Here is a 143,844-nt window from a genome sequence, read left to right on the forward strand (position 1 = left end):
GGGATGCCACAGGAGTTCTATAAAGACCACCTCAACAGCCCCCTTTCAGCCATGCGTAAACGGGAGAAGAGAGGGGCGAAAAGAATGGAGAACCAAGCCCCTTCATGACAGCACAAGGTACAACATGTACCAACAACAGTGTCTCCATAACGCCCAACCCTGTGACACCCGGGCCGACCCTCAGGGTAACAGAACAGAAGATCTGCGTCCCCGGCGGACAACGGGTTAACTGACCTGGACCAGCGTGACCAGAACCAGTCCCGTGCCCTAATCACGCCGACATCCCCACTCCAGGAGAGGGGGTAGGTACGCGTGTCGATCTAAAACATTATAGAGGGCGCCACCCAGACGGTCCTATTCGTACCGCGCTCAGTGGCCCACCCCAAGGGCGTGAGACCCCTCTACCTATGCTTTGATCTATTCCGTTAACATCCCCCAGATATGAACGAGAATTTGTCGAGACCACCTAGTAAACTGGCGCTCGGAAGAGAAAAACTCCATCCCAGTTGCCCTATAAAAACGCTGTTTTAATAACGAGCAACCAAGGCGCACCAGCCTCATGCGTGATTCCTATCAGAAACACCCAGAGCCAGCACTATGTACACGTCGAGACCCAAAACACATCAATGGATAGTCTAACAAGACACCAGATACCGTTCCTCCAAGCCATCTGGGGAACGACAAGAAGCCGATTTTTTTATTTTAAATTTTTCAGAAAAAATAATACAGACATGGGTCCCATGCGACGCGGCTGAGGGAAACACCACCCCGTCAACCACACTTCATAAGAGGGGACGGTGAGCGACGTACCCCTATGACGGGGGGAAACCCATGACTCAACAGACCTGTAAGGCGAGGAGTCAGGGAACCCCTAAACAATACCCCGTCCACCTACTCCAAAAAGGAGAGGACGGGGAACCCCCAGAAAGTCTTCCCACGTGAGCTGTATAGATTGAAAAGAAATATTGCAACATTGAGCTATGTAACACTTGGGTTAGGACTCTCCGAGGAGGAGGCTCTGAACCAATACACACTCAATAATCGAATTGAATCGAATACACATACAATAGAGCAGAACTCCTTTTTGAAGTTCTACTCACCGTGACAATCTGAGGAGGAGGCTCTGAAACTCTGAGGAGGCTCCCTCACTGGGAAGGAGGGTCCGAACTCACAGAAGGCACTTCTCCCTGAGGAGGAGCTTCGTGAGGAGGAGGCTCTGACAACTCCCTGAAACAGATCCATAACATGGAACCCGAACAACTCACGGAAATCTTACCAATAGAAACGCGCTCAGTGACGTACTCTATGGGGGGGGATTTCCGCGGTGCACACGCCCAATCTTTCAGGGCGTGGGACCAGGAAACTCCCCCCCCTACCCTGTATCGTGCCGAAACAGCAACGTGACAGGAACCCTGAAGGACAGGGGGTTTTAACCCCTGACCAATCAGAAAAGGGGAGGAAAGGTTTACCAGTTCACCCCTTTACGACCCCTCACCCCTGATACGATGTAATGACAAAGTAGAGCCATGACCCAGTCATAGCATGCTACATGAAGCATTTAACAGCTTCACATAGCTCATGTGCTAACCTGCTATCTGATTTTTACTAAGGAAAAACACAGAACAGAGAGGGCCCCTTTAAGAGCCCCGGTACCAGACTTACACATGTGCTTCTGTGGACCAAAACCTAACCCAGTTGTAGATCTCAACGACACACACAACCCTTCATCACAACAAAAAATGGCAAAGTACACTCTTACTACAGAGGAACGCCGTTTTTCATAACGAGAGAGACATAAGTCCTCGATTACGTATTGGCCACAGGCCTTGCTAAGCACACATGATAGTGACCAAACAACCTTTTCCCTAGGAACAGAATCATTTCTCAAGCAGATGCACAACCCCAGCAGCTTAAGCTGAGGGTTACATCGTATCCCCACAAACACAGTGACACAATATATTGTAAACAACATGTCTGAGAGGAGGGGGGGGAAGCCCCAGGGAAAAACCGGGGGGGGGGTCACCCCTCCTACCTTACCCTTGATACGACCAGGTTGAACAGGTACCCCTGTTAATATGTGAACATGCTGTTCATTGTCATCACAGGCTGAGAAAAGGATTCATTCCTCAATCACATGTCACTAAGCATAGCTTCACAGGTTAATTAACCCACTTAGTTGTGAGTTCACCCACGTTACAAACGTTACATGAACACACATGTTCTCATCACAACTAACCAGTTCATTTTTACACATGTAAAAAACAACGCCGATTTTCTATGTAGAGAGAAGCTATACCAGTGACAAGACAATTCACACACAACACGCGTCGTATCCTCAATGTATTGCAGCAACACACGTTTTGGAAAACATCGTTATTACAAAACATTTAGAAGGGAAGAAAAGAAGAAGTGTTTAAAGTCCGGTCAGGACTCCTACCTCCACCCTAAGCGCAGGCCGAGAGGACTGCAACACTGGATAACGGGACACCGAAGTCGAACCCGGCATCTCCTGCGTTGGTGACGAGGGTAATGTCCGCTACGCCACCCAGCCGCCATTCTCCATGTTGACGAAGTCCTCGCTGGCATGGCACCCGGTGTAGGGCCGACTAACATCCTCTGTCAAAGATGACGTTGTAGTCAGAGTGTTTAAGGCATGTTATAGTCACAGTAACGTTCAACAGTGTAGCATTAAGTTAACAGCCGTTCCCGACTGATAGCAACAAGCTAACGTTTCCTAGCCTAGTGAACACAACAAGCTAGCGCCGCAGCTAACAGCTGACTGGCTAACAGTAGGCCACAAACTAGCACGCAAGCTAAGCAGCTATCACCTGAACTGTACACAACGACATAACAAGCCACACTTCAGACAGGCCGCCGCCTGAAACCCCCCTCATCCTAAGAGAGAAGAGAAAAATAATTTTCAACAGTGATTTACCAGACATACAGCGGAGTCGGCTCAATTCCCATACGGGCTGCAGCCGACTTGAGCATGGAACTACTGATAAAGAAGATCCATACCCACATTTCCTCGTGTTTTAGGGTGTACTCTCACATTCATGTGAAAGATGGGGCCTGCACGGGACAGAGAAGCATCTGCTTGTCCAGAGAATCCCGGGTTCAAACCAGGTCTCGGTCGCGGCCCACTAGTTTGACCATCATGGGCGTCAGACCAGGATCCTCCGTCCGCCGCCTAAGAAGCCGAGGAAAGAAGGACCCCAATCTGGGGCCGGCCTTCGTAAAATTGTCAGCTAACCCCCATAGCATTAACAGACAACTGGCGCTCGCAAGCAAAACATTACTCACCCAGCTCGGAAGCAACCAGTTTCTCACAACAGCCGGTGCCTCCCACAGTCCAGCTGTATAACCGGAGGTTCAATACCTATCCAGCCGCAGCAAGGAGGACTGCAGGTGGGGAGTATATCAGCGACGCAAGCCCCTAATACGAAAAAGCCGGTGGAGGTCAGAATGATCATCATCTTCCAGACACTCCAGTGACGAAGACATTATCGCCGTATTTTCTCGAAATAGTGAGAGAGAAAATAAAGATATAACGTCAACGTATCTCCTTGTTCCTTTCTTCAGCTAAATACTTTCTTTCCCACGTCAAGTTATTGGTATACAGGCACTCTCTTACGGTGAAATTTGAGAATGAGATGAGTGTGTGGCCCCACCCCTGCTTATGTAGGTAGCAGATGGGGGTGTGGCCAGACGGATGCTGGTATGTAAGGTGCATTTGTGAAGTTTTTATTCAGTGCACGTCACTGGAGTGAGATATGTGCAGATGACGCTGAGCGGAAGCTAGTACGATATAGAACGATATTTACATTACATACATGCATGTTATAACCATATGAAAACCAGTGATATCCTTCAATTTGGACGTAATAATAAACACAGTCCCATACAAACAACTACCATGAACATTTGAAGATATATATGGAGACATTTGGGGCCATAATGAGGTGAGATTGATCGGTTACACTCGGCTGATATCTGCGCTTCAGTGCATGAGAGACGCGCTGATGATTAATCAATGCGCTACAGGTTCTGTGGTTTAGCTGCATGAGGAGGATGTATCACAGTTTACACGAAAATATACTGCACCAAGTCACTTGGTCCCTGAACAGTCAGTACTAGTCAGTGTTACCCAAACAACTGCCTCTTTGCACTGCTGCGGTCAGGCAAGCGCTACCGGAGTCTCATGGCGAGTACAGAGAGACTCAGAATGAGCTTATATCCCCAGGCCATCAGGATGCTCAATGACTCTATGTAACATCAACCCATCCATCTACACTCATTGCACACACATCCACATGCACACACTCACTTTAAACAAACACTCACCCTAACACTCACTTTAATAATAATAATAATAATTAATTTAATTTATATAGCGCTTCTCAATAACCCAAAGTCGCTGACACTACAACATATGTATCTCATTGTCTGCATTTTGTACCTCATTGTCTGCATTTTTACTTCATTGTACTTACAGTAGGTTGTACTTAGGTTGTACTTTAGTTTATATATTGTATATTGTATAGTGTTATTCCTCTTTTACTTACTTTTTTCTATATGAAGCACATTCTCAGGGGCTCATACAGAACCAAGCATTTCACTGTAATGTACATGTACTTTATACGTGACGAATAAAAACAAACTTGAACTTGAACAGAAGTTGAGCTGACCATTTGCAGATTTCATACCACAATTGTGTGAATAGAATAGAATAGAACATTCGTATGGGCGGTTAGGTGGTCGAGCGGAGATTGCGTTCGTCACCAGCCCCGGAGCTGTGAGCTTGGTTCGCCTGTTCGAATCCAGCTCACAGCTCCGGGGTTGTCACCAGCTTGGCTGGCCGTCTGCACTGATACAATTGGCTGTATCAGAGGGTGGGAGAAGCTGGCGGGGTGGGTCCGGGTCGTTGTAAACAGCGACTCCTACAGTTCGGTCGGGGCGCCTGCTAAGCGCGGATTGGACGTGAGGGGGATAGTGTGGTCCTCCCACACGCTACGCCCTCTCAATGAGAATCCGCGCTGCCAGGTGAAAAGAAGCGGTGATTGGCTGGACGTGTGTCGGAGGAAGCACGTGGTAGCCTCCACTCTCCCAAAATGATCTGACTGTGGGGGGTAAAGCGCAGCGACCAGGAAGGGACTGGGAATTGGCATACGACTAACATTGGGATGGGAGAAAATCGGAGGAAAATGGAGGGGGAAAAAGAAAAAAAAAAAAAAAAAAAAAAGAATAGAACATTCGTGTCCAACCAAAGTTGAAAGATCATCTCCCATGACAAGAAATGTGACGCCTGCTCTGACAGAATTATTGCTATCTAGTAGTCATTATACTAAATATATTGATGTCTTTGTAACCAATATTTTAAAACCTTTACTTACAAAATTGTAAAAAAATAAATGAGGTTTCAGTCACCTTTCAAACATTGCATAAAGCCCATTTCTTAATTTTATTTTTTATAAGAAAAAAAAAAAATAAGAAAAAGATAAATACCGTTTATATACAGGTGCAGCTCAATACATTTGAATATTGTGGAAAAGTTCATTTATTTCAGTAATTAAATTCAAAAAAAGGAACTCTCATAGATTATAGATTCATTACACACAAAGTGAAATATTTCAAGCCTTTATTTGTTTTAATTTAGATAATTATGGCTTACAGCTCATAAAAACCCCAAATTCATATCTCAGAAAATATTTATATTACCAATAATACATTTTTATATAGAGATGTCGGCCTACTGGCGGCTGGGTGGCACAGTGGACATTGCGCTCGTCACCAACGCATGAGACACCGGGTTCAAATCCAGCTGTCGGCGTTGCCTCCGGCTTGGCCCGGCCGTCATACTGGCTCAATTGGCAGAGTCAGCGGGTGGAAGTCGATGGGTGGTAATCTGGACGTTGTGGACAGCGACTCCTACAGGTCGGTTGGGGGACGCCTGCACAGCAGAGACAGGAAATGGCGGGGGTAGTGTGAGCCTCCCACACGTTACACCTCGCCAATGAGAGTCCGCGCTGGCAGGGAAAAAGATGTGACAGGCTGCCTCCTCGTGTACCGGAGGGGACACGTGATGCAAGGCTTCTATCCTCCCTACGACCGACCTGTGGGGGGCATATGCGAGCAACGTTCAAGACAGGGGAGGGGAGAATTGGAAACAGCGAAATTAGGATGGGAGAAAAATAGAAAATCAGGAGAAAAAGTGGATAAAAAAACAAATTCGGCCTACTGAAAAGTATGTTCACTTAACTTAGTTGGGGCTCCTTTTGCACAAATTACTGCATCAATGCGGCGAAATAAATGGACATTTCCCCGATATTCTAATTTATCGAGGTGCACCTGTATACTGTGTGTGTATATACTGTATCATTTATGTTTTGTTTAACCTTTATTTACCCAGGGTAGGTTCGCTGAGCACAGATGCTCTTTTTTAGGAACACCCTGCTTCACATTCACACAGTTCCATTCACACCTGGGAGCTGCCCAGTACAACCACAGTCTGACACCATTGGCCAATGGCCACTGAGCAACTCCACTGGAGCAGTTGGGGGTTAAGTGCCTTGCTCAAGGGCACTTCAGCTATTTTTCCTGCCGGTCCCGGGGATCGAACCGGCGACCTTCTGTTGAGATCAGAGGCTCTGTATAGGATTGTTAGTAACTGTCTAACTGTGCAATATGACTGTTTACACTGGTAACTGTTTACCTGCATATGTGATTGTCTCCACCAGTGATGGTCTAGTTGTATATATATATCTGCTCCCACCAGAGGGCGCTCTAGGCGGAGCCACCCAGGTACCCTACCTTATGGCAACTATAAAAGGAAAGGTATCCACCCCTTTCGTTCTCTCCCCCAATGTCTCTCAGAGAGAGAAGAGTTGTACTACTGCTGCTTACATGTGAATAAAAGAAGCCACGCCAGTTCAGGCACAAGATAGAAACCATGCCTCTTGACCACATTATTGTCGCCCTAAGTTGAGTTCTGTTAACACCTTCCAGTCACAAACCCGCTTCTCTAACCTTTAGGCCACCGCTGCGTTCCGTCATGCAGGAATACAGGGAATAATGAGGAGAGTTTCCATTGGTGAAGGGTGCTTTATTTCAGCTGAAATAAGGGTCTTTACAGGTTAATACCTCGCCTCGTAGTACACAGTCCAGCTACATGCTTCCCCGCTAGCTTCACACAAACGTCAACATCCGGTCCGTCACTCTCCCGGGGGGAAACAGCACCCCTAGCTAAACAGTGGTGCCCTTAAGACCATATAACTAGACTATAGTTACTAGAGCGATACACAAAACCCCAGAACATTATAATATGTATAGTTTTTATAAGGAATGAAACCCTTTATGTAGGGAACTATTATGTCCTTTATTTTCCCATAGTTCCCTGGGCATGGGTAGTGGAAATGTATGGAAATGAGGACTGCATGAGAATGCAGCTATTCCACCAAGAATTCCTTATAGGCCCCTCTTAATTTGGTACATCGCCACCTCCACCACAACCACCACCAGTGTCCCCGATCCCGATAAGTACAGACACGCATATCCTCAACACATGCACAGACATTACGTCACCTTCTACCATACCCCCTGCAAGGTCTGGGTGATATCTGGGCAAGCTGCAAACTGAAATGCCTTGATTTTGATGCAATTACAGTGTCAGGCCTGCTTTGCCAAATGATCCCTGGGAGGTTCATGTAAGCCTGTGTTGTTCGTGTGCAAACGAGGCCTTTCAGGAAGTACAGAGATTGGAGGATGGCGGTTAATGAAGAAAAAAGGCCTGTCGTGCGAGTGAGCCTTTCCAGGTCTTGATGACATCTGTGCAGGTGTGTGCTCTCGCATCACTGCAGTAAAGAAAAGACCACGTAATTCGTGATAAGCTGCAACCAATCTGGCTACAGGAAACCCCTCATTCTTACTGTTACTTTCTGCCTTGATATGTGCTTCAATTATCTTTATGCAGTTATCTAATGGCAAAGTTGCAGACCATGTCTTGTGTCAGTCAGACTTTTCAAATGTGCACATTTTGACCATTGTTTATAACACCACCATCTGCCCGATTGGTGTTCTGAGGCACTAGCACCATCAGTGTGCCAAATTTCATGTCTCACATTATGTGATTTTTGTGAATACTTGGCAGCCAAATCAAGGCGAGAAAGCATTTGTGCAGAATGTTCAAGCTTGCCAAGGACCGCCCACTGCCCCTGCTGCCCTTAGGTTATTGGCATTTCAAGTTCAAAGGACAGACAACTGGAAATGGAGGCCCAATTACCTTAATGATTGGAGAAAATGGCTTCTTTTCTGAGCTATGTGCAGCTGTAGAGGACAGGTGATGGGGGCTTATCATGGCAACCTTTCTCCATATCCACCATGTCACTTTGGGACAACAACGCTTGTCTTGCATGGCGTCATTGGCGTGCAACTGATAGCTGGTTAGTTAGTTAGTTAAGGGATGACAGATAGCACAGAAGTGGTGATGGTCTGGTTAATTTACTGTGTGGATAGTATTAAAGTGACCATGAACATTTCCACTGACAGACACTGTGCTCCTGCTCTAGACGGCTTGGCCCAGAGGAGACCACTGGCTGAGGAAGCAGCTACTGCTCCTTTTATGAGTCCCTACTGCTCCTTTATTTCTAGTCTGGAAGAATCATTTTGGTGTATTATTACCTTCTCTGACAGTGTGTGTTCTAATATGTTAAAACATCCAATAGACTTACAATTGACGTCTTTTTTTCATGGAATAAGGGAGATTTGGCACTTGGCTGACTTAGAACAGTTGTCATTCCTACTACATAACCTTTGGATGTCAACCCATGAAAGGTACCTAGTATGTGGGGTGAGGTTTAGATTCTGACTATTGTCTAATAGTTGAACAATCTGTGAGCAGCACGTTGACATGGGCCTGGGCTGAGATCTTGGAGATGTCAATGTGAGGGGAAAATGTGACATCATAAAGCATTCCATAAAGCAGGACAGAACGGTTGTGGTCGGACGTGTTTTTCAGTAGTTACAGAAGCTGGAGTTGTGTGTGCCTGCCTCCTTCAAAAACCATCTCGAGACAATTTTCATATTCTGTTTCACTGTTTTGTTTTGGAAGCTTTTGTTGATGTTGTCACAGTTTTTTTCCCATCCAGGCCAGATCCTGAGGTTTTCACATGACGAATGTCCACACCACTGCCTTTTCCGGAACAGGGTGAACAGACTTCGGCCAATAGGTCCTTGAGTTTCCACCGCATAACAACAATGTTTCAATTTGTCTAATCGGGGGTATTTAGGCTAAGTAAACTATCACTCTTCGGGATTTCATCTGTAGCCACAGCCAAGTCATGCAGGCCTTTTACTCAAACCATTTGTGTGCGGTGGAGAGTGGGAGCGGGGAGGGCCGGGTGGGCAGCGGAGATGAGGGCGGGATTGGATAGCCCTGGGAGAAAGTCTGGGATGCGGAGAGTGAGAGATATTGGCGAAGAGAAGGAAAACCACACGCAGCTTGCGTGATTGTGGTTCTCCTGCACGCCTCTGTCTCCCTTTTCTTTTTACTTCTCATCTCCCTGTTCTCTGAAGCACCTGCACCATCGTTTGACCTGCTGACCTTCCAGCTCCAACCATAGAGACACACTGGCCCCGGTGTCATGTCATTTCATCAGACAGACGGGTCAATATACTTGGTGTGTCATGGTTGTGGCCCCTAACTCTGTCTCCCCTTCTCCCCCTTTGGGTTTTTCCCTAAAGACCCAGTAGATGGTCTCACATGCGTTCCTGTGTCCACCCAGCTGTGTCATATCCCTCACCCCTTGTGTATATGTGTCCTTGCCCACGGTTTGTCTGTGCTTGTTCATTTGTGGTACTTATGGCTACTTTCTGCTACTATTATATACTGTAAGTATAAGGCTGCGTCCCAATTCTCCCCTTGGCCCTACGGCTTGGCCCTACCCCTCGTCTTGGAGTGCCCTTGATGGGAGTCACCCTTCAGAGCGGAGCCACAAGGGGTAAATTGCACTACGAAATGGGACAGCACTAAGCTCAGTTGCCGACAGCGTAATGACGCAACACACCCACACGCTGACTGTTTACATTACTTACAGGCAGCTTACATCAGAAGGACCATGAAGCTTGCTCTGCATACCATGTAAATTATAACGAATGTCTTCAGTGTGTATGCCTGTATATAAAGGTTTTTGGTATCAAACTCTTGACATTTTGTGTTGTTATTTTGTAGCACAAGTTTAATCAAATGTCAGTCAGGTTCTTTATATTCATACAGTATGTCAGTCACATAGAAAATGAATGGGTGAGACTATAATAAAGCATATACAGTAGTAAATACATGGTATTATTGCATGGTACTACATGGCAGTATAGCGTACTACATGATACAACAGAATATGACCATGGTATTGCAGGTTAATACAGAGTACTGCAGTGCATTACATGGTACTGGTAGTGGTAGTACATATTAACTTTTTACTTCTAGGTTCTCTTGATATAAATTCTAGTAATTCACATGTATATGTAAAGAGAATACAAATCCACTGCAAATATGAACAATTGTAGAAAATACATTTTAATAAATTAATTCCCCCCCCCCCCCCCCCCCCCCCAATACAGTACCCACACTATTGTTCTGGCATTTTGTCAACGCATGGTGATGACAGGGCCAAGAAGCGATCTGTTTTCCTCCCCCTCAAATGTATATACTCTCTTTTAGAAACTCTGTCTCTTAAACAGTACTGTAAATTTGTATATCTTGTATGTCATAAATATCTGGATGTAACAGTACTGTTTATCTGTAGTCAAGTCAAGTCAAGCCAAGCGTTTTATTTGTCACAGCATTAGGGTAACCAGGTGTCCCCCTTTTGGTTGTACTGTCCCACCATTTGACCGAACGTCCCACATATTGAGAGGATGTCCCTCTTTTTGAAGCAAAAAAAAAACATTGGTCTCGGTGAAGACCATGTTATTCTAATAAAAAAATGTACATGGTCTATCTGTCCCACTTTGTCCCACCAAAATCTTACTATTGTCCTGCTTTTGGACTTTTTGCATCTGGTCACCCTACACGGCATACAAGTATACAATGAAATGCGGGGGGTCTTGCCCGCAACGATTGTGCATAATACAATAGTAATATAGGAATAACAATAGTAATATATAATAGGAATCCAATAGAACGACATTGTGCAATAAAACAGGTAAACAAAGTAGGGCATATCGGTATATGTACATGAGTTATTTACAGAGCATGGTAGGACATGCTAGGTCCTGTGGTAGTGCAATACACTGTTAGCTACGGATGAGGCACTGGGTCTTTATGTACACTGCTATACAATGCTATACAATCTCAAGTTATACTATACTATTCTTAAAGTGACCTTTCCTTTTGTAAAGTGACCATAAGTGTGAGCGTGTGCAGCATGAGTGTGTGTGTGCTCATGTTAAAGTGGCTGCTAGTGTGTGAGCGTGTACAGTGTAGTGTGTGTGTTGTGTATGTGTTCATGTGTGCTTGTGTGTGGAGAGTTCAGTGTTCAAGGCTCTGATGGCCTGGGGGAAGAAGCTGAGCCGAAGTCTCTCTGTCCTAGTTGCTGGTGTTCGCAGGCGTTTGCCTGACCGCAGCAGCTTGAACAGGCTGTAGTTGGGGTGGTGAGGGTTTTTCATTATTCTGCAGGCTCTGGATTTGCACCTCTTGTTGTATAGGACCTGCAGGGGTGGTAGTGCAATACCCGTGGTACGCTCGGCTGAGCGCACCACTCTCTGTAGGGCCTTCTTGTCCTGTGCCCTGCTGTTTCCATACCAGGCAGTGATGTTTCCAGTCAAGATGCTCTCTACAGCTCCGGAGTAGAAGGACTGGAGTATCTTCCCAGATACTCTGAACTTCCTTAACTGTCTCAGGTGGTAGAGGCGCTGCTTCGCCTTTTTTACGATTGAGTATATGTGTGTTGTCCATGTCAGATCCACTGAGATGTGGACCCCCAGGTACTTGAAGCTGCTCACCCTGTCCACGGTAGCCCCGTTTATCCTCAGTGGTGTGTGTGTCCCCGGCTCTGAACGGGGTGTAGCAGTGGTCGAGCGTATTCCCTCCTCTGGTGGAGCAGGCGATGTGCTGAAAAAAGGATGGCATCACTTTCTTCAGATTTGCCTGGTTGAAATCGCCGGCAATGACCATGGCTGCGTCCGGGTGTTTAATCTGGTGGATGTTGAGATGCGCCTGTAGCTCCGCCAGAGCCTTGGCGGTGTTCGCTTGGGGAGGGATGTACACCGCAGTCATGATGATCGCGGTAAACTCTCAGGGAATGTGGAACGGGCGACATTGAATGGAGAGATGTTCCATGTCCGGGGAGCATGAACGGGAGAGTATCTTTATCTCCTTTGGGCTAACCCAGCCGTTGTTGGTAAGAAGACAAGTCAAGTCAAGTCAAGTCAAGTCAAGAGTTTTATTTGTCACGGTATACAAGGGAGGGTTTCTTCGGTATAGCCGATGCTCTTACCGGAGGCTTCTGTACGGTCCGCTCGGAAGACGGTGAAGGAGTCCGAGGGAGAGACGCTGTGGTCCAGAGTCGCTGGTTTCAGCCATGTCTTCGTGAAGCACATGATGTTACAGTCCCTCACCTCTCGCTGTAATCGGACCCTCGCTCGTAAATCGTCCATCTTACCCTCTAGCGAACGTGCATTCGCCAGAAAGATGGATGGGATCGCCGGACGGTAAGCAGATCTTTTTAACCTTAATCTGATTCCGCCTCTCCTTCCCCTGTGTTTCTTTAGGAAAAAGATTCATGCTACGTTCGCTTGAGGCGGCAGAAGATTACATGAAGAATACAAAAAGTGGATGACAAGATTAATCTTTTTTGGATAACTTTGCAATCGCATGGACATCAAAAACGGCATCATACAAGCTTTTGACAACATTGAGGTATAAATAATTTAATATAAAACGCTAAACACTATATATAGATTCATGGTAATATGCAGGTCATGATTTGATACCGACTTTTTTGGAACATTCTAGAATTTTCTATTTTCTTCTTTTACTTGAAGGCTATGTGTCATAATGGAATATACTGGAATACACTGGATTGATATTGTTCTATGACACGAGGAATGTACTGGAACATTACAACAACAATCTGCAAGTCATGATCGGCTGACAGCATTCTGGAATACAATGCCTTTTTCAATGATGGCCCTGGAAAATAACAACGATATGAGACTTGGACATGAAATAGATGTGAAGAACAGCGACCACCATAACAGATTAATGACCACTCTTGATGGGGGACGATCTGCATACAAGTATTTAACACTATGATCGCCGCGGACGAGTTAAGACGTCATTCCGAGCCATGCTCATTCTGCCGAAGACGCCGTAACTCGTCTTTGATGTCAATATTTCAAAAATCTGTCATCGAAATCATATTTCCTTTCCGGAGCCCTGAGACACACGGCTGATCTCCTCTCAACTCTCTAGCGGTTCAAGAGCGCCATCTGGTGGCCGATCGGCAGATCACCAACCGGATATTAACCTTTGAACCGGTAGTGCTCATCCATATGTGGTCCGGCCACTCGCTATAGCTCCCAGTGTTATCCATCTTGAAACACTGGATAATAGATCGCTCGCCCTAACTCAATAAACAACGTTTATTAGAAAAAAAATCTGTTCCACGCTCATCTGCCAGCGGCGCGAGGAAGCCACGGTAAGATTCAGCGTTATTTTCTAACGTATTCTATACTAACTGATCTGATGAACATATGACCCACTCTGGATGAATCATCTAATGCTGCCCACGGAATTATAAACGATCCCCCGCCCATCCGGTCATCATCAGATGATGCGTAGAAACTTCTAGAAGCACATCCAGTTGAAACTTTTTATCTCGCACAGATTCCTACCAAACTGTATTTGATCATCAATATAATGCATTTAGGGCTATAAATCACGTTCTAAAGAAAGCTGCAGAAAACGATAAAAACATACTTATACTTTAGACCATATTTTAGTATGAATATGTGAATGAAAAAGTTTAACGTTGCTACACCCTGAACAATACATATAGGACATTGAATGGGCCATAATAATGGCAATTTAGCAATAGAATTTAAAAAGTTATAGCCCTGCAAAGAAGGGGAACTTCTCCATAGACAAATAGAGCTGGCGAGGGATGGTAAATTATGAATTTAACCCATGGCGATTAAAGTGTTAAAAACCTCCTTGTTATCTAGATGTGTAAACATGCAAAGTTATTTAAAAAGAAAAAAAAATTAAGTAGTTATTCCCTGATTTTATGGATTTCGATAATCTAATTCTAAACATCGTTCTTTCTTTTTCTTTATTTTTTTATTTCTGAAATGTTCTAACCAATGTCATGTTAGTAGAAGGTTAAAAAAAAAAAAAAAAAAAAAGGAGGTTTAAATGAGTATACTAATTGACGTATATTTTTCATTTTGTTTAATTACATTAACGGGAGAGTGGCTTGGCCACAGGTGACATTCTATTAAATTAGAATTAAAAGTTTAGATTCTATGGTAATTTACATAGGAAAGTTTAGGATAAATTGCTCATTCTGGGCTGACCGGAGGTGCAAGATAGGATGGAGTTGTACGCGAAGGAGGTATCAAATAGGTACCTTGTACGGCTCTTTAAGGGAGGGGGGATCAGGGGATTATATATATATATTTATGTTTTTAAGCTCGGCGCTCAACAGGACCTCAATGATTGGATATATATCCATAGTGAATTCGTACTCCAGACGAATTACAAACAAATACACAACAACTTGTATAGATTATGGCTAGTTTGAATATAATGATTTGGAACACTGGGGGTATAAACAACCAAAATAAACGCAAAAGCGTGCTCACACTGATGAAAAACAAACGTTGTTTGTGGCTCTTTTAAGCTAAACGCACCTTTTAGTGGAAGATAAAGTAAGGCTAGCGGACAACATATACCATAACATTAGCCACTCTTCCTTTGGAACGAGATCCCGTGGAGTTGCTATAGTCGTGAAAAGGAAGTTGAATATTGAATTGCAGGACGTATGGTCTGATACAGATGGTCGGATAACCATAGCTAAAATTATATACAGAAACAGGAAAATAGCGTTGGTAGCGGTATATGCCCCAAATCTTTACGAGGCTAACTTCTACGCTACACTCACTAGAAAAATGTTAGACCTTCCTGAATACTTATAATAGGCGCGGATTTTAATGCCATTTGGGATCCCGGGATGGATAAATCTTATCCCACTATTTCCAATGAGCAGAAAAAAGCATCTAATGCACTAAAGGATTGGTCTAAGAATACAGGTGTAAATGACCTATGGCGATCACTAAACCCAATGACCCGAAAGTACTCCTGTCAATCTTTAAGACACAAGACATTCTCCAGGATAGATTATGTTTTTGCATCCCCTAGACTATTTGATAATTATGAGGTGGAAATGGTTCCCAATGCACTATCAGATCACTGCTATTTACTACTAAAAGGATCATTTGGTATACTGTCATCCCGGGCCCCTAGATGGCGATTTAACTCGAAATTGCTGAAAAACAATGAATTCACTACACAATTCAAAGAAGCACTTGTTGAATTCCTGCGGGAGAATGCGGAATCGACGCAGGACCCCAGAATATTATGGATGTCGGTAAAGGGATTTATCAAGACTTTCACAGATACCTTTTCTTCCAAACTACGCAAGAATCGTTGCTCAAAACTGGCAGAGCTGGAAACGCTTTACTCTTCGTTATTTTCCTCTTTACAATACAACTACTCGGATCGATTGGAATCTCAAATCGATGTGTTAAAAAAAAAGATTAACGCCATTTTAAGACAACAATCTGAATTTCTAATACGTAACACAAAACAACAGTATTACTTTCATGGTTCTAAACCAAGTCACTTACTAGCCATGCAGATACGAGCCAACGCAAAATTTGCAGATATCCCTACCATTAAAGCCCAGCAAGGACTGGTTACAGACCCCAATAAAATCAACGAGACATTCAAAAAGTTTTACTCCAACTTGTACAAATCAGAAATGACCTTTGATCAAAACAAAATGGATATATATCTTAATAAAAATTAACCTACCTAAACTATCAGAGGAAGACGCTAAACAATTAGAAACACCCATCACACTAGAGGAACTTAGGGAGGCTATATCAGAAATGAAAATTGGTAAGGCTCCTGGAAGGGACGGTATCCCACCAGAATTGTACCTCTCATGCTGGGATATAATTGGACCCCCATTACTTAATATGATTTTATACTCAATCAAGGAGGGGAATTTCAATAAGAATGACAATATTGCACTTATAACTGTCCTCCTAAAAAAAGACAAAGACCCCACCGATTGCGGTAGTTATAGACCCTTGAGTCTCCTCGGAACCGATATCAAGCTTTATTCCAAGGTATTAGCCATCAGACTTCAAAAGCATATGACAACTTTAGTTCATCCGGATCAGACTGGCTTCATAAGAGGCCGCTTGATCACGGATAATATAAGACGGTTACTACATGTGCTAGATGCCAGCAAGGATGCCAACTCACCTATAGCAATGCTGTCCCTGGATGCGATGAAAGCCTTTGATAGGTTGGAATGGTCTTACTTATGGGCAGTACTAGAAAGGATGGGGTTAGGAAACGGATTCATTGATATGATAAAAGTAGTATACAAAGACCCATCGGCCATGATCACAACAGGTATAATTACCTCCTGAATTTTTCCGGTATCACGCTCTGCCAGACAGGGTTGCCCTCTTAGTCCCGGACTATTCGCTTTATCATTAGAGCCTTTAGCACAGTATATAAGACAATCCCAATCCATAGAACCAATCTCAATCAAGGGCACACAACATCATATTAGTTTATATGCGGACGACGTAATATTGTTCATGGGAAACCCTACCACCTCAATGCCTCATCTTCTCAAGTTGATTGATGACTTTGGCAATCTATCGGGATTTAGGATAAATTGGCCAAAGTCGGCCTTCCTACCACTTAACGCCCTTACAAATAATATACTCCTTCCAGGAAAAATACCAATGGTAAAACACTTCAGATGTTTAGGAGTTGAGGTATTCCCTACTATAAACCAAACGGTGAAGTACAATTACACAAAAGTCCAAGATAAGATCAATTACGACTTTGACAGGTGGTCCAAACTTAAAAATTCAGTACAGGCCCGAGTATCAATAGTTAAGATGAATGTCTTACCTAGAATCAACTTCATTAGCTCAATGTTACCGCTACCCCCTCCTGATGGTTACTGGAAAAAATTACACTCCTCCGCATATAAATTTGTTTGGAATAATAAACCTCCAAGAATAAAAAGATTCACCGCACAGCAGTAGCGGCTCGTGGATGCTTCGCCACTAGGGGCGCTATACCAAAAATTTTGCAAACATGTACAAGGCACGCATTGGCGAATATTATCACCATTGCCATCGATCAATATATGATCACAGTCAGTCAAATGCAACCACGTTTCCAATAGCCCAACACAAACATGCACAGCTCTCTCTCTCTCTCTCTCTCTCTCTCTCTCTCGCTCTCTCGCTCTCTCGCTCTCTCGCTCTCTCGCTCTCTCTCTCTCTCTCTCTCTCTCTCTCAGATGATGTCAGATCCATTCAATAATAAACACATTTGTATATCTCGTCATTTTAAACAAGTTACCATTCATTGTCTGAGTGGTTATGCCCCACACACGGCGAAATTAGAGAGAGAGAGAGAGAGAGAGAGCGAGAGAGAGAGAGAGAGAGAGAGAGAGAGAGAGAGAGAGAGAGAGAGAGAGAGAGCGAGCGAGAGCGAGAGCGAGAGCGAGAGCGAGAGCGAGAGAGAGAGAGACCACGGCGGGTGCAGCATAACAGAAGAGAGAGAGAGAGAGAGAGAGAGAGAGAGAGAGAGAGAGAGAGAGAGAGAGAGAGAGAGAGAGAGAGAGAGAGAGAGAGAGAGAGAGCGTTAGTTAAGCATTAGCTGAGTGGCTAACAGCAGCTAAAGTTAGCTGAGTTGGCTAAGAGAGAGAGAGAGAGAGAATTAACTCACTTTGTTTAATTGAAACGTGGTCCAGCCGGAGGGCTTAATAAAGTGTATGTCCACTGACTGTCCCCCAGACTGTTGTCGATGTATATCCATTCCACTCACTGCCCACTGTCCAGACTCCAGACTGAATCACAAGTTCACAACACACAGCTTCGAACATGTTGCAAACTGTGGCTAAGGAAAAAACTGGCATCGCCGCGTCGGCCAATCAGAGAGCGTCTCCGCGAAATGCGGCTATGGAAATTCTAGACGGAAATTCTAAACGCTTGACTAGACCGCTTCAAATCGCGCCCGGATTCCAACATAATAGTCATATTTCAACGCACAACGCGTTACGCACTGATTGGCTGTGACGGATACAGCGATCGAACAGTGACGCTGTTATGGTTTGTAACCGACCCCAATCGCACAACACAAGACAGGTATGATGGTTTGCCAAGAAACAGATATTTATTGAACAAAAGGGAAATACAGGGAAAAGGGCACTGTCCCTTTAAGGGAGAATCACAAATACAGGAATATAAGATGAGGGGAAGGAAAGGTGCCTTTAAGAGGCGGGCAGGAAAAGGGAACGCCAAAGGGAAGGTTAAGGGAACGCCTTGGGACAGAGGAACTAGAGACTAGGTAAACCAGGGACAAGGAGAACTAGGGAGAGAGGACTAGGGACTAGGAGAGCTAGGGAACAGGAGAAACGGGGACTAGGGGAACTAGGGACAAGGAACTAGGTGGAACTAGAAGGGGAGAACTTGGGACCAGGAACTAGGTGGAACTAGAAAGGGGAGAACTAGGGAACAGGAACTAGGTGGAACTAGAAAGGGGAGAACTAGGGAACAGAGGGGACTGAGGCCCGCGGAGGCGGGCTGGGAAACAGGGAGGAACTGGGAGGACTGGTGGAAATCATCTGGGCCGCTCTGCAGGACAGAGGAGATAGTTAATGCACAAAAGGGGAAAAAACAGAGCAGGTGCAGAACAGTCCAAATAACAAAGTGAACAAAGTAATAATATCTTCGTGTGACAAACACACAGGGGGAGATGTAAAGTCCAAAAATACTATTCTAAGTGAGAACCAAAAACAGAGGCATTACGCTGGGAGATGAAATGTCCAAACTAACTAACAGAGGCAATACGCTGGGAGATGAAATGTCCAAACTAACTAACAGAGGCAATACGCTGGGAGAGTGACATCACAATCAAAACTCACCCAGGCGTATGCGTAAAGGTACAGGAACAGCAGCGGGAACGGGGGCAAGAGGCATTACGCTGAGTGAGTGACATCACAATCAAAACTCACCCAGGACGTATGCGTAAAGGTACGGGGACAGCAGCGGGAACGGGGGCAAGGGCACTACGCTGAGTGAGTGACATCACAATCAAAACTCACCCAGGACGTATGCGTAAAGGTACGGGGACAGCAGCGGGAACGGGGGCAAGGGCACTACGCTGGGTGAGTGACATCACAATCAAAACTCACCCAGGCGCATGCGTAATGGTACAGGGACAGCAACGGGAACGAAGGCATCGCCACCGGGGCGGCTGGCTGTCCGAGCCGAGGGAGAGAGTGCTGGAACAGTGGCGGTGACGAGGGCATCGTCCACCGGGTAGCCGCTGTCGGAGCCGAGGAACAGAGTGCTGGAACAGTGGCGGTGACGAGGGCATCGTCCACCGGGTAGCCGCTGTCGGAGCCGAGGAACAGAGTGCGCGCCACACCTTGGTGTGCGCGTCGGAACAGGGAGCTGGAACAGTGGCGGTGGCGAGGATGTCGTCCACCGGGTAGCCACTGTCGGAGCCGAGGAACAGAGTGCGCGCCACACCTTGGTGTGCGCGTCGGAACAGGGAGCTGGAACAGTGGCGGTGGCGAGAATGTCGTCCACCGGGTAGCCACTGTCGGAGCCGAGGAACAGAGTGCGCGCCACACCTTGGTGTGCGCGTCGGAACAGTGGCGTGGCGAGGATGTCGTCCACCGGGTAGCCGCTGTCGGAGCCGAGGAACAGAGTGCGCGCCACACCTTGGTGTGCGCGTCGGAACAGAGAGACGCCTCGGGGTGCGTCTGCGAGGAGGAGTGCGCCAAGCACGAAGGTCTGGAAGATGCGCTCCAGCGCGCTGGTCTGGGGAGCGTGCCAAGCTCGAAGGTCTAGGAGATGCGCGTTGCGCGCCGGTCTGGAGAGCGTGCCAAGCTCGAGGGTTCTTGGAAGATGCGCGTTGCGCGCTGGTCTGGAGAGCGTGCCAAGCTCGAGCGTCCTTGGAAGATGCGCGTTGCGCGCTGAGGACTGGAGAGCGTCCAAGCTCGAGGGTTCTTGGAAGATGCGCGTTGCGCGCTGGTCTGGAGAGCGTGCCAAGCTCGAGCGTCCTTGGAAGATGCGCGTTGCGCGCTGAGGACTGGAGAGCGTCCAAGCTCGAGGGTTCTTGGAAGATGCGCGTTGCGCGCTGGTCTGGAGAGCGTGCCAAGCTCGAGCGTCCTTGGAAGATGCGCGTAGCGCGCTGAGGACTGGAGAGCGTCTGCGCTGGTCTGGATGTGCGTCAGGACGACAGCTGCGCGGGGGGTCTGAAGTGGATGACTGGGATGCCTCCCGTGGAAGTCTAGGGAGCGCAGACCAGTCCCACTCTCAGGCAACGGCGACAGCAGGCGAAGGCTGGAGCAAAACATCTCGACGCAGGAGAATGGAACAGCATAGGCAGACGGAGGATCTCCCGAAAGAGTCTAGATGTTTAGAGAATATGACTCTGCAAGTATACAACACGACCCCACGCCAAAACGAGGGGAAGCGCCCTGGTATTTAAAGCCCACAGGGGGACTAATTAGCCTGCCACCACAGGTGCGAGAGATAATAGAATATCAAACAGGTGTGGCCACTAAGGGTAAGGAACGAGAGGGTGGGGGCTAGAGAGAGTGAGTAGGGAATTCCTAACAGTAGGCTTAAAGAAGACAGAGAATAGGGAATTCCTAACAGTAGGCTTAAAGAAGACAGAGAATAGGGAATTCCTAACAGTAGGCTTAAAGAAGACAGAGAAAAGGTAGTGAGCAGCGGGCAAAACCTCACAGTATCCCCCCCTCCAACGGGAGCCACCCGGCGACCCAAAACAAATACAGACAGAGTGGCAGGGGGCAAAACAAGACAAAAACAAAGGCACTGGCCAAGCCAGTAGGGGAAGCCACCACAAGAGTGGGGCTAGCAAAAGAAACAGGGTCGCCGAGGGGTAACTAGGGTAGCAGAGGGGCAACTGGGGGAACTGGTCTAGAGGAACTGGGTCTAGAGAACTGGTCTAGAGAACTGGTCTAGAGAACTGGGCTAGAGAACCGGGCTAGAGAACTGGTCTAGAGAACTGGTTTAGAGAACTGGTCTAGAGAACTGGTCTAGAGGAACTGGGTCTAGAGAACTGAGGGGCAAGCAGGGTAGCAAAAGGGGTAACCATGGTAGCACCGGGAAAAGGGCTAGCAGAGGGAAGGTTAGCTGCCAGGGCACTGACAGCTACAGGGCCTATGCTAGCTGTACTGCTACATCAACATAGAGGCTGCGCAAGCTGCCGGAGCTAGGCTAGCAGAGGGAAAGGGTAGCTGCCAGGGCACTGATAGCTACAGGGCCTATGCTAGCTGTACTGCTACATCAACATAGAGGCTGCGCTAGCTGCCGGAGCTAGGCTGGCAGACAGGGCTGGACCAGCATGAGAGAACAAGCTAGCTGGAAGGACAGTCCTAGCTGTGTGAGATAAACTACACAAAAAAGTGGAGGCCATGCAGAGGGACCAGGTTAGCTGCTTGGGCCTGGCTAGCTACAGGGCCTATGCCAGCTGCAAGGCTGCATTAACATAGAGGCTGTGCTAACAGCCGGGGCCAAGCTAGCAGGCCGGGGCCATGCAGAGGGAAACTGGGTTAGCCGCCAGGGCATGGCTAGCTACAGGGCCTATGCCAGCAGCAAGGGCTGCATAAACATAGAGGCTGTGCTAGCAGCCGGGGCTAAGCTAGCAGACAGGGGCTCTGCTGAGGGACTGGGTTAGCTGCCAGGGCATGGCTAGCTACAGGGGGGTCAAACAGGGCAAAACGGGAAGCAAACAGGGGAGCTAACCGGGGAGACTAACAAGCTAAACAGGGGAGTAACAGGCTAACAAGGGAGCTAAACAGGACTAACAAGGAAGCTAAACTGGGCTAACAGGGAAGCTAACAGGGCTAACAGGGGAGCTAGAGGGAACAAGAAAAAAAAAGGCAAACTCAACATACACAGTCTGTGCTGGCTGGGGTCGTAGACTTGGTGGGGTCGTACTGTTATGGTTTGTAACCGACCCCAATCGCACAACACAAGACAGGTATGATGGTTTGCCAAGAAACAGATATTTATTGAACAAAAGGGAAATACAGGGAAAAGGGCACTGTCCCTTTAAGGGAGAATCACAAATACAGGAATATAAGATGAGGGGAAGGAAAGGTGCCTTTAAGAGGCGGGCAGGAAAAGGGAACGCCAAAGGGAAGGTTAAGGGAACGCCTTGGGACAGAGGAACTAGAGACTAGGTAAACCAGGGACAAGGAGAACTAGGGAGAGAGGACTAGGGACTAGGAGAGCTAGGGAACAGGAGAAACGGGGACTAGGGGAACTAGGGACAAGGAACTAGGTGGAACTAGAAGGGGAGAACTTGGGACCAGGAACTAGGTGGAACTAGAAAGGGGAGAACTAGGGAACAGGAACTAGGTGGAACTAGAAAGGGGAGAACTAGGGAACAGAGGGGACTGAGGCCCGCGGAGGCGGGCTGGGAAACAGGGAGGAACTGGGAGGACTGGTGGAAATCATCTGGGCCGCTCTGCAGGACAGAGGAGATAGTTAATGCACAAAAGGGGAAAAAACAGAGCAGGTGCAGAACAGTCCAAATAACAAAGTGAACAAAGTAATAATATCTTCGTGTGACAAACACACAGGGGGAGATGTAAAGTCCAAAAATACTATTCTAAGTGAGAACCAAAAACAGAGGCATTACGCTGGGAGATGAAATGTCCAAACTAACTAACAGAGGCAATACGCTGGGAGATGAAATGTCCAAACTAACTAACAGAGGCAATACGCTGGGAGAGTGACATCACAATCAAAACTCACCCAGGCGTATGCGTAAAGGTACAGGAACAGCAGCGGGAACGGGGGCAAGAGGCATTACGCTGAGTGAGTGACATCACAATCAAAACTCACCCAGGACGTATGCGTAAAGGTACGGGGACAGCAGCGGGAACGGGGGCAAGGGCACTACGCTGAGTGAGTGACATCACAATCAAAACTCACCCAGGACGTATGCGTAAAGGTACGGGGACAGCAGCGGGAACGGGGGCAAGGGCACTACGCTGGGTGAGTGACATCACAATCAAAACTCACCCAGGCGCATGCGTAATGGTACAGGGACAGCAACGGGAACGAAGGCATCGCCACCGGGGCGGCTGGCTGTCCGAGCCGAGGGAGAGAGTGCTGGAACAGTGGCGGTGACGAGGGCATCGTCCACCGGGTAGCCGCTGTCGGAGCCGAGGAACAGAGTGCTGGAACAGTGGCGGTGACGAGGGCATCGTCCACCGGGTAGCCGCTGTCGGAGCCGAGGAACAGAGTGCGCGCCACACCTTGGTGTGCGCGTCGGAACAGGGAGCTGGAACAGTGGCGGTGGCGAGGATGTCGTCCACCGGGTAGCCACTGTCGGAGCCGAGGAACAGAGTGCGCGCCACACCTTGGTGTGCGCGTCGGAACAGGGAGCTGGAACAGTGGCGGTGGCGAGGATGTCGTCCACCGGGTAGCCACTGTCGGAGCCGAGGAACAGAGTGCGCGCCACACCTTGGTGTGCGAGTCGGAACAGTGGCGGTGGCGAGGATGTCGTCCACCGGGTAGCCGCTGTCGGAGCCGAGGAACAGAGTGCGCGCCACACCTTGGTGTGCGCGTCGGAACAGAGAGACGCCTCGGGGTGCGTCTGCGAGGAGGAGTGCGCCAAGCACGAAGGTCTGGAAGATGCGCTCCAGCGCGCTGGTCTGGGGAGCGTGCCAAGCTCGAAGGTCTAGGAGATGCGCGTTGCGCGCCGGTCTGGAGAGCGTGCCAAGCTCGAGGGTTCTTGGAAGATGCGCGTTGCGCGCTGGTCTGGAGAGCGTGCCAAGCTCGAGCGTCCTTGGAAGATGCGCGTTGCGCGCTGAGGACTGGAGAGCGTCCAAGCTCGAGGGTTCTTGGAAGATGCGCGTTGCGCGCTGGTCTGGAGAGCGTGCCAAGCTCGAGCGTCCTTGGAAGATGCGCGTTGCGCGCTGAGGACTGGAGAGCGTCCAAGCTCGAGGGTTCTTGGAAGATGCGCGTTGCGCGCTGGTCTGGAGAGCGTGCCAAGCTCGAGCGTCCTTGGAAGATGCGCGTAGCGCGCTGAGGACTGGAGAGCGTCTGCGCTGGTCTGGATGTGCGTCAGGACGACAGCTGCGCGGGGGGTCTGAAGTGGATGACTGGGATGCCTCCCGTGGAAGTCTAGGGAGCGCAGACCAGTCCCACTCTCAGGCAACGGCGACAGCAGGCGAAGGCTGGAGCAAAACATCTCGACGCAGGAGAATGGAACAGCATAGGCAGACGGAGGATCTCCCGAAAGAGTCTAGATGTTTAGAGAATATGACTCGGCAAGTATACAACACGACCCCACGCCAAAACGAGGGGAAGCGCCCTGGTATTTAAAGCCCACAGGGGGACTAATTAGCCTGCCACCACAGGTGCGAGAGATAATAGAATATCAAACAGGTGTGGCCACTAAGGGTAAGGAACGAGAGGGTGGGGGCTAGAGAGAGTGAGTAGGGAATTCCTAACAGTAGGCTTAAAGAAGACAGAGAATAGGGAATTCCTAACAGTAGGCTTAAAGAAGACAGAGAATAGGGAATTCCTAACAGTAGGCTTAAAGAAGACAGAGAAAAGGTAGTGAGCAGCGGGCAAAACCTCACAGACGCGCACTCAGAGCGCTATCGCGTCTAGCCCGGGCCGAGAAATACAAAAAAATAAAAAAAAATTTAAAAAAGTGAGTCACTTCCTGTTCCTGAAAACGAGTATTTTTTATTTTATATAGTAACGTTATATTGTGCATTGGAAACACAAACATACTTAAAATGAGTAAATATTATTCATTTTAAACATGTTTATATTATTTATGGGCTATAAAACAAAAAACTAAAAAATAATTGTTCTTGTTCTCATATAACCAGGGCAGGGCCTGAGGGGGGGCGGCGCCCTAGCGCCCCCCAGTGGCGGCCGCCACTGCCGCACAGAGAAACAAAGCTGACGGTGGACTAGCATTCCCAGACTTTTACCACTATTTTAAAGCGTACTCTTTAAGACCACTGACAACCTGGTTTGACTCCCAAGCATCAGTATCCTGGAGAAACTTAGAAGAAAAGATAGTAGCACCACATAGACTGCAGGACATAGTATACACCAAACTATCAATTAAGCAATGCGAAGTGAAATTTGGCCCTCTTATTACACATGTGATTCGGTTATGGCGAGAAACACAAAAAAAATATACTAACCAACATAATTGGCATAGCCATACTCCCCTATTCAATAACAATGAACTCCTTATTGGGAAACGACCTATCAGATACCCCAAATGGGAAAAGCAGGGCATACATACATTGGGAGATGTTTTCAACAAACAGGGTTTTTGTAGCTATCATGATATACATAAAAAAATTTACCTCACTAGTTCCACATATTATTTCTACGCACAGTTATTAAAATGTTTGAAGGCTCATGGAGTCCCATTAAAAATACCAATTGAGCATCACAGATATAACAAATTCTTCTATGAAAGAGAGACATCGAGAGGATTCGTATCTGATTTTTATCATCACTTACTAACGTCTTCGTATGAAATCCTTCTCCTAGACTTAGTATGGAGGAGGGATATACCAGATTTGGAAGTAGATTTTGATTGGCAAAAAGTCTGGGCAAACGTTCGAATTGCATCACGCAACCCGGATCATCAACAAATTAATCTTAATTATATTCACAGGACATACCTGACTCCTATAAGATTGAACAGAATGGGACTTAGACAAGATTCTATATGTTCTTTATGTACAAATGGTGATGAGGGTACATTTATGCATATGTATTGGGATTGCCCACCTGTTAAGAAATTCTGGGAAGAAGTGACCCTGAAATTATCAGAATTCTTACTTCTGAATATACCTGTACATCCCTCTGTATTGCTGTTGAATGATGTCTTTCAGTATGCAGCCCCTATACAGCTAAAGAGACTAGTTTTATCCGGTCTTACAGCTGCTAAAAAGCTGATAGCTTCACGATGGATTCAACCGGAAAGAATTTGCCGGAAGGTATGGATTCTTACCTATCTCGATGTGATTTATCTAGAGATATCTACAGCAAGAATTTTAGGTATCAGTGAAACTAACATTGCAATTTGGTTAGAAGTGGTGGAGAGAATAAAAGCTAGCATATGAATTGTAGTTCCTGGTTAGAAACGAATGAAAATGGATGGATTATCCAAGTGGGGGTCCGGGGGGGTAGAGCGAGCAAGAGCATATGTATGTATTGTATTGGACTGCAAGTATTAGGTATATATATCCCGTAAACTACATTTATATTGATTTGAAATGTATAATCCTGTGATTTACTTAGGATATTTACTGTTAATGCTTGTGTGTCTAAATTTATGTTATGTTTAAAATAAAAATAAAAAAATAGAATAGAAAAGAAAAAGACCATTACTGCATCAAAAGTAATCAACAAACTATACTATAAAAACTGATCAAACCAAATGGTCTCTTTCTTTTCTTTTGTAGGCTGCACCCAGCTAAACTTGCCTTCCTGGATTTTTTACATAATACAAGTTCATGTTAAAGGGGAACTCCACTTTTTTTGGAAATTAGCTTATTTAACATCTTCCCTGGAGTTAGACAAGAAGATGCATACCTTTTTTGTCTCTGTGCGTGCATTTTAGCTTTGGGAATAGACGCTCCGTTAGCATAGCTTAGCTTCATCACTGGAAGTGAGGCAGGACAGTAGCCTTACAGTGCCTTACAGTGTATTGCAAGGTCTGACATTGACCAAACTTGATATGCATGACCTTGGTGGGCTCTAGGTCAACTCCTGAAAAGGGGGTCAATGTCAGACCTTGCAATCAAAAGTTAGGGGGCGCACTGAAATTATGGCAAGGGTTATTAGCCCCCTAACTTTGATTGCAAAGTCTGACATTGACCCCCTTTTCAGGAGTTGACCTAGAGCCCACCAAGGTCATGCATATCAAATTTGGTCAATGTCAGACCTTGCAATACACTGTAAGGCACTGTAAGGCTACTGTCCTGCCTCACTTCCAGTGATGAAGCTAAGCTATGCTAACGGAGCGTCTATTCCCAAAGCTAAAATGCACGCACAGAGACAAAAAAGGTATGCATCTTCTTGTCTAACTCCAGGGAAGATGTTAAATAAGCAAATTTCCCAAAAAAGTGGAGTTCCCCTTTAACACTTTCACTGCCACACATGAGAATACTCCGGTTTATTAATACGTGGTTGAAAGCCACTCACGAGATTTCTCGGAATTTTTTTATTTTATTTTTTTTAGCGATCTGAAATCATATTGCATCACCCGAGCCTACCCGAGTATACCCGAGCGGCGCCGGCGATCATTGTGGAAAAAAGCGCCCCCTGTCGTCTCCCAGATGACATAAGGGATTTTGGAATGGACTCAATGAAAATGGATGGGGAAAGAAATCCGGTACTCCACATTTTCCAGTCCACTGATGCAGCCGGAGTCCCAGCGTTCATTCAGGGGCTCTGAGCCCCGCGGATTCATGTACTGCACTGTACACACGTTGGATCAATACACTTATCGATTTTTTCGAATGGTGATCAGGAATTGGAATATACCAGTTGGATACCATCTGATGTCAGGTAAGGAATCTATGTTATCAGTGTTAGGATAATCAGACTAATTTTGATGAAGATATAGGCTGTTTTGTGAAATGGGCTCTTTCGGTTTCTATGTAAAAGTCGAAGAGGAAATGAAAACGGCGATTATCCGTGCGCGGCCCGAATGTGCTTGCGTGCACGTATAATATTGATCATCTAGCGTTTATTTGAAAACGATTCATAAATAGGCCGACAAATAACAACGTTATGGAATATTACAGTAAAAGACGATTTTCATAGAATGGTCCAGAATGAACTGTTTTTTATCTCAAAACGAGTGCTTTTCTAAATGCTCTGAAACGGAAATGAAGTGATAAAAAACCAATCTGCCTCGACAGCACTGACTGGAAAAGCGGTCTTTGATAAGCGACGGGCAGATTAGACACATAGCCATAATTTAAAACATAGATTAGGCGATATTAAAGTTAACATTGGAGCGGACCGTGGCATTCAGGGGGTAAAAAGGAAAACCCGGAGTGGCACTCAAACTATTAAAAGGATGACACAAAAAGCCAGACTGAGGGCTTGTTTCAGTTTTATAATAAACAATCAAACTGAGAATTTTTTTTGCCTGCCTATTTGTTTGGTGGAAACTTGATTAAGTAAAAAAAAAAAAAAGAAAAAAAAAAGTAGTGCCGATGTAGCTAGCTATTTTTGCCATGTTCTTGTAGTGTAGCTTGCTACATTTATCTGGGGATAGCTTCCATTGTAGTTGAGCTATATTTAATCGAGAGTAACTTGTAGTGTAGCTTGCTACATTTTCCAAGTAGCTTGCCCATCACTGTCAATTTGTCTAAATTACTGGTACCGCTCCGCCATTTTCTTTTTCTTTAGATTTGCGAAAGGTTTGCAGTGCATTCTGGGAAATACCATCTCTCCCTTCTCTCCGAGCCTGCATCTCGGCACACTTCCTCTGAAGCCATATTTGGAGGGCTGGAACGTCACTACCCCTTGATCCAAAGAGAAATGGGACAGCCCTACACTTCGCGGGAACGCGCAAAACGGAGCCGTATGGGCCAAGCCATAGCGCGAAGGGGAGAATTGGGACGCAGCATTCGTCTTTATTTGTCATCAGATTAACACACACACACACACACATGCGATGGGCGACCCACAGGAACACACACACACACATGCACTGAGTCGCTGACTAAATGTTCTCTGCACCTCCCATCCCGTCATCCTTCCCCCCCAAGGGCAGCCGGGAGCAGACAAGGGCTGCAGCAAGCGCAGCGCCCGGGGACCAATCCAAGTGCTCCTGTCCGTCTTCGTCAGGGACGCAACAGCGTTAGCGGTCTGTTGTGCATGTTTTTCCATTGGGTTTATCTTATCTGGAGTGGAACCCCTTGTGAGCACAGGGAGAACATGCAAACTCCACACAGAAAGGCCTGGGAGATACCCCACCTGGGTAACTGGCAACACGGCAACCTGGTCCCCAAGCGGGAATCGAACCCACAATCTTCTAGCTGTGAGGCAACAGTGTTAACCACTAGTTATCTTGTCTGTCAGCCAGCGTAACTAGTCAGCTATTCCCCCTCCTGTTATCCTGTGTTCTTTGCCTGCCAGTCTTCATTAAACCCGCCTGCTGGGTTTTCTCAGCCATCTGCCTCCTGTGTGTCTCAGCATTCGGATCCACTCCTTTTCACACCATTACCGAACGAACAAGCAAAGATGAGCTTCAGCTACAACAGCAGAAACAATAACTACAAGCAGCTGTCCAGGCTAACCCATGAACAGCTACTCTGGGATGATATGACCAAACTGCGACATATCTCTGCGTTCATACAACAGCCCCCCTTCAGTCTCGGCTACTCCTCCTCCCCGCTGCAATGGCTGCCCCACTACACCCCAACCCACTTGTTCCCTGTGAGCCACACATACCTCCACCACCTGAGTGCTACCAAAGTGATCCTGGTACCTGCCGGGGCGTTCTTGTCCCAGTGCTCCCATGTGTTTGTGCTGCAGCCTTCTGCCTTCGCTACAGAGCCAAATCATGTCTTCTACCTCTCTCGCACTAAGCTTGCTGGCAGTCTCTCCCTCTCTGCTCTTATTGACTCTGGTGCTGATGAAAGTTATTAATTCTTCTCTGTCTCACGACGGAGCATCTGCACTCTGCCTCTTGATCCCCCTAAAGAAGCCAACGCATTGGATGTGAGGCTTATTAGCTCAGGTACTCTCATCTCTGTCCTCCTGAGTCTGTGCCGACCATGGCTTGCAAAACATAACCTGCACATAAATCGGATCATCAGTTCTGTTGTGGGCTGGAGTCTGTTCTGTCATGCTCACTGTCTCAAGTCCGATCTCCTCGACCTGTCTAAAGTGCCATCTGACTACCTAGATGTGAGGAGAGGTCTTCAGCAAATGATGCGCTACCATCATCGTCCCTATGATTGTGCCATATACCTCCTTCCTGGAACCATGCCACCTTGTGGCCGTCTATTCTCTCACCACTCCTGAAAATGAAGCTATGGAAAAATACATCTTTCTCTGCAGGTCTCATATGGCATATCTGTCTTTGTTTCCTTTTGGTGCCAGCTTCTTCTTTGTTGACAAATCACTCAGACCATGTATTGATTATTGTGACCTTAACGACATCACAGTAATCTCCTCTGCCTTAGCGCTCCTGCAGGGCACCACCATCTTCTCTAAGCTTGACGTACACAATGCCTACCACCTTGTGCCATGATGGAGGTGAGTGGAAAACAGCATTCAATACCCCTAGTGAGCACTAGGAGAATCTAGTCACGCCATTTGGTCTCACTAATGCACTTGCAGTCTTCTAGTCACTTGTCAATGATGTTCTCATGGACATGCTCAACCAGTTTGTTTATCTGGATGACATCCTGATCTTCTTCAGGTCCACGAACAAGACCATGTTCTCCAGAATGAACTGTTTGCAAAAGTTGAGAAGTGAATGTTTCATGTCTCAACGGCCTCCTTCCGGGGATACATAATCTCAGATGAGTGTTCATATTGATCCTGCCAAGGTGGAAGTGGTGGTAGACTGGCCTAAGCCCACAAACAGCAGCAGCGCTTCCTGGGGTTTGCCCATTTTTACCTGTTTCCTGGGACACTGAGAACATTGTCAGGGATGCCCAACACCTACAGCCTGACCCCAGTAAGGGACCTGCTGGTCATTTGTTTGTGCTTGGTTTAGCCTGTTCCAAAGCCCTTCAGTGGGGCCACTCATCCAACCATACCCGTCTCCCTGGTATCAGCCGTGCTCTGGTCTTCCTGCACCAGCACTTCTGGTGGCCCACCATTGAAAATGACACACGCGTCTTCGTCTCTACCAACTCAACCTGTGTCCAACACAATTCCCCCTGGCCCCCTGCAACCCCTGCCTGTCCCCCATCCTCCCTGGTCTCACATCTCCCTGAACTTCTGTCTGGCCTTCCTCCATCATATGGTAACACCTCTGGTTCTCTGGTCTGTTCACCATATTCCTCTGCCTAAATTACCATCTGCCAAAGAGACAATTCAACTAATGATTCATTCTGAATCCATTGACTACCCAGACATAGTTTCAGATCGTGGCCCATAATTTACCTCTCAGTTCTGGAAAGCATTGTGCTCACTTCTTGGGTCTCTTCTGGTTTTCACCCCCAGTCCAACGTTGAGATGGAGCATGCCAATTAGGACCTAGAGGCCGCCCTATGCTGCCTTATTTCCTCTAAGTCCACCACCTGGAGTCAGCAGTTGGTCTGGGTTGAGTATTGCCCACAACTCCCTTCCTAGTTCTGCCACCAGTCTCACCCTCTCAATGTGTCCTCGGTCACGGCCTCTCTCTCTCCTGCTACTTCCATGCCCTTATATGGGCAGCTTCCTACCCCAGCTTCCACACGCTGTCACCTGGGATCAATCAACGCACCTGAGACTCGTCAGGTCACCAGCCCCGACAAGAGACCTGGGTTTCCTGCCACTCCCTGTCCGAGTGTTGCTACACCTACCTAGGTACGAGGACATAACCTAACCCTGTCTTCCTGTGCCCAGGATCGCCTGCTGCTCGGCCTACGCTATCTCCCAAGACACCACCCGCCTGGACGTTCCTGTAATCACGAGGAGTGCTCCTGCTCGCATCTGTCACACATTCCTGTACATTCATAACCCTGTCTGCATAATACCTTTTTGAATTAAACAACCTAAACCGCTCCATTCTCCTCTCCCTGTGTTCTGCTCTTGGTCTAAGGTCCCCCTATAGGGGGACCCTGCTTTTCTTTATCATAAATCGATCAATAGAGACCGTATTAAATCCCCAATTATCATATCATGGGGTATCATTGGAAAGCCACACTCATTGGCTACAACCCTGTGCAAAGATTTTCGAGATCGCCAAATGATTGACGGAGCTAGAGCCCCGGGAGTCTGGGGTGGTAATGTGTACTTTTGCGTACTTTGGGGCACGCTTCACATATCGGCATGTAACTCGAGAACCGCTGAACAGATTTTGTCACCTGAAAGGGCAACCGACAGGCAACAAATAGGGCTTTAATTCTATCTATATATTGTATTAAAAGAAATGCACACCCGAGCCACTAGAGGTCGGCAAATAATCGTCCACATGTGGGCCCTTGGATGTTAAGAGGTCAATGCTTTTAAATATTTTTTTTTGTAGCCAAGAGTAAAGACCATAACCCTATCAAAAACAGTAGTCAAAGTGTATATTTTCATTTTTACCGATGTTTTATACGATTTATCGGAAATACAAATTTATCGGAAAATGCTAATTATCGTAAAAACCGCAAGAAATTACTAAATCCAGATTCAACCCTGCCATTGGAAAGAGGAGCATTTTCCCTATCCATCGATGTATGATTTGGCCATAATAAGGTCAAGGTCAAGTTCAAGATCAAATATGAATTTATAATTAAAGTCGATTATCATTAATTACTGTATCTACAAATCCTTCTGTTTAATCATCTTCCCGCGGTTCATTTGCTTAGATTTTTTGTACACATGATCTCAATAAGGTGGTGAATGAGCTCAGTGAGCATTTTCTCCTACCTGTATAAATTTTTTATCAAAGATGCAAAAATCATAAATCATAATTTATATTCTCCTTTTCTTCATTACAATTTACTCAGCCTTTGACAGACACAATATTTCTGACACTGGAAATACATACCCCCAGGTCCCTAGATGTTCCTAGATACCAAGAACATGCTAATTGACCTTGCAGAAGTGGAGCAATCTTCCATTTACTTAGGCATGTACCTTTAGGCGAAAACGGTCTACAGATTAACAGGTTAAACACTACCCTAACAGGTAGTGGTGTAGTCTATGTGATACGCAGGTATACGACATATAGTACCCACTAAGAATGCGCAAGGATTTCTCTATACCCACTGAAAAATGAATTATGTTACAATATAGTTTTGTGACAGAACTTTCACTTCGGTCAAACCCTGTGCTCTCTTTTTCTTGCAGAAATCCAGGGATAACTTTGCCTGATACTCTTCCTCTGCCATGTTCCAATCATAGGCTACTTACTTTTCAATTGCAAATGCTTTGAGGACAGAACTCACAGTCCTTAACCAGCTATATATATGCTAATTACAACAGGACAACAGTTTCAATTTCAAATCAATCTCGGTTGAGAGTTAAATCTGCCATAAACAAGTTGCTAGTTTCTAGATGTCTCCTCCAGCCAATGCGACATCGCCAAGGATGCTTCTTTGAATAATAAATAAATTGTCACTTTTCAGTGTCCCAGGGACCCAGTCTTTCCCAGAGCATAGTCTACTCTATTGTAATGTATATCACTGGCTCAAGCCCCCTTCAAAGTTTTTTAGCCCCCCCTGTCGCTCCAGGACGGGTGTGTACGAGGCTGGGAGGGAATCATCACAGTATACCCACTGCAGAAACTGGCCCTCTGATACCAACCCCTCTCGTCCCTGCCCAGGGGAAAGAGGTCAGTGTTCCTTTCGGCTTTATCTGCCATTGTCGCCGTATCTGGAGAAGGCCTCGTTCCACACCGTTTCCAGGTATCTGCATCGGGCGGACAGCCTGGGCAAAGAGTCTGGCTCTCCATCTGTGATCTGCCGCTCAGAGTGGAGTCTCGTAAACTGGCCCCCAAGTACATTGTCCCTTTATCATGTGTAGCGGCACCAACCCCTCTGCTGCCCGCCTCCGTCTTACATACAGGTACATACACCTACACGGGGAAGGGGCTGTTGATGTGCGTCGCCATGGTAGGCTTCCAGTACCTGGTCGACTGGGAGGTCTACAGTACTGGGTCCCTGCCAGGGGGCGTTCTGGACCCAGCACTCATCTCAGACTTCCATTGGTATCATCTTGATCAACCTAGTGGGACGTCATGGAGCCATCCCTAGGAGAGGGGGTTCTGCCATGGTTGTGGCTTCTAACTCTGTCTCTCCCTCTCCCTAGTCCCTCTACCTCTTTGTGTTTTCTTCCTACAGACCCAGTAGATGGCCTCAGTGCATCTCTCATGTGCGTTTCAGTGTCCTACCAGCTGTGTCTTATGCCTCATCACCCCTTGTGTAGTATATCTGCCCTTTCCCAAAGTTTGTCTGTGCTTGTTTGTTAAGTGTTACTTGTCGCTACTTTCTGCTACTATTAGTCGTTTCTTATCCTGTCTGCCTGCCAGCGTAACTAGTCAGCTATTTCCCCTCCTGTTATCCTGTGTTTTTTTTGCCTGCCAGTCTTCATTAAACTTGCCTACTGGTTTTTCCTGGCCATCTGCCTCCTGTGTGTTTCTGCACTTGGATCCACTCTTGTTCACACCATTACACGGTGTGAAACCTTAGAACTGAGCAATGCAATATGTGATGGTGCAAATAGCCGTACCGTCACCCACACTACCTTTTATTTGTGAGGTCATGGCACCGCTCACCTAGTCCAGCTCCTCCATCTCTGTTTCCCGCATCGATTTAGGATCATAACCGGCCCCATAAAAGTTTTGAGAGGGATGTGAGAGCCAAAAGCCAGACCCAGCCAGCTAGTTTTAATGGTACAGGTTTATAATGAAACACTCCTTGAGCCGTTCTCCCAAAGCGCTGACGTTATCCACTGGACACACGCGCATATTAAAAGTGCACGCTATTTATAAAGTGTGTGACTATCAGCAAAGGCAAGGCAGCGGGGAATCGGGAGGATGTTGAAAAAAAACGCTCCAGGAGGTTTATCTGCCTTGGTTACGTGGTACTGTAGTTTTTGTCGTGGTTTTTTCTTTTGTGTGTGTTTTTCCCCATTGTAGACTAGTGGATGAGCTACAACTCTCTGTTGCTATACAAAGCAGACGTTTTGAGATCATTGCTTTTCGATCAGCTCCTCTGTAAGCGTTGACACTTGAGGTTTGGAATCAAACTTAATGAGGGAATCATGATGTCCACACATGTTGTGGCCCATAGGAAACTAAGTGCCACGGCCATTCATACTCTCTAGATCATACAAACACAGATGATTGGTTGCAACAGCACCCTGTTCTGATCGGGGAGGTCTGGTCCACAATGTCCAATTATCTAATCAACCCATCCTTCCTTCCCTTCCTCGCGTTTTTGAAGTAAAAATAAATAAATTAAATTATGCGATTCCTCATGTGGCCACAAAAAGAGAATGCGTTTTAATTTTCTCAAACCGAGTTACTCTTATTTATTTATCTTTTATTCCTCAATAGAATTCAATATTTAGTTTGGGAACGGCGGTCTGGTGCACTTCATCCATTCAAGCGTGCCTAATTCAGCTAATGGTGCGTTCAGGCCTGTCCGTGTTGCTCGTTCCTTGTCCCAGCCCATTGCCACCACCTGCCCAGTGCACACACAGGCTCTAATGGTTTCTACTGATTAGGGTTCAACGAATCCCATGTGTGACCGCTGTGGTGTCTGGGGTAGCAGTCTCACCCAGCAAGGCCGCGTTGAACACTCTTAAACTCTGCCTGTCCGCGGGGAAGACATGATCCGATAATGTCACTCCCTCCACAGGGGGGGGGGGGGGGGGGCATCTGCTCTTTTCCTGATCGCAAATATAAAGTAGATTCTAGTGACAGTATGGCCTCATGGGAGACACGCGTTCGTCTTTAATTATTAAACTCCTTGAACAGTTACTTTGAACATTTGTTTTATTCAACCTGAGGCACAAGATGGGCGGGCCTTGCACTTTTGGGATTATCTGATTGGTTCCATTGTGCCAGAGAACAGATCAATCGACCCCCAGCAAAGCAATTGACCTGTCTCAAGCCCCGTCCCTCTTTTCTTGATCCTCCAATCACCACTTCCCTCGGTTCAGACAAACTTTGTTAGGGAAGCAACAGTTGTAATTGGAGGATCAAGAAAAGATGGCGGTCTATCTATTCCAAGAGTAATTCATCCTAGGTCTGTCTTACAATTCCCCAGATGTGAGTTTTCCATGGTCATTGCGTGCATGTGCTATACTTTGATGAAACAAGGTAGAGCAGCAGTATAAATGACACCTTTGATACAGACGTTGGTACTAAGCAGCCAATGTCTTTGATCTTTTCTTAGAAATACTTCACTACTTGTACATTCTTTCAACATTGTGAGTGCTGAGGTTTGAATGCTTATCCTTATATTATTTTGTTTCAGACAAGCCCACATGGTCGTGTCAAGTTGGACACAGTACTATTGGACACATAGGACACAAAGCCCAATGACTTTTCAGCATTATAGTCAGTATTAAAATAACCATCACATTTTCCTAGTGTCTAGAAATGCATTTGTAGATGCTGATATATCCATAGGCCACACATGGCTATACTGAAGCATCCTCTGAAGAGAAGTCTATGGCTATAGGATTACATGACTGGGTTCCCATTCTCCATACCGCTGCTGCCCTCTGCTGGTACAACCCATAAAGACCTCTATGGAGTGGTATGAAAACCATATTAACCTTTGGTGATTCAAAAACAACAACAGCAAATGGAGACATAAGTTGGGGTAATGAGATATAGCCATTTTCAAAGGGGTCCCTTGACCTCTCAGCTCTCACCTCAAGATAGTGAAGGTATTCGTCAGGGTCTTGGGTTTTCATGTGGTCTTTTGGAGGGATTTATTTTCTTCAATAACAAAATGGTCACATTTTGCACCAAATATGTGTAACTAATGGTATCAACCCAACGATTGTGGCAGCAACTCATGAGACACAATTGAGCATGGGAATGATGAACATTAGGCCATGTTCCCTGTTCATAACTTTCATAATTTTAATATGTGCGATTGTAAACAGAACGTGTATTACATATGGATATATGGAACAGACGGCACTGCCACACCTCAAACCTCAGGGTTCTACTGGAGCTTTCTCATGGCACTTATATATGGCACCTACCAGTGTTGTAGTACTTGAGTCCAGGACTTTGACTCGACTTGGACTTGAGCATTGATGACTCGGACTTGGACTCAAGCATTGTCTGTATTCGGACTCGGAAGGTGCAGACTCGGACTCGGACTTGCTAATTGATAAATACAGTTTTTCGTTTTTTTTTGTAATAGGCCCTAATCATTTGGCAGAAGATATTGATGGGTTATATTAATACCGTAACATGATTTAATTTTGTGCAAGGGCACACGTGTGTTCCACCTACATGCAAATTCACGTTGATACCCTCATGTTCAGTACTTAAGCCCCAAATCGTGCACTTTGCTTACACGGATTTTACATCAAATTCCAGCAAGAGCACTGCTAGATGTTCGATATGTAAACAAACAAACTATTGAAGAGAAGACCAGGACAACCTCAAACTTCAACAGATATCTGTGGAGTGGACTCAACCTTGGACTCTGACTCTGACTCGGACTAGGGTAATGGGGACTCGACTCGGACTAGAAAACTGGGGACTCGAGACTCGACTTGGACTCAGGATTTAGTGACTCGACTACAACACTGGCGCCTACTGCTAACCTTGAACCCTCCCAGCTTAGGGCATAAGAGGTTAAAGGTTTTGTCAGTCTGAAATGTGATTTAGGTGCTGGGGGGAAATGGCATAGGTACTCCTTGACATTTGGCCAGGGTTGTTACTTGAAAAAAGTTTAACAAGCCTTGTTCAGAAGTGTTGCCCTTTGTGATGTCACAATCCATTAGCTTTAATCAATCAGCTGGCCTTGTTGGAGCACCAGGACACTGCCTACCTAATCTACATCCCTGTTTGTAAACGGTTTTTATTTATTTATTATTATTAATGAATTAATTTGACTTTTGGGTGTGGGGTACACAGGCAGGAAAGAGAATAATGAATTTAAAATGTGTTGCTGCTCCCACCAGAAACAGCCAGTACAAGGGAAGAAAGACATGCTGGAAAATAAATAATTTAAATCAGATTTAGACTTAGTTTGTTCTGAACATGTTAAGATGAGCGTTAACATGAGCCTGGCCTGTTTTTCTCTTTTTACAACTAACATTTCTATGGGTCAGGTGTGACCTCCCCTCTACAGTCTTCCAGGATGTTTGATCACGCAGTAATTCCGTCTCCCAGAGGACTGACAATAACCCAGAGAGAAGGAAACAAACGGCCAGAGGGAGGAATTCCCTCCTGGATACCCCCTGGATATTAAAAGAAGTCTGTTAAATATAGTTGTGTGTGTGTACAGCTGTCAGTGTAGGTTACCACCCTTGTGCGCGTGCATGTGCACGTGTGTACTGTATGTGCACGTGTGTTAATGAGTGAGTGTATATATAGTGGTGGAAAAACCGTGAGTCAGAAAGCAGGGATGAAGGGGACTCAGACAGAGGAATGCCCAGCCAAGAGGAGGGGGGTTGGGGGTGGCTCAGGTCAGTGGGGGCCCTCGGCTGCTGAGTCCTGGAGCTCAGCCATGCAGGGTGGGCTCAGCCTCAGCCATGCAGGGCTAAATGGGATCCTGGAAGGAGCTCTGGCTATAGCAGCTTCTCATAGTGGGAGGTCAGGGATTGCGACAGGTAGACAGTAGTACCATGTGCAGCCTGACTGAGGCTAGCCATGGTCTAGCATGGTATGGTATGGTTGGTTTTGTGTCTCCAATGCCTAAGTTGTCTCCATTAGCTATGTTCAGCCTGGCTGGGGCTATCCATGGTCTAGCATGGTATGGTACGGTTGGGTTTGTGTCTCCATTGCGTTTCTTGTAAACTCTACGGTTGCTAGGAAACTTTTCAAAATTCACACCACCAACTGTGGCCTATTATAAATGGGCCTATTATATATTAAACTATGATGATACAACAGTCCCAACCGGCTTTGACCAGGTTGTTAAAGGTGTCTGTCTCAGCCAGGGTCCAGCTAGGTCAGTTTCTCACTGTGTGCCACACAGGCCACAGCACGGCTAAACCCTGGCTAGTGGTGACAAGGCATATCGATGTCTGAAATGCAAAAAAAGAAATGTATTTCACTTTGGATGATGAGAAACCTCCTATCTGCACCTATTCAGTCTGTCTGCAAGATATTTTCCAAATGCCAAAAGCAGTGTATTGTATTGGGTATCCTTAAAGGAACACGCCAACTTTTTGGGAAATTTGCTTATTTGCCATCTACCCTGGAGTTAGACAAGCAGATACATACCCCTTTCTTCTCTGTGCATGCATTAGGCTTAGGGAACAGCCGCACCGTTAGCCTAGCTTAGCGTCATTCACTGGAAGTAGGTGTTCCAGTGTAGCTTAGTTCCCAACAATCATGAAATACACTCCAAATACAACTACAAAACATTCCTGTAAACATGTTGTGACCGGTGTATTTACCATGTGGAGAAAAAAAGAAAAAAATGAAGACATTTTCGTTTTCTAAGAAGATATATACTCTGAAAATGTTTTTGCCAAACCACTGCTGCCTAGCTGGGGGCAGTGATTTCATCACCTCAAAAGCCCTGTTGTTTTTTGCACAGAGAAGAAAAGGGTATGTAATCTGCTTGTCTAACTCCATGGTAGATGGCAAATAAGCTAATTTCCCCAAAAGTTGGCGTGTTCCTTTAAAAAAAAAACGCAAAATCAATATGTTTTTGGTTTCAGCCACACAGGTCCCTGTGTTCACACCTAGGTATTTGTAGGTTTCCACTTCAATGCCCTTCCCCTGGATGTTGACTTGGCGAAGGGGGGGCTTGGTCTTCGCAAGTCCACAACCATCTCCTTGGTCTTGGTGGTGTTCAGTAGGAGGCCGTTCCTCTCACTCCAGTCACTGAAGGCTCTCGCCAGGTCCCTGTACTCCCCCTCCTGTCCACTCCGCACACACGCCACAATAGCCATATCATCAGAGTATTTGTGGATGTGGCGGGACTCAGTGTTGTAGTTGAAGTCTGATGTGTACAGAGTGAACAGTAGTGGAGCCATAGGCGGCGGGTATATAAGGCGAGGGTAGGCTAGGCCTACCCAAATCGTTATGCTGGGAATCTTGAAATGTGCGCAGGCTGCTGGCTATTGTGTGTCTTGTGCTGCAGCCCGCTGGCCAAGGTGTCAACGACGAAGGTGTCAATCGGCTAGGTGGCAGCGTTTAACATTCCAGGTACAGGCAGTAACCAATCACGCATATGCTCAAGTTAAATAATGTAGCCAATCACATCATTCACATGATCATCCTGATCCCGCAGGCCGAGTAAAGCAAACATCTGCGTTCCGAATTTCCGCCCGCCGATCCTTTGTAGCGAACACCAGCGCACTATTTTGAGTCAAATTTCAAAAAGCAAAATGGATATACGGTATTTTTCCAAGGCATATAAAGAAAGTAATTTAGAAGCTGCACCGGGCTGCCCCTGGGCATAACTACGGATCACCGGAGGCTATATGTTGCTTTATCTTGGCATACAAGGGCTTGCTCTAAGTCTAAGAGGACATGATGAGAGTCAGAGTTCATCAAATCGTGGAAACTTTTTAGAGCTACTGTATGTACCAGTGGCGTATTTAGACCACTATCACTAGGGCACGTGCCCTAGTGATGATCATCTGTGCCCCAGTGATGAACATTTTTTTTTTTTTTTTTTTTTTTTTTTTTTAACAAATGTTTTTTATTTTCCCTTTTTTAACATGATCAAATGATCATTTAACATGATCAAATAATTATTAGAATATTTTTTACTTCGCTTTGAAATATTATAGTGAAATATTTTGCACTGCATTTATCTTGTTGAAATCCTCCAACAGGCTCTTTTTTGTAAGTTGACTGGTTTGCACACCAATAATACAGTGCAATAATAGAATAGTAGAATAGATAGTAAAATTATGCAATAGAATGGCCAGAGTAAAATAGTGCTACAGTACAATCAACAGCGGGGTGTATTAGAAGGCTATGGTGAAGAGGTACGTTTTTAGCTTATTTCTGAAAATATTAAGAGATCTAGCTTCCCTAATGTCCATAGGTAGTGTGTTCCATAACTTTGGTGCATAGTTAGCAAAGGCTGCATCCCTGATTTTCTTTAGACTGTGGCTTGGAACCTTCAATAGACCAGTAGTAGATGATCACAATGTTTATACTTTGTATATAAGGAGGAGGACCTTGAAATCAATTCTAAATGTTACCAGAAGCCAGTGTAGGTTACTTACTTGTAACTTCGGGTTTGATCCAAGGAGTAAGTTGCCCCATATTGCTCTGTAACATTTCTCTTTTTGTTATAGGACCGACTAGTAGGATTTCAGTTTTGCCCTCATTTAATTTTAGGAAGTTGTTCGTCATCCATTTGTTTATTGCTAAGAGACAGGCGGAAATGGAGTTTATAGCTGTGTGATCATTTGGTTCAGCGGAGATGTACAATTGTGTGTCATCTGCGTAACTATGGAAACATACATTGTGCTTTCTAATGATGTCTCCTCAATGTTCAATGTTCAATGCAATGTTCAATGCAAGTAAAGCACTTTAAACTTTAAGTATGACTAAATGCTTTATTGACTATATATATAGTAACTGTTCCAAAATGCATAGATTTCTATGTATTTTAGGGGTTTGGGTGGCTAGCTCTTTTTAATATAAATGTCAGATTGTTTTATTTATTTCATAGATTTCTATGCATTTCAGGAGTTTGGGGGGCTGGCTCCCCAAAATAATTAAATAACATAACCCTAACCTAACCCTAAAACCGAAATAAAGTTAAAAAAAAAATAGTTACAAAATCCACCCATTTTCGCCCACAAACCGGCCAAAACCGGCCAAATTTTGCTTCCCCGAGTCACCACAAGAGGGCGGGCTTTTCATTTTCATCACGCTGAGGTGAAGTGAGCGCTTGAGGGATTGATTGATTGATTGATTGATTGATTGAAAACTTTATTAACAGATTGCAGAATGGGTACAGTACAGTACAGCTCAATACATACAATTGTTAAGGGGATGCAGACCAGAGAAAGACTTTTGTCTTGTTTACATCAGGGTCCCCCATTTTCAATTCATCATAAGGGTAATTGTTTAGCATACTAAGTCAATGGAAACACGGTAGTATACAGAATAGATTGCGTTGTGATGGTGATAGATTGATGGTGGAGGATTCATGCACTCAGATGTTGACTTATATCGGTGAGATGCAGGCTAATAAAGACTTTAGGGGTGAGATACAGTTTTATCATCAAATATAACGTAAATATATCCGTAATCAAACCAATTAAATTACCAGTAGTTTGATTTAGCTAACAAGCCAATTGAGAGAAAACAGGGCCAAGAAGAAAAGAAAATGTAAGAAAAAAGAACAATATGGGTGGACTGGATAAGTACAGAATAAGTGACCGAATAAGTTGGCCAACACACTTTTCTTTTACAAGTGAACCTGCAACATCACCTCATCATCACACAGAGTGTACAAACTACTATCAAATAACTAGTCCACTGTCCCAATGATCTGAGTACATAGTTTCGGCAATGGGTTTGTTACATACGGGGGGGGAAATTGCAAACTGCTAAATTGAGAGATATCAATAAGAGCACGTGGGAGAGCAGCAGAGAGAGGTGAGGACGGAGGACCGGAGAGATGGGAGGGGAGTAGAAGGATGCAAGTTAGGGCGCACTGGTAGACGCGCAATCACTTCAATCAACAATCGCAATCAACGCAATCAGTTTTTTTTTTCCTATAGCCTACCTTTACTTACCCAGGGTAGGTTCGCAAATTATGGACTCCGGAACAAAACGATTAATCTTTTAACCCTTTGTCATGCCATCAAGTTAAGGAGACAACACTGTCCTTTGCTTGCATAGCTGTTGGGAGACGAATAGCTACTTGGAGATGGAAAGGGTGCGTAAAGGACTCGAGCGTCTCCACGATACGCACGCGGGTTTGGTCAGACTGTCACATAAAGTGGACATAGTAAATGGGTATGAAATAAAAATGAATATCACTTCACTCAACTACTCTTCTTCGGTCGCGTGGACGCCGGAGTCAGTGGTAATTTCTCTCGTATTTTCACTGGTTTTCTTGGTCGGTGTCGTTGGAAACGGTCTGGTCCTCGCCGTTCTCTTTCGTAACGGACAGATGAACAACAAGACAACGAACTTATTCATTCTGAATCTCGGAGTCGCAGACCTGTGTTTCATAGTCTTCTGCGTACCATTTCAAGCCACCATCTACACTATGGACGAATGGGTGTTTGGTCCTATCGTTTGCAAAGTGGCACATTTCATTATTTTTCTTACCATGAACGCCAGCATATTCACACTGACAGCTGTTTCGTTGGACAGGTGCGTTTTTTATTACGATGTTTGATTTGATTTGATTTTATCTTTATTTATCTCGAACATTTCAACCATAAAACAAACACACACATTTGTAATAACAAAAAAATAACAACAACAATAATAAATTACTAAAATACAATCAAATACAATCCGCATAGCTCAAGACAATGGTTTTGTTCGAGAAGGGACAGAATGAAGCAAAGCTTATCTGGTCCTGCCCCTTCCTTACAATGTCATATTGTCCAAGAATTCCTGTTTATATCGGCATTTAAACATTTCAATAGTATTACTTGTTTTTATTGCTAATGCTACATCAATGCCATTCCAAATGGATACCCCACAAACTGAGATTCACTTGCTTTTGAGAGTTGTACGGACAATAGGTTGTTTTAAATTCAATTTCCCTGATTGATTGATATTGATTGATTGATTGATTGATTGATTGATTGATTGATTGATTGATTGATTGATTGATTGATTGATTGAAAACTGTACTATGAACAGATTGCAGAATGGGTACAATACAGTACAGCTCAATACACACAATTGTTAAGGGGTTGCAGACCAGAGAAAGACTTTCATCTTGTTTACATCAGGGTCCCCCATTTTCAATTAAGCAGGACATATTATGACACAGGCCTCCCTCTTAGATTATAACCCCCATCTCTGCCCATGAAACATTTTTGTATGTTGCCAGGGATTATATTTTGTGTGTTGTAATGTAATGAATGATTAGTAGTATATTGCCACACAAAATGGTATGTCCTAATCGTTTTGAAGAGGGATATTAACTAACTTGAATATTTTGGTATCTAAACTTGTTGCAAAGTGTGTATGACTATCTCAGGGGAAATAGTAGAGTTTCTCATTTAGATTCACTTTGTTCTCACTAATAGTTGCCTTTCAAGTTTAAATAACGGCTTGTTCCTAAAGGCCCATAAGAAGCAACAAAGATCCTCGTTTGAGAATTATCTGAGAAGCTTTCGAGCTCTCAATATTGTCTCTAGGAGATGTATTAAAAAGAATATATTAAAAAAATATACATTTACACTCAGGTTTCACTTATATCTCATGTTCTCATTCAAACATATTATTTAAAAGATAGCCAAATTATACTTATTTGAGCGAATTTAAAGATTTCTCAGAGTAATATCAGCTCAGCTATAGTTGTTTCTCTTGACTTAGAAAACATGAGAACATTTCCTTATTCCCATTTTGATATGAACAGATCCCTTTTATTTGTAGTAAATGAGTTATGAATTAGATCTCGTCTGGGATTTTTCTTTCCTATGGGTTAACATTTGCTTTATTTTGTGATAAAAAAAATATAAGAAAGAAGCACACAGTACTGTAGGTCAACTGCCTTTAAGTTATTTCGTAACTATTAAAGGGGCACATCAAAACAACAACGCTGATTTATTTTGCACATTATCTCACACACGTCCAAAAGCTCTAAACAGGTTTGCACACATTTAGTTTGACAGTTATTGAGAGTAAATTAGTTTGAATATGGCCACCAGTGATGTCATACGGGACATTGAATCGTTGTGTTGTGTTAATTATAGCTCAATGGAATTATAAGGTAGCAGTCCCTATAAGACAAGGTATTGCTATTTTACATCATTTCATGGTGCTTTAATTAACACAACACAACACAACACAAGGATTCAGTGTCCCCAATGACATCACTGGTGGCCATAATCAAACTCATTTACTGTCAAACTAAATTAATGATGTGCCCCTTTAAGACTAATTGTAATATTCATGTGACATCACTAGCATCTGCATATAAAACAATTGTCTCCTATGAACCAGGTATTTAGCCATCTGCCACCCTCTCCGCTCCAGGGAGATGAGAACGCCCGGCAACGCCATGAACTCCATCTGTGTGGTGTGGGTGTTAGCGCTGCTCACCTCCGGTCCTTACCTCAGCTACTACAGGCAGATGAACCTGGGCGGAACCACGGTGTGCCTCCCAGCCTGGGATGCCGCGCCCCGCAGGGCAATGGACGTGTGCACGTTTGTCTTCGGTTACCTCGTCCCTGTGCTGGTGCTCAGCCTGACCTATGCGCGCACTGTCCGCTACCTGTGGACCGCCGTCGACCCCGCGAAGGACATGTCGGAGTCCAGGCGGGCCAAGTGCAAGGTCACTAAGTTGATCATCATCGTGACCGTCCTATTCTGCCTCTGCTGGCTGCCCCACCACCTGGTCATCCTCTGCATGTGGTTCGGACGCTTCCCCCTCAACCAGGCCACCTACGTCCTCCGCATCCTCTCCCACCTGGTGGCCTACGCCAACTCCTGCCTGAACCCCATCGTCTACGCGCTCGTCTCCAAGCACTTCCGCAAGGGCTTCCGGCAGGTCTTCACCGGTAGCTGCAAGGTGGTGAGAAAGAGGGTGGTGAACAAGGTGCATGTGATTCCAGTGGCAAACACAGTCAGCACCTTGGAGACTTCCAACTAGAGTCAGCGGCCTCAAGCAGGGTTCATTCCTGGGGCCAAAGCAGGCATACACAGTTCAGCCAACTGAACATCACTCTTCTGATGTCCAGTGTAACCTGTAGATAAGATAAGATAAGATAAGATATTCCTTTATTGATCCCCTTGGGGAAATTCAGGCATCATAGCAGCATGGGGGGGAGGGGGGGTACAGGTAGTAAAACAACACAGTATACAGGTAGAAGAGATGGACATATCTTTGGTGTATGTATGACACGTGAAAACCTAGCATCACAGAAACTTCTGAACAGTAAGTGGCTGGCTGGATTCATAAGCAATGTGCCTGGAACAGTTCAGAATGAATAAGGGACACAGGCTTGCAGGGGTGGGGATGAACTAAGTACCTTTACTAAAGTGTATTGTACTGAATTTATGAACAATTTCAAGGTATTTGTAGCATTTCCACTTTAGTTTATAATTAGCTGGTATGCAAGTATTTGCTGGCCAATGGTCTTTGAGTATAATATTTAATGGACTTTTACCAGAGTACTATTCTGTCATGGTGTGGGGGACAATAATGGACAATAGAATTCACATTCACATTCTGTCACATCCATGTTCAATGTTATGCACAGGGTGTGATTAGAGGGCATTGACGTTGTGCATGTAGTCACACGGGTTGACGTGATGACGTATTAGATTGTATTAACACTTTGAGTGCCAACGACGAGATTAGTCGTGCTAACTCGCCATGCGTTGAGTGCCAATAACGAGTTCTCATTTTTGAATCGTTATTTCTTTTATTAGCGATATCCATTCATTTTTCATCCATCCAGCCTGACGGTATCATTGTGAATGGGTCTGAGCTCGAAAAGGGCAAATACCGCCACCTATCGTCTCCCGGATGGTAATGCACATCATTGGATTGGATTGGGTGGCCATGTGCATCCGAAAAAAAGTCCGGTCCGGGGTTTTCCCATCTCTGGCAAGCAGTATCGTGTTACCAGATTGACTGAGGACCCTCAGAGCAGCGTCGATTATGTGTTTCGGACTATAACGTTGGATCAATAAATGCGATCAATATTTGGAATGGCGATCAGGAATTTAATTAATCTTTTTGCAGAACATCTGATGTGAGGTAAGGACTCTATTTGACCAGTATTGCGTTAATCAGATATTTTTTTCATAGCGATCACAACGTGTCTGCTGTGTGTGTGTGTGTGTGTGTGTGTGTGTGTGTGTGTATGTGTGTGTGTGTGTGTGTGTGTGTGTGTGTGTGTGTGTGTGTGTGTGTGTGTGTGTGTATGTGTGTGTGTGTGTGTGCGTGTATGACGTTAGCGCTGACCAGGTCATGGATAATAGATTTTTCAGCCCGCTTCTCTAGCGTGCATAAGTACACATATACTATCGATAATCTAGCGTTTCTTTGAAAACGATTCATAAATCAGGGGGAAAAATGACAACGTGTTTTGTGTATTCCACTAAAGGGCTATTATTGCGGAATTTCTCTGAAATTACTAGAATTCTCTGAAACTATACTCGTATTCAAAACGGTATAAAACGGAAATGTACCAATGAAAAAACAATCCGTTTCGTACATGTTGACTGCAAGCAAGTCATTGATAAGTGAGGGGTGTTTTAGACCCATAGCCATCATTTAAGATATCGTTTAAGCGTTCGCAAATATCCCCGACCTCCCATTGACTAAAGCGCTGGCACGGAAGGGGTTATCTGGGCATAGGGGCGTGGCTCTCAATGTGTTAAGGAGGTGGAAGTAAACATTGCACGTCACATGTATTGCATCCAGTCTGGCAATCCGTTTGTTCCGCACTCCTACAATGGTACTTTTACTTAAATTAAGGATATGGGTACTTATAATGGTAAATGGAGCCTAATAGAAGGTTTTGGATACGATTATTTCAAAGAAGTTGAGTAAGCACAAGTGATATATTTAATCACAGTATTACCCCACATGGAAATACGAGGGGTAACCTCTAAAAAGTCTAAATATAGTATGAGAAAATATCTTTAGTATTAAATACATATTGAGCACTGTTTAAAACTAGAAATTATGTGCTTGGCTGTTGTGCTCCTACCCTCCCACCACCTTTACCATACAAAGAAGCCCCCTCTAAGTACAATGTTGGTTTTATTGGTTTCAAAGGGTGATTGTTTTGGGGTGGATTTGTGTCAAGGTTATGAACAATATTCAAACATTTGTAACTAGTTACTGTAGAGGTCAAAACTACCTGGTGAATCAAATTTGTAAAACTCACTCAAAGATCAATCAATTATCAATGCTAATGCTCAATAGTCTAATATCAACACAATGTAAATATCAGTGGGTGTCTGACCATAAATGTTCCTCTATCAAACACTGTGCTAGTATAGGCTACTTAGGTTGTATTGTGCTGATCAATAATGCTCTTGTATAGAAAAAAAACTGTACCTCAGCTTGCCTAGCTATTGTCTGCCTGGTTTACTACCATGTGCTGCAACACCTTGTACTGAAAAAGAACTCCAGGCTCATTTAATGGCCATTTGGACGGCAGTGCTTCAGTGATATGTGACAGTATTATTTTGACAGCTTTCAAGTGACGTGGGTTGGCTTGGCAGCAGATGGACAATAATGTCATTATTTCAATAAGTACAACATTAATACACTATTTTACAATTTTGTGTAACTATGCTATCAATCAATCAATCAAATGTATTTATATAGCACATTTAAACATGACGCTTGTCAACCAAAGTGCTTCACATAGCTAAGCTAAGAACAGACAGTCGTCTTTTTGTACGTGTCGCAGCTTAGACCGTGTCTGTAAATTAATCCATCTAGTTGCTCAGCAACAACTCAACATTGGTTCAAACATCAAACATCAAATATCAAATATCAAATTCTGTCTTATATCAGACTTGCTCACAGCTCACACCAAGGTGCACTATGTATTTTTTTATTAATTTTTTTTACTAAATTGTATTGTAGTCTTTTTTTTGTACATGTTTATCTCTGAGAATATCAGACAATGTTCTACTAATTTACTTGGAATTCGACCACAGACGCCTGCTGTTGAGCACGTATACACGTCAAAAGTTAACTGGAGGGGGGAGCTCCAGTAGCTCACCGTGTATCTCGGCGCCATTTCGGCGTCGGGGACAACCGTGCGCGTCACGGATCTGGGGTACACGAGTTCGACTCCCGGACTCGCCGTATTTTCTCAGAGTGTCTTCCCCTGATCTATATCCCATTCAACCTGTTTCTGTCGGTCATGCTTGACCAGAAAAAGCGATAAACGCTAAAAAAAAATGAAGTCTAAAAAAAAATAAAAAGTTAACTGGAGGGGTTTCAAAGAATAATTAAACTGAGCATAAGTTGACTTGACACAAGTATTGTGTCTCAAGTACTGTAAAGTTGTTGATGAGCCCATTATAGCCGTCTGTCTCATGCAAATTAGTTAAATAATAGTTTTCTTGGAAAACAGATTTACATGTATACTACATGTTACTCCTCGCCAATGAGAGTCCGCGCTGGAAGCTGAAAAGATGTGACTGGCTGCCTCCACATGTATCGGAGGGGACGGACATGTGATGGGCTTCTATCCTGATCCTCCCTACAACCGGCCAGTGGGGGACACATGCGAGCAATGATCAAGACAGGGGAGGGGAGAATTGGCACGGCTAAATTGGGATGGGAGAAAAATAGAAAAAAGGAGGAGAAAAAGTGGATACGAATATTCTTTATTGTCAGAACATGACAAACTAGGCCCACTTGCCAAAACCACAAAACTGAGGTAGAACATGAACACGAACTGTATAACAATAAAACTTTTATAACTGGCATTAATAATGAGAAATAAATTAAATAAATTAAATCTCAAATCTGATTAGCACACATTAGCATACTGTGTACAGACGGTTTCAAACTTTATTTTAAATTAGAAAGCAAACAAAATAAATGGACAAGAAAAAAATAATCTCAATTTGGTCAGTATTGTCATTTGGACAAGCAAAGTCATTACTTTAAGTTGCGGGCAAGAAAGACAAGTCTGTCCACTGTCTCTGGTTTTAAAGCAGGTCACGCAAAAAAATATATATATATATATATCGTGATAATTATCGTTATTGTTTTATCGTCCAGCCCTACTGTGAACCAAACGTAAGCCTAGAAGATACTTTGAATATAATTTGTTTATAAAAATAAAAAAAAGTGTGGATCCTGCCATTGTAAACAATGGTGAAACGGTAGTTTAAATTATTTTAGGTTTAAACAAATATATATGTATCTTCAGTGTTCCTGGGACCTAGTTTCCCTCTGAGGGCAGTCATTCTGCTATGAAACTATATGTTTGAAATTGCAAACTGCATAATGCCCTTGAAGATCCACCGACAAAACTGCCATGATGATGATGATGATGATGATGATGATGTGTCCTCCTGTTAGTTTCAGGAAGCTGTAGTCGAGTTGTGTTTATCTCATTGCTGGTTAATGTTCCCTGCCCGTTCAGTACTTCCTGTAAGATTTTGCCCCTGGCATCCATTAAAGTGAAGACACTGGATAAGAGACCATTTTATCTCTGAGAATATCAGACAATGTTCTACTCATTTACTTGGAATTCGACCACAGACGCCTGCTGTTGAGCACGTATACACGTCAAAAGTTAACTGGAGGGGTTTCAAAGAATAATTAAACTGAGACTCCCGGCGCCATGGGCGGGCATTAGGGGGCCGGGCCCGCCCACTGAGTCAGCTGTGCCCACCCTGCTAAAAAAAAAAAAAAAATTTTTTTTGTCAATCAAAGTCAACTATCCAAATCCTTAGTCGGGGACAGCCCTAGTGGGCACTGATGTCAACAACAACACTACTGAAGCTAACACGGCACTCTGTGAGAATTCGTTTTCTACCCTCAAGAACGTCTTTACAGAACATCGCTTTAGTATGCTTCATCGACGCAACTAAGGCCAATTTAATTCAGTTGGCATTTGAGAAGGATTTAACAAAAAAGTTCAGGAATGAGTGGAGGGGCAGTGTTTTAAGAAGATTTCACTCTGTCCCCAAACGCCGCTTGCCGCTCTACTTATGATGGTGAGTAGCCTGTGGAGGAATTTTGTTTGCTTTTTTATGCACCTTATTTTTGTCAGTTCAGTTCAGTTTGTCAGTGAATTCAGAAGAGACTTTTCAAAGATATAGAATAGAATAGAATAGAATAGAAATGTATTATCCTGAGGGAAATTTGACACTGCAAATCACTCAACATTAAACATTTAGACAGAACAAGTCACAAATAAGAATAACAAAACGGCCTAAGAATAGAATAAAATGAAATAGAATAAAAATAGAATAAAAGATACAGTAAATAAATACAGTAAAAATATACTGAAGTCTACAGTAGGTGTAATATTGCACAGTGCTGTTTAAAAAGTAAAGTCCAGGAAGATGGTAACTGTCACTCTGTGCTCAGTGATGCAGTGAGGCACAGTGATGCATTGTAAAGTCTGATGGCTGTCGGAATGAAGGACTTCCTGTGCCGTTCAGTGCTGCATTTAGGTAGTGTGAGCCTATAACATGCTCCTCCTGTCAGCCAAGTCTGTGTATAGTGGGTGGGAGGGGTTTTCCCTGATGGCCTGGAGCTTAGCAAGGCTCCTCCTCTCCGCCACCCTTGCTAGAGTCCAGCTCCACCCCAACCACGCTACTGGCCTTCTTGACCATCTTATCCAGCCTGTTTGTGTCCCCTGCTCTCAGTCCGCTGCCCCAGCAGGTCTGTTATATATATCCGTTCAGTCTGTTTTTGTATAAGTGAAAGTTCTTAAGATAGAGAGAAATTTGATTTTTCAATTGCCTCTCTGCTGTTTAGTTCAGCACCGTGGGCAGCGCCAAGCAAGCCACAGCGCCAAGCAAGCCACAGCGCCGCTGTCCCAGCTGAAACGTATAAAAGGGAACCTGTGTTGAAAAACCATTGTGCCCCCCCGAGAACATTTTATGCCCCCCCACTAATTTGTTTCTGCAGCCTGGTCTGAACTGAGCATAAGTTGACTTGACACAAGTATTGTGTCTCAAGTACTGTAAAGTTGTTGATGAGCCCATTATAGCCATCTGTCTCATGCAAATGAGTTAAATAATAGTTTTCTTGGTAAACTAGATTTACATGTATACTGTACATTTTGGTTCTGGGTTGTATCCATCTACTGCACCGTCAAGCAACAATTGTGATTGGAGGATCAAGAAAAGAGGGCAGGATTTGAGATTAAATTCACAAAGGTGGGATAATAGCCATTGTACATTAACATTTCTGTAAATGTGCCAGTTTTAGCCCATAGACCTGTTCGCAAACATACCATGTGTGAGCCAATCAGCAATACCAACTACCTGCGCGAGCTGCTGCGCTAAAAAATAAGTACAACGTGGCTCTATGGTGAAACCATGACACTCCCCTGACGAACTAAAAGGGCTGGATGTCATTTAGCCAAATCAGCATGGCGGCTGTGAGTGTGAGTCTTTCACCTTTTACATATCTAGCTTTGGTATGGATTGATTGTTTAGATTGCTAGCATGGCTAACAAATGCAAATATATTGTAGTCTGCCCTGTTGTTCTGACCAGTATTACGTTCCTTTTGCCCCACTGATGCGTGCGCACACTGAGTCTGACGTATACAGCGAACAGGTCTATATGACACACACATGGCTCTCCATTTAGTAGTGCCAACACTTGGTGTGTATGTGTGACTGCAAAATGTTTTCATCATTGAGCTTGAAATGCAATTTGCAATTCTAATAACGCTGATGTTCATGTTATATAACAGATGTTGAAGTGTACGTGTCCAGGGGTGCACTGTAATATGGGCGAAGGCCAAACGCCCGCGCACGCGCATACATGTTTGATTGATTGATTGAATGAAAAGTTTATTAACAGATTGCAGAATGGGTACAGTACAGTACAGCTCAATACATACAATTGTTAAGGGGATGCAGACCAGAGAAAGACTTTCGTCTTGTTTACATCAGGGTCCCCCATTTTCAATTCATCATAACATATATGACATACATGACATACAGATAGACAGTACTGCTACATCTATACATTTATGACATATCAGATTTGCAAATACAGTACTGTTTGTGATACAAAAGTGTCCAGAAAAGGAGTGTATATACATTTGGCATAGAAACTGTACATTGGAGGAGGTTGGTTGGGTGGGGTGGGGTTGGGTGGGTTGGGTGAGGGCTGTACATTGGAGGTGGGGGGGGGGGGGGGGTTGGGAAGGGGACACACACACATTTTACACTGTACATTGGAATATTGACAAAGCCTTACTTGGTCATTTACTGTACAACTAGGTTAGGACATTTGTAGGGGCCAGTTTCGAATTGCAGTCTCACATAGGTGTTTTTTGAGAGTGTTTTTGAAGGTGGGTAGTGATTCACATTCCTTTACAGCTTTAGGCAGGGCGTTCCACATTGATGTGGCATAATTGCGAAACGTGTTTAGTCCCTTGTTTGAGCCGAATCTGGGTTTTACATGATTTGTGGAGCTCCCTCTGGTGTTGTGATCGTGGTATTCACTGACCTTTGGGAAGTATTTTGACATGTACATGGGTACCTTGGTCGCGTAGTGTATCTTGTAGACCAGGCCCATTGCAAGTTGCTGTACTCTGTCGTCTACTCTAAGCCATCCTAGGTTGTCAAAGTGGGCAGGGGTGAGGTGGGTTCTAGGAGTCAGGTCAAGTAGTAGTCTGACTAGCTTGTTTTGAGATGTTTGTAATTTGTTTTTTAGTGCCTTTGAGGTGCTTTGGTACCATGAGGTGCAAGCATAGTCGTAGTACCCTTGAATGAGTGCTCCTGCTAGAGTCTTCAGGGTATTCTTGTTTACCAGAGAGGAGATCCGGTACAAGAATCGCGTTCGTTGGTTGACTTTTTTTATTCCCTCGGTTGCGCACAGAACAGATGATACACCTCGTCTCATCCTTCCAGTCGGTAGATCAAGCAACCCCCCACCTACAGGGCTTGTATTTGGTTGTCGGTATCCTATTATTATGCAAAGTCTAGGTGATAAGTGCCGCGACGAGTCATTTTTGTGTCGTCGCGCCGGCACTTATCACCTAGACTTTGCATAATAATAGGATGCGCACACTTCGGCCTCAGTGACGAAGCCCAAACGTCGTTTGACCGCGTATGCCCAGCACTGCACCCCTGTACGTGTCACAGGTGGAGGAAATCAACCTGAATTCGCTTACACAGGTTCCCAACACAGCAAAACAATAGCATGCAAAATGCAAAATCCTTTTCTGCAAAGTAACTAGTAACTGATGGGTTCAGATAAATGTAGTGGAGTAAAAGTACAAAGTTCCCTAAAATTTAAATACTCCGGTAAAGCTTGAGTGAAAATACTTAGTCATTTTCCACCACTGAGAGAAAAGGCCATTGAAATATCATGTATCAGCTATAGTTTCTTTCAAAGAGAACATCCATTCAACAGCGCCTGTAAGGTTGACCTTGCATTGAGTTTCAATGAGGAGACAAAATCGGCTTTGCTAAGCCCTTTGTCTGGCCATCTATTCACTCATAGTGCAATGCAGAACAACAATATGACCACAACATCACCAACATTTAAGTAGGCACACAGGTGAATTCATTAACAAGGGACAAACCAAGTAACAATATACACAAACCAAACTACACAATCTAATAGAAATAGATATATTGTTATTTGTCCACTTTCGTGGAAATTTGTCTTTGTCATGGTTGCAATCATCAAGACAACACAGTACAAACACCATACAGGCACAAAAGACATTGGCCCAAAACAGCCAACATAGGCAAAAGAAAAACAATAACAACACAAACACAGACAGAGCTTCAAGTACCTAACCAGCAATAAAAGCAATGGCATGTGGAAACTCACTATGAAGGGTATACAAAGGATCAGACAATATTCACAAGTGTCTTTGTGGTTTCCCTATAACTTTACTGGCCATCTTTTCTTTTTATATAAATGTTTTTATTTTCCTTTTTCAAAACATACATAGAACAAGACATCACAATACAGTAGACTTAAACTTAAATAACAGAGACACTAACAACACTAGCACTAACAGCAATAACAACAATAATGACAATAACCATAATAAAGACATAATATAAACTATAAAAGTACATGAACACAATGGCCGCCAACAACAAATTAACTCGTTATAGCCCGCCAATCGAATTCTGCCAACGAGTATACTCGTTATTATGATCGTTATTTCTTTTATTAGCTATTTCCAATCATAATTCATCCTGCTATGCTGTAGGACTGTGTGGCACTCTGTCCGAGACCGCAACGGTCCGATACCGCCGCCTAACGCCTTGCGGCCGCTATTGCACTCCATTTGAAACGATGTGGTTTGTTTCCTGGGCCGAGCTGCAGCGTGCAGGCAGGGTCTAAACACTCCAGCAAGAAAAGCGCTTATAGGGATGGCATTGACGAGGGTCCCCGCCCCCTCGTTCATTTTCTTTGGTAGATAACGTTGGACACACGATCGCGATCAGTATTTGGAATGGTGATCAGATCATTGGATTATTCTTTTCGCAGTACATCATAGACAAGGTAAGGACTATATATTATCAATCTTGCGTTGATCTGATCATTTCCCCCCGCGATCGCAGCATGTGTCTGTGGTGTGTGTGTGGGCTGTGTCCCGTTGGTTGCGATCAAAGCACGGAGGGCCGGCTTCCCCCCCCCCCTTTCATGCATCGATGATGAAACATAATACTGATAATCTAGCGTTGATTTCAGGATGATTAATATTGATCCAGGCGAGGAGTGGCACGATTTATAGTGCCTTTCATTCATTTCTCCGCACACCACACCTGACCAATGGTCAAAGGTCTCCACTCGCAACAACGCAGAGTAGCCAAGAACAGGTCTGAGACTTCCACTATACGACAGGCCTTTCTCCCCCTGGAGACGACACTATCCTTGCTAGTTTGTTCTTATTCTTGGCCCCAAGGTTTCCATGTCACAAATTATAACACATTCAACAATACTTTGTTTACCAGCTCTAGAATATCCCTACTTACAGCAAAGCTATTCAACTTTCTTAGAAGATACAAACATTGCATAGCCTTCTTGAAGATGTATTCAATATTTACACATATTCACCACTGACGCAGTATCACATGTAAATAGATGCAAACAGTCACTTCTAGTCTACACACACATACATTCTACATTTATCTCTTATATGCAATGTACATAAACCACCATAAAAAATAGGGAAACAATGTCCAGGCACGCACTCCAGGTTTTTCCAAATTTATTGGCAGCCTGAAATCATATCATGACGTTTCGGTGTGAACACACCTTCTTCAGAATGGCTTGCACTTTTTTCACTTTTTTTTTCTTTTTTCACATAAACCACCATACAATGTAATATTTATTTTAAAAACTCTCTCTCAGAAATAACTAAGTTGTGTTATTTATCTGCATTGATATTGTTTACAGCTTTGAGTACTGCCATGTTAGCAGCCTATTCACTGACAAGCAGCATGTCTGTTTGTGGCATCATCACCGCACCACTGCTTACTTATACCCTTTTACTCTCTGCAGTACAGGCCCTCATGACAGCCAAACAACTGCAGACACATGCGTCCTCCTGCATTGCATTAAAGCACAAACACCTACACAACATATACCCCAGCATGATCTCCATTACAGTGGCCTCAAACACATGGAACAGCTCCCCAGTTTTACAGGGCTTTCACACCATGCATTTATTCTCACAATGTGTCAGACCTTTCCTACCAATATGGTGCACCACCATATAAACGCAGCTCATTGGTCACAGTTGTCATTTAACTAGGATAACCCGTTACGCCTGTCGTTTGCCTACCGAGATGTCCGAAATTATGATGTAGCAGAGGATTACCACAGATGGAGAGTTCACAAACTCCATCGACACATTTCCTAGTTTCTCAAAGGAGTTTGGTGTTACAGTTACTGCCAAGACACATCGACACCTTTTTCCGTGGGCTTGTGCCGTGGCCGTGAGCAGAAGGCCTTCTGTTCTTGACAGAGCAGAGTCCATAGACACTGTTTTCCCGACACCTGTAGCCGGGAGGCAGATTGTTCCGTTGAAGAGATGAGTCACTGAAAGGTCAAACTAATGGTGTCCAGTGGCTGAAATCTATGGCCACTCCATCCAAAGTTCCACTAATGTGACGCATAATAACAATGCGAAATAGGAATAACGGAAACAAAGTAAATACAACTTTAAAGACACGTGATACGTGAATAACAGAGCATTATACAAATTATACTTCGGTTGAACTTTCCAGGTAGATATTTTATATAGAAACCTATTCCAGGGCGGCCGGGTAGCGCAGCGGACTAAGCGTCTGTCTACCACCGCAGAGACAGTGGAATCGAATCCAGCTGCGGTACCTCCGGCTTGGTCAACCGTCCATACTGACACAATTGGCAGTGTCAGCGGGTGGGAAAGCCGGTGGGGTGGGTGCTGGTTGTTGTAAACAGCGACTCCTACAGTTCGGTCGGGGCGCCTGCACAGCGAGGGAAGGATCTGGGGGAGGTAGTGTGACCCTTCCACACGTTACACTCCCCCAGTGAGAGTCTGTGCTGCCAGGTGAAAAGAAGCGGTGGGCTGGCTACACATGTGTCGGAGGAAGCATGTGATAGTCTCCGCTCTCCCAGACCGACGGTAGGGGGTAGAGTGCGCAGCGACCAGGAAGGGGATTGGGAATTGGCATAACGACTGTTGGAGCCAAAATGCCCTTCTGTTTATTTAGTTTTATTTTAACTCACGGTGCAGAGGTTTGGCATTATCAGTCACCATGGCAACCACCACAGGGGGTGGTTACCCATATATACTGATCAGTGGGTGACGAGCCTCAGGTGCGCAAGGGGAATAGCCATACAGTTTTTGACCGTGTCTTGTCGTGTTCGCGTTGATGTGCCGTATAGGTCGGCGTTCAGTGTTATTAGTAAAAAGAGTTTTTGTATATATTTTTTGGTTGATAATGGTCAATAAAAGGATTGGCATATCGAAAATGATACGAGCACTCTGGACATTGAATTCTTCAAGCACGCGTCTAACTCAAGCCAGCCCACTTGCCCCTCGCAGTAGGCTTATAGGTAATGGCTCTACAACGACTAACATTGGGATGGGAGTAAAACGGAAAAAGGAGGGGGGAAAAGATAAAAAATAAAAAAGGCCTAAGGATTGAGGCCTAAATACGCCACTTTCAGCGGTATTTGGTAGTCTCTACAGTCTACACCCTCCCCCGACCTACAGTAGGGTGCGCAACGACCAGGGGGGATTGGATTTTGAATATTGCTGTATTGATGACTGTCATTGTCTACATGTGTAGAGAATATTGCTCTGTGTTGATGACTGTGATCGTCTAAATGTGTAGTGAATATTGCTGTGTGTTGATGCCTGTGATCATCTACATGTGTAGTGAATATTGCTGTGTTGATGCCTGTGATCGTCTACATGTGTAGTGAATATTGCTGTGTGTTGATGCCTGTGATCGTCTACATGTGTAGTGATTAGTGAATATTGCTGTATTGATGACTCATTGTCTACATGTGTAGTGAATATTTCTGTATTGATGACTCATTGTCTATATGTGTAGTGAATATTGCTGTATTGATGACTCATTGTCTACATGTGTAATTTCCTTCTGCCCAGGTGGCGTAAACGCTGACAAAGGCCAGAGGGCAACACGTGTTGCTATGCATGAAAAGAAGCATTAGAGTACGGATTCTCCCCCTTTTGATGCTGCATCTCTATTAATCACCAAGGCAACCAGACCCTCTCTCAGCCTCTTGAGAAGTAATCCATGTTTGATGCCGAAGATGTAGCTGGTCAAATCATCTGATTCCATGCAGAATGGGAACGGATTAAAGTCAGGCATAGAGTGAGAGCTTTGTTGTTGATTATTCAAGCCATGCCGATGGTTTTCGTAACTCACTACATGAGACTATTTGCCTTGCCTTGTAGGGAGGTGTAGTAGTCTGACCTCCCGCACGGTCCATCCGTATATGGATTTATCATTCGGAAAATGTATTATCGGCTATTGTAATAATTCTGCCTCATGAACATTGGCAAGCTTTCCATTTTTGCACAAAATTAGTTCCCTTCTATCACTAACATTATTGTTTAAGCATTTTTGGTTGAAATTAAATACGTAATTATTTTACGATTAATTGCGAATTGTTTCATGTTGAGCTATAGATTGTGGATGAATACACACAGAAAGGTACACCATGCCAATGTTCATGCTTTATTTGTTTTAAACGAGACGATTTAGAAATGTGTCCATTGGAAATACATTGCAATTTCAAGCGAGGTGGACCGGCCGGAAACAACAATGACGTAACCACTACACCTCCCTATGGAGGAGTCCACAACCAAACTGCTACTAGCCTTGCTTCACGTTTACCCTGGAGATTTTTGGACTGAGAGAAAAGGTTGATGAGAGGGACTCAGCCTGGAGGTGAGAACATGCCACATGTGAAACGGGCCACATTAGGCATCTAGTCACAGAGCACTTGAGGACAACAGTAAGAAGTAAAGATTTTTTTTCTACTCAAATCCATAAATCAGAGGATCAGACGGAGAAAAAACTTGTGTATTCAATATAGCAAAGGCAAGGACAAATATAAAAAGTCGATGTATATCTGTTAAAGGGGTAAAACTATGGAATAACTGACAAAGAAGTAAAAATTTGTAGTTCGAATCGATACATACATTTAAGAAATTATTCAAATATAAGGGGATACATAAATATAAAACCTTATTATTATACTAATTATATTTTAATATAACATTGTGACAAAAAGAATATATAAAAAACAAATAAATAAATGTGTATACGTTTTGTATATAAAACTATGACTTTTGTAACCTTTTGTTTTTGCATAATTATGTACTGAATTGTGTTTTTGTTTTTGTGTAAACAATGTAATGTAAAAAGGGTACACAATTATAAGCCTCGGCTTCAGCCTACACCTTTTCGGTAATTTTCTTTCTTTTATACATTTTCTACTACTGTACATTGTTTTGTAATAGAAGACCGAAATAAAATCATTCATTCATTCATATTAATAAAGGGAACCCCTAGCCCTTCTTCCTACTTACCAATGACGTTGTCGACTGGTAGAATCCAGCGCGATTCATGCTGTTCCTCACACTAGCTCTGAATAGTTGGCCACAAACCAATGCAAAGTCAAATGGGGTCAAGCTCCTGTCTGTACAAGCTGACTGAAGCCGACTGGAATTTACTCCACAGTGCACACAATGTATATTTCAGTGAGCTTCAGTCAGCTTGAAGCCAAGACAAGAGCTTGTCCCCATTGACTTTGCATTGGTTTGGGCTAGCTAGCCGGGGCTAGTATGAGGAGCAGCATGGATTGTGCTAAGAAAGGACTCTTCATCATCATCGGTAAGTAATAAATAGGTCTGAACTAACTAAATTATATAACATTTCCCCTGACAATAACACCCATAAGTAGGTCATTCTTTTGGTCACTACCATCATCGTGACAAAAAAGGATGCCATGTAGGCCAACCATCCCGTATACCATCTGTACCATGGAGAATACATGACTTTTACCAGGTGAAATCATTCATACAATGTCCGGTACCATGGTAAAAACGCCATCAAACTACCATGATGCTTTTTCATAAACTAAATGATGCCTCCCTCAAGGTAATTAAGTAATCCAGGCCAAACGGGGGGCCATGTACTGTTTTGGAGGGTGTTATTATAATGCACAAATGCACAGGCGTCTTCATACAGCACGCTCTCTCGTATATATCTCACTGAAGATTTGCAATCAGCACGTATCATCTGCGTCACAGTAATCACTGGTCATGGTGCGTCTCTTGTGGACGAGACCCCCGTCAAGCTGCTCTCCATAACCTCCCTTTTCAAACAACCCACGGATGATCTCTAGCACACGTTCCAAGGGTTGTCATCACGCCGGGACGCTGTGTAACATCCTATTAACCTCTTGTTCTCCCCTAAGGGGGGGTACCGAAGACAAAACAAACCCTCCCACATTATTTATTCAAAGAAAAATGTTCCCGTGAAAAAACAGATATTATCACATCTAGTCTAATTCAAGCACACAATCTTCCCCTTTGTGAAATGGCACCGCGCCGACAAGATTGGAGCTGGAAATTCTATTATCTGTCTCCCTCTATTAGATTTATTCTCACTGCTGAACAATTGCTCTGTTCTGTGCCGTGTTGCTCTTGTGTAACCAACTACATTGGTTGTAATGAAGCAAATAAATCACTGTCCCCAGGGGGTAAATCACAGAGTTCCTTTTTATTCGTTTGGAGACGCTTTCTTACGCTTAGTTGGAACAACGGGTAAATCAGTTATAAATACATTATCTTAATTTCTTTGTACAAAATGAACATTTGTCAGACAACAATGTGGACAACGGTTGTGTAAGTGGACAGGCTGGGGGGGGCATGTTATGGACTGTAGCAAGTGATAAGGTAATATCTTGTCAAAATGTAATAAAACGTCTCTGTGAATGGGTCAAAAGAAGTGATAAAACCTGATAATAATGTAATACAGTACATTGCCAGCTAACATATTGTAATAACTTTTTTCATATAATAACAAATGATCACATAAACTGGCAATTATTACATCACTGGGCCAATCTACTGCATTTTCTTACCCATTCAGAGAGACATTTTATCACATTTTGACATTTATTACATTATCATCATTTGCTACAGGGACCGAAGATGCAGGGTTGTCTATTGGGGGTGAGATGGCTTTGGATTGGGCGAGGTACATGAAGGGAGGGTTGGATGAGGGGTGGGGTGCGTGAGGGGTTGGGTCAGGGGGGTGAGGGAGAGGTACATGGTTAAGGGAGGGTGTGCAGCTCAAGCTGAGGTGTCGAACAGCCGTTCGATCATCTCCTCCACCTGCTCCGGCCGATACTTGTGATACTTCTCCGGGTTCTTGGTGAAAGAGATGTTGGCACATCTGCAGATGGAGTTCACACAAGAGAAAAGCAAAAGGAAACAGGGGGGTAAAGTCAAGGTATGTCAGCAAGACACCACTGACACTTGAAGAGGAGCACTCGATTGTCGAGAGGAGGACGTGTGATAATCTGGACATCTAACTCAGACACGTCCCGCGCCTTGAGAGCTCAGCCCCCCGAGAAATCGCTCCTGGTGACATCGACCCAGAGAGAAGAGCAGACCACTAGCGAGCAGCAGAGACTATTTCCTCAACTATGTTCAACTGTAGTACTGTAGGCCCGACTGGAGGGATGTTGAAGAAATAGCGTCTGCAGGTCGCTAGAGGTCCTCTCGGCGACGTGACACCTGGTGGAACGCAGATGCGTCTCGAGACACAGACCACGTCGGTGAGTTACATTTACATTTAGCACATTTGGTAATTTAGCTGACGCTTTTATCCAAAGCGACTTACAAGTTCTGTACAAGTCAGCAGGAAGGGTACAAATCTGGCAGCTAAGGGTAAGTAAGATTGTTCGTCAAACAGTGTCGAACTTGAGTGATACACTCTTGAGTGCATACTAGTATAGATATATTAGCATAGTAGGTAGTAGGATAGGCATAGTACATTTACATTTAGTAATTTAGCTGACACTTTTATCCAAAGCGACTTACAAGTTCTGTATGACAAGTCATCAGGAAGGGCACAACTCTATCAGCTGAGTAACAATGTTCATAAATCACAAATTCACAAATAGTAGATTAATTAGTAGCAAAGTGCATAATAGTAAAAGAGTATCCAATAGTAGTAGTTTTGCTGGCCCGACTGGTGGCAAACGTTTGTTCCACCATTGTGGAGCAAGGACCGAGAAGCTTCTTCATGCTTTGAGTCACGCGTCCCGGTCAACACGACAGAGTATCAGGACAGAGGTGTCTGTGTTGGAGTCAGGTGTGTTGGTGTCAGGTGTGTTGGTGTCAGGTGTGTTGGTGTCAGGTGTGTTGGTGTCAGGTGTGTTGGAGTCAGGTGTGTTGGTGTCAGGTGTGTTGGTGTCAGGTGTGTTGGTGTCAGGTGTGTTGGACTCAGGTGTGTTGGAGTCAGGTGTGTTGGTGTCAGGTGTGTTGGTGTCAGGTGTGTTGGAGTCAGGTGTGTTGGTGTCCGGTGTGTTGGTGTCAGGTGTGTTGGTGTCAGGTGTGTTGGAGTCAGGTGTGTTGGTGTCAGGTGTGTTGGAGTCAAGTGTGTTGGAGTCAGGTGTGTTGGTGTCAGGTGTGTTGGAGTCAGGTGTGTTGGTGTCAGGTGTGTTGGAGTCAGGTGTGTTGGTGTCAGGTGTGTTGGTGTCAGGTTCACCTGTGCAGGAAGGCCCTGTAGGCCTCTGACACCACTCTCCTCTGGGCCTGGCGGATGAAGTCGCGCTGCTCCTTGTCCGGTATGGCCCACACCTTCTGGATCTTACACAGCTCCTCCAGGCCGTCGTTGAAGCCCTGGTGGTCAGCGAGGAGAACGAGTTCAAAATTATAAACAGTGCATTTTATATAACAGCTTTTATCCAAAGTGCTTGACCATTTTGTTCCTCACATTCACCCATTCACTTACACATCGACGGTGTTTAGGACGGATTAGGCAGGATAATTCTAAAACTATAGTCATATTCACGACGGTATAAAACGGGAATGTGTGGATGAAAAAGTTATTTATTTTTCTAATATTGAACGATAAATAGGTGATGTCAAATGGGCCATAGTATTGTATCCATAGCTATAATATAGAATATAGTTATAGCCCTGCAAACACCACCAACGTATTCCTATACTTTAGAGTGTCTGCCTTTTAACAACACATCACGCATATCGCTCCGGCGTCCAAAGTGTTAAATAAACATAAACATAAACAAACATGTATAACACGACATACAGTGGTATTCATAGTGTTGCCATGATGTCTTTGCCAAACAATATGGTGCAGGGCCACAGCTCATTGGCCCACGACTGTCATGATAATCACCTGCTATTGGATCACAATCACCCACTGTTTGCGACCAAGATGTCTGCGCTAGAATACTAATAATTGCCTCTTTGTAAGACGTGCCCGATTAACCCTTTCACTACCACACTACCAAAGGGGTAACCCTTTCACTGTGATAATACAGAAGGTTAATAAACCCTTTCACTGCCACACAACAAAGCGGGTTAACCCTTTCACAACCACACTACAGAAGGTTAACCCTTTCACTACCACCGTTAACCGTCTGTAGTGTGGTAGTGAAAGGTTAACCTTCTGTAGTGTGGTTGTGAAAGGGTTAACAATGATACTAGTGGCATACAACACATTTGCAAGTGATTCAACTGCATGATGGACAAACATTTATAAAAATGTAGTGGCCCAGCTAAATATTATCACAAAATGTGCTTTGTTGTATTCACAAATACAGTAGATTAGTCCAGTGGCCGAGAATGCGTTTTCATGTTTAGAATCTAGTGGTTGTTTATAACCTGGAATGATTTTGATATATTGAGACATTTCTTAAATTATCTTGATATATTGAGACGTTTCTTAAATGATTTTGATTATTGAGACATTTCTTAAATGATTTTCATATACCAAGACATTTCTTAAATAATTTTGATTTATTGAGACATTTCTTAAATGATTTTGATATACTGAGAGACATTTCTTAAATGATTTTGATATATTGAGAGACATTTCTTAAATGATTTTGATATATTGAGACATTTCTTAAATGATTTTGATATACCAAGACATTTCTTAAATGATTTTGATATACTGAGACATTTCTTAAATTATTTTGACCTTACCTTGAATTTTTCTTTGATCACTTGCCGCTCCTTGTCTTTCAGCTGGAGAGACAAGAGAAGAGGATTTTATAGGGAACTTAAAGGAAACACATCAACATTATGGGAAATGCGCTTACCGTCCTCTCCAGAGTCAGACAAGAAGTGAGATGCCAATTTCCTCGCTGTGCGTTCAGTAGAAGGCTATCCGGCTGCAAGCTAACCTAGCTTAAAACCGCTTCCATTCATTTGTGCTAGGCTAGCTTGCAACCGGAAATTGGTATCTATCTTCTTGTCTGATTCTGGAGAAGATGGCAACTGCATTTCCCATACTGTTGGCGTGTTCCTTTCATATGAAGGGCAGCCATTGAAGGGCAGATTAGATGAATTCACACAAAGGAGTTAAGAGTAATTTACACATGCTTCATATGTCATGTCTGACCTTGTTGCCGGGCTGCAAGACGGGCATGTTTCTGTCCGTTAAGTGCTCTGTGACCTTCAGCCAGCTAAACAACAAACAAGAGGCGTCAGATCACAATGCCTTCTGAAACGGTCACAAGTCTTATTTTTGAAAAGCGCTGCCATGTACAGATTACATTTTTAATTAATTTTTTTTGCCTTTATCTTTTCCTCCTATCCCCCAATTTTGGCGTTATGCAAATTCCATTCTGGTCGCTGCGCTGCCCTACTGACGATCTGGGGAGGGTGTGTAGACTACCACGTGCCTCCTCTGACACATGTGGAGTCACCAGCCGCTTCTTTTCACCCGATAGTGAGGAGTTTCACTTGGAGAGCGTAACGCGTGCTGAGGTTCATCTCCCCAGACCCCCTCCCTGCTGAACACGTGCTGAGGTTCATCTCCCCAGACCCCCTCCCTGCTGAACACGTGCTGAGGTTCATCTCCCCAGACCCCCTCCCTGCTGAACACGTGCTGAGGTTCATCTCCCCAGACCCCCTCCCTGCTGAACACGTGCTGAGGTTCATCTCCCCCTGCTGAACACTGTCAATTGTGTTTGTAGGGACGACTGACCAAGCCAGAGGTGCGGCTGACTGGAACGGACCCGAGTCTCTGCGGTGGTAAGCGAGGGCTTAGACCTCTACACTACCCAGCTGCGCCGCAGATTCTATTTTCTACACAACAACGGTGTTTACTCAGTTCCACCGGTCATGTGCATCTGTTCACCTGCGCTGGTAACTCTGGATCTGCGTTTGGATCAGCTCCCGGTAGGAAGTCTCCGCTTTCTTATCGGTCACCGTCACCAGCTGGATCAGGTCAGACCTGTGGACAACAACCGCAGGGTGGAGAGGTTACGGTGAACGTCTGCTGGCTGTCGGAACCAAATTCAATATTTTATTTTTTATTTTTTTTTATCTTTTTCCCCCTCCTTTTTCCTCCGATTTTCTCCCATCCCAATGTTAGTCGTTATGCCAATTCCCAATCCCCTTCCTGGTCGCTGCGCACTTACCCCCCACAGTCGGTCTGGGAGAGTGGAGGCTATCACGTGCTTCCTCCGACACACGTCTAGCCAATCAACCGCTTCTTTTCACCTGGCAGCGCAGACTCTCACTGAGAGGGTGTAACGTGTGGAAGGATCACACTATCCCACTTAGATCCTATCCGCGCTGAGCAGGCGCCCCGACCGAACTGTAGGAGTCGCTGTTTACAACGACCCAGACCCACCCCACCAGCTTTCCCACCCTCTAATACTGCCAATTGTATTAGTGTGAACGGCCAGCCAAGCTGGTGACAACGCCGGGAGCTGGATTCGAACAGGCGAATCCAGCGTCTCCGGCGTTGGTGACGAACGCAATCTCCGCTACGCCACCTGACCGCCCTCCAAATTCAATATTCTAATTTCTTTCAAATGAAAATAAATGATCATATTTGACTACCTGCCAGTCAAATGTAAATAAATGAATTCTGTTCCGTCTTCTTTCCCTCCTTTTACTCATTTCAATGTTAGGGCTAGAGCTGGATGACTAGCCTTCAAAAACGCACGCACGCACGCTAGATGCCCTAGATGCACTCGAGTTCGTAACAGTACACAGTTCAAGCAGTTACCCAGGAAGCTACCCATCATGCTTATTTGTCATTTCTACCTGTCAAATACAGTTCCACTGGACTATTCTGTGGCTGCGGAGCGCTGTGTTATAAGAGGAATAGTGCGACACCAGTCATTATAGCAAAATTAGCTTCCTGTCAGGGTTCTTGAATCACCTCGCCTGGGATTATTTTGCGATAATCTGCGTGCTGTCCATTATTATGTCAATCATCATTACATCATTACATATGGAAAGAGGAGGGAGAACAACAACACCTACTTTTCCAAAGACTTGAGGATGTAGTTGTAGTTGTTGTGCAGGAAGATGGCGCTCAGAGCCGAATCCTCATAAACCTTAGATTTACTGAGGAGGTTAAGCTGCAGGTTCCCCAACACCTTGCCTGGATGTAAACAGATATGACCAGGATGTAAACAGATATGACCAGGATGTAAACAGATATGACCAGTTCAACCATCAGATATGAGCACCTCAGACGAAGAACCATATAACTCTGTTTTATGTTTTTTCACAACTTCATTATCTAAAGATAGAGGTTGACTATTCTCTTGATTTGGATTCACTTTACAACTGACAAAAACACAGGCTGACCAAATAATAAAAAAAACAGTTATATGATTCTTCAGTGCAAGGGTTTAATTATTCCTCAAGGTACCCAAAGTGCATCAAATACCTTGGACGTTTCATAGGGGTATATGTAAGAGAAATGGTACCTTATGTGTGTGTGTGTGTGTGACCATCATTACTAGGGATGTCCCAATACCGATACCATTATCGGGTCCGATACTGTGCTCATATACTGTGCGCTCGATACTGTGCGCATGTGAAACTATTGCGATACTACTACTCTGTGCCATGTTTGTTCAGGAAAACACAAGATTTTATGTTAAAAATGTTATTATATTTATATTATTTCAACTTAAAATGTCAGCAACAGTGCCATGTATATTTAATTGGTTAGAATCAGAAAGTGAGGAACATCGGATCAAAATAAAACATGTTTTCAAAGTCATTGTTAGAACTGTAATGGTATTATTAAGTACTCATATTGGTACTTGGTATCAGCAAGTACCTAAATGTAAGTTAGGTAAGTAAACAAGAATAAGGAGCACATGGGTTAAAAAAAATGAAGAAGAAAAACACTACTGCTAAAACAGTTGAGTAGGGGGAAAACATATTCCTTGGTGGCTTGGTCATCAGTAACATAACATCAATTCCTGATACACTTACATATGTATGTGCTGAGGAGCCTTTTGCTGAACTCTGAGCTGTAGCTGCTTGCAGACGAGCTGGTCTCTGGAGAATGAAAAAGACATCGTTGACATGAGCTCTATCTGATTTAGGACTTAAAGGTGCACTACATCGTTTTGGGAGTGAAAAAAAACTGTCCTCAGAGGAAAATTGGGTTTATTGGAATACTGTTTGAAGCTAGAAAGCTGTTAGTCCTTAGAAATTAATTACTGGCTTTATCCAATCTGTGGACCAATGTTCTGGAAATATATGCAAATGTATATATATATTTCTGTAGACAATGCATCATTTGCATATTTAAACATAACATTTCCAAAAACCTTTTATACAGAAAAGAATTGTCTCAATGTAAGTAATGAACTGGGAAAGTATTGTGGTGATATCTATTATGTAAAATGTTTGACCGGTTTCAACTTTTCAGGTTGAGCCAAAAAAGTCCCCTGCTATATTCTGCTCCCCTTCGCGTAATTCGCTCACGGCTCGGGCCGTGGTTGAGGTAGAGACATGATCGTAATCAGGTTATTGTGCGCCGGAGTCTCCCGAACGCGTAGAGACAACCCCCAAGTCGATCAGAGCTTCCAACGCTGAGCTATGGTATTATGCGCACCTACCGCATTATATCTCAGAAAAACCGCAACAGTGTGGCATTCATCGGTGGTGGTAGGTGCGCAAAAGTTACCATAGCTCAGCGTAGGAAGGTCAGATCGACTCTGGGGGTGTCTCTTCGTGTTCGGGAGACTCAGGCGCATAAAAACGCTATCATGTTCATGTCTCTCGTACACAGACAACCCTGACCTACAAGCGAATCTATGAAGGGGAGCAAAATATGGCAGGAGACTTATTTTGCAAAAACTCAGTTATTTAACAAAAGCGCTCCATACCTTCAGGAGGTGATAACCACTAATAAGCTACAAAACCAAAATGTCATATCAGAACATAATCTATGGATGTATAGGAATAATAAAATCACATCTAGAATTTGCCCACCCAGATGGTACCAAATCGTCCAATTAGAAGAAGCTAGATGTAAATTCAGCAGGACTCTGCTCAAGTTACCATGGCAGCGTGCAGAAGTAGTTTCATTGCATTGAAATGTCTGTAAAGTCTACATTGAAAATGAGGGTGACCTCAATTGTAATTTCGAGAATAAATAAAGGTTGATGATGATTTCAGTGTCAAATCAGAATTCACAGCCAGTACAGACGGTTCGAGTGGGACTTGTAAAATATCTATAAATCTCTCTCTCTCTCTCTCTCTCTCTCTCTCTCTCTCTCTCTCTCTCTCTCTCTCTCTCTCTCTCTCTCTCTCTCTCTCTCTCTCCTCTCTCTCTCTCTCTCTCTCTCTCTCTCTCTCTCTCTCTCTCTCTCTCTCTCTCTCTCTCTCTCTCTCTCGATCCTCTCTCTCTCTCCTCTCTCTCTCTCTCCTCTCTCTCTCTCTCTCTCTCTCTCTCTCTCTCTCTCTCTCTCTCTCTCTCTCCTCTCTCTCTCTCTCTCTCTCTCTCTCGCAGTGTTTGCCAGCAGCGACAACTAAACGGTAATCCACTGTGGTCCCTTTAGAGTTAATAATGTTTATGTTGTCAAATTTAAACTGAATATATATACCGGTATATATATATATATATATATATATATAGAAACACATTCAAATGAATCTCGTCCAAAAAAAAGTCATGTGGCCCTAAAATGATCTTTTTGCTTACCTCGGGGGTCTAAAGGTATATTGTAAGTGTCCCCCAATACTACGGGGGCAGAAGGCAAGGCAGAAGAGAAAAGAAAAGAGAGAGAGAGAGAGGCAAAGGTGCAAAAGGTTAGAAAAGACATGTTAGTGCAGAAGAAAAGCCCAGTAGCAAACAGTCGACAGCCAGACAGCAAGGGGGGAGATTCAATGTAATGTGGGGAAGTGAGAGGTGCAAAGCCAGGTGGCAGTGAGCAGAGCGATGAGGAGCCCCTGTTCTGGTTTGATATTTGATAGCTTGATATTTCACTGGTATAGCATGACTGCAAATCAGCGAGAGTGCTTGGTGGTACATTGGGGTTAGCCAATCAAATCTCAGTGAACATGGATATTTTTTAATGTACTACATTAATTTTTGTATTCTTTTAATTGGTATTATTTGCGAGGGGAGCTGTGACTAAAATATGCCATAGTTAGGAATTGATAAGCAGATTGGCCAGTACGGTAAATACGGGCTGTAGTCAGCAGTGGGAAATACTAAATATACCCCACAACCACAAGAAGCTTTGTTAATATGTTATTGTGACAGTTACGGGGAAATCTATTTGCGCTGGGTGTGTCTGATATTGTGGTGGGCTGCCACAAATAAATCTATGAATGGGAAACTCGAAAACCCCTTAAAATTACAAGCTAGTCGTCATTCCATCCAATGTGCTGGAGTACAGAGCGGAAAACAGCAAAACCATTTGAGGGATACTTGTGTGTGCGAATATCTGTATTCAATTTTTTCTACTTTCACAACTCATAACCCAAAATGCAACAGAAAGAAAACGTGGCACATTATAGTCAAATGTAATTTACAGAATTTCAATAAATATAAATGAACAAAAAAAATATTATTCTTGCTGGAATCCACCCTCAACACAGTCCCTATATGCAGTGTGAGTGAGTGTCAGGGGGGGCTCCCTCTAGAGGCACAGAGAGGCTGTTTGAAGCTGTGTATGTGGAGGAAAAGGTGAAGCAAGCAACGGTGGTGAAGAGTCAGCAGCACATTAAATGAAGTCACAGAAAGAGAGAGAGAAAGTGAGGGTGATCTAGAGAAATGCTGATGGGACAGAACCTACAGGATGAGTAAGAGGTGTAGTGCTACACAGTACACACACGTGGGAGGGTGTAGGAGAGACAGATGAACATGGTACACACACATGGGAGGGTGTAGGAGAGACAGATGAACATGGTCTTCAACAATAGACAATTAACATGCCCCCCCCCCCCCCCCCCCCTCATCACCACATGAACTGGTGTTGGCTGCTTAATCAGGTAGATACCTGGCATTTTAATATCATCTGCATGATATTAAACAACAAATGTGAGCGCTCCCCCTTGTGTCAAATGTATTTTTTCTTACAGTTGATTTTTTTTTATCAAATACATTATTTGATAATACAAATATTATCATTATATTGGCATTAGGGCTGATAATCAATGTCAAAATCACTATTCCAATTATTCGTTTTAAAATGGAAAATTATTCAATGATCATTTTACTGATGAATCTGATGAAGTCCAAAAAGTGGTACAGCCCTAATCTGCATTATATCGGCCATCAGCTGCCCTGCTCTCCAAATATTGGTATTGGCCATCGAAACCTTCTCAGATCTCCATTAGTGTGATAAGGTGTATTATGATTAGTGTGATAAGGTATATTATGATTAGTGTGATAAGGTATATTATGATTAGTGTGATAAGGTATATTATGATTAGTGTGATAAGGTATATTATGATTAGTGTGATAAGGTATATTATGATTAGTGCGATAAGGTATATTATGCTTAGTGTGATAATGTATATTATTAGTGTGATCATGTATAGTATGATTAGTGTCATAATGTATATTATGATTAGTGTGATAATGTATATTATTAGTGTGATAATGTATATTATAATTAGTGTAATCATGTATATTATGATTAGTGTGATCATGTATATTATGATTAGTGTGATGAGTGGCTAACAGAAAGTCTGTGGGTCCTCGCTTCTCAACCAACAACACAAAATCAAAAATCACTACATCTTCAAAAGCTGATGATCACCACAAAGAAAAGAGAGGGGAAACCCCACATTTATTGTAGCTCAGGGTTAGGAGTGAGGTAAGATTCATAAATATACATCTTTCTGGTAAAAGAAATGATGAGCTTGTGGTAGCCGGAGGAGCAGGAAATGTATCGTAGCAGCAAGATATATATATATGTGGTAGCAGCAGGATATATATGTGGTAGCAGCAGGATATATATGTGGAAGCAGCAGGATATATATGTGGTAGCAGCAGGATATATATGTGGAAGCAGCAGGATATATATGTGGTAGCAGCAGGATATATATGTGGAAGCAGCAGGATATATATGTGGAAGCAGCAGGATATGTATGTGGTAGCAGCAGGATATATATGTGGTAGCAGCAGGATATATATGTGGAAGCAGCAGGATATATATGTGGTAGCAGCAGGATATATATGTGGTAGCAGCAGGATATATATGTGGTAGCAGCAGGATATATATATGTGGAAGCAGCAGGATATATATGTGGAAGCAGCAGGATATATATGTGGAAGCAGCAGGATATATATGTGGTAGCAGCAGGATATATATGTGGTAGCAGCAGGATATATATGTGGTAGCAGCAGGATATATATGTGGTAGCAGCAGCATATATATGTGGTAGCAGCAGGATATATATGTGGTAGCAGCAGGATATATATGTGGAAGCAGCAGGATATATATGTGGTAGCAGCAGGATATATATGTGGTAGCAGCAGGATATATATGTGGTAGCAGCAGGATATATATATGTGGAAGCAGCAGGATATATATGTGGTAGCAGCAGGATATATATGTGGAAGCAGCAGGATATATATGTGGTAGCAGCAGGATATATATGTGGTAGCAGCAGGATATATATGTGGTAGCAGCAGGATATATATATGTGGAAGCAGCAGGATATATATGTGGAAGCAGCAGGATATATATGTGGAAGCAGCAGGATATATATGTGGTAGCAGCAGGATATATATGTGGTAGCAGCAGGATATATATGTGGAAGCAGCAGGATATATATGTGGTAGCAGCAGGATATATATGTGGTAGCAGCAGGATATATATGTGGTAGCAGCAGCATATATATGTGGAAGCAGCAGGATATATATGTGGAAGCAGCAGGATATATATGTGGAAGCAGCAGGATATATATGGGAGGTGGTAAAGGAAGGAGAGCCAACCGTGGCCATGCTGCAGATCATGGCTTTACCTTGAGAGGCCAGCATGGCTCCTGCCGTCTCCTGGAAGTCCAGCAGCTGCTGTAGGAACAGGATGGCCTGGAGGAGGGAGAGAGACAGAAGAACTTCACTTTATCACCGGTTGCCAAAGGTCTCCAAGGGGGATGTTGAGTGACATGTTACGTAAGAGAAACCTAAGTACACATGGGTAGAAATGCTTACATTGCTGGTCAGTTCGTGTACCGTTCCGTCCTTGGGCATGTTGTACTCCTTATCGGGATCGTTCTACGATAAAACACAAGAGAGGATTCATTAACAGGAGACGGAAGTTGTTGTTTTTCCTGCGACAGGAACATGCACTGAAAATACATGTTATACTTATATTGGGAATTTTCTGTGAATATATATATACGTATATATCAATAGCATTATATACATATTCATATTCTTATGTCCTATATTCGTGTACAATTTTATAGTCTTATATAATTATTATTATATATTACCATCATAAAATATTCAATATTCTTCGATATACTGTGAATACTCTGAATATACATATGAATACACATATCCAATCCTTGGCACATACTGTCTGGTTCCATCCAAGCCAACTGCACAGTACAACCTATCTATGATTATATTGACAGCCCATCCACTCTTGTATATATTTTGCCTGTATATATATTTCCTAGTGTATACTAGCTAGCTACATTTCAGTCAAAAAAATGGTACAGCCCTAATCGGCATTATATGGGCCATCGGCCACCCTGCTCTCCAAATATCGGTATTGGCCATTTTGCCTGTATATATACTAGGGCTGTCCCCGACTAAGGATTTGGATGGTCGACTATGATTGGCCAAAATTTGCCGTTAGTCGACTATTGGTCGACCAAAAGAAATAATAATAAAAAAAAACAAGTATAATATAAAAAAATTTATTTATTTTTTTATCATTCGATTTGGGCTGTGGGGGGTGCTTAATGTCTGAAGGAGTCGACTGAAGGCTTCTTGTCCTCTGCAAAAGCATGCAATTGGTCCACTGATGGATACATCTTGATATTTGTCTAGTCTAGTGTGTTCATTAGATGGGTGAAATCCTCTTTCAGTGCCTCTGTGCCTGTTTTCGTAGGCCGTTAGCTTCTGGTATGTGTGCCATTAGCGTTAGCCACGCTTCTAGGCCTCTTTTCTTTTGGAAAGAATGATAAAAAAAAAATTATAATAATAATTATTATAATTATTATAATTATTATTTTTATATTCGACTAAGAGGTTGGCCAGTCGACTACGGCTCCTTTCGACCGATTAGTCGACTAATCGACTAATAGGGGTCAGCCCTAATATATACAGTATTTCCTAGTGTATACTAGCTTCATTTCACACTTATGGAGTCTGCCACACGCATTTCACTGCACAATGTACTTGTGTGACGAAGTATGTAACAAATAAACGTTGATGTGATTTGAAATGGCGGGGTGAATAGATGTGATAAAAAGGTGTGAATTTTATCTGAAGCTAAGGGATGAAGATGGAGGAGGAGGTGGTGATTCTTGCCTTGATGCTGTCTGCAAACTCCTCCAGAGCCTTGGCTCCTATGGTTTCCATAGCGGTGATGAGGGTGGGCAGTTTGTTCTTGGTGCTAGCCGCTGTGCCCTGTAAACAAAACGATAACGCACCACACAGCTATGTCATCAGCGAAAAGGCGCAGTTTATCTTTGTTATATGTATTCATTAGACAACGCTTGTCCTCTTGCTCGTTGAGAGGATCATGCAGCTAATGTAATAACTTCACTATCCCTCTGCACAGAATCAGGTTGTCATGCTCCAGCAATCACCAAAACAGGACAAAATGACCCATGCTTAAAACATTAGACACAATAGATAAAAACCTATTACACAAATCCATTGCTCCATTGACCATATTGACACAGCGGCTACTTTGCTCTCATTGTGCTGCTGAGAGCAAGACGACCGCGGCGTCGACATGTCAATACATGGTGCAATACACACACTTGTATGTCTGCGTATGTAACAAGACTTGGACCTGGAGGGTGGAGTCAAACTCGGGCTTGGTCATCTTCAGGTGTCGCAGGATGGGGAAGATGCTGAGGACGTCAGAGTAGTCGTGGCGCATGATGGCCCTGCGAGCGGCCGACACGATGTTGTCCCCCTCCAGCATCAGGTTGTCCAGGGCCTCCTGTGGACAGCAACGATGAAGAGGAGGAGACACACGAGGAAGGGATGAAGCTGAGCTTTACTACACTTTATCTACAGCTAAATGGTAATAGTTGTGTGTAGGGCTGGGTGGTATATTGAATCTGAAGGTATATACCATCATGGATCTTTGCCAAGGTATAGATTTTTACTATAAATATATGTCCTGTATATTTTTAGGCTGTGATCACATTGGACTCCTTTTTTCTATTGGTTTCAATAGTTGTGTTGCGACAGGCATGCGTCTCCTCCAAACTACGTGCCTTGCCTTTTTGAAGTGACGTATTTTCGTAGAGACGCGTTTTTAGTTTTTTTGTTTCAACTTTAGCTGCGGAGCGAGCGCACCAACATCAATGTCACCTTCTTGGCGACGGACCAATCAAATCAACCGAGGGGAGGGATTACAAATGTGTTTCTTGCAGCAGTAAAAGAGTAAAAGCAAATCCACCATTTTGAATGAAACAGCATCATGACAACAATATGTCATATCACGTTGTAATTTCTACTGGAAAACGAAATACCATCAAATACTGTTGTCCCGTCAAACCTATGAAAAATATTGTGATGTGATATTTTGGTCATATCGCCCAGCCTGGATGGTGAGGTAGAGTGGCTGAGATGTAGAATGCACAAAGAACGCACAAAGGGCGTTACGTGTCAGAAGATTATGATTGATTGCAGATTAGTTGAGGCAGCATTTTGTTGGCAGTGAGGTTGTAGATAATAGTGTTGGGTCCTGCTGAGTGATTTGTTGGCAGTGAGGTTGTCGATAATAGTGTTGGGTCTGGGTAGAGACCCAGAGTGGGGTGGCCCAATTATCCTTCAGTAAAAAGCCTGCGTTACTAGATAAGATACCAAATTATAATTAAATTAAAAGTTTTACAAATTTTAAAGCATTATTAGCTAAGATTAGTTATAGCAGTTATGACCAGCACTGTATATACTATAATATATAGTGTATATACAATAATATATAGTGTGTCATTCAATATCAAATTTCGATACCCAAGTAGTTATTCTCATTTAGAATTTAAAATTTAACAAAGCCTCCGATTGGCTCACAGAGCAGACGCGACGCACATACCTCAGCAAAGTAAGGTATCGAACATTTTTTTATTTTTCCTATTGAATCCCAGGTATGAATATTGGCGCACTATCGAAAATGTTCAAATGACACCCAGCCCTACTTGTAATTGGATTCCTGACCTGAATGAGGGAGTCGAAGGTCTTCTTCTGGTGGTGCTCGGGGATGATCTCCGTCAGCAGGGCGTACTCGCTCTGGGCCAGCTTGACGAAGGCACTGATACAGTGGATGTAGGAGTCGATCTCGATGTCCAGGACATCGTCCTTTCCTGAGAGGCACATGTGGTAAAGATCTAATGAGAGGGACAGCTCTGGTCAAAGGCCCCTCTAGATAAATCACAGGCTCTGGTGTTGTGGTACTGATGCATCTCAAACTACACCCTCTTAACACTTTGAGTGCCAACGACGAGATTTCTCGTTAGTTCATGCCAACCGTTCAGTGCCAACGACGAGAGATCTCGTTTTTTTTTTATTAGCGATTTCCATTCATATTTCATCAATCTAGCCTCACGTTACCACTGGAACTCTCTCTGAGCTCCATTGGGAAAATGCCGCCCCCTATCGTCTCTCCGGATGGTACTGCACCCCTTTGGATTGGATTGAATGAAACGCATGGAGAAAAAAAATCCTGCTTCCACATTTTACTTGTCAGACAAGTAACCCAAGACAATCGAAGTCATTGCCGACCACCAGAACAGCGGATAATGTGTGTTTCCAGTACCCAGCGTTGGATCAATAAACACGATCGATATTTGGAATGGCGATCAGGAATTGGAATAATATTTTTGGAGAACATCTGATCTGAGGTAAGGAATCTATTTGACCAGTCTTTGGATAATCAGAGCTTTTTTCACAGATATATCAACGTGGGTCCTATGTGTGTGTGTGTGTGTGTGTGCTGATCAGGAAATGGATAATCGATTTTTCAGCCTGCTTCTATAGCGTGCATAAGTACACATATACTATCGATAATCTAGCGTTTATTTGAAAACTATTCATAAATAGGCCGAAAAATGACAACGTTTTTTGTGTATTCCAGTGTATTCCACTAAAGGGCCATTATCGCAGAATCTTTATATTTTCCTGAAACTTTCAAAAAACGAGTTTTTCAAAATGGTATAAAACGGAAATGAACCGATTAAACTGCAAACAAGTCATTGATAAGCGACGGCCATATTAGACACATAGCCATAATTTAAGATATAGTTTATGTGTTCGCAAATATGAGAGCTCTATCATTGAAGTGGGTGGTAGCACACAACAGGGTTCCGGGGCACCACATTGCTGGCACGGAAAGTGTTAAGAGCTGTGTTTGAGATAGGTCAATTAGGGCTGACCCCTCTTACCATCAAGTCAGCTAATTGGGCACCGTTAGGGTCTTTGTTGACTAAGAGCTATAACAATTTAAAACTAATACTAATTTACTAAATTAGTTGGTTTTTACATTTTCCTTTTCTTTTTCTTTATACTGAAAATAGTCAATAATAATTTTTGGAGAATGATAAGCACCTCTCTGGAATCCCAATAATATTCGCAAATATGATTTGATATTTCATAAGCTCCTGATTTAAAGATGTCCCTGTGCATGACTGCATTCATCTCTAATTATATTATTAGAATATAATTTCATTTTCATTTAGGACTACGGTATATGTTATACTGCTATAAACCAGTCAATCGAAGTATGTTTATGCTCTTCTAGATGACAGGGGTGTTTATTTTGGATTCATGCTGTAGGATAAATCCCAATCATTTTGGATTCATGCTGTAGGAAACATCCCAATCATGTCACAGGGCCTACAGTAACCACCAGTGTTTCTTTTTTATTTTATTTGTAAGGATGCATCAATACCACCTTTTCACTGCCATTAAAAAGATTCAGAGTACAAAACCTTAAGAATCATCCCACATCAAGTTCCAATCCATTACTTGTACTGAATAATATAGACCATTAGTTGTGATTGGCTGGACAAAAGAATTCGACAGATGAAATCCCATTTCCCATGTCTAAAAGAAACAGAAATCGAGGTCGCTTTGCTTTGCTTTACTTTACTGATACCGTTACTGCACTGGCCCAGTATCTGATTCCACTATCAGTACTGGTGCCATGATGTCCCAGTTTTGTTTTCTTTTAACCACCCAAAAAGGCCCTTTGAAATAAATACCCACCCTTAGTCACAATTGACCCATCTCAAACCTACACCCTCTTTTCTCGATCCTCCAATCACAAGTTACCGCTGCTTCGAAGTAACAGTCATGATTGGAGGATCAAGAAAAGAGGGCGTGGGTTTGAGATGGGTCAATTAACATACAACATGTGTCATCGACATTGAAAATCGTATATATATAATTATATATATATATATATCTTTATTATCTCTTTTCCAAACCCAAATGAATGGATGTGTGCTGCTGAGTTAAGGTTTGCTCTTAAATTCTCAGTCTCGGGTCAAATGTCTATTGTTCCTTTTCCTCAAGTTCCCTTCACTCACCTGCTGTGGCCCCATGCTTGTCAGTCAGGGCATCAGAGTGGAGTTTGACCCGCAGGTCATGATCGTAACCTGATGGGTGGGGTGGGGGTCAGGGAATTAGGCCTCGCAGTCACACCACCAGGGGTTATGGCCGGGCCTATAGGGCTAAACCTGGGACTTAGCCAAGAAACTTAAACCAACCACCAAGCGCCCAGCAGGGGAAGCGGAGGGACACCCACTAGGGTGCAGGGTAGTATGGGTAGGGGGCACAGGGCAGAGAGCGCCCAGGAGGTGGGTTGTGCATGTGACTGGTATCTAACGGTTAGTCAGTGTGTGTTGTTAGCACGTCACAGGAAACCAGCTTTACAATAAAGGTTTGAAAGCCAGACAGCTTTGGACACACTGCAGCTGCTCTACAGGGGCTTATGAAAAGCATGTTGATAAGACCCACTGCCTCGTAGAAAATAGCTATTTGCCATTTTCAGGTGATAGAAAAAAACGTATTATAAAACCGATCATTCGAATAATCAACCGATAATCTTCAGATTAATAATTATTATATTAATATAATTCATAATAATTCATATAACTAATATTAACCCTTTCAGGACCAGTATAATATATCACATGGAATTTAGAGAAGTCGTAATGATGATGATGATGTAACGAATGGCCACTGCCGCTCGTTTGAAAGCCGCACAGTTCTAGAATGGACCTATCTCAAGCCCCGCCCTCTTTTCTTGATCCTCCAATCACAACCGGGGTTTCCCTCGGACAAAGCGGGGAAGCGGCATTTGCGATCGGAGGATCAAGAAAAGAGAAGGGGGGGGGGGGGGCTTGAGATAGGATTCAGAGAAAACTAAACAAAACAAAAGCACATAATATTGAAGCTTTTACCCATTGCTAATCAATTCTCATTCCTTAATGGAGCAGCTGCAGGGTTTCCTCAGCTGCTGGGACTCTGAAGAGGTTCCTGTGTATCAGTTGCTCCGTAACGGAACAACGTTCACCCGGGAGCACAATACAAGAGGCACCGCCAGCGCACTGGTAGCAGGGGGGGTGATACCGGGAAGAGGTCCAAGGTGAGTTACCTTCCATAGGAGTGAGGTTAGAACCCCCCTTTTTCCCATCCAGACCATGCTGTGAGTACTGTTTCAGAAGGTTCTGAGCCTTGCGAATGGTCCCTGGTCCCCATACACACAGACAGACACAGTCCAGCAGGGAGGGCAGGAGGGTCCAGAGAGCCAAGAAGAAAAGAGGAGGAGGAAGAAGACGAAGAAGAGGAGGGAAGAGCTAGGAAGTGAGTGATGAAACACCAACACCACATCCCTCCACCACCAGAACAGCCAGGAGAGGGGGTGTGTGTGTGTGTGTGTGTGTGTGTGTGTGTGTGTGTGTGTGTGTGTGTGTGTGTGTGTGTGTGTGTGTGTGTGTGTGTGTGTGTGCGTGTGTGTGTGTGTTTGTGTGTGTGTGTTTGTGTGTGTGTATGTGTGTGTGTGGGGTGTGAGGGAGCCCATAGGAACCACAGCCTACAGTAGCACCACGACTAAAGACAACAGAACAGCTATAGGAAACAAGAGCAACTACAGCGTAGCTATGTCATCAAAACAGACAAGGGTGTGTGTGTGTGCGTGCGTGCACTGAAACTCACAACACCCAACGAGGTAACAAGAAAATAAACAGGTTAGGTCAATTATAAAGACACAAAACAGCCATCACAATTAACACAACAGTCATATGCAGCATTATTATTATTATTGTTATTATTATTATACGCATTCAAACAACGTGTTAAATGGCTATAAAATGGTTTAAATGTGCAAAAATGTATACAAGAAGCCTCAGTGAGCACAACTTTAACAAATATAACATATTGACATCGTTAGTGGTGTTAGTGTTAGTGAACATGTGGTGCATTTAGCACAAAAGACAGTGAGTCAGAAATAATAGCCAACATAGGGCCCACAATGCAGTTCACATACTGTTATGGCTATTGATCATATTCACACGGTGGCCGTTTTGCTCTCATGTCGCACTCAGGTTGGGATTCCTTAACGTGTGATAATGGTCAATGAGGTGACCCACTTGGAAACTACCCTCACACTACACTGTCTTGTGCTATCTAGTTATGTCAGGGGGAAAGAAACTAAACATTATTTTAACACAAGACTGAATTACACAACGGCATTAGCATAGCAGTCATCTGTGTTATTTTGGCTTTTTAGCACAAGCAATAAGCAAAACCGTGCTGTGAGTTCATGTTGATTTACTTATTTCTAAATTCAGGCAGCATCGTGTACAAAACGAGCCCAATCCAATTCAAGACAGTTTGAACATATTTGTGCCCAGAAAAGCAAGAAGACAATAAGTGCGTTAACGAGCGCAAAACCTACACAATATGCAGTAGCTGAAAATGTACCCAAGAAAAGCGATATAAAGTAATAAGCCACATTTGCCACAGTGCACTCACAACACAACACATCGACTCTGCGAGACGAATCACGACAACAGCTTTATTATCGGCTGTGCCTAAACTGAACCTTCCATACTACTTCTAAATCTACACTCAATTATCCACTGGTATAGATCTACTTCTCAAAACACCCAGAAAAAAATAATCCACGTCCAGGAAAACACAATTTGTTATTTGCTAGAAAAACGTTGCGTCTGGTCGACAGCAGCAAGCAATGGCACGAGGCACAGACACTAACACAAAGTGTTCTCTCGTTACCTGGGATGTAGACTGTCGTCATAACACACGCATTATGGAAGAGGAAAGGGTGAAAGGTTAGTCAAGAGTCATGAAGGCAGTGTCAATCACAACCAACAGACGAGAGGGGTAGTGGATAATTATGCTTCAGCGACCGGTGTGATTACAGAGAGGACGTGACACTTACAGAGGAGCATGGACTCTGTGATTCTTGAGATTGAATAATGAGCAAGAGTGGGCCCCCTCGAATCCAGTCAAGACTAATCAAGGAGAGGTTAGATAGAGCTGTGTGTGTGTGTGTGTGCTGCTGCTATCATCATGTCAATGTCATATTCATAAACATCATAATTAGGGAAGCACCATATATCAGTGACCATATTGTATCAGCCGATGAGCAAACCTGGGCAAATATATATTGCTAACACATATCAGCAGCTGGTGATGGTGTTTTTTTTTTATTATTTTTTTTTGTTTTTATTGTTTGCATCGGTCCGATGACATAAACTGGGCCATTATTGATTATTTCTCTGTCTGGCTGGCTGCCGTTGTGTGTGTGTGTTGTGTGTTGTGTGTTGTGTGTTGTGTGTGTGTGTTTTATTTCTTTGGGTAACGTTACTTGCATGTAACAATGACGCAGCACAGGATTGTGGGCTTGTTTCAGTATGTACAAAAATAGTATGTACAAAATTCGATTATCATAGAAATTTGTTTTATTTATACATCGGTAATATCAGTAATATCATCGGCCATGACAGAAATGTTAATATCGGTTATCGTATTGGTCAAGATGTTCACATCGGTGCATCCCTAGTCATGATAATCATTCTGATTTGTTTGGCTAATCTTTTGTATGAAAGAGGACTTTCATGTTTACATGAGTGTGATTCCATTTCAAAGTGAGATCAGAAATGAAGAGCAAGTGAGATGGTGTGTGTGCGTGGCCCCCAACCCCTTCCCCCCATCCTCAGGGCCCTGTCTGACCTGGTCTCTTGGGGGCCTTCTTGGTCGGCGTGTCCTTGCGTTTGGTTTGGACGGCGGGCGAGTAGAGGATCCCGGAGGAGGCGCTGTTTTTACGGAAGTGATCCTTCAGGCCTTTGATGGAGCGGTCCAGCTGGCTCGACCTGATGTGGAAATACACGTTCATGAAATCTGCAAGGCAAGAGATGAGGAGTGGGATTAGAAAAGATATAGAACCAGGCGGTTAGGTGGCCGAGCGGAGATTGCGTTCGTCACCAGCCCCGGAGCTGTGAGCTCGATTCGCCTGTTCGAATCCAGCTCACAGCTCCGGGGTTGTCACCAGCTTGGCTGGCCGTCTGCACTGATACAATTGGCTGTATCAGAGGGTGGGAGAAGCTGGCGGGGTGGGTCCCGGTCGTTGTAAACAGCGACTCCTACAGTTCGGTCGGGGCGCCTGCTAAGCGCGGATTGGACGTGAGGGGGATAGTGTGGTCCTCCCACACGCTACGCCCTCTCAATGAGAATCCGCGCTGCCAGGTGAAAAAGAAGCGGTGATTGGCTGGACGTGTGTCGGAGGAAGCACGTGGTAGCCTCCACTCTCCCAGATGATCTGACTGTGGGGGGTAAGTGCGCAGCGATCAGGAAGGGACTGGGAATTGGCATACGACTAACATTGGGATGGGAGAAAATCGGAGGAAAATGGAGGGGGAAAAAGAAAAAAAAAAAAAAAAAAAAAAAGATATAGAACCACCAACTGAAGAATCACTAGGAGGTGGGAATCAACGGAGCGATCCTGATACAATATCTACATGATGATGTGGACCACAATGCCACAACATTGCCTCAGTGAGTCCTGGTGAGCTGTAACAAATAAATAAAATACTCAATCCTGTATAGTGCACATATACAATTATTAATATAATTTGATATATACAAGTATGAGCGACTAGGTGGTGTAGTGGGCAAGGCGCTCGCCACCAATGCAGGACACGCTGGGTTCGAGCCCAGCTCTCCGCATTGCTATCAGCTTGGCTGGTCGTTCATACTAACACAATTGGCAGTGTTAGGGGTGGGAAAGCTGATGGGTGGGGATCGGACGTTGTGGACAGCGACTCCTACAGGTCGGTTGGTGCGCCTGCGCAGCAGAATCAGGAAGCGACGGGGGCGGCGTGTCCCTCCCACGCAGACCCCCGCCGCTGAGAGATCGCGCTGTGCAGGTGAAAAGATGCGACGGCTGCTTCCTCGAGTACCGGAGGGGACTCGTGATGTAAGGCTTCGTCCACATTGCAGCCGGCTTGTGGGAGGCATGGCCTAACAGCGTTCGAGACAGGGGAGGGTAGAATTGGATGATATGAAATTGGGATGGGAGAAAAATAGAAAATGGGAGAAAAAAGTAGATCAAAAAAAATATATATACAAGTATGAAAAATGAATCTAACGAAATTAAATTGAACCTTGGTGAAAATGTAAGGTTGTATGATGCATTGAATCGTTGCCTAAATAATCGAGATGGTATCCAATTGTTGTTTAACTGAATGGTGGTTTCTGCCCGTTAACAGGCGCAGTGAAATGAGGCATTAGCTAAATCAACAGTGACTTTGGCATTGCTTGTAACTAGGGATGCTCGATATTGGCTTTTTTACCGATACCGATATTCCGATATTGTCCAACTCTTAATTTCGATACCGATACCGATACCGATATCAACCGATACCGATATATGCAGGGTTTCCCCCCAAAAAAACGGAATAATTTCAGGTAATTAATAATTTCACTGGATGCATTCAAAAGGCTTTCTAAATGTAAGCATTATCTGTGCAAAATATGATAATTAAAAAAGTAAAAATTAACATTACATATCTCTTGTTGTTGAATTAAACCAACATGCATACTTTTGACAATTAATAAAATAAGAATTGGTTCTTACTTGCTTGCCTGGGTAAATAAAGGTTAAATAAATGTAAAAAAAAAAAAAAAAAAAAAAAAATCCGATACCGATATTTTCCGATATCACATTTTACTGCCGATATCGGCCGATAATATCGGTCGGCCGATAATATCGGACATCCCTACTTGTAACCAATCATGGACTGATTTTCAGGACTTGTGACTCGACTTGGACTTGAGCATTGACTGCATTCGGACTCGGAAGGTGCAGACAAGGACTCGGACTTGTTAATTGATAAATACAGTTATTTATTTTTAAATACATTTGTAATAGGCCTTAATCATTTGGCATAACATATTGATGCATTTGCATTTGTTTGGCTAGTGTCACAAAATAAATGTGTCATTTATGTTTAATGTTTTTTTTGTATGTCAGCTCTTTGACTGCCAGAGTGGAGTGACTCGGACTCGGAATAGGGTAATGGCAGGTGTTGTGAAGGGCCAGATTAAACCGAATATATATATTTATTTATATATATATATTTAATTGTATTTGTATATTCTCTAATATTCCCTGATATCCCTTGTATATTCCTTGTACAATATGCATTGAATATCCATTCTAGCCTACTGAACATCCCATAATAGTCTCCATTCTACTATTGGTCGAGACCTTGGTGCCAGGCTGCCATACCCCCCAGACCCAGTTCAAACGTACCGCTCAACATGTACGAACAAGTCCTAGTTCCGCGTAGGAATCTGGCTACCGCACCACTAATGGGACTATTTGTTCATAGTGCGTATATATACTGCGCTACTAAAGTAGGACTTCCTTTTCAGTCCAGTTTCTTACCCTCCAATAGAGTCACAGACGTAAAGCCTCCCCGCGACGCCACGTGTGGGAGTAAGGCCAAGTTCGCCTACCATCGGTATTGAGACATCGTGTATATTAATATTTGAATAGTCATATTTGGCACTATATCGTCGAGTTGGACGTAGTCTATTAAGCTAATAATAGTCTGTTAATATATAGTGCTTCGTGCGGTGAGAATACTACCGTAGTCAGCACCCCATCGTTTCGGGCAGAAAACTGGCTGCTTATCCAGGGTGGTTGACCCCACGTGAAGCTGCACCCGAGGAGCCCCAGAGCCGACGAGCGAGTGGACCTGTATACCGGATTATTCTACCGACGACAGCCCGCCTTCCCAGGCACGGATTATGCTTTGTATACGTTGATTATTCCATGGATAAAGACCCCCGACACTGCCGTGTGTTGGAACCCCCCCCCCTGGAGAGGACGCAAGGTGAGGAGACGCTCTGCAAGACGAGGTCGCTTCACGTCTCTCCTCCGTGGACCGGAGGACGCCGGCCCACAAAGAGTCCATCTGCTTTCATCTGTGGTCCAAGGATCGCCGGCGCATTGAACGGCACTGCAGTGGGTTCACCTGGGATACCCTTGGCCGGATGAGGCAGCCGGATTCTACCCCCCCCCCCCCCCTTCCTACTCCTGTCGGCTTACAAGCGACCGGATTAACCCCCCCTAGTGTGTCCAGTATATAATCATTAAAGTATCATTGCTGTTATTCCTTAAACTATTCCAGGTCGTATATGTACCACCTGCGCCTTCAGAGATTGGACATTCTCTATTGATATACCGACGAATACTCTTGCCATAAAAGTGCATACTAATTCCCATTCATAAATGTGATTGATTTGATTAAGTGCTTGCTCTACACACCATCGCTGTGTAGAAATAAAGACCTATTTCTAATTCGTACATTTGTGTTGGATCCGTTTCATCTACGTGACAGTGTTCATCATAATATATTTATGCCGAGTACTGGGTGGCCGAATATTAAGTACAAAGGTAGTGGTAGTAAGTATCATATCTAGTAATACAGTCAGGGAATTGTACCCCTCAGTTACAATTGGTCCTTCGAGCCGGATGGTAATTAGTGTAATATTAATATAGTGTTATTAATATTGAAATGGCCTATGATGAACACTCCACGAAACGATCCTCCTAACCAACGCCCGCAGCGCGAACGACGGCTCCCTCAGTACTTAGAGGCTTACGCTGTCAGTCAACAACCTAGTCTTCTACTAACAGTAAACGCGGTAAAACTAGAAAGTTAAAGTATGTCTAACCCCAACGCCCAGACTACCCCGACCATAGAGGCCCCTACGGGTTCTAATGTAACTGACCAAGTTCACGGTGGGGACCAGTGGGAACCAGACATGACTTCACACCCGCCAGTACTGAAGAAGTAGTCCCCGATGAGTCCCGGGAGGAATACAACGCTACCGAGACAGAACTCGGCACGGAAGAAGACGGGGAGAGCACCGTGGAGATAGAGCTCCAAGGCTCCGCAAGGAGTACCCCGAGGGAAGGCTCCCCTATACAACCGCCTTCCCCCAGCGAGGCAGAGAGGACCCTACAGCAGGCCTTCCTCATCAGCCTGAACGCCGCTGCTGAACGCGACCGACTGCAGATCCAGCAGCGGAGCGAAGAAGAGCATATACGTCTACAAATAAGACGCATTCAGAGGGAAGAGAATGTGGCCCGAGACCGAGCAGACAGCCAGCGAGCAGCTGCTGGTGCTCTACGGGACGCAGAGCGCGACAGACAGCAAGCGCAACTAATAGAACAGCTGATCAGACGGACAACACCCTCTCCCTCCGCCAGAGGCTCCAGGAACTCGTCTAGACACACCTCCAGGGCGGCATCCCCTAGCCGAGTAAACAACCCTGAACTTGACCAACAGACGAGGTCTATACCCCCCACAGACCACCTCCCCCCACCGGTCCAAGCGAGACCTAGCAACCGGGAAGGAGCAGCATATCCTGTGGAGAGGCTAAACCAGAGACTACAAGCACTGGATGACCTAACTGAAGACGAAGAGGAAGAGGAGGAGAACCACGCCCGACGACAGCACAGTACTCTACCGGACCAGGAGGTCCGGTACAGCCCAGGCTATACTCCCGCGGAGCTGCGCTACAGACCCCCGACTCTATACACGGGTGAGCACGACGCACGACCCGCACCGAGGAACAGCACCTGGACAAGCGGGCCATGGTACACTGCCGGTACCAGCCCATACCAAGGAGCGGGAGGAGACTCGCCGAGGAGGCCTCTCCCCCAACGCTCGCCGATGTATCCACAGTCAGCGTCATACATTGGCACGCCTATGGTACCCGACTTCACCCAAGAGAACCGGGCCCAGTATACAGAACTCCGCATGTGTCTGGAGACCATGTTGGTGGATGTATTGGATGAACGCCATAAATACGCCATCCTACTGAAGCACTTAAAGGTACCCCGCGCACATAATATAGCGCTCGCCTACGCGACTTCCACCACCCCATACACAGCAGCGCTGGTAGCATTGGACCAGAGGTATGGGCGCATATGGGATTACGTGATCCAGGAGATCCGACACATCGACCGCTTACCCCCAGCAATAGACAATCGAGCACTGGACGACCTGTCCATCAGAGTGCAGTCCCTGGTAGGGATGTTGGGAGCGCAGAGAGAGAAGGGGAGGCATGAACTTTACGCCAACTCAAATGTGGAAAGGATCTTGGAGAAGCTGCCGCCCGCTCGACAGGAGCGTTTTAGGCGACAGAGGGACCACCGAGACCCGAATGGCCCCGAACCGAACCTCCTCGATCTAGCAGACTTCCTGGCGAGAGAAGTCAGCAGCCTACGGCTAGATACATTCGGACGGAGCACCCCTGGCTCCAGAGAAGGAACCAGACGACTAAATGATGGAAGAAGATCGGTGACTGTGATGCACCAATCGGAGTCAGCACCGAGCAGCAGGAGCCACAGTACCCCCTCCAGAACGGAGAAGTGGAAGATAGTGTGCCCCTACTGTGAGAAAGAACACTGGCTAGCGCAATGTGACTCCTTCCCCAAGCTGAACGCGGAGGAAGCAAGTCAATGGATAAAGTCCAACAAGCGCTGTTTTCGCTGTGCGCGCTCACACATGGCAGCCGAATGCCGCTTAAAGAAAAGGTGCACCAAGTGCGATGGAGCCCATCTGGACATACTCCACGACAGTAACAGACGGCGCCCTTCACCCGCACCATCCAGCAGCAAAGCGAGCGTCATGTACATCGATCCCGCCAGCAGCAGTGGAGCCCGAGTACTCCTAAAAGTAGTGCGTGTGACACTAAGCTACCAGAATAAAGTCCTGGACACTTACGCCGTCCTCGATGACGGGTCCGAGAAGACCCTTCTGCTCGCCTCCGCTGTGGCCCAGCTAGGGCTGCGGGGAAGCGAAACCCAAATGACAATTCGGACAATAAGACGAGATTTGAAGACGATAAAGGGCGAGAATGTCTCATTCTCTATCGCAGCAAGCGGCCAGCCTGAGCGACGGTACCAGATTACAGACGCTTTCACCAGCCAAGAAATAGGACTGTCGCGGTACACATACCCCGTCGCCAAGCTGATGGAGAAATATGCACATCTGCGCAAGTTACCGATCCCGCTCATAGACAATGCTATGCCGACCCTGTTGATAGGCTCCGACCATGCAGACCTCATTGTCCCGATAGACCGGGTTCATACCGGACCCCGAGGCTGTCCTGCAGCAGTCGAGACCCGTTTGGGATGGACTCTCCAAGGCCCGCTCGCCAAATCTCTCAACCGAAGTACAGCCACTAGATGTCTCCACTCCCGAGTCACAGAGGGAGAAACCGCACTCCTGCAACACGTAGAGCGGCTATGGACCTTGGAACAAATGCCCTTTAAGAACGGAAGGAAAGACATTCGCTCTAAAGATGACATTTACGCCATTCACCTCCTCGAGACAGGGACCAAGAGAGTCCCGGTCAACGGCGTGTTGAGATACGCCACGCCACTCCTGCGGCGAGAAGGAATGCCTACTTTCCACGCCAAGACAGACGCCACAGAACGGTACCTGCTGAACACGGAGCGGCGCTTAGCCAAGAACCCCGCCCAAGAGAGTGTATACCGCGCTGAGATTGAGAAGCTCATCACAGCGGGACACGTCACAAAGATGGACATTAAAGAGGCTGACCAGACCACTGAATCGTGGTACGTGCCTCACCACAAGGTCCATCACAACGGTAAAGACCGCATAGTATTTAACTGCAGCTACCAGATCGGATCCCAAAATCTGAATAAAGAGTTACTGCCCGGTCCCACACTCGGCCCCTCCCTACTCGGCGTTCTACTCCGCTTCCGCCAGGAAAAGGTGGCCATCAGCGGGGACATTAAAGGAATGTTCCTGCAGGTGAGATTAGTAGAGGAGGACAAGCCCCTGTTACGGTTCCTATGGAGAGAGAAGCCAGGAGATGAGCACCCAGCCATCTACCAATGGGAAGTCCTCCCCTTCGGAACGACGTGCAGCCCCTGCTGTGCTACATTTGCACTACAGAAACATGTAGCAGAGGACCCAGCAGCGGACGAAGAGGTCCGACACAGCGTAAAGAACAGCTTCTACGTAGACAACTGTCTACAAAGCCTTTCAACCCAGGAAGAAGCCGAGGCTCTCCTGATTAAACTCTGCGCCTCATTGATCAAAGGCGGCTTTGATCTCAGGCAGTGGGCCAGCAGCGATCCGCAAGTACTGCGCAGCCTCTCCTCCGAGGACAAGGCAGCCAGCAGCGAGACCTGGATGGCTACAATCCCGGGAGAAGCCCAGGAGATGACCCTGGGATTGGTGTGGCGATTCAAAACAGATTCGCTTCACTACAGACACAAGCCCCTGACTACGGAGCAGGGAAGGCCGGCGGCGGCGCCGACCACCAGACGGAGTGTGTACACAACACTCGCCCGACAATATGACCCGCTAGGATGTATTCTACCGTACACCACCAGGGCAAAAATGATTGTACGAGCATTGTGGGACAAGGACCAGGGCTGGGACGACCCCATTCCCGCACACCTTGCATCCACCTGGAGAGTGGGAGATGGAGCTCCACTCACTCCCAGGCGTTAATATGCGCCGAAGCTACTTCCCACCCACGGTGAGGCCAGAGACATGTAAAATGGACTTACACGTCTTCAGTGACGCCTCAGAGGTCGCATACGGATCAGTAGCCTACTTGCGGGCCCAAGAAAGGGGGGGAGAGATCTACACCGCATTTGTCCTCGCCCGCTCGAGAATAGCCCCACGCAAGCAACAATCTATCCCACGCCTAGAGCTCTGCGCAGCCCTAGCCGGAGCGCACCTAGCCACGCTCATCCAACGTGAGCTCACCATACCGGTGTCTAGAACAATCCTGTGGTCAGATTCCACGACAGTACTCGCCTGGATCAAATCGGACTCATGCAAGTACAAAGTCTTCGTGGGAGTCAGAGTCACTGAGATTCAAGACTTAACCGAAGAGTTAACCGGAGAAACAGAGTGGCGCTACGTTGATACAAAACAGAACCCAGCTGACGTCATCACCCGGGGGATGCCCCTGGATGACCTCACCCGTCACAATGCTTACAGTGACGGCCCCGCATTCCTAAGACTCCCGGAAGGACAGTGGCCCATGCCTATCCCGAGGGAAGCAAGTCCAGAGGAGGTGGAAAATAAGAAGTCTGTGTTCTGTGGATTGAGCACTGTTATCTCCGCAGACCCCAACACACTCCTGATGGGGCGGCTAGATCCTGCATTACCCCAGACAATGTACCGGCCTGAAGAAGCGAACGGCCGACGAATGTGGAGGTACAGCCAAGTATTAGCCGACAAGTTTTGGAGCAGTTTCCTACTGCACTACCTACCGTCTCTACAGACCCGCCAGAAGTGGGTAAAGGAGAGAGACAATTTGACAGAAGGAACAGTCGTCATGATTATTGATCAATCACTGCCCAGAGCTATGTGGCCGGCCGGCCGCGTAAGCAAAGTGATCACCGGTGCCGACGGCAAGGTCCGAGCAGCTGAAGTGCTCGTCCAGGGTCGCACTTACACCCGTCCCGTGGCGAGGCTCATAGAACTGCCCCGACTCCCAGACACAATCGATGATGACCATGACCCTATAACCCTATGACTTTGTGAAGTTGACTGACCCCTACAGCAAACCCTTATGTGTAAATAGACAACGCGATTAATCTGTCTCTGTTTAACTGATTAGGTCTGGGACCAATCAGGGGGTGGCTGTTGTGAAGGGCCAGATTAAACCGAATATATATATTTATTTATATATATATATTTAATTGTATTTGTATATTCTCTAATATTCCCTGATATCCCTTGTATATTCCTTGTACAATATGCATTGAATATCCATTCTAGCCTACTGAACATCCCATAATAGTCTCCATTCTACTATTGGTCGAGACCTTGGTGCCAGGCTGCCATACCCCCCAGACCCAGTTCAAACGTACCGCTCAACATGTACGAACAAGTCCTAGTTCCGCGTAGGAATCTGGCTACCGCACCACTAATGGGACTATTTGTTCATAGTGCGTATATATACTGCGCTACTAAAGTAGGACTTCCTTTTCAGTCCAGTTTCTTACCCTCCAATAGAGTCACAGACGTAAAGCCTCCCCGCGACGCCACGTGTGGGAGTAAGGCCAAGTTCGCCTACCATCGGTATTGAGACATCGTGTATATTAATATTTGAATAGTCATATTTGGCACTATATCGTCGAGTTGGACGTAGTCTATTAAGCTAATAATAGTCTGTTAATATATAGTGCTTCGTGCGGTGAGAATACTACCGTAGTCAGCACCCCATCGTTTCGGGCAGAAAACTGGCTGCTTATCCAGGGTGGTTGACCCCACGTGAAGCTGCACCCGAGGAGCCCCAGAGCCGACGAGCGAGTGGACCTGTATACCGGATTATTCTACCGACGACAGCCCGCCTTCCCAGGCACGGATTATGCTTTGTATACGTTGATTATTCCATGGATAAAGACCCCCGACACTGCCGTGTGTTGGAACCCCCCCCCCTGGAGAGGACGCAAGGTGAGGAGACGCTCTGCAAGACGAGGTCGCTTCACGTCTCTCCTCCGTGGACCGGAGGACGCCGGCCCACAAAGAGTCCATCTGCTTTCATCTGTGGTCCAAGGATCGCCGGCGCATTGAACGGCACTGCAGTGGGTTCACCTGGGATACCCTTGGCCGGATGAGGCAGCCGGATTCTACCCCCCCCCCCCTTCCTACTCCTGTCGGCTTACAAGCGACCGGATTAACCCCCCCTAGTGTATCCAGTATATAATCATTAAAGTATCATTGCTGTTATTCCTTAAACTATTCCAGGTCGTATATGTACCACCTGCGCCTTCAGAGATTGGACATTCTCTATTGATATACCGACGAATACTCTTGCCATAAAAGTGCATACTAATTCCCATTCATAAATGTGATTGATTTGATTAAGTGCTTGCTCTACACACCATCGCTGTGTAGAAATAAAGACCTATTTCTAATTTGTACATTTGTGTTGGATCCGTTTCATCTACGTGACAGTGTTCATCATAATATATTTATGCCGAGTACTGGGTGGCCGAATATTAAGTACAAAGGTAGTGGTAGTAAGTATCATATCTAGTAATACAGTCAGGGAATTGTACCCCTCAGTTACAGCAGGGGTGTAAAGTACTTGAGTAATTGTACTTCTTTACAATACTTAAGTACTGTTTTTGGGGATTTGTACTTTACTTGAGTATTATTAGGTTTGTATACTTGTACTTTTACTCAATTACATTTCAGAGAAAAAAAACATACTTTTTACTCCTTACATTTAAAATGCAGACCTACAAAGTACAAAGTACAAATCTTGCAGGTCCAACCATTTTAATTAGTATATTTGTTTCTCTGGCCGAACTAACGTTAACGTTATTAATCCTGAGGCTGCACTTTATTTAAAAACAGCCAATCAAATCCCCATCAATGGAAAATTAACCAGCCCACCCATACCCATGCTGATTGGTCCTTGTGCAATACTAGAAAGCAGGGATCTTTGATTAAATACCTGCTATCAGAAGAATAGACAGTCAGAGTGACAAGCTACAGAAGATGGCCACAAACGATAGTACGAGTGATGAAGAGGACGAAACGGTCGGCGTGGACGGACAAGACGAGCACGGACTAGACGAGCACCCATGGCCCTATCTCCATGAAATGTTCTCTTTGGCCGCAGTCAACACTGATTCTTATAGAATGAAGTGTCTCCTTTGCCTCCCCCAATACCATGAAATGTCTGCCTTAAAAGAAAATATTTAACTTTTTTGTACATTTAAAAGTAGAAACTTTTTTATTTTTACTCAAGTGTGTTTTTAGCCAGATACTCTGACTTTTACTTGAGTACTTGAGTACAAAAGTATTGCCTCTCGACGCAGAGATCTAGTTGGTCTGATAAAAAAAACTGCTTCAATCATAGTAACGTGCCGCATTTTTTGGCAGTAACGGTAACGCCGTTATTAACACTTTGATTGCCTAAGGCTAAATTCATGATATACCATCTGTTGCCAGCTCTATTTAACATGGAGAAGTTCCCCTTCTTTGCAGGGCTATAACTTTTTAAATTCTATTGCTAGATTGCCATTATTAGGGCCCATTCAAGGTCCTATATGTATTGTTCATGGTGTAGCAACGTTAAACTTTTTCATTCACATATTCATACTAAAATATGGTCTAAAGTATAAGTATGTTTTCATCTCTTTCTGCAGCTTTCTCCAGAACGTGATTTATAGCCCCAAATGCATTATATTGATGATGAAATACAGTTTGATAGCAATCGGCGCGATATAAAAAATTCCAACTGGACGTACTTCTGGAAGTTACTACACGTCATCTGATGTTGACCGGATGGGCGAGGGGGCGTTTATAATTCCGTGGGCAGCGTTATACCATTCATCTAATGTGGGTCATATGTTCATCAGATCAGGTAGTATCGAACACGGTAATATTACACGCTAAAACTCACCCCAGTCTCCTCGGGCCGTTGGGCGATCAGCGTGGGGTAGACAGTTTTCCATTATGGGATGTCGAAATACCCGGTCCATTTCCAGGTTGTATAATAGTATATACGTCCAAATCATGTTGTTTATCGAGTTATTGGCAACGGATCGCTATGTATTGTGTCAAGCTCGAGTCCTGGGACCTATAGCGAGTGCCCGGAAGTAATATGGGTGATCACCACTTCATCCACATGACTTCCTGTTGGGCGATCTGCCGATCGGCCACCAGATGGCGCTCTTGAACCGCTAGAGGATTGAGAGGAGATCATAACTGTGTGTGAAGGCTGCAGAGGGGAAATATTGATATCAAAGACGAGTTACGGCGTCCTAGGCAACTTGAGCATGTCTAGGAAAGACGCCTAAACACGTTTCCGGCACTTAAAGTGTTAAGATTGGAAGAGTAATCCGTTAGATTACTCGTTACTGAAAGAATTAACGCCGTTAGTGACGCCGTTATTTATAACGCCGTTATTCCCATCACTGAAAATGGGGGACCCTGATGTAAACAAGACGAAAGTCTTTCTCTGGTCTGCATCCCCTTAACAATTGTGTGTATTGAGCTGTACTGTACTGTACCCATTCTGCAATCTGTTAATTAAAATGTTCAATCAATCAGTATTTTGTTATTTATTTTTGTTATAGTGCTTAACAAGCATAATTTAATGTTGCCCAGTTGTGGCCTGTTGAGGGGCAATACATATCAAAAATTCCAAAACATCTATTGTATTTGTATGATCCACTATATAGACATAGTAATTATAATATCTACATACATGGCATTTGATTGGAGGCTAGTCTCACTTTGTCCCACAGCAACATTAAAATAGTTTAGATTTGTGTACGTTGTTTATGTTAAGAATTTACTTGAAAGTAACGCAATAGTTACTTTCTGAAGTAACTAGTAACTTGATTGATTGAAAATGTTATTACCAGATTGCAGAATGGGTACAATACAGTACAGCTCAATACACACAATTGTTAAGGGGATGCAGACCCAGGGGATTCATCATGACAGGTGTGCGTAGAGCCTGCGTACGCACGTGTGATGAATCCCGACTTCCCTGTGCGTACACTGGTTCTACATTTCCGTGCTTACGTGTGGAAATAGAACATGTTCTACGCACACATTGATGAATGAGGGCCCTGAGGCTCGTGCACACTTTCACGTATTTGCATACCAGAAACGCCCCGATTAACCATATACGGTAATGGAATACACCCATGAAATGTGGAAAAATGGACTAAGCCGAGGGAAGCGTACGTGTCATGAGACACGTGCACACTTTCACGTATTTGCATACCAGAAACGCCCCGATTAACCATATACGGTAATGGAATACACCCATGAAATGTGGAAAAATGGACTAAGCCGAGGGAAGCGTGTCATGAGACAGGCTGACAGACGTGTACACTTACGGTGATGTCGGATATGATATCTATTAACCATTGCTGCCTGGGCAGCGCAAACACTAATAAATACCGCGCTGGAATATGACTGCCTTTTCCCGTGTTGTTTGATTAATACCCAGGGATTAAAGTTCTCCTCAATTTTATTCCAAATCGCGATGGATCTCCCGTCAATTTTCTACCTGCTGCATATGATTTCTAGAGGCATACTACAATCTATTTTGATGTCAGTATTGGGTAGCCTATATAAACAATAATACGAGAGCATATACAAGAACAATGAATCTCACTGCATGTATGATGTAGCCTGCCTTTCAATACATGAACTTGAATTCCATCATGTTTGTGTGCGGGACTCACAAGGCTGTTGTCACAATGGGTGGTACCGGTACAGTAATAATAACAGTCCACACAATATCACGATCCATGCCATAGCCTATGTTCTATTAGGACATGATCTGTGACGACAAATGTTCTAGAATGTTTGATTAAGATATCATACTCTGACAGCATGCCTATGATCAACAAAAACGCGAACTTGAATCCCATCATATACATAGTCTGTCCACTATCTGGTGTCATTGCAATGCGTTTTCTATTCTTTCTTATACAGTAAAAAGGGGGAAGAACACTATATTCACATGACTTGTATTCTGCTTACAGCTTCGAAATTCCACTTGTTTCGTTTAACGTAAAGCCTTTTAAATATAATCAAAACGTTCCCGTGTTTCTGCGGTCTGTGCGCAAAATAATAACGAGTTGAGCTTTATGATTTATGATGAATTGAAAATGGGGGACCCTGATGTAAACAAGACGAAAGTCTTTCTCTGGTCTGCATCCCCAATTAACAATTGTATGTACTGAGCTGTACTGTACTGTACCCATTCTGCAATCTGTTAATAAACGTTTCAATCAATCAATCAATCAAGCTACGCGGAGCGCAGTCAGTCAGTAGCCTACACTCCGTATATTCCGATAACGCTATATAAACCATGCTGCATTCATTCTGAGAGAAAGATCTATTATTCCAAATGCTATTTATAGGGTTTTGACCATAATTACACTACTGTTGCTATTTTACAATGAACTATAATGAACTACGGTTCATACAGAACATGCCAGTGTTATTATGCACAGAAGCTCATTTCCTTGTTGTAATAATATATTCTACCACTGGGCATCAGCTAAGTGTGGTCCGAGCTGTGCGTAGACATAAGCACGAAGTCAAGTCCAAGTTGAAATTGATGAATCCCACTCTTTGCTTAGAAATGATCGTACGCGGAAGGCGGTTAGGTGGTCGAGCGGAGATTGCGTTCGTCACCAGCCCCGGAGCTGTGAGCTTGATTCGCCTGTTCGAATCCAGCTCACAGCTCCGGGGTTGTCACCAGCTTGGCTGGCCGTCTGCACTGATACAATTGGCTGTATCAGAGGGTGGGAGAAGCTGGCGGGGTGGGTCCGGGTCGTTGTAAACAGCGACTCCTACAGTTCGGTCGGGGCGCCTGCTAAGCGCGGATTGGACGTGAGGGGGATAGTGTGGTCCTCCCACACGCTACGCCCTCTCAATGAGAATCCGCGCTGCCAGGTGAAAAGAAGCGGTGATTGGCTGGACGTGTGTCGGAGGAAGCACGTGGTAGCCTCCACTCTCCCAGATGATCTGACTGTGGGGGGTAAGTGCGCAGCGACCAGGAAGGGACTGGGAATTGGCATACGACTAACATTGGGATGGGAGAAAATCGGCGGAAAATGGAGGGGGAAAAAGCACGTGGTAGCCTCCACTCTCCCAGATGATCTGACTGTGGGGGGTAAGTGCGCAGCGACCAGGAAGGGACTGGGAATTGGCATACGACTAACATTGGGATGGGAGAAAATCGGCGGAAAATGGAGGGGGAAAAAGACCAAAAAAAAAAAAAAAAAAAAAATGATCGTACGCACAGGGTAAGCACAGATCTGTGCGTAGAACACGTTGATGAATGAGGGCCCAGGACTCAATGAGACCTTCTGATCATAGGTCATAGTTTTGAAAATGTGAAAAATATGAAAATATTTATTGCAGCTTTAATGAAAATACACACAAATGTGTAGAGAGACCTTTTTGAAAATCAAACTAATTTCCACTTGACATTAGATTATTATGAGATCTCGGAAACGTGCACATTTTGTGCTTTAAATCAATTGCGAGACAGTATTTGATCAACTTTTACACATAACGAAAGAGCCATGGGCCATGGACGAGGCCCAATGTGTGTGTGTGTGGGGGTGGGGGGGGGGGGTGGGGGGGGGGGTGTATCTTGGTTGTTTGTCATACTTTCGTTGTTTTGTAGGAAAAAACGGGTTGCGCAATAGCTACTTCAAAGGCCTTCCCTCTCGTCAGTAGCCTGGGGTACAGAATATTTTAGTGGAAATGGAAAGGAAGGAAATCTAAACAGAGAAAAGCCCTAAAATGTGGCAGGCAGAGGAAGAGGATGTACTGTAGGTCCAAACCAACCGGACAGCATGCATAGTAGTGACTAGGAGTGAGTACAGCTCCACATCCTTTTAGTCAGTTATCTCTCCTGTAGTCTGAGGCTTAGCCTAGACACTGCATCTTAAAAAAGGGATATTTCACTTTAATTGAACTTGTGAAAATGCGGCGGTCTTGCCTCATACCAAAGGTCACCTACTACAAGTAAAAGTCAGATTTATACCCGATGAGGCTTTGCGAAGGTGTTGCCGGTACCGGCATGGGGCCTACGTTGCACTTCTCCAAATATTTAACTGCACGCAGGGCGACATTAGATTTCGTTGACTTTTAATTAATGTTACTTATCCTGTCTTCTGTTAGGATAGGACTCTGCGTTGCGTTGTTGGATGTTGAAGTCGAATTAAATCTCCCCTTGCTATAATATACGATGATATATGCAGATATAGTCTGTAGTCCGTGGCAGTTACAATATCATTAAGCTGAGAAGTGGATACTCTCAATACTGAAGTGCCTACACTCTCCTCCATTTGAATACTGAAGAGGGCTACTGAAGAAGCCCGCTCTGCTCCAAGCTGAAATACCAAAGACAATTTGTTATCACCCTCTCCTTTGGTTATCTCCCTTTCTGGCGCCTAAAGTTCAACACAACCTCGGTTCTCCTAGATTCGTTCCCCCTGCGAGAGACACCATCTAGATACTAGTCTAGCTAGACTAAAATGTTGACACTTGACATATCAGGTCAGGAAAAAATAGTAGAGTTGTTCCTTTCTTATCAACACTTGTCTTGGCTTAAGGTTCAAGTGAACAGACGTATATATTTGTCGTAATGGTTTCATCTTCTAAGAAAACGCTACCCAAATCCTACAGTGGCAAGCACTGTGATTGGCCCACTTGTCTCGAACCGTGCATTTATCATGCTCTCGTGTGGAGGAGGGATTAGCAAAAACCGTTGCATGAATGCACAAAGAACCTACGTGGAAGTCTTAGGCTTGTCGCAACAGACGGGCATCTCCTCCAAACTAGGCGCCTCGCATTTTTTAAGCAGTGTTTTTTTGGGCACTCTCAGTTTACTTTAGCTGTGGAGCGCACCGACGTCAACGTCACCTTCTTGTCAACAGCAAAACAAACCAATCGATAATGGAGGTGAAGCTCATTTTAGCAGTTTCCGACAAACCTCGTTGTACGACCAGGTCTTACCACGACCGAGATATGAACAGTAACGTCTGGAGGGCAGCGAGTTGTAATTGATGTAACTTATGTAACATTAGCTGAGGTAGCAACGGTAATTAGTGGTATCACTCGTTGCGCCATGACACCTGGGAGGACTGGTGGTGGTGTTGACAGCCGATGACAGGGACAGCTTACTTGTAGATGCACTTAGATGGGTGTGACAACCCCATCCCTCTCCTACAGGTTAGCTAAGGGGTATACATGTGTATGTGCTAACCTGTCTGTCATTCACAGCCTGGCAATCACAGACACACCTATGTGTCAGGACGAGTCATACCTGAGCTCAAAGGCTATAAGGACTGGCTTCTCCATATTGTCTCTCTCCTCCAAGCTGGCCATGAACTTTTGCTTGGTTGTTTGTTGATTCTCACCTTATCACTTGCATACACCACACACCGACTCATCCATGCACTCACTACACCACTGATATTACTGATCAACTCAGTCTTTAATTATTTCAGAACAGTATGCACAAGGTGCCTCGATAAATTATGAATGGCAATAGCGAATAAAAGAAATACCGTGAGAAAAACGTAAATCTACGTTTCCGGCACTCAACCGTTGGGCCACAGAAACGTAGATCTACGTGAACGGCACCCAATGTGTTAATGCAAATGTGTGAATGCCTATTTAGGCTCCAAATTTTCCCAGACACATCAACTTTACTTTGTGCGGCCCGCCGCGGTCAGCTTCCACCCACACCTGGGAGCATTCTCAAAAGAAATGCTGACACTGCTGTCAGTCATCTCACCTGCTCGTCTCCCACCTCTGCTCCTCACCTCTTTTAGACATCATGCTGGACTCACAACAGTCCAATCCCCATCGCTCAACCCTCCAAACCCCCCTTCCCCCCTGACCTCCCCTCATCCCCTCCCCCAAAGGGACCCAAGAAAGGACTAGAGGTCGAATCAATGGTCTGTCGTTGTTTTGATTTGCCCTAATAGTCTATTGTTGCTGCCTGCCCTGCTAGGTTGCCTCTGGCTCTGATATTGGTTGTTTAGTGTATTTGTGTAATTTGTTTGTATTTATGTGCAACTTTTGTATTCCCTTGCTGCAGCTTGTCTTGGCCAGGTCTCATTTGAAAAATAGATTTTTCCTGGTTAAATTAAATTAAATAATATAAAATGTAAAAAGGTAACTTGAATGAAGCCGGTCTATATGAAACGGTACCCTGGTTGCGTCCGTATTCCACCAGCCAGCCGGCGATACAGATGATGTCCTGGACGACGGCCTCCGGCAGGTGTTCCAGGATCACCTCCTCCTGGACCTCCAGCTCCTCGTCCACACTGATGGCGTCCAGGATGAGGATGGGGGGGACGGGCTTACTGTAGCGGGTCAGGAGGCTGCGGAACTCCGCCTCCAGCAGCTCTTTCCCCTTCTCAAAGCGCGCTTTCTGTACATGTGGAACAACAACAACAAGGCACGCCGTTCACAGGGAAATTCCATTGTTTTCCCAACTCCCCCAACACATACAAACACACGTCATTCCTGGGAAACACACACACACACACACACACACACACTCTCTCTAACACACATTAGAGGTGCACCAATAGCACCAATGCAGCTCCTAAGTAGCCTACTCAAATTCGGAATGGGAAAAGAAACTGGCCCAATATGATACTTAGGATAGGATAGGATAACTATCACTATCGGATAGCAGTCTGTCTACCATGTACCTGACACAGGCCACCAATTCACTGATCGGTCCAGCTAGCTACAATTTCCCTGCAGGCTCTCACTGGGCTACAATAGCAGACAATGGGCACTCGTAAATCCTTTGCAAAAACAATGATAAATGTGCTTTTCTGAGACGGGAAGCTCAGGGTGTATTCTTACTGGTCTCAGTATGCTCTCCTGTGAAATGTATGGCAATCCCAAAATGTTTGCCCCTCTCTACAACTAGCTAGAGTGTGGAAGCTTACAGTGTGTAGTGCGGTCTGCTAAATAGTTATTTTTCAATTGGAACTGTTGTTTCAACATACAGATTGTGAGGAGGAGCATACTGAGATATTTGTTATACAAAATCATATTTAAAATGTTTAACTGTGTTAAAGGGAGGAGGGGGGTAACAGTACCACTGTGTTAAAGGGAGGAGGAGGGGTAACAGTACTGTACCACTGTGTTAAAGGGAGGAGGAGGGGTAACAGTACTGTACCACTGTGTTAAAGGGAGGAGGAGGGGTAACAGTACTGTACCACTGTATTAAAGGGATCAAATCAAATCAAATCAAATGTATTTGTAAGGCCCGACAACACACGTTAATGTCCCCATGGGCCGGACAAGTCTTCTTTAAACAAGTCAAGAAGAAACATCACAATAGGTCAAGAACAAAACACCATAAAGTCCAAAAGATTTTAAATAAATGCAAAATAAATGCAACACTCCCAGACATACTCCACGCGAAGGTAAGGAAAAACTAACTAAAACCTAGCAATAGGGGAAAAAATACACCACAGGCTATGTGGAGGAGAGAAACCTTAGAAGGGCCATTCAAGGGGGGATCTCCTTGAATGTCAGTGATAGTAGTGTTGCAGTAAAACAGGCGAGCAGTTGGTAAAGCATGCACTCACATGTGTGAGTAAGTGCATGCGATAGCAACTGAACATTTTGAAAGATTAAAGATAGAGCTGGGATAAGGGGTAACAGTACTGCACCACTGTGTTAAAGGGAAGAAGGGGTAATGGTACTGCACCACTGTGTTAAAGGGAAGAAGGGGTAACAGTACTGTACCACTGTGTTAAAGGGAAGAAGGGGTAACGGTACTGCACCACTGTGTTAAAGGGAAGAAGGGGTAACGGTACTGCACCACTGTGTTAAAGGGATGAAGGGGTAACAGTACTGTACCACTGTGTTAAAGGGAAGAAGGGGTAACAGTACTGCACCACTGTGTTAAAGGGAAGAAGGGGTAACAGTACTGTACCACTGTGTTAAAGGGAAGAAGGGGTAACAGTACTGTACCACTGTGTTAAAGGGAAGAAGGGGTAACAGTACTGCACCACTGTGTTAAAGGGAAGAAGGGGTAACGGTACTGTACCACTGTGTTAAGCTCTGGGCTGTCAGGATTGTTATCCTGGAAGTATTCCACAGCTTTCTGGATCTTTGCGATACATAAGAGGTACTCGTCCAGTCTGCCTGTTGGGCTGGAAAAGACAATGATGCATTGATTATTTTGTGTGTGTGTGTGTGTGTGTGTGTGTGTGTGTGTGTGTGTGTGTGTGTGTGTGTGTGTGTGTGTGTGTGTGTGTGTGTGTGTGTGTGTGTGTGTGTGTGTGTGTGTGTGTGTGTGTGTGTGTGTGTGTGTGTGTGTGTGTGTGTGTGTGTGTGTGTGTGTGTGTGTGTGTGTGTGTGTGTGTGTGTGTGTGTGTGTGTGTGTGTGTGTGTGTGTGTGTGTGTGTGTGTGTGTGTGTGTGTGTGTGTGTGTGTGTGTGTGTGTGTGTGTGTGTGTGTGTGTGTGTGTGTGTGTGTGTGTGTGTGTGTGCATGCGTGCGTGTGTTTTCAGTGCCCATTGACTTCCTTCTGACCAATAAGCACACAATATTCTATCTCCTATCTCTGAGCATCCCGCAGTGTGTGTGTGTGTGTGTGTGTGTGTGTGTGTGTGTGTGTGTGTGTGTGTGTGTGTGTGTGTGTGTGTGTGTGTGTGTGCGCGTGTGTATGTATATGTGCGCGTTTACAATAAACAAAGTCTCACCCCTCCCTGATGATTCTGTCGGTGTCTTTAGCCACATGGTAGTAGCTGATGACGTGATCCATGCATGACAGGGTCTTGTCCACGTTCTCCTGGAGACGCTGCAGGTTCTCCGTCTGTTTGTGCACCGGGATGATGGAGTTCTCCAACTGCATCAGACGACTCTCGAACGAGGACAGGATGGAGACCTTGGTGGAGATATAGGACGGTGTCTGTTACAGGACGATGAGGAACGTGAATGAACAAACAACATCCCTACAGGACCAGGGCCCTGTTCCTCGTACCTGGGTTTAGTTCAGTTAGCTCGATAACCTGCATGGCCACGCCCTCGCAAAGAAATGCAGCTCCCTTCCTGAAATAATTCTTACAGTCTAGATCCCATTATACCATTCTGAATTATGTAAATGTAAATGTAAAATGCAGAAAATGAAAATGCATTAACTGTTCAAGCCAGGGTTTCCGTTAGAATTTTTTTTTGCAGGTCTGAGTGTCCGGTAGATTTCAATCTACCGGACAAATGGGATAAATTCCGGTCAGAGTTTATTGAGCTTAAAAACAATTGATAGACCTATATAAAGAATGACATCATCAAGGCATTTATAATATTTTAACTTAAAACTAGGCTACTTTTGCGTATCAGTCATTAATATATTCCAAATAAAATAAGTCCCTCGAGACTTCGTGCTGCTGCTGCCGACTTGAGGTGTCGGTGGGCAGTCTGCCCGACCTTAATAAACAGCAGTCTGTTATAATCACATTTTTATGAGCTAACTAATTCCGTTATATTGGACATTTGTATTAATTATATCAAGCGAAGAACTGAGAAATTTGGCACCGCTGTGTCAGCGCGAGCTGGCTGCTGATATATTTACGTGAAGCATGGAGCACTTGGAGCAGGCAGAGCAGAGCAGTGGTGTCAGCAGCGCCCCCACCCAACAGCTGAATTGCCAATGGCTGAATTGGAGTACTGCACCCTGCCAAGCCATGCTTCACGTAAATATATCAGCAGCCAGCTCGCGCTGACAGCAGGATGTCATTATTAGACCGGCTGCTTGGTGAGATTGTTTCGTTCATCGCATAGGCTATATAATTTTAGCCTATTTTAATACAATTCAAATAATCTAATTGTGTTTAGAGGGAATTATTTTCACCGGACATTATGACCGGAGAGATTAAATATGTCGGACTTCAACAGATTTTGCCAGTCAAATACCGGTAATTACCGGCTAACGGAAACGCTGGTTCAAGCACTGTTAGTGTTATCTGATGATGAACAAGAAGGTGATTAACATGACTGGAGTCACTGGTATAAACCAAAGGTTAATCAATTCAATGCATGTATGGATGATGTCCAAAACAGATTAAAACCTGATTAATAGTGAAACTGTATAGCCTCCAAGCCTCTCTGACACGTTATTTCGGGGGACGCGCCTTGAAAACTTTGGGAACCATGTATTTATATAGTACATGATACCTAAGCACATACAGTACAGATATCCTCATAATTATCTATTAATTCGTATCAATTAGATACTCTTTGGGCTTGTTTTTGTCTACTTATTCTGAAAGAGTTTAACTAATTATTTTCGCTAGCAAGATCTCATTCGATTATTCATTCCATTAAGCCTACTGCCAGCAGGCACATTTAAAGAAATATAATCTGATTGATTGGGGTAATGAGTAGGGATGGGTACCTTTCACATTTGAACCGATACGGTACCGGTACCTGTGAATCGATACCGGTACCCAACGGTACCTTTTTTCTGTACTTTAGTCTCAATTTTTTTTATTTACCTACCTCAGTCGTGAAAAAAAATATCCAAACTTCAAATAACTACAATTTCGACCGTTTTCGGCTTGCCATTGCTCCGACTGCTTTGTTGTTGAATCAAGTCAAATCCTAGGTAAGCATATATTGTGCGTGTGAACGTTAACATGAAAAGAAAAAAGGTAAAAAAAAAATTTATTTAAAAAAAAAAAAATTGGTATCTCACTTGAAACGATACTCGGTAGTACCGACGTGTTTCGGTTCGGTACCTCAAAAGTACCGAATTCGGTACCCATCCCTAGTAATGAGGGACTTAAAATTAGCCTATAGATCAGGGGTAGGCAACCCTAGGCACGCGTGCCTGAATAGGCACGCGGGGGCATTTTCATAGGCACAGGGGGCAGCAGTAAAAAAAAAAAAAAAAAAAAAAAAAAACGTTTTTTTTTTTTTTTTTTTTTTTTTTTAAATATTATAGTGAAATATTTTACACTGTTGTCGCATTTATCTTGTTGAAATCCTCCCACAGGTTCTTTTTACTACCACATATTTAATTGAGACCCTTTATTTGTTTATTATTTCAATTTAGCTGGAAATACATTGCTACATCATTCAGTAACATTTGCAGAGCCTTATAACAAAAACATTATTACGGTCACCATTGTGACCAGTGGGTTAATCAACTAATTGTATTATTTATTTTCTATTTCATTGAACATTGCACATGTTAAAAGCAATTTTTTTACTCAAAATGTGAGTATTACCAAGTCAAGTTGTGTTCTTAAAACAATGACAATAAACATAGTTTTATTAGGTTGAAATAATGTGGTTGTAAAGGCCATATGAGTGTTTTGGTTATTATTATTATTATTATTTCAAATAGAAGGATATGATTTATGGGAATGTTATGATTTATCTGTGTACGAGCCAAAGCTATATATATTTCGGTTATTGTATTACATGAATGTTTAATATTGATCGGATTTAGATAAAGTCATTGAACCGTCGTATTTGTCATAATAGGGCATTCTGGAACCTAGAACCTTCTCGAGCGTTGTGGTGATGTCATAATAGCCTTTCTAGAACATAGAACATTCTAGAACCACAGTATGACATCATGATAGAACGTTCTGGAACATTCGTGATGTCACTGTATGATGTCAACCGAACCTTCTAGAACAGTTGGGTCTCTATATATAGCCACGATTTTCTCTGGGTCAGTTGCATCTTCGACCAGACTGGACGGGACTCAACAACGAAGGAAGGAACACTATGAAGAAATTTTCCTGTGTGGAGTCTGCAGTGAATTTGGAGACTGGGAAAATACAGTTTTCTTAACTTGTAGTAAGTAGTATGTGCATGAGTGACAAGAATATTTAGGAAAGTAGATTTAGGACCACTTCTGTAAAGAAAGACGTTGCAAATAAACCATTTGAATATCTTTACTATACACGGAGCGGCTGTGGACATTGCTTTTCTTTATCAACAGACGTACTACTCACAAGTAAGTAATTTGACCAGTGGAGTGGAGCCCCGGCCCGCACATTAGTAAGAAAACTCTGTTCCAAGAGGAAGAGGGAACAACACGAAGGAAGGAAGGAAAGAGGAGGAGGAGGAGGAGGAGGAGGAGGAGGAGGAAGAAGAAGAAGAAGAAGAAGAAGAAGAAGAAGAAGAAGAAGAAGAAGAAGAAGAAGAAGAAGAAGAAGAAGAAGAAGAAGAAGAAGAAGAAGAAGAAGAAGAAGAAGAAGACTACACTGCCAAAAATTCAAGAAGAAGAAGAAGTTTGTCGGCAACAAAAATCCATGATAGTGAACGAAAAAGGGACATTGTAGGAGGTAAAGGGTACCAGAAGATGCCGGTATTGCAACGTTAAGACCACATCAAGCTAGAGAAGGTGGCGGTAATGCACCAAGAAGTTTGTGCCAACCGCCAATAAAAATCAAAAGAGGAAGAAGAAGACGTCTTCCGGTCTGACTTCCTGTGCTAATCTAATGTGTCTAATGTGTCTAATCTACACTGCTGCCACCTGTCGTCACAGAGGGGAATTGCAGCCATTTTGTAGAAATAAAAAAAAACTGGAAAAAACTGGGAAATATTTTAACAGGAGGACGGCGGGAGAGAAGCAACAACAACATGGCTTTCCTAGAGAAGTTGGTTATATTGACGTTCCTTCTTTGTTTCCTGAGCTGGAATGTGTGGGCCAAGGTGCAGGTCACCATGGAGGAAAGTGCTCCGCAGCTGAAGGACGAGGAGAGGGAGGTGGAGATGGAAGAGGCAGCAGGGAAGCTGGTCAACCTGAGCTGTGAGGCCCACGGCAACCCGCTGCCCACCATCTCCTGGAGTGTCGCTGGTAGTCAGTGTTATGTTGGCTGGCACGAGGTGCTGAGCAGGGCCAACGAGCACACGGCTAAAAGCGTGGTGTCAGTCAAAGTTACCTCGGATGTCAGTGCCCTCTGCAACGCTTCCAACGACATGGGGTCAGAGGTCAAGGCTTTCAACATCAAAGCCATTGCCATGCAGGTCACTTCAACCGCTCACTCGCCAGCGGAGGGCAGCGGGGTCATCATTGTGGTGATCATCCTCTGCATCCTGCTGATAGCCATCCTAGGCAGTGTGCTATACTTCCTCCATAAGAAGGGCAAGATCCCCTGTGGACGGGCAGAAAAACAGGAGATGCTGATCTTAACTCAGAGGTCATTTGACCCCAAGCCTGATCCTGAAAACGCAGTAGAACCTGGAGACCTCGTCTTCATCAAAGCTTTCGAAAGGAAGTCGTTGGCCGAAGTCCGTTGGAAAGGTCCCTACCAGGTCTTGCTAACCACCCCCACTTCCATCCGAGTCCAGGAGAGATCAACGTGGGTCCACCTCTCACATGTCCGCCGGTCGAAAGGCTCAAGAAACCCTGATGAACCCGCACCGGGGCTGTCAACCACCAAATCACCACTCCGGCTCCATGAAGATCTACCAACCCCTCTACAAGGGGACACAGTCCCAACCCTCTAGCTCACACGGGCTATGGGGGAAAGAGGGGCGATCAACAATGGCACGGGTATGGTCCAAACCACTGACTAAGCCACTATGTGTGACTATGGCCGTCATCTTCCTGGCAGCAATCCCCCTAACCCTCGCAAAACTTGACGAACTAGAACTGCTTTCCCAATCTTACCCTGACCTTACCCTAAGCAAACCTACCTTCGACGGTGATGATAAGACAAACGCCCATAATAATTAACCATGACCTCGAGATCCAGACACCACAACCACGTGACCAAGAATATAAGAGTCCAGAAACTGAAGAACCAACCCTTTACATATCCAATAGGGTGCTAACTCGGCTCATCCTAGCCATTACAGGGGCAGTGCTGACTACAGGCCTCTTCTACCACTTCCTTATCATGCCCCCAGTCTGTAACCGTGCGGGTCCCTACCTGCCCCAAAGTAACCACGAAAACCCATTGACATTGAAAAGCGTGGCAGTGCTTTCTCTGTGTTGTGCTCTCCTTCCAGCCACTCAGGCACTACACACTGTCACCTGTAGGGAGAAGGAACAATGTGCCTTCAATCTAGATGGGGTATGGTACTCATATTACGGGCCAGCCTACCCTGTTTATATGTGTGCAGGACAATGCAAACACCACTGTGATATGTTTTCCGGAGGGGGAGGGTACAGCTGGCCATTGTATGAGGCATTCCCGGGGGAATGTGGAGAGGACCAAAAGAGAGTAAAAAAAAAGGTCTTTTTGGACAGCCCACGCGCTAACTTTGGGAAACGCGTCACCCTTTTTCGCAAACCTAGCGTTTTTGGCGTAACCATAGAGGAGGTGTCCCTTCACGACACAGGCATTTATTGGGCAGGGGTAACCAAAGCTGGAATCGACTCGTGTGTCCGTTTTCGAATAGATGTTCTCCCTAGATCAAATTCTAATCTCACCATAACAGAACGGGCCTCACAAACTGAGGAAGACGTTCTGACCGAGTGGTTAGACTCCAATTGGAACCGTCTCCAGAAGGCAGTCGGTTGGATTCTGGAGCTTAGAAGCACTCTGCGGATGCTGTACCGCAAGAGACAGAAGATGAATGCTTCGCTTACACAGTCTGGGGTACCGACACAGATGGAGATCTTCAAGGCAAGCCTGGGTAAGACCAACCTCACTGTGGGGAATATAAAAGAAGCAGAGCTCGAGATCTTCGTGAAGAAGAAGCTGCATGAGGCGGTGGTAAAGACCGCCCTCCTACGGTGGGCCATGTACTAGTGACCTCTGGCACCGAGTTTGGTTGGGCTCCTTGGTTTTTAGTAGTTGGTGGGTGTATCATAAAAGAAAGAGAAGACAACATGAGTGGTGTTTGATTCACCCCACCTTTCCAAGACACCACCATGGCAAACTCTGGAGTGAAGTGGATTGTGGATCGACTTGAAGATTTTGTTATTTTGTGACAAGGAATGTCCAGAAGACGGAAATATGGACTTTTGAAGAAGAATGGCCAGCTATAATGAACCCTCACCTGACCAGGTTATTTGTTTAGTAATTGTGTAGACACAATTAGGGGCCGGTGTAAAGGCCAGATGAGTGTTTTGGTTATTATTATTATTATTATTATTATTATTATTATTATTATTATTATTATTATTATTATTATTATTATTATTATTATTATTATTATTATTATTATTATTATTATTATTATTATTTCAAATAGAAGGATATGATTTATGGGAATGTTAGGATTTATCTGTGTACGAGCCAAAGCTATATATATTTCGGTTATTGTATTACATGAATGTTTAATATTGATCGGATTTAGATAAAGTCATTGAACCGTCGTATTTGTCATAATAGGGCATTCTGGAACCTAGAACCTTCTCGAGCGTTGTGGTGATGTCATAATAGACTTTCTAGAACATAGAACATTCTAGAACCACAGTATGACATCATGATAGAACGTTCTGGAACATTCGTGATGTCACTGCATAACCGAACCTTCTAGAACAGTTGGGTCTCTATATATAGCCACGATTTTCTCTGGGTCAGTTGCATCTTCGACCAGACTGGACGGGACCGAAAGGATGGACTCAACAACGAAGGAAGGAACACTATGAAGGAATTTTCCTGTGTGGAGTCGGCGGTGAATTTGGAGACTGGGAAAATACAGTTTTCTTAACTTGTAGTAGTATGTGCATGAGTGACAAGAATATTTAGGAAAGTAGATTTAGGACCACTTCTGTAAAGAAAGACTGCAAATAAACCATTTGAATATCTTTACTATACACAGAGCGGCTGTGGACATTGCTTTTCTTTATCAACGGACGTACTACTCACGAGTAAGTAATTTGACCAGTGGAGTGGAGCCCCGGCCCGCACAGTGGTTGTGTACTTATTTTTCTCTTCTAATGGATTGAAAACTGAAAACCTTAATGCACAGTAACTGAACTCAATATTTTTAAGTTCTGGTAACTTATTATTATTTTTCTTTTACAGTGTAGTCTTGCGATCAATCAAAACTTATTTACACGATATACCTCACATTCACCCTCCATTCACATCCTGGTGTTCTCCTGGTGTTCTCCATTAGGCCTGTAGGTGGAGCTATGACAGCACACGTACAGTACACACACCGATGGTGTGTGATGTGTCCAAAAATGAAGGCAAATGTGAGTGAAATGGTCGCACTGTATGCAGCTGTTTTTCTGCATTGCATTCCCCCCCCCAACTCAGATTTAGGGTTGATACAACCATCATAATAATATTGTTAATAATAACAATAACAATAATGATGTAATAATGTAAAAATTATCATTAAAAATACCTGATTATGAGAAGAAAAAAATTACGATCCATGGAATATTGTTGAGGCACACTAGTTACAACTATATTTCAAACAGGCACTCCATGTCAAAAAGGTTGCTGACCCCTGCTATAGATTATGCATTTAACTTGTCTGCGAGGCTATTGAGCCTACTGTATTGTACCCATTCTGCAATCTGTTAACACTTTGGCTGCCAGAAGCCGTGTTAACACGTCATTCCCGGCCATGCTCAAGTTGCCGAAGACGCTTTACAGCGTCTTTGATATCAATAGTTCAAAAATCTGGGACCGGATTCATATTTCCCCTCCGCTGGCCTGAGATCCACCAGGAGGACCCACTGAGCTCTCTGGCGGTTCAGGAGCGCCATCTGGTGGCCGATCGGCGCAATCGCTTAACAGGAAGTGCCATAGAGGTTGTGCTGGACGGCCGTATTACTTCCGGGCACTCGCTATAGGTCCCGGCATTCTAGCTCGTCACAATACACAGCGATCGATTGCCAATAACTCGATAAACAACATGATTTGGACGTATATACCATTATACAAGCTGGAGATGGACCGGGTAAATCTACATCCCATAATGATAAAATTTCTACTCTAAGATGATCGCCCAACGGCGCGCGGAGACTGGGGTGAGTTTTAGCGTGTAAAGTTACCATCTTCGATACTAACTGCTATTATCAACATTTGACCCACATTAGATGATTGGTATAACGCTGCCCACGGAATTATAAACGCCCCCTAGCCCATCCGGTCAACATCAGATGACGTGTAGTAACTTCTAGAAGTACGTCTAGTTGGAATTTTTTATATCGCGCTGATTGCCATAAAACTGTAGAACATAAAACATAGATCACGTTCTGGAGAAAGCTGCAGAAAGAGATGAAAACATACTTATACATTAGACCATACTTTACTATGAATATGTGAATGAAAAAGTTTAACGTTGCTACACAATGAACAATACATATAGGACTTTGAATGGGCCCTAATAATGGCAATGTAGCAATAGAATTTAAAAAGTTATAGCCCTGCAAAGAATGGGACTTTCTCTATAGACAAATAGAGCCGGCAACCAGTGATGCCGGTAACGCGTTACTAAGTAACGCGTTATTGTAATCTGATTACTTTCCCCCGAAAATAGTAATCTAACGCGTTAATCTTTAAAAGCCAGTAATCTGATTGCAGTTACTTGTCCAAGTAGCTGTGCATTACTATTTCGTTACTATCTCATCATAAATTCATAATGCAGGCGGAATGCAGTATTTTATTTCGTTTTCGACAGTCAAAAATACATTTTTTTTTTGATCCACTTTTTCTCCCATTTTTCTATATTTTTCTCCCATCCCAATTTCGTATCATCCAATTCAACCCTCCCCTGTCACGAACGCTGTTTCTTGCCTCCCACAAGCCGGCTGCAATGTGGACTAAGTCATACATAGCACAAGTCCCCTCCGGTACTTGAGGTAACAGCAGTCGCATCTTTTCACCTGCGCAGCTCGATCTCTCAGTGTCGAGGAGTAACGCGTGGGAGGCTCACGCTGCCCCCGACACTTCCTGATTCTACTGCGCAGGCGCACCAACCGACTTGTAGGAGTCGCTTGTTCACAACGTTCGATCCCCACCCTTCAGTTTTCCCTCCCCGTAATACGGCCAATGTGTATTACTGCGGACGACCAGCCAAACTGAAAAACAATGTGGAGAGCTGGATTCGAACACGCGAATCCTAGCGTCTCCACACTGGTGGCGAGTGCCTTAGACCACTACACCACCTAGCCGCCCTAGTCAAAAATACATTTTTGAGCTGTTTTTCTTATTTGGGAGTGACGTGGTGTGGCAGTGAAAGGGTTACACAAGAATGTGGCCCGCGGCGTGACTGGACTCTCTGTCTGTGAGTGACTCTGCTTTGGCCCAATCACATTCCCCATCCACAGTCTGCGAATCAGAGGCAGAGTAGGGCGGGTCTTCACAGCACGTCATGTGACATATGCGCCAATCGTGTGACAGCAGGGCTCCGTTGCATTCGTCTGAGAATTCCACCCCAAAACGCTTACAGGAAGAAAAAACGCGGCTTATTATTATTACCGAGGCGCGTGGCTTATTATATTATTAAAACAGCTACTTGTGGGCACTCATAAAAACACCGTGGTCTACAAGTTGTTTAGCGAGAGAGGATGGTGGTAATGTGCTTCAATAGAACAATGGATCAATGCCATGTCAAAACTCGGCTCCGCTGATTTGAAGGGCTCTGCAGTGTACACACACAGACACACACACACGCGCACACACGGGATCGCAGCAGCCACACACACATTTCCACTGTCCAATAGACAAGCGCCCTTTTCGACCGCGTGACATTGTTCAGATGTTTCAACTTCACCCCCAGAACCGCACCGAGTCCACCAAAACTATATGTGAAAGCGACCTAAACGTAAATACTGTCTACCGCTAAAAACAGCACATCCAATTGCATTGAAAGCATCTGGAATCACAACACTACGACGCTTCGACTAGGTACAGGAGGACCTAGCCAAACAGCAAAAGAGAGAGATTGATTAATGTATATTTGATGGTGGCAGAGCAAAAGCTCTTATTTGCCAGATTTACAGTTAATTTACATGTTAAAGAGATACTGATTGTATGTTTATAGAGAGACATTTATAAAAACAATTTAATAGTTACAGTTGATATAATTGAATAGTTCAGCCTGCATTTGTTAGATGTGAATGGATACACTGGTTTTGTAAAACCACTGGCTGGCTGCTCTAATGCTGTGAGCATCATAGACTGTTGCTTTACCATACTTGATGGTACAGAAGCTGAAGCACTAGTTTACCAATTTACGTTATGTGCAGAGAAACAAGTTAAAAACAATTTATGCACTTTCAATAAAGCGTTTAAAAAAAAAACGGTTGGGGGAACGACGACGACTTCGTAACCTAGTTACTTTCAAAGTAACTAAGTTACTCTGATAATCAAGTAATCAGTAAAGTAACTTGGATTACTTTTTAAAGGAGTAATCAGTAATCAGTAATCGGATTACTTTTACAAGTAATCTGTGGCATCACTGCCGGCAACCTACGGTTGATAATGAATTTAACCCATGGCAGCCAAAGTGTTAATAAAGTTTTCAATCAATGAATCAATGCTGTTAGAAAATCAGGATTTCTGCGATCGACACCTGCTGTCTTTTCAGGTGAGGCGGCCGCGCACAATTATCCTGAGTATCAAGTCTGGTTCGAATGAACGAGACTGAATCAGCGTTCGAGGAACAGGGAAAGCCTAGATTCAAACATCGGGTTAATTGAATCTGGATAATGGGACTTTTGATCGACTTAGTTGAACCAGGTACGGGAATAGGGCCCATGTGGAACATTAATAACATGTTGATTTATCATAGATGGATAAACACACATACAACCATAGATACAGATTAGAATGAATACATATTTTCTATATAGGTAAAATACCCAGGTTTAGTACCCATCTATGACGAGTCAAAAATATCTGCTGTGAAAAGGGACTATGCCCATGTCTTGCAATAATCAAATATTCTGAAATACAATTCTCAAATATGATTCACTAATTGCCAGTGAGTGCACACAGGATATATGATGCAATAGATACTTATATTATATTAACAAATAATGAATACAGTCAGCTCACTTCTTAACAAGGTCCCCAAAAGGTGTTTTATTTCACCGCAGATCAACCTTTCGAGCCATATGGATCTTCGTAAGGATGACAAAGACCTGTATGGATCGAAACGCTGTTCTGTGGTGAAAGTAAACACCTTTTGAGAGCTTTCTAAGAAATGTGCAGACTCTTATCATGCATTCATCTGTATCCTTCAGTCCTGCCCGTACTGCATAGTACTGGTATGTCATAAATGTATAGATGTAGCAGTACTGTATATCTGTATATCATGTATGTAAATGACCAAGTATGGCTTTGTCAGTGTTCCAATGTACAGTGTACAGTGTCCCCCACCTCCAATGTACAGCCCCCCACCTACCCAACCTCCTCCAATGTACAGTTTCTACATCAAGTGTATATACACTCTTTTTCTGGACACTTTTTGTATCACAAACAGACAGTACTGTATTTGCAAATCTGGTATGTCATAAATGTATAGATGTAGCAGTACTGTCTATCTGTATGTTGTGTATGTCACATATTATGATGAATTGAAAATGGGGGACCCTGATGTAAACAAGACGAAAGTCTTTCTTTGGTCTGCATCCCCTTAACAATTGTGTGTATTGAGCTGTACTGTATTGTACCCATTCTGCAATCTGCTAATAAAGTTTTCAATCAATCAATCAATACACATTACACCATATGGGTTGGTATGGACGTCATTATAATACTATCAATAAGTAAATAGTGAGTGAACCGAGATCATATCCTGTGACCCTTGTATTGGAAATAAGTGAATCATTCAGTATTTGTCATGGTCAGTAAGTGGAAGGTGTGTGTGTAGTGTGTATAGATGGTATATGGTTATTTTCTTTGCTCTGCTCATACCATTCCTTTAGTCAGCTGATCACTCTTCTCCAGATTCTCTCTTATGTATGACAACGTTTCCTGCTCCTGTAATGGATTGTAGGGCAGGCATTACATACTCAATGTAGGGGAATTACTTTGTCTACTAATCAAAACGTACATTAGATACATGTAATTGATGCCTACACCATTGGCTAACACTTTCAGTGTATATTCCTATCCAGCTTTTAGTGATACCAAGTCCCGCCCGAGCCATTTCCGACCTGCTGCAGTTTCTCCTCGATCTCCCTCTTCCTCGCGGACGCATCCTCGGTAGGGATCATCCTGAACGTTTGACGCAATTCCCATGAAATGATAACCACCGGTGATATGAATTGTATGTGCAAATGCCACTATTCAAATAATAACAATGAGCTCTCAAATCTTCTGTTGTTGCTCAGGCGCGGCAGTCTCTTCCGCATCCGTCTTGTGAGCCGTAAACTCGGTACGCTAAAGACGCCATCTTTGTTGTGGCACACAAAGCCTGGTCATATTTAACGTTAACTGTTTAACGTAATATGTTTGAATATATTAGTATTATTTAACATTTGATAACAGAAATGTTGAAACTAGTCCGGAGGATGCGGACAAAATGCACACAGGCACTAAACGAGTATTGTGATGATCATATATGAATTGAAAATGGGGGACCCTGGTGTAAACAAGACAAACGTCTTTCTCAGGTCTGCATCCCCTTAACAATTGTGTGTATTGAGCCGTACTGTAGTGTACCCATTCTGCAATCTGTTAAATAAAGTTTTCATTCATTCATCATAAAACTACCATAACACACCATTAGGGGTCACTGCTAGCAAATTAAAATGTCACATCTTTCTTCCCCCCCCCTCCACAACTGATTGTTATTTGTAAGAGAGATCGAGAGATCAATAATTCAATGTACATTTCAACAGCAAAGATTGGAGATAATGTTGGAATCAACAGACATTGAGGGTAGAAATCCACACACGGTTCAGAAAATGTTAGAAATGTATTTGCACAAAAGAAATGGTCCACAGTTTCTTTTTTACATAAATAATTATTTACAAATGCGTTGGAACACGTTACATTGCTTTACAAGTTACAACCAATCGACATTCTATTTATATTATACAAACAAAAACGTTTGTACAATATCTTTCAGAAACAATACATTTGTTAATTGTATCAAGGTCAATATGCAATGGAAAACAAAAGACAAAAAGAAAAGGAAAGTATTGCAGGTGTTTCTGTGAGACTAGATAGCATGAGGGGACATATCTGCCGTGCTGCTCATCTCCCTCTCTCAAAACATTATCAAAAAACCACAGAAGTCCAAAAACATCTGTATGCACGCTCTGTCATGTCACAAAAGGGTTTCATTACCAATCCGCTAATAAAAGTCTGTATACTATAGCATTAAGAATAATGCAAACGTGTTAAAAAGATAATCGACGAGTTGTTCCACTCTACGATTCCTCTTCTTTAGACATGGCCTGTGAGAGAGAGAGAGAGAGAGAGAGAGGAGAAAGAACATCACATTTAATACAAAAGTGTCATTAGGACCCTGATAACACTATTGGAAACGTCCACGATGTCAGGGTGCCCACATGACTCAGCAACTCAGATTCAGATTACTTTATTCACCATATTGTTTGTACAAATGGAACGTGATTCGACATTTACAGTGCATGCTTTTTTTTCACAATTAAGAACACAACAGTAAATAAATAATTATAAAGTGAGAAACAGGACAGAACAGTGAGACAACAATAAGACTGTAAATGAATGTCCTTCTTGGGTTTGTGTTACAGAAAAGTCCTAAATTACCTGTTTGAGGAACTGTCGCCCGAAGTAATTTGTAGCCATATTCTTCAAGCTGGTCTTGCTGCCCACTTTACAGCGCACATACCCATACAGGTTGGCTCCTTGTAACGCCACACCCATGACCACCACAGCCTGTGTGTGGAAGGCAGCGGTGAGAATGACGACTATGACCATATACAATTTGATAACGTGGGAAACTAGGGACGGTATGAAACATTTATATATGAACATTCGTGGTGTCCATCCCTAGTGGGAAAACCTTCTGGGAATTTACCAGCCACTTGATCCTGAAGTTAAAGAGGGTGCTGAAGGCGAAGATCACCCAGAGGACGGGACAGATCACCAGTCCGATCCAGAAGATGCGTGACTCTGAATCTGAAGACAGTTGTTTCCCTGTCCCCTGAGGACAAAGTAATGGATATTCTCACACTCTCCGACATCTGCAGAAGCCATGTATTCAGCAGCGATACTACGAAGTACAATATGTCAGTGAAGTGTCATGTGAGATTGTAGGTTAAATGGCTTTTAACTGTAAAAAAAAATATTAGTTAATAATTACAGTAGAATGAGAGCAACGTTATTTTAAAAAGTTTGTCTGAGGGAAGCAACAGTTGTGATTGGAGGATCAAGAAAAGTTTGATAGGTCAATAATTTACCTTTCTAGACTCAAACACCCAGTGGCTTTGTCCGTCGTCATCCACCTGGTTCCACCACCTCAGACCAACCATCAGCCTGCCAGTGATGTTCTGTGAATGCAGAGGAGGCCATTTGCTTATTAATACATTAAGTCACAAAGCATCCATGAAAAACATGGTAATAATAATGACAGCACTGCAAACAAAAAGTTATCAAAAATAAAAATGTTTTAATGTTGATAAAAAAATAATTATAAAATGTTTATCAAACCTCCACCACCTCAAGTTCACATTTTTGTATTTATCTTAATGCCACAACAGGCTCGTTTTGGCAACAAAAGTAAAAGAGACTTCCTCAGAGCATCAAGTGAAGTATTTTTTTATGAGAAAAACATTGTTTTCTGGAGTGTGGTTATTACCATGTTTTTCATGGATTATAAGACTTCTTGTGACAGACCACCCAGCCAGGAGGTGTTGGACGAGGAGACACACCTGCTATCCATTCCGTAACTTAAAGGGGAATTACACCCAATTAAGATTGCATACATGTAGGCGGTCGGGTGGCGTAGTGGAGACTGCGCTCGTCACCAATGCAAGAGGCTGCGGTCTCGACTCCCAGAGTCAGCATTGCCCTGCGGCTTGGGCCGGTCGTCATACTAACTAGTTTGGCTGAGTTAGGGGGAGGGAAGTCGTGGGTGGTAATCTGGCATTGTGGACAGCGACGCCTAGAGGTCAGGTCTGGGCGCCTGCTCAGCGAAAGGCAGGAAATGGTGAGGGCAGCGTGACCTCCCACGCGTTACGCTTCACCAATGAGAGTCCTCGCTGCCAGGTGAAAAAAAGGCAGCGTGACCTCCCACGCGTTACGCTTCACCAATGAGAGTCCTCGCTGCCAGGTGAAAAAAGAGCCACTGGCTGTCTCTACATGTGTCGGAGGAAGCATGTGGTGGACTTCAGGGTTCCCTTGTACCGACCAGTAGGAGGAACATGCGCACAACAACCAGGTAGGGGAGGGGGTGAATTGGCATAACGACAAAAAATTGGGATGAGAGAACAATTGAAAATCAGGCGGAAAAAAAGAGGATTAAAAAAATAAAATAAAAAATAAATAAAAGACAGTACAACAATATTAGTGAGAACAAACGACTCACTAATCCAATCCAAAAACTAGAGTGCTAAAACTCAAACATGTGATGTCATCAAGTATAAAGTCTGGAGCTTCTCCATAGACAATTAATTGGGTACGATTTTATAGATGACACAGAGCACCCAGGGTAATATTCTGTGTATTAGGGTTGCCACGGTGGTGTGGAATTTCCTATGACGAATAAACTCATGACAACACTGGTATTACCGCTGACACCGGACATTTTACAAAATTATGCTCAATATTTGTAGAGAGCTTACTTTGATCTTTAACGTGTGTCTGTCCGTCTACATCTGTTTTTAATAAATGTTCAATGATTAGTATTCATTAGTTGGACAGACAGAGTTGATGTTAGGTTCTAATTTAAAAAATAAACCAACGGACAGTAATACCTTCAGTCACTTTTCTATCTGTTCATAGAAAAGTCTGCCAGATCGCATGAGCTCAAACAGTTTGTGGTTTGGGTGGAATCCTGTGTGCCTTGCTGACGCACCACTCAATGTTCCCCTTGAATACATTTCAGCCAAAAGGACGAGGACTTTGGATGTTGGATAAGAAACAGTGCTATTTCTCCCCAGAGGAGAGTGGCCTCACCTTCACGGTCCAGAAGTCAGCAGACAGCAGAAGGATGATGGTGACCATACAGGCAATAAAGCTCCTGCTCCACCACTCACAGAGCAGGTACACGATTATTGCACCGACTCTGAAGAAGAGGTGGAAGAAGGACGCTATTGGATGCCTGCAAACAAAAAACACTGTTAGGACACCGTAAAACACATCATATATAGTGATAAATAGTCTGTGATGAATACTAGATAAGATAATATGGTGTTGTGGGTGAATTCATGAATACGTGTGTACTGTGTAGGTAATATGGTGTGAGTGAATCCATGAATACTTGTGTAGGTAATATGGTGTTGCGAGTAAATTAATGAATACTTGTGTAGGTAATATGGTGTTGTGAGTAAATTAATTAATACTTGTGTAGGTAATATGGTGTTGTGAGTAAATTAATGAATACTTGTGTAGGTAATATGTTGTTGTGAGTAAATTCTAGGTAATATGTTGTTGTGAGTAAATTCTACAAAAATAAGTTTTAGTGAGGCAACTGTGAGGGAACATACTTGATATTGGTCTTTTTAGACTTTTTGCCTGCATCCTCCTCCGCATCAAAGAGGGACACATCATCATCATTAGAATCCTAGGGGATCAATAAGGAAGAGCACTGTTTAACCCTTTTGATAGATATAAAGACCAAGCCATCTGTGTGTACATAGGTAACCTTTATGTAACTCTATATAGGCGTACATGTATGTATTGAGCCGTACTGTATTGTACCCATTCTGCAATCTGTTAAATAAAGTTCTCATTCATTCATTTGTAGATAACACTCTTATTCCTGCTTAAATGGGCATTTTGTAGATGTTTTTCTTTTTTAATTAATCATGTCATGAGAAGGACATAGCTTATCAGCATGACCCCAAAGCAATTCAGTGGAGAGAAAATATCTAGTGAACTGCAGACATTCCTGAGGAAATCATGTCTACATTGCAATAGAGGCCTGCTCTCCACTCATCCGGCAGAGTTTCTGAGGTGGGCGATGCAGCCGAGCTCTCAAGACACAGAACATGTTGCTAGTTTCGTCGTTTTATGTCAGATTATCCCATGTCCTCCTCACAACAGAACAATAGGATTATGTTTAAAATCTACAAAATTGAATGCCCCTTTATATGAGCACATGAGTAGCTTTAAAATATGTTGCGCTCAGTTGGCATGTAGTCTTTTGTTGCTGCAATATTTTGAATGTGCCCACTGCCCACTCAACATATCCAAAAGTGATTAAACAAAAGTTAGCAGTGACACACAATGCCATATTCAAGGAATGTTATTCCAATGCTCGGCAGTTTGGTCACAAATTGTGTAACGTTGTTGGTTGTAACGTTACTCTCCTAGGCTCGACCCTATGAAACAACATGAAGACAATTCTCAACCTAGCCTGAAAAACAGCGTTAGTCGATTATGTTTGGTCAAAGTAACACTTTCGTCCTGGTGAATATATGCGTTAGTTATGTCCTATTACAGGGGCCTGGCTATGATTAACTTACAGGTTGAATATATAGTCATATAAAACGAATAAAGCGATATTAGGGTAGACTGATGTCAGATGAAAATCATTGTTTGTTTGTTTTTAGGTAGCGTTAGGTGGAGCTAGCTAAACAAACAAAACTAGCATGCTAACGTTAGCTAGCAACATTAGCACGAATGATGCTCTGTTTGGGGTCGACGCTTTAATGTATTATATAGTTTATCCGAATTCCCTACCATGTTTACAATACAGTTAAATAAACAAATTAATATCTAGTAGACAACAACATAATAAGAGTGAAATTTGTGACCTACCAATCTCATCATTGTGAAACCTGATGAGCTGCTTCTTGTTTCCTGGTTACACGTCACATACTGCGTTGTATAGGCAGGTCAGAAGGTGCCTGTCTGAAATTCTTTCCAGCAACCGTTTTGATTGATTGATTAATTGAAAACTTTATTAACAGATTGCAGAATGGGTACAATACAGTACGGCTCAATACATACAATTGTTAAGGGGATGCAGACCAGAGAAAGACGTTTGTCTTGTTTACATCAGGGTCCCCCATTTTCAATTCATAGTGACATTTATGACATACACAACATTCATGACATCATGACATTTATGGCATAGGGACATACATGACATACACATACTGTTACATTTGTGACATATATGATATGCAAATATACAGTACTGTTACCCATAGATCCTGACAGAGAGTATATACATATGATGGGGAGGAGACTGTATACGTGGAACGCCCTACCCAAAGCTGTAAAGGAATGTGAATCCCTACACACTTTCAAAACCACTCTCAAGGAACACCTATCGGGAGACTGCAATTCGAAACTGGCCCCTGTAAATGTCCTAACCCAACCCCCTCCAATGTACAGTAATTTACCTAGTATGGTTGTCTGATTGATTGATTTGATTGATTGATTGATTGATTGAAAACTTTATTAACAGATTGCAGAATGGGTACAGTACAGTACAGCTCAATACATACAATTGTTAAGGGGATGCAGACCAGAGAAAGACTTTCGTCTTGTTTACATCAGGGTCCCCCATTTTCAATTCATCGTAACATATATGACATACATGACATACAGATAGACAGTACTGCTACATATATACATTTATGACATACCAGATTTGCAATTACAGTACAATGTCAATATTCCAATGTACAGTTTTGCTTGTTTGTACAGTGTTTCTCCCCCCCCCCAACCCCCTCCAATGTAAATTACCTAGTATGGTTGTCAATATCCCAATGTACAGTTTTGCTTGTACAGTTGTACAGTGTTCCCCCCCCCCCACACACACACACAACCCCACCCAACCTCCTCCAATGTACAGTTTTTACCTCAAATGTATATACTCCCTCTCTTTTTGTACCACAAACAGTACTGTATTTGCAAATCTGGTATGTCATAAATGTATAGATGTAGCAGTACTGTCTATCTGTATGTCATGTATGTCATATATGTCCTGATGAATTGAAAATGGGGGACCCTGATGTAAACAAGACGAAAGTCTTTCTCTGGTCTGCATCCCCTTAACAATTGTGTGTATTGAGCTGTACTGTATTGTACCCATTCTGCAATCTGTTAATAAAGTTTTCAATCAATCAATCAGGAGGGGGTGGGTGGGTGGGAGAGAAATATACATACGGTGGGGAGAGAATACATACGGTGGGGAGGAGAGTACATTAGGAGGGGGTGGGTGGGTGGGAGAGAAATATACATACGGCGGGGAGAGAATATAATACATACGGTGGGGAGGAGACTGTCTATTAGGAGGGGGTGGGGGGGTTTGGACATTTACGGTGGCCAGTTTCGAATTGCAGCCTCCCGTAGGTGCTCTTTTAGAGCGGTTTTGAATGTGGGTAGTGATTCACATTCCTTTACAGCTTTGGGTAGGGCGTTCCACATTGATGTGGCATAATTGTGAAACGTGTTTAGTCCCTTGTTTGAGCCGAATCTGGGTTTAACATGATTTGTTGAGCTTCCTCTGGTGTTGTGGTCGTGGTATTCACTGACCTTTGGGAAGTTTTTGACATGTACATGGGTACCTTAGTCGTGTAGTGTATCTTGTAGACCAGGCTCATTGCAAGTTGCTGTACTCTGTCGTCTACTCTAAGCCAGGTTGTCAAAGTGGGCAGGGGTGAGGTGGGTTCTATAGGAATAAGGTCAAGCAGTAGTCTGACCAGTTTGTTTTGTGATGTTTGTAATTTAGTTTTTAGCGCCTTTGAGGTGCTTTGGTACCATGAGGTGCAAGCATAGTCGTAGTACCCTTGAATGAGTGCTCCTGCCAGAGTCTTCAGGGTATTCTTGTTTACCAGAGAGGAGATCCGGTACAAGAAAGTAGTTCGTTGGTTGACTTTTTTTATTACATTGGATGCCATTTTGTCACAGGAAAGATTTGCCTCTAGGATGGAACCCAGGTATCGTCGCTGGCGGAAGAAAACCTTGTAACTCCAAAAACCCAACTTTTCAGGCGATGGAACGAACACATATTTGTGCAGGGCGAATAGAGTTACGAGGTTTAGACAGATGATCGGTTTAATGCTTTACAATTGTTTAAACTTAGTAAAACCACACATACATATGGAGGATGATCTACTGAGTTGATTTATAAAAAATGTATAAAATATTTTAAATGGAGTTACGAGGTTTTCTTCCGCCAGCGTCGGTATGTAATTTCATCTTTCCTTGTGACAATATTGTCACCCACTGTAACTGAGAAGCCGTCGGTCTTGCTGAGTTTGTTTTTTGAACCGAAGAGAATGGACTCTGTTTTGCCCATGTGTAATGATAGTTTGTTATCAGCGAGCCATATGCAGATTTTGCCTAGTTCCGTGCTGAGGGTTTTTTCAACCTGCAACTTGTTCTTGTCAGAGACCAGCAGGGCTGAGTCGTCCGCAAACAGGAACAAGTTGCAGTCACAGGCTGACGACATGTCATTTGCATAAATTAGGAAGAGTAGCGGTCCTAGTATGCTTCCTTGTGGAACACCACAGCTCACTGTGAGGGGGGGGGGGGGGGGGGTAGAGTACCGTTTACCTCTACCATCTGTTCTCTCCCCTCCAGGTAGGATTGCATCCAGCTCACTGATAAGCTATCAAAACCAATTGCTTTTAGCTTGTCCATTAGAATGGAGTGATTGACAGTGTCGAAGGCCTTTTGTAGGTCCAGCATGACCATGCCGCAGTATTTGCCTGCGTCCACCTCTTGTTTGATGTGGTCGTTCAAATAGAGGAGGCATGTGTCAGTGGAGTGGGACGTTCTGAAGCCAGATTGGAATTCGTAGATTAGATTTTTTTCCGCCAGGTACTTTTCGACCTGTTCGTAGACTATTTTCTCCATGACTTTCGAGATGGAGGTAAGAATAGAAACAGGGCGGTAGTTGCCTGGGTCTAATTTGCTGCCCTTTTTGTGCAGAGGGGTCACTCTCGCAATTTTGAAGTCCTTGGGGACGTGCCCCTGTTTTATAGAGAGGTTTATTATGTGTGTGATGATGACTGGGGTGATGGCGGCTGCTGCGTCTCTGAGGAATTTGGAGGGGATGTTGTCATGGCCAGTGGCCTTGTTAGGTTGGAGGGCGCTCAATTTTTTGAGTACCTCATCGGTTGTTACCATTTCAAGTTTGAAGTCGTCTTTGTGGACCCCTAGGTTTTTGTAGTATGCTACTATGTGTTCTACCCCATAATGCCCTGAGTGGGAGGGTAGTTTGTTTACCAGTGTTGTGGCTATGTTTGTGAAAAAGATGTTTAAGTAATTGGCTACATCCAGCTTGTCTGTGATGAGCGTGTTGTCCGTCTTTATGTTTCTGTTTGAGAATCTGGTTTTAAGTTTTTTACTGCAGCCTAGTTGATTATTGAGTAATTTCCAAAGTTCGCGGGTTTGTTTTTGTTTTCCTCAGTTTTGTCGTTGATGAAATTTCTTTTTGCGGTTCTGATCATGGTGTTTACGTCATTTCTTAGTCTGTTTCTTTGAATTTTTTGTTCAACCACGTGGGCTTGGAGTTCACTGTTTGAGCTTTTGGAAAGCTTTGTCTGACTTTTATGAAGTTCAGAGCATTTTTTGTCTCTGGTTTTCATAGCGGCCAGTATTTCAGTGTGCATCCAAGTCAAGTCAAGAGTTTTATTTGTCACGGCATACGGATATACAATGAAATGCCCGCAACGATGTGCAATTGGTACAACATATAACATATAATAGAATCCAATACAAAAAATGTGTGCAATAAAATTGTGCAATAACAGGTAGCAGGTAACAATACATTTGTGCAATGACGGGTAACAGTTGACAGTTAACAGTAGTAGTAATAGTAGTGCAATACACTGTTACTGTTGCTAATACTAATTTAAAGTGGCCTTTCCTTTTGGCAATAAGTGAGGGTGCGTGCGGCCTGAGTGTGTGCCCGCTCATGCTAAAGTGTTACAGTGGTACTCAATGTTCATTGTTCAGGACTCTGATGGCCTGGGGGAAGAAGCTGAGCCTAAGCCGCTCTGTCCTAGTAGCTGGGGTTCGCAGGCGTCTGCCTGACCTCAGCAGCTGGAACAGGCTGTTATTGGGGTGGTGAGGGTCTTTCATTTTCCTGCAGGCTCTGGATTTGCACCTCTTGTTGTTGCAGGGGAGGTAGTGCAATACCCGTGGTACGCTCGGCTGAGCGCACCACTCTCTGTAGGGCCTTCTTGTCTTGTGCCGTGCTGTTTCCATACCAGGCAGTGATGTTTCCGGTCAAGATGCTCTCTACAGCTCCTGAGTAGAAGGACTGGAGTATCTTCCCCGATACTCTGAACTTCCTTAACTGTCTCAGGTGGTAGAGGCGCTGTTTCGCCTTCTTTACTACTGTGTCTATGTGTGTTGACCATGTCAGATCCTCTGAGATGTGGACCCCCAGGTACTTAAAGCTGCTCACACTATTTTACTATTTCTTTCACTATTTGAGCACTTTTACACAATTCCTGTGAGTCTATGGAACACCTCTGTAATATATATATATTTTTTATTCATTGTTTTGTATTTCTAATCAAGTCCTCAAAAACAGCATTTTTCTACCTAAAGATTTCGAGCTGTTTTGAGTCTGGGCTGCAGGGCGGCACCTAAACCACTGCGGAGCGTCGTCGTCTATCTCAACATTAACATGCAGCAGTGACTATATGACATCACATATAGGCACATTTTCAAACGACTCAGTTCAGTGAGGGTGAATATTGTGAGAGGAGAATTGGAAGAATGCGCCAATATGAGAATTTTGAGACATAGATCATATTAATATAAGTTCACATAGCTAGGAAACAATGCTAAACACTCAAAAAGGCCATTTATAAGATAGTTCCCCTTTAAAGCTGCTCACCCTGTCCATGGTAGCCCCGTTAATCATCAGTGGTGTGTGTGTCTCCTGCTGTCCTCTCCTATAATCCACGATCAGCTCCTTGGTTTTACCAATGTTCAGGAGCAGGCTGTTGTCCTGGCACCAGCGTTCCAGTACCTCAACCTCCTCCCGGTAGGCCTTCTCGTCGTTGTCCGAGATCAGCCCCACCACCACCGTGTCGTCTGCGAACTTCACTATGGAGTTGGAGCTGAACTTGGCCACACAGTCGTGTGTGTAGAGTGAGTACAGCAGGGGGCTTAGAACACAGCCCTGGGGGGACCCGATGCTCAGGGTGATGGTGTTGGAGGTCTGACCCCCCACCCTGACCGCCTGGGGTCTTTCACTCAGAAAGTCCAGTACCCAGGCGCTCAGGGCGGAGCTCAGACCCAGCTCGATCAGCTTGTCCACCAGTCTGGTGGGGACTATGGTGTTGAACGCTGAGCTGTAGTCAATGAACAACAGTCTCACAGCGCGATTTTTAACCCTGGTGGTTCTTATGGGTGCCATGTTGTTGAGTATTTCTGTGAATTTGGTTTTGAATCCAAGCCATGTTTCTTCAACCTGTGTACCACTGAGTTCATCTGACCAGTCCAAGCTCCCCAGTTCTAGGTTAAAGGCCTCTCTAGAGTAAGTTTTGAGGTCTCTAGATGTGACTGTTTTGTGACAGCCGGCCTTCTGTTTTAGCTTTTTGCGGGTACAGAAAATCATATAATGATCACTTAACCCGCATGCTATCACCCCTTTATTGGAGATCATTGACTTGTCAGAGGTCAAAATGAGGTCAATGGTGGTTTGTGTCGAATCGCATACCCTTGTGGGTTGGGTGATTAGCTGGCTGAAACCGTGCAGATCAGAAAATCTACTGAAGGCCTTGAAGACGGGTGCTGCTTTACGCAGCATATCCGTGTTCCAGTCCCCAATAAGAATTTTTTCTACCCCCTCCACCCCAGCTAAACACCCATCAAGTGTGTCATAAAAGCCATTCTGTTCTGGTGGTCTATAGATTGTGCCTACTAGTACTGGTTTCGCCCTGTCTAATAAGATTTCAATCCAAACAGTTTCAATTTCATCATGGTTAAGGTCAGTACGGTTGATGTATTTGGTATCCTTGTGTATATACACACAGACACCACCTCCATACTGGTTCCTATCCCTCCTGACTATTGAGTAGTTTTCAATTTCAATCTCTGGATCCTGTACAGATGAGTCTAATTTTGTTTCTGTGAAACACAATATGTTAGCCTTACCGTTTAAAAACAACTGTTTGATTTCAGCCAGTTTAGGTCTCAGGCTATTTGTATTAAGATGAAATATGTGTAGTCCATTTTTGCTGGTAATCAGATTGATGTCGTCACATTTGAGGTAACTCTGTTCGTTTGTGTAGGTAGGATTGCATCCAGCTCACTGATAAACTATCAAAACCAATTGCTTTTAGATTGTATAAATAAATATAAATAAATAAATTTGATTTGATTTTGATTTGATTGTCAATCAGAATGGAGTGATTGACAGTGTCGAAGGCCTTTTGTAGGTCCAGCATGACCATGCCGCAGTATTTGCCCGCGTCCACCTCTTATTTGATGTGGTCGTTCAAATAGAGAAGGCTTGTGTCAGTGGAGTGGGATGTTCTGAAGCCAGATTGGAATTCGTAGATTAGATTTCTTTCTGCAAGGAACTTTTCGACCTGTTCGTATACTAATTTTTCCATGACTTTCGAGATGGAAGTAAGAATAGAAACAGGGTGGTAGTTGCTGCCCTTTTTGTGCAGGGGGGTTACTCTCGCAATTTTGAAGTCTTTGGGTACGTGTCCCTGTTTTATGGAGAGGTTTATTATGTGTGTGATGACTGGGGTGATGGCGGCTGCTGAGTCTCTGAGGAATTTGGAGGGGATATTGTCATGGCCAGTGGCCTTGTTAGGTTGGAGGGCGCTCAGTTTTTGGTGTACCTCAGCTGTTACCATTTCTAGTTTGAAATCGTCTTTGCGGACCCCTAGGTTATTGTAGTATATAGGCTAGGATGTGTTCTACCCCAAAATGCCCTGAGTGGGAGGGTAGTTTATTTACCAGTGTTGTGGCTAGGTTTGTGAAGAAAAGGCATGCATTCTCGTGGGAAAACCTAAAACAACATTTAATAAAGATGAGTGTTAGTTGTGTTTCCCCATCTACCGTCAACATAAAGCCATCCACCACCCGTTGGAGGAGTAATGGGGGAGAAGAAGAGGAATATTTTTAAATAGCAAGAATTATCGACTGGCAACTCTGTGCTCGTCAGACCTGCAGCTGCTGGTACTGTATGGAGAGAGAGGCGGGGGGTCTCATCTCCATGTACAGTAGCCGAACCGAAGACACACAACAACAGACAGACAGCTCAGTGATTGAAACCTACGTGTTTGTGCGACCATGTCGACCTGAACAATGGGGGATAATAATAAGAACGAGCCGCCTCGGGGGCCTGGAGGGAGGATACCGCAGGCGGAAGACGGCCGCTGCTGCTGGAGCTGGACTGAGTCATGTGAGACAAGCCGGCGGCAGCAAGGCACACGGAGCCGGGGAGAAACCACTGCCTCGCTTCGCTGGTGCTTCACAGCGCGTCTCAGGCGAGAGCGTAAAGGGGGGCGTAATAGCATAGGTCAGTGGCCAATCAGAGCGCAAAACGGGAACCCGGAAACACGAACGCGTTGGTAAAAGCATACACGCGTCCCCAGCAAGCTAAGCCGGGAAGATTCTCAGTGGGGGAACTACCTCATTCACCGGGGGTGATGAGCGCTCCCCCCGTATCAGACCGCCCCTTTTTGTCTTGGGTGCGATTGCCTCGTTGGTAGAGTCAGGGTGCGATATCCCGACTCCGCGAGACACCTTGCTCGCACGGTTGGCAGGGACCGGGCCACCTGTCTACGATTCTTAGCGAACCGGCGGCAGTTGGCGCGGGGGCGCTTTGGGATTTTTACCACGTATGGCTACAGTAGTGCCATATGTCGGTGTGGATGGAGAGAACGCTGAGGGCGGGGCTTGTGTTACAGTTTGCACACCCCCACCCTCCGTTTTTGGGTTTGGTACAGACTCTATTGTCAGAGTCGCGGCAGTGACAGCCCTGGCCGAAGAGATTCGTTCTCTGGTGGCGAAGAAGGCCATCGTCGTGGTCCCATGGGAGGACGCGATGAGTGGCGTTTACTCCCGATATTCTCTGGTGCCCGAGTCGGGGGGGTGTCACTGTCAGACCCATACTGGACCTGTCCATGGAAGGTTCAGAATGTTGACCGTCAAACACCTGTTAAGCGCTGTCAGAGTGGGAGACTGGTTCACCTCCATAGACCTGAAGGATGCGTATTTTCACATCCCGATCTTCCCTCCTCACAGGAAATACCTACGCTTCCTGTTTCAGGGCATAGCATACGAGTACCAGAGGCTGCCGTTCGGCTACTCTCTGGCTCTTCGCATCTTCACCAAGTGCGTGGAGACCGCGCTGGGGCCTCTGCGTCGTCAAGGGATATGAATTTTATTCTACCCTAGACGACGTTCTGGTCCTCAGCCGGTCAGAGGAGATCGCCAGGTCTCATACCAGGCAGGTGGTGGAATTCCTCACCAGCCTGGGTTTTGCTGTGAACTGGAAGAAGAGTACTCCTCTTCCCAGTCAACAGGTGGAGTACTTGGGCTTAATTCTAAGCTCAAGGTCTATGTGGGCATCCCTCTCAGAGCGGCGGCGAGAGGATATTCTTGGCGCTAGGGAGGTTCCGTCCTGGCAGGACGGTTACGGCGCTGTCCGTGATACGCCTGCTCGGTATGATGGCATCTGCTCAAGCTGTGGTCCCTCTTGGCCTCCTCTTCATGAGGAGGATACAGAGGTGGGTTTTTCAGTATGAAAATGGACCCTGTGAGAGTCAAGTGGAAGCAGCTGAAGGTTCCCATGTCAGTACTGGGGGACCTCGCCCACTGGGGGGGGCCTGGGGCCCTCACCAGCGGGGTCCCCATGGGCAGCAGGCTGTCACACATCACGGTCTTCACCGACGCCTCCCTCACGGGATGGGGGGGATGTGTCGGACCGACGCAGTAGGGGGCAGCTGGCAAGGACCATGCTGCCCGGTCTGCACTACATATCAATGTGTTGGAATTGAAGGCAGTGCTTCTAGTCCTCAGACGGCTCGGCCATCATGTGATGGGCGAGCATGTTCTGATCAGGACGGACAGCACGACGTCGGCGTCGTATATCAACAGACAGGGAGGAGTACGCTCCCCCCGTCTCCACCGGGCGGCGGCCGATTCGGTCCGTGGCCGCCCGGGATTCTGTACGCGCCCCCCCCATACACCTGATAGCTCAGCTGTTGGAGCGGGTACATCAGGAGCGCAGGACTTTGATCCTGGTCGCGCCGGACCGGGGCACAGCTGTGTGTTTCCCGGCCCTGATTCAGCTCTTGGTAGCCCCGCCGTGGCCTGTTCCGTGGTCACCACGGGCCCTCTCTCAGGCACGCGGAACACTGTTTCTGCCTCCTGTTCTGGGGCAGCCTCTAATGGCTTGGCTGCTGAAAGGGTGAATCTGGAGGGGATGCGTCTTAACTCTCTCTACTCTACTCTCTACTCTACTGTGGTTAACACCATCCAGAACGCGCACGCTCCGTCCACTACCACGGTTTACGCAGGGAAGTGGTGTATGGTTCGAGAGTGGTGTGAGGTTGGGGGCCTGGACCCGGTGTCATGCCCCCTGGACTCGGTTCTGTCCTTCCTCCAGTCTATCCTGGATAGGCGGTCGGCCTCGACAGTGGAGGTATACGCCGCAGCTATATCTTATTGTCATGTGGGCTTTGAGGGCAGGACACTGTTCAGCCACCCTCTCGTGAGACGTTTCCTGCTTGGCGCACGGCGTCTCAAGCCTGTGGAACGTGCTCTGTCTCCGAGTCGGGACCTCCAACTGTTCCTGGAAAGGCTGTTGGGGGCCCCGTTTGAGCCTCTTGAGCAAGCGCCATTGGATCGTCTGTCTTTAAGACCGCGTTCCTTTTGGCCATCACTGCCGCTAAACGCGTGGGTGAGCTGTGTGCTCTCTCGGTGCGGTCAGAGTGCCTGTCTATTCGGGCCGACTCTGTGGCCTAATCCGGCCTTCGTGCCAAAGACTATCCGGAGCTCTTATCACTCCAGGGATATTGTGCTTCAGGCGTTTCACCCTCCTCCTCACACTAGTGAGTTGGAGGCGAGCCTTCACCTGTTGTGTCCTGTCCGTGCGCTGAAGGTTTACCTTAGTCGCACGCAGGATCTCAGGGCTACCGATCAATTGTTGTTTGTTACGGTGGCTCTCACGCGGGTAAGGCGCTGTCCAAGCAACGCCTGTCACATTGGCATTGCCCTCTGCTACACTTTGGCTGGACAGGTTCCCCCCGCAGGCATCAGGGCACACTCCACTCGTGGAGTGGCGGCCTCCGCTGCCCTGTTTGGGGGGGCCTTGGTGGAGGACATCTGCGCTGCGGCCTCCTGGTCCTCCCCGGGCCCCTTTGTTAGGTTTTACCTCATGGACATGACTGGGGCCTCTGTCTCCCAGGCGGTCCTGAGGTCCGGGACCTCTCCTGCATCCCGCCATCAGGTGGGCTAGCAGGTGTGTGTGGGTGTGGACCGCGGTGTGCTATGTCACACGTGGTCCCGCTTGCACTGTGCATTCTAGGGTGTCTGGTTTCCTTTTTCGCACATTGGTTGTAGTTGACTGCCTCCCCCCCTTCGTTAGGACGGGCGGGTGGACAGGACTCCCCTCCTCCCTGGCAGGGGCTTATGGGCCCTCAGGGGGTGCATTTGACGTGGCCACACGTCCGCTCTGCCCCTTTTGATCTCATAATGGCCCGAGACGCGATTGGCCAGTATGAATATATAACGAAGGTTATCATATAACCCTAGTTATATGAATACTGGCTGAGCGTCTCGCTCTTCAGCGCCCTGAGGACCCGTGGATGTTTTTCATGCATGGAATTCAGACTTGGAAGGGCGTGGACGTGACCACTCCCTGTGTCTTGTAGGCACACACGGGAGTAGGCGTGGTCACGTGCAAGTGACGTGCATGTGCAACTTTTTCACGAGCACAATAGGTGCACGAGATGACATCTCATAATGGCAGAGCGAGATATAACTAGGGTTATATCTTCGTTCTAGCATCAGACCTTTAGGGGGGCTCAGCCCCTAGAGCAGTAGCATAATCTCACTAAATGCCATGGTCAGGCAAGGGAGGGTGCGAGGGGGGGGGGGGGGGGGGTGGGGGGCGAAGGGGGGGATAATTTTTTTGAGGCCCAACATTTATTAATTTGAGGTAACTAAATACATTTTGAGGTAACAAAATACTAATACCTAAAAAGGGTCTAGAACCGCCACTGACTTGAAGAGGGGTGCATCTTTTCGTTGCATATCCATGGTTCCAGTCTCCAATAAGAATTGTTTCTACATCCTCAACTCCAGCTAAACACCCATCCAGTGTATCATAAAAGCCACTCTGTTCTGGCGGTCTGTAGATTGTGCCGACTAATACTGATTTAGCCCGTTCAGAAAGAATTTCAACCCATACAGTTACAAAAGTCTCATGATTCAGGTCAGTACGGATAATGAATTTGGTGTCTTTATGCATGTACATGCAGACACCACCTCCATACATATTCCTGTCATTTCTGACTATTGAGTAGTTCTCAATTTCATGGCAAATAGATTGTATTTTTTGGTCATGTTTGTGGTGGCCTAATTTTGTTTTCAAATTTTTTTTGATGACATAAATGTTTATGATCATAAAAGTAAGATTGTCAATCACAAATGTAATTTAGATTAAAGAAAAAATATCTTCAACAAAGAAAAAGATCACATTCATCACCTTCAGCAAACTGAAACCTAACTTAGAATTCAGCTCCTCAAAGCACGTCTGGATGATCCAGCTGCCTTTGAATTCATGTTATATTTCATATGGCTTTACGCTCTGCTCTATTGGAACTGTCCCTTTAATCATATGCTATCATGAAAACTTTCAACCACGTGCACGCACCTACACCTGCCTGACCACGCCCACATCCGCTCACATATAAGCAGGGTCATGGCCATACTACCAGCTCCTTCCCTACTTTCACCACCTGGAAGTACGTGCTGCAGCGCACCTCTTCAGATCAGTGCTGTAGTAGTTAGTGTTAGTTAAGGAGCTGTGCTGACATTGTGTTTTTTATTTTCTCTCTCGCAAATTTTTGAGAAAAGAAAGATATCATGTCTTCACCACCGGAGGGTTTAGACGACTATCGTTCTGACCTCCACCGGCACTTCACAGTCGCGGCTTCCTCCGTGCATCGTGGGGCGTTCCTGGCTCCACGGTTGTGGCAGGCAGGTGTGCCTCAGCGGTGCCCGGAGGAGAGTGCGCGTCGCAGAGGGGCCGTCGAGCTCCCATCTCCTGTGAGATGACCGAGTTCCGGCTCTGGTCCCACCGCCAGAGGGCAGTCAGCTGGTCTGACGGTCCCTCTGGTGGACGGTGATTTGCGACACAAGCTCTTCGCCTCGGCTCGTTCTCGTCATACGGCGATGAGCGGCGGGGGTGGACAGTTTAGCGGCTGTGTCGGGCCGGCTCAGAGCGAGGATTCCTTCGTTGCCTCTCCATTGCGTCCAATGGAAACAGAGGATTACATGGAGGGGGCGGGGGAATTCTTGTTCGACGCCCCAGCAGAGACAGAGCATTCTCCCCCTCGGGGAGTGGCAGAGGATGCTGTGTTTCCCTGGGGAGCCTCGTACTCTGAGACTAGGTTCGAGTCACCACCTCCGAGACGAGATGCCCTGCTATCATCCGCACTGTTGGCTCCCACCTATCTTACAGAGACAGTGAGTGTAGCCTCCCAAACACGAGGGATGCGAGCGAAGCGGAACGGGGTGCCGCTGCCGACGCCACTGCCGGCACCTGTTCCCGATGACATGATAGGTAATCTCTGGCAATGCCGTCCTGTAAGGGAGGCGAGCGTTGTCTGCCCGTTCTTCCCTTCAATGGAGACCTACGTGTCGCGGGGACAGGTAATCCCCCGCATCATCGGCCTCACCCCCACCTACGTGCCTTTCACGTGGGTGGTGGGCTTGGTCCAGGGGTTAAAGAAGGGGGTGCCACGGCTTGATAGTCCGATGGCATCTATCCTTTGCCCCGAGATTGGGGGCTGTGACGTGTTTTATTTTTTGCTTCACGTCCGTTCCCTGGTGGCGTGCGGGATGCGCAACCGAGTAGTCGCGGGCCCTTCTAAACAAAGGTGAGTCCCGCGGTCTGCTCACCCTGTGCGTTGAGGTACTGTTCCCTCTTCGGACAGTCGGGTCCAGTCTCCCTCCCGTCCCTCCCTAGGGGGTCGGGGGGGCCCGGATCCTCCCCGGTAATCTGTTGGTTGTAGGGGACCTCAGCGGGTACATCTGTCGGGCTCTCCACTCTGCTCCGCTCTTGTGTTCCAATAGAGCAGAGCGTAAAGCCATATGAAATATAACAAAGGTTATCCTATAATCCTAGTTACATGAATATGGCGAGCGCTCTGCTCTGACTCACTGAGGACCCCATGTGTCTTCCGTTTCGGCGGTGAAAGACTGGGGAAGGAGCTGGTAGTATGGCCATGACCCCGCTTATATGTGAGCGGATGTGGGCTTGGTCAGGCAGGTGTAGGTGCGTGCACGTGGTTGAAAGTTTTCATGATAGCATATGATTAAAGGGACAGTTCCAATAGAGCAGAGCGCTCGCCGTATTCATATAACTAGGGTTATAGGATAACCTTCATTTTCTTTGTTACCTTAGTGAGAGTATTTTATTTTAGTACAATTCCATTATTGTTGTGAAGGGCCAGATTAAACCGAATATATATATTTATTTATATATATATTTAATTGTATTTGTATATTCTCTAATATTCCCTGATATCCCTTGTATATTCCTTGTACAATATGCATTGAATATCCATTCTAGCCTACTGAACATCCCATAATAGTCTCCATTCTACTATTGGTCGGGACCTTGGTGCCAGGCTGCCATACCCCTCAGACCCAGTTCAAACGTACCGCTCCACATGTACGAACAAGTCCTAGTTCCGCGTAGGAATCTGGCTACCGCACCACTAATGGGACTATTTGTTCATAGTGCGTATATATACTGCGCTACTAAAGTAGGACTTTCTTTTCAGTCCAGTTTTCTTACCCTCCAATAGAGTCACAGACGTAAAGCCTCCCCGCGACGCCACGTGTGGGAGTAAGGCCAAGTTCGCCTACCATCGGTATTGAGACATCGTGTATATTAATATTTGAATAGTCATATTTGGCACTATATCGTCGAGTTGGACGTAGTCTATTAAGCTAATAATAGTCTGTTAATATATAGTGCTTCGTGCGGTGAGAATACTACCGTAGTCAGTACCCCATCGTTTCGGGCAGAGAACTGGCTGCTTACCCAGGGTGGTTGACCCCATGTGAAGCTGCACCCGAGGAGCCCCAGAGCCGACGAGCGAGTGGACCTGTATACCGGATTATTCTACCGACGACAGCCCGCCTTCCCAGGCACGGATTATGCTTTGTATACTTTGATTATTCCATGGATAAAGACCCCCGACACTGCCGTGTGTTGGAACCCCCCCCCCCTGGAGAGGACGCAAGGTGAGGAGACGCTCTGCAAGACGAGGTCGCTTCACGTCTCTCCCCCGTGGACCGGAGAGAGCCGGCCCACAAAGAGTCCACCTGCTTTCATCTGTGGTCCAAGGATCGCCGGCGCATTGAACGGCACTACAGTGGGTTCACCTGGGATACCCTTGGCCGGACGAGGCAGCCAGACTCTACCCCCCCCCCCCTCCTACTCCTGTTGTCTTACAAGCGACCGGATTACCCCCCTTAGTGTATCCAGTCTTATAATCATTAAAGTATCATTGCTGTTATTCCTTAACTATTCCAGGTCGTATATTTACCACCTGCGCCATCAGAGATTGGACATTCTCTATTGATATACCGACGAATACTCTTTGCCATAAAAGTGCATACTATTTCAATTCATAAATGTAATTAAGTGATTACGTGCTTGCTCTACACACCATTGCTGTGTAGTAATAAACGCATACTTCGACTTCGTACATTTGTGTTGGATCCGTTTCATCTACGTGAGAGTGTTTATGATAATATATTTATGCCGTGTACTGGGTGGCCGAATATTAAGTACAAAGGTAGTGGTAGTAAGTATCATATCTAGTAATACAGTCAGGGAATTGTACCCCTCAGTTACAATTGGTCCTTCGAGCCGGAGGGTAATCAGTGTAATATTAATATAGTGTTATTAATATTGAAATGGCCTATGATGAACACTCCACGAAACGATCCTCCTAACCAACGCCCGCAGCGCGAACGACGGCTCCCTCAGTACTTAGAGGCTTACGCTGTCAGTCAACAACCTAGTCTTCTACTAACAGTAAACGCGGTAAAACTAGAAAGTAAAAGTATGTCTAACCCCAACGCCCAGACTACCCCGACCATAGAGGCCCCTACGGGCTCTAATGTAACTGACCAAGTTCACGGTGGGGACCAGTGGGAACCAGACATGACTTCACACCCCGCCAGTACTGAAGAAGTAGTCCCCGATGAGTCCCGGGAGGAATACAACGCTACCGAGAGAGAACTCGGCACGGAAGAAGACGGGGAGAGCACCGTGGAGATAGAGCTCCAAGGCTCCGCAAGGAGTACCCCGAGGGAAGGCTCCCCTATACTACCGCCTTCTCCCAGCGAGGCAGAGAGGACCCTACAGCAGGCCTTCCTCATCAGCCTGAACGCCGCTGCTGAACGCGACCGACTGCAGATCCAGCAGCGAAGCGAACACGAGCAGATACGTCTAGAAATAAGACGCATTCAGATGGAAGAGAATGTGGCCCGAGAACGAGCCGGTGCTCAACGGGACGCAGCGCGCGACAGACAGCAGTCGCAACTAATAGAACAGCTGATCAGACGGACAACACCCTCTCCCTCCGCCAGAGGCTCCAGGAACTCGTCTAGACACACCTCCAGGGCGGCATCCCCTAGCCGAGTAAACAACCCTGAACTTGACCAACAGACGAGGTCTATACCCCCCACAGACCACCTCCCCCCACCGGTCCAAGCGAGACCTAGCAACCGGGAAGGAGCAGCATATCCTGTGGAGAGGCTAAACCAGAGACTACAAGCACTGGATGACCTAACTGAAGACGAAGAGGAAGAGGAGGAGAACCATGCCCGAAGACAGCACAGTACTCTACCGGACCAGGAGGTCCGGTACAGCCCAGGCTATACTCCCGCGGAGCTGCGCTACAGACCCCCGACTCTATACACGGGTGAGCACGACGCACGACCCGCACCGAGGAACAGCACCTGGACAAGCGGGCCATGGTACACTGCCGGTACCAGCCCATACCAAGGAGCGGGAGGAGACTCGCCTAGGAGGCCTCTCCCCCAACGCTCGCCGATGTATCCACAGTCAGCGTCATACATTGGCACGCCTATGGTACCCGACTTCACCCAAGAGAACCGGGCCCAGTATACAGAACTCCGCATGTGTCTGGAGACCATGTTGGTGGATGTATTGGATGAACGCCACAAATACGCCATCCTACTGAAGCACTTAAAGGTGCCCCGCGCACATAATATAGCGCTCGCCTACGCGACTTCCACCACCCCATACACAGCAGCGCTGGTAGCATTGGACCAGAGGTATGGGCGCATATGGGATTACGTGATCCAGGAGATCCGACACATCGACCGCTTACCCCCAGCAATAGACAATCGAGCACTGGACGACCTGTCCATCAGAGTGCAGTCCCTGGTAGGGATGTTGGGAGCGCAAAGAGAGAAGGGGAGGCATGAACTTTACGCCAACTCAAATGTGGAAAGGATTCTGGAGAAGCTGCCGCACGCTCGTCAGGAGCGCTTTAGGCGGCAGAGGGACCACAGAGACCCGAATGGCCCCGAACCGAACCTCCTCGATCTAGCAGACTTCCTGGCGAGAGAAGTCAGCAGCCTACGGCTAGATACATTCGGACGGAGCACCCCTGGCTCCAGAGAAGGAACCAGACGACTAAATGATGGAAGAAGATCGGTGACTGTGATGCACCAATCGGAGTCAGTACCGAGCAGCAGGAGCCACAGTACCCCCTCCAGAACGGAGAAGTGCAAGATAGTGTGCCCCTACTGTGAGAAAGAACACTGGCTAGCGCAATGTGACTCCTTCCCCAAGCTGAACGCGGAGGAAGCAGGTCAATGGATAAAGTCCAACAAGCGCTGCTTTCGCTGTGCGCGCTCACACATGGCAGCCGAATGCCGCTTAAAGAAAAGGTGCACCAAGTGCGATGGAGCCCATCTGGACATACTTCACGACAGTAACAGACGGCGCCCTTCACCTGCACCATCCAGCCGCAAAGCGAGCGTCATGTACATCGATCCCGCCAGCAGCAGTGGAGCCCGAGTACTCCTAAAAGTAGTGCGTGTGACACTAAGCTACCAGAATAAAGTCCTGGACACTTACGCCGTCCTCGATGACGGGTCAGAGAAGACCCTGCTGCTCGCCTCCGCTGCGGCCCAGCTAGGGCTGCGGGGAAGCGAAACCCAAATGACAATTCGGACAATAAGACGAGATTTGAAGACGATAAAGGGCGAGAATGTCTCATTCTCTATCGCAGCAAGCGGCCAGCCTGAGCGACGGTACCAGATTGCAGACGCTTTCACCAGCCAAGAAATAGGACTGTCGCGGTACACATACCCCGTCGCCAAGCTGATGGAGAAATATGCACATCTGCGCAAGTTACCGATCCCGCTCATAGACAATGCTATGCCGACCCTGTTGATAGGCTCCGACCATGCAGACCTCATTGTCCCGATAGACCGGGTTCATACCGGACCCCGAGGCTGTCCTGCAGCAGTCGAGACCCGTTTGGGATGGACTCTCCAAGGCCCGCTCGCCAAATCTCTCAACCGAAGTACAGCCACTAGATGTCTCCACTCCCGAGTCACAGAGGGAGAAACCGCACTCCTGCAACACGTAGAGCGGCTATGGACCTTGGAACAAATGCCCTTTAAGAACGGAAAGAAAGACATTCGCTCTAAAGATGACATTTACGCCATTCACCTCCTCGAGACAGGGACCAAGAGAGTCCCGGTCAACGGCGTGTTGAGATACGCCACGCCACTCCTGCGGCGAGAAGGAATGCCTACTTTCCACGCCAAGACAGACGCCACAGAACGGTACCTGCTGAACACGGAGCGGCGCTTAGCCAAGAACCCCGCCCAAGAGAGTGTATACCGCGCTGAGATTGAGAAGCTCATCACAGCGGGACACGTCACAAAGATGGACATTAAAGAGGCTGACCAGACCACTGAATCGTGGTACGTGCCCCACCACAAGGTCCATCACAACGGTAAAGACCGCATAGTATTTAACTGCAGCTACCAGATCGGATCCCAAAATCTGAATAAAGAGTTACTGCCCGGTCCCACACTCGGCCCCTCCCTACTCGGCGTTCTACTCCGCTTCCGCCAGGAAAAGGTGGCCATCAGCGGGGACATTAAAGGAATGTTCCTGCAGGTGAGATTAGTAGAGGCGGACAAGCCCCTGTTACGGTTCCTATGGAGAGAGAAGCCAGGAGATGAGCACCCAGCCATCTACCAATGGGAAGTCCTCCCCTTCGGAACGACGTGCAGCCCCTGCTGTGCTACATTTGCACTACAGAAACATGTAGCAGAGGACCCAGCAGCGGACGAAGAGGTCCGACACAGCGTAAAGAACAGCTTCTACGTAGACAACTGTCTACAAAGCCTTTCAACCCAAGAAGAAGCCGAGGCTCCCCTGATTAAACTCCGCGCCTCATTGATCAAAGGCGGCTTTGATCTCAGGCAGTGGGCCAGCAGCGATCCGCAAGTACTGCGCAGCCTCTCCTCCGAGGACAAGGCAGCCAGCAGCGAGACCTGGATGGCTACAATCCCGGGAGAAGCCCAGGAGATGACCCTGGGATTGGTGTGGCGATTCAAAACAGATTCGCTTCACTACAGACACAAGCCCCTGACTACGGAGCAGGGAAGGCCGGCGGCGGCGCCGACCATCAGACGGAGTGTGTACACAACACTCGCCCGACAATATGACCCGCTAGGATGTATTCTACCGTACACCACCAGGGCAAAAATGATTGTACGAGCATTGTGGGACAAGGACCAGGGCTGGGACGACCCCATTCCCGCACACCTTGCATCCACCTGGAGAGAGTGGGAGATGGAGCTCCACTCACTCCCAGGCGTTAATATGCGCCGAAGCTACTTCCCACCCACGGTGAGGCCAGAGACATGTAAAATGGACTTACACGTCTTCAGTGACGCCTCAGAGGTCGCATACGGATCAGTAGCCTACTTACGGGCCCAAGACCAGGGGGGAGAGATCTACACAGCATTTGTCCTCGCCCGCTCGAGAATAGCCCCACGCAAGCAACAATCTATCCCACGTCTAGAGCTCTGCGCAGCCCTAGCCGGAGCGCACCTAGCCACGCTCATCCAACGTGAGCTCACCATACCGGTGTCTAGAACAATCCTGTGGTCAGATTCCACGACGGTACTCGCCTGGATCAAATCGGACTCATGCAAGTACAAAGTCTTCGTGGGAGTCAGAGTCACCGAGATTCAAGACTTAACCGAAGAGTTAACCGGAGAAACAGAGTGGCGCTACGTTGATACAAAACAGAACCCAGCTGACGTCATCACCCGGGGGATGCCCCTGGATGACCTCACCCGTCGCAATGTCTACAGTGACGGCCCCGCATTCCTAAGACTCCCGGAAGGACAGTGGCCCATGCCTATCCCGAGGGAAGCAAGTCCAGAGGAGGTGGAAAATAAGAAGTCTGTGTTCTGTGGATTGAGCACCGTAGCCTCCACCGACCCTAACATAGACGATTGCACGTCCATAGAGAGTGCACAACAAAGAACATTCCTGCGGTACCACCCGGAGTGCAAGTCCCCCGCTGATATGTCAGCAGCTAACTACGAGGAAGCAGAATTGCTTCTACTGCAGCGAGCCCAGAGAGACTCGTTCCCCGATGAATTGGCCTGTCTACAGGGAGGAAAGCCCGTCCCATCCGACAGCAGGTTAATTCATCTGGCCCCCGAGAGCGACGCTCATACCCTCATCAGAGTGGGTGGTCGCCTACGCAGAGCCCCCAATCTACTCCTGATGGGGCGGCTAGATCCTGCATTACCCCAGACAATGTACCGGCCTGAAGAAGCGAACGGCCGACGAATGTGGAGGTACAGCCAAGTATTAGCCGACAAGTTTTGGAACAGTTTCCTACTGCACTACCTACCGTCTCTACAGACCCGCCAGAAGTGGGTAAAGGAGAGAGACAATTTGACAGAAGGAACAGTCGTCATGATTATTGATCAATCACTGCCCAGAGCTATGTGGCCGGCCGGCCGCGTAAGCAAAGTGATCACCGGTGCCGACGGCAAGGTCCGAGCAGCTGAAGTGCTCGTCCAGGGTCGCACTTACACCCGTCCCGTGGCGAGGCTCATAGAACTGCCTCGACTCCCAGACACAATCGATGATGACCATGACCCTACAACCCTATGACTTTGTGAAGTTGACTGACCCCTACAGCAAACCCTTATGTGTAAATAGACAACGCGATTAATCTGTCTCTGTTTAACTGATTAGGTCTGGGACCTATTCAGGGGGTGGCTGTTGTGAAGGGCCAGATTAAACCGAATATATATATTTATTTATATATATATATTTAATTGTATTTGTATATTCTCTAATATTCCCTGATATCCCTTGTATATTCCTTGTACAATATGCATTGAATATCCATTCTAGCCTACTGAACATCCCATAATAGTCTCCATTCTACTATTGGTCGGGACCTTGGTGCCAGGCTGCCATACCCCTCAGACCCAGTTCAAACGTACCGCTCCACATGTACGAACAAGTCCTAGTTCCGCGTAGGAATCTGGCTACCGCACCACTAATGGGACTATTTGTTCATAGTGCGTATATATACTGCGCTACTAAAGTAGGACTTTCTTTTCAGCCCAGTTTTCTTACCCTCCAATAGAGTCACAGACGTAAAGCCTCCCCGCGACGCCACGTGTGGGAGTAAGGCCAAGTTCGCCTACCATCGGTATTGAGACATCGTGTATATTAATATTTGAATAGTCATATTTGGCACTATATCGTCGAGTTGGACGTAGTCTATTAAGCTAATAATAGTCTGTTAATATATAGTGCTTCGTGCGGTGAGAATACTACCGTAGTCAGTACCCCATCGTTTCGGGCAGAGAACTGGCTGCTTACCCAGGGTGGTTGACCCCATGTGAAGCTGCACCCGAGGAGCCCCAGAGCCGACGAGCGAGTGGACCTGTATACCGGATTATTCTACCGACGACAGCCCGCCTTCCCAGGCACGGATTATGCTTTGTATACTTTGATTATTCCATGGATAAAGACCCCCGACACTGCCGTGTGTTGGAACCCCCCCCCCCTGGAGAGGACGCAAGGTGAGGAGACGCTCTGCAAGACGAGGTCGCTTCACGTCTCTCCCCCGTGGACCGGAGAGAGCCGGCCCACAAAGAGTCCACCTGCTTTCATCTGTGGTCCAAGGATCGCCGGCGCATTGAACGGCACTACAGTGGGTTCACCTGGGATACCCTTGGCCGGACGAGGCAGCCAGACTCTACCCCCCCCCCCCCCCTCCTACTCCTGTTGTCTTACAAGCGACCGGATTACCCCCCTTAGTGTATCCAGTCTTATAATCATTAAAGTATCATTGCTGTTATTCCTTAACTATTCCAGGTCGTATATTTACCACCTGCGCCATCAGAGATTGGACATTCTCTATTGATATACCGACGAATACTCTTTGCCATAAAAGTGCATACTATTTCAATTCATAAATGTAATTAAGTGATTACGTGCTTGCTCTACACACCATTGCTGTGTAGTAATAAACGCATACTTCGACTTCGTACATTTGTGTTGGATCCGTTTCATCTACGTGAGAGTGTTTATGATAATATATTTATGCCGTGTACTGGGTGGCCGAATATTAAGTACAAAGGTAGTGGTAGTAAGTATCATATCTAGTAATACAGTCAGGGAATTGTACCCCTCAGTTACAATTATGATTTGATGTCCTTTATTTATTATATATTTACATTATAGATGTCTCTGCAATGTGGACTCTTGTCTTCCTTGTATTATTTTTCATATCCAATAGATGGAGATCTGTAGGACTAAAGGACTGATATTCAGGATCTAGTAATCTTGAAAAGTCTGAATCTGGATCAGGGTGATCCTATCCTGAATTGCTTTGAAATACCAGGACAAATCTGGCCGAGTTGTTTGATCCTGGATCACAAAATGGGATTTTAAAAGTTTTGAACTACTGGGCCCAGACGACTGCTCTACCGCCTGAGCCACTGTCGCCCCCAAATTGATGAACATGAGACATCAGTCAACCTGGTCAGGAGCAAGATTCGAGAATCGATTATGCCCGCCTGCCCCCCTGCCAAGACTCACTCATCCCCCACATCCAACGTGTGAACTATAGAGTGGCCTGTTACAAGCAGGCAGCTGAGCCGATCTTCTGCAGGCCTAAACCATATGACGAGGGTCAGGGGTGGGAGAAGACAGAGGAAGGGATTTTGGAGCCTGTCTGTCTTC

General features: G+C 45.0%; 3 protein-coding genes across 9 annotated transcripts; 1 reads left to right on the top strand and 2 right to left on the bottom strand.

The window, feature by feature from the left end:
* The first annotated feature begins 42,848 nt into the window (after positions 1–42,848).
* On the top strand, positions 42,849–59,705 carry LOC311236214 (galanin receptor 2a). 3 transcript variants are annotated; one of them, XM_084323862.1, is made up of 3 exons: positions 42,849–43,525; positions 45,338–45,908; positions 58,649–59,705. In XM_084323862.1, the coding sequence occupies exons 1-3, from the start codon at positions 43,074–43,076 to the stop codon at positions 58,655–58,657; spliced, it is 1,032 nt and encodes a 343-aa protein (XP_084179988.1). In that variant the 5' UTR covers positions 42,849–43,073; the 3' UTR covers positions 58,658–59,705. The 3 variants fall into 3 exon arrangements, with proteins under 3 accessions (XP_084179988.1, XP_084179986.1, XP_084179987.1); XM_084323860.1 differs by lacking the exon at positions 58,649–59,705 and having other exon boundaries at positions 45,338–46,147; XM_084323861.1 differs by lacking the exon at positions 58,649–59,705 and having other exon boundaries at positions 45,371–46,147.
* A 1,571-nt stretch (positions 59,706–61,276) lies between these two features.
* Positions 61,277–115,551, bottom strand: exoc7 (exocyst complex component 7). Of its 5 annotated transcripts, XM_084323855.1 has the most exons (21): positions 115,373–115,551; positions 115,131–115,196; positions 103,038–103,222; positions 102,381–102,486; positions 100,514–100,736; positions 82,452–82,619; positions 81,492–81,503; positions 79,852–79,944; positions 78,782–78,850; positions 76,413–76,558; positions 75,037–75,189; positions 74,547–74,645; positions 73,215–73,277; positions 73,025–73,091; positions 68,027–68,092; positions 67,058–67,178; positions 65,919–66,014; positions 65,178–65,241; positions 64,760–64,801; positions 63,294–63,427; positions 61,277–61,973 (listed from the first exon to the last, which is right to left on the bottom strand). In XM_084323855.1, exons 1-21 carry the CDS (start codon positions 115,430–115,432, stop codon positions 61,871–61,873), a joined length of 2,136 nt encoding a protein of 711 aa, XP_084179981.1. In that variant the 5' UTR covers positions 115,433–115,551; the 3' UTR covers positions 61,277–61,870. The 5 variants fall into 5 exon arrangements, with proteins under 5 accessions (XP_084179981.1, XP_084179980.1, XP_084179977.1 ...); XM_084323854.1 differs by lacking the exon at positions 81,492–81,503 and having other exon boundaries at positions 79,771–79,944; XM_084323851.1 differs by lacking the exon at positions 79,852–79,944.
* Positions 115,552–116,117: 566 nt separating this feature from the next.
* Positions 116,118–121,192, bottom strand: tvp23b (trans-golgi network vesicle protein 23 homolog B). The gene is made up of 7 exons (XM_084323865.1): positions 121,131–121,192; positions 119,855–119,931; positions 119,325–119,469; positions 117,608–117,697; positions 117,226–117,351; positions 116,955–117,083; positions 116,118–116,620 (listed from the first exon to the last, which is right to left on the bottom strand). The coding sequence occupies exons 1-7, from the start codon at positions 121,140–121,142 to the stop codon at positions 116,594–116,596; spliced, it is 606 nt and encodes a 201-aa protein (XP_084179991.1). The 5' UTR covers positions 121,143–121,192; the 3' UTR covers positions 116,118–116,593.
* Between the last annotated feature and the right edge of the window lie 22,652 nt (positions 121,193–143,844).

This window comes from Notolepis coatsorum, assembly GCF_963971535.1.
Source record: "Notolepis coatsorum genome assembly, chromosome: 10".
NCBI classification, from domain to species: Eukaryota; Metazoa; Chordata; class Actinopteri; order Aulopiformes; family Paralepididae; genus Notolepis; species Notolepis coatsorum.

What these genes read in the sequence shown, in the direction of transcription:
- LOC311236214 (XM_084323860.1), top strand. Translation starts at nt 43,074, where the DNA reads ATGGAAAGGGTGCGTAAAGGACTCGAGCGTCTCCACGATACGCACGCG. An exon ending in ACAGCTGTTTCGTTGGACAG is followed by an intron (nt 43,526 to 45,337) that starts GTGCGTTTTTTA and finishes CCTATGAACCAG; the next exon opens with GTATTTAGCCATCTGCCACC.
- exoc7 (XM_084323854.1), bottom strand. Translation starts at nt 115,432, where the DNA reads ATGATCCCTACCGAGGATGCGTCCGCGAGGAAGAGGGAGATCGAGGAG. An exon ending in TCGAGGAGAAACTGCAGCAG is followed by an intron (nt 115,197 to 115,372) that starts GTCGGAAATGGC and finishes AATCCATTACAG; the next exon opens with GAGCAGGAAACGTTGTCATA. An exon ending in CCTTCGACTCCCTCATTCAG is followed by an intron (nt 75,190 to 76,412) that starts GTCAGGAATCCA and finishes TGCTGTCCACAG; the next exon opens with GAGGCCCTGGACAACCTGAT.
- tvp23b (XM_084323865.1), bottom strand. An exon ending in GGGTGTTTGAGTCTAGAAAG is followed by an intron (nt 117,352 to 117,607) that starts GTAAATTATTGA and finishes CTTTGTCCTCAG; the next exon opens with GGGACAGGGAAACAACTGTC. An exon ending in GGCGACAGTTCCTCAAACAG is followed by an intron (nt 116,621 to 116,954) that starts GTAATTTAGGAC and finishes TCTCTCTCACAG; the next exon opens with GCCATGTCTAAAGAAGAGGA.